Below are 144,179 nucleotides of genomic sequence, written 5' to 3'. Positions count from 1 at the left end.
CCCCTGCCATCTCCCTCCCCACCTCGGCCTGCCCAGCCTCAGGCCGCCCCGCGACCTGTTCGCACACGTTTACACCCTGGCCACCTAGAGGACTTTGTGTCAACCTTTCATGTTTGAAATCCTGCCGGGGGGGGGGGGAATGTTATGTATGCACACATCAACAGTGCTGCATTTGATTTGGTGCTGTTCTATTGTGCTGGGATCGATTGGTGATGCCTGCGGGCTCTGGGTTGTTTGATCGGGTCTGCCTTTGATGCTGTGTCAGTCTAAATAAAGAATGCCACGGAGAGGTTGTGTCGAGCGACAGCGCTGTGCCCTGACGTGATTTCTAAATACAATAAGCAGTACTCTCCGACTTAAACAGATACAAAAGGGCAAGAAAAACAAAAAAACAACAGCACTATGGACGTTGATTTTCTGTAGGGGTTTAGTCCCATAGCCTATTCCTCTCTCAAGGTACCCACTAGGCAGTGGCACCATTTAACCCATAGCTGGGGGTTGGTTCGTGGGCATCAGAGAATATCCACACACCAGTGGGCCTGTGTACCGCACGTCTAGGGGCCAGACCACCGAGTCCCTTGTAATTCAGCCAGGGTCCAAGGTGTACCCAGTTACCGTGTGTCGCCACGAGGAGGTACTACATAGAGTTTGCTGTTGGAGAGGCTATGTACTGGCAGGGAGAGACTTGGTGCTTGGCTCTCCTATTCGCATTTCTGCTAGCCAACAGTGAAGGTTGAGAGTGAGACGTGACAGGCACAGAACACTACACCAACACACTAGACACTTCGGAACAACCCGCCTTCTTACACAAGAATGTCAGACTATCTGGCCTAGTAGGGCTGAAATTTGCCCGAATTTACCTAATGCATTTAAAAGAAAATACACTGTTTGCATTGTTGACTGTACAGAAGTCTTCATTGAGCAACCAAGCAGTCTGACTGCTAGGGCACAGACTTGGTTGAATTATAAGCACAATAATACCTCCAAGTATTTGATAGGAATAAGCCCTGCTGGAGCTATCATGTTTCTATCATCTGGCTGGGGTGGCCGTGTTTCTGACGAGCAAGTAACTATGGAGTCTGGATTTTTAGAAAATATTTACCCAGGGGACTGTATTTTAGCACACAGAGGTTTTCTGGTGGAAGAAGTTGCCAAAAAGGGTACTTATCTGAAGATCCCTAACTTCACAAAAGGGAAAAACTCAACTGCCAGCCAAAGATATGGATGAATCACAATGTCTTTCAAATGTGAGCATATATGTAGAGAGAATTCGTTATAGGTCAACTGAAGTTTCGAATCATTCAAAATATTTTTCTGATAACGCAGCTGATATGATTGTCATATCAGCTGCAAGAATGGAAACGTGTAAATGTAAATGTGCAAGAATGGAAATGGAAATGCAAGAATAGAAATGTGTGTTCCAAATAGGGTTCACTATCAATCAATTCAAATATGTTGCAAGATTGTCAAAAAGAAAACAAAGTTTGGATTTAATGTTACCATTAAAGGCTACTGACCAAGCAAGGGGAAGTAGATCTTAACATACTCAAATAGAGCCTGGAATGAGATGAAAAAATTGATTGTTGATGATCTCGATTATCGATACTTGTGAGCACAATGCTTTGAGTGAATAAACATAACTCTTTACACTGTTCTTTTTTTTTATTCTTAGACTTTCTACAGTTATTACAATACCATTTTCCTTTTGGAGCCCTCGCAATATTAACACAAGGGTGGTGAAACCATTCTGTGGTACAAAATTCACTGTCACAAGAAATAATTGGGCCAAATTCAGGTCTCTTACCTAAGCAAAACAGCTGTCTATTGTTGATGTAGCTGACATCCATCTTTTTGCTGACAATCTCTGGCAAAATAAACTTGAAAAACTTTGCCAAAAGAACTGACTTTAATGTTTGAATAAAATCCTCATTTCCACCAACCGTGCTAAGTAGACATTGATTGTTTGTTAAGGAGTATACAAAGAAATATCCAAACTGGACATTGCAGATGTCCATTTGAAGTTGGATCTGGCTATAATACTGACGATCCTTCTTCATTAGCAAATTATCATGGATTATGAACTTTCTCACTCACAGACCACAAAATGTCAGGATAGGTAACACAGGTGTGCCGCAGGGCTGTGTGCTCAGTCCAGCCCTCTTTATCCTTTTCACCCACGATTGTACCCCCATTTACTCCTCCAACACTATAGTGAAGTTTGCTGATGACACCAGTAGAGGGACTCATAACCAACAATGAGGAGACACACTACAGAGAGGAGGTCCAACATCTGGTTGGGTGGTGTTCAGATAATAACCTGGTCCTGAACACCAGTAAAACAAAGGAGATCATTGTGGACTTTAGGAGATCCAGGAAGACCACCCCACCCCCACTGCACATAAACGGTGAAGAGGTGCATATTGTGGATAACATCAAATTCCTGGGACGCCACATAACCAAAGAACTCACATCGTCACTCAACACCTCACACCCAGTGAAGAAAGCACAACAGAGGCTTTTCTTCCTCAGGAAATTTAAACAAGCTGGTCTCCCCTCACAGGTGCTGGTCAACTTTTACAGAAGCACAATAGAAAGCATCATCTGTCACTGTGTCACAGTGTGACATGCCATCTGCACAGCAGAGAATAGGAAGGACTTAGCTCGGATGGTAAAGACAGCACAGAGGATTGTGGGAGCTGTGCTCCCGGACCTGGATGCTGTGTATGCTGGCCACCTACAAAGGAAAACCAGCAACATCAGCAAAGACACAACACCACACCCAGGTCAGTCTGTTCCTTTGCCATTGGGGAAAAGATACCGCAGCATCAAAACCCGGACTAACAGGCTGAGGAACAGCTTCTTCCCCAGAGCTGTAGCCTCCATCCTCGATCGCCCCCCCCCCACATACACACACACAAACACACACATACCTGCCTATAGCTGCTGAAGACTACTAAAGCCACTGCAATATGGATAACTATGTGCAATAATCCCATGCACTATTTTGAACTTTAAAAGCCACAGCTATATTTTATTGTCTTATCATTTTTGCTACCACACTTATTTTTACAACCTCACTTGTTTATACTAAATGTTGTTTGTCCTTGTTTTTATCTTTTTTTTAATCATTTACCTTGTCTAGTCCTGCCAGTCTGAGTCACCAAATTAAATTTTGTTGTGCATGCACAATGACAATAAAGTATCTTATCTATCTTATCTTATCACCTTGAATGGGGAAATTTGGATCATTATCTCAACCACTCAGGCCATCTTTATACGTGTAGGGGCACCTTATCTCCAATACCCGTCCCATGGCAGTTGCAGCTAACTAATCCATCAGGAGATGCCCCTAGGTATGGCATTTCAGCATTTATCTGAAATCCTTCTTCAGTAACTGAAATTTTCATGATTTTCCGATTCCACAACTCAAATTTCTTTTGAGCAATTTGCTCCATTTCCCGTCCATAGTCTGTGTACTTTGAATGGAATGGTGCATCATACTGCATAATGCTTTTAACAAGTGACTTGCTTTCCTGCATCCTTGATACTTGGTGACATTTTGAAGCAGTGATTCTGCCAGCTCTGTGGAGCATCCACACTGATGATGCAGCCTGCTGCTGTGTCAGCTGACATACATTGTCATATGATTTCTGGTAATTTGTTTCAACATAATCCTTGTAAGGCTGTTTGCTGTGTTCAGTACTTCCATCATCATTCATCCTTATGACAGTAGGGTTGAAAAGGCTTGTTAGGGGCTCTGGGATACAGTTGTTGTCATTTTCTGTGTCAGTCTGTTTCACTTCCTGTTTCATCATCAGACAGGATTCCACCAATGGATTTAACCGTGTTGCTTTCCTTCAAATCTTCTTTAAACAATGATACATCTAAACTTGTAAATACTGCTGCATCCAGAAAGATTTTATAAAGTTCTTTGAAGCGCTGATGTGAAGTTGGATGATCACCAGATTATGGATCAGTACATGTATAACTCATTCGGTTTGGGGTGGGTATGTGGCACTGAGTGTTTTCATAGACATTGGCATGAAAAAGATTAAAATATCTTGCCCCCCATTTAAAATTAAAACTACTTATAAAAAAGTGAAAGACTTTAAAATATGTTAAAATTACTGCTTCAATGTTGTTCATGTGATTTCTATTATTTTCTAGTATTTCTGGTTCTGTCTTAAATGGTTGGAACACATGGTCAACAGGGGGCGCTGTAGGTGTAAGGTATCGGTGACTGATGCTTGTCACTAGTAGAGTGAGACGTCAGACGCACGACTAATACACAGACGCCAGGACTGATGTTGTGTTTGTTTATGTTCCAACAGGTAAGATAATCAGATATCAGAAACAGAACAATATATGAAAGCGAGATAATAACTGCTAAGGTCTTAGACTGTGAGTGTGATGTGTAGTAACTAACTAGCTTTCAATGTAGACGCACTTGATAAAGGTGATTTGGTATTCCCGCTACCCGGGCGGATCCGTCTAATCTATGAAATTGGAAACGAGCTATGAAACTGTGTGTGAAAGAAATGTACAATAGCGAATGAAACAACTATCAACGAGGGTGCTTTCTAGTTAGCCCTTGCTAAGGTGTGTTGTGCACTGTTCTTAATTGATGTGTAAACGAGTGGAAGCTAATAACAGTTGCTAACAGTAAAAGCCCGCTTTCACTGCGGCTCTGACTAATTGTTGGCCAGGAAAACTGTATATCGTTTCCTGTTACAAAATAAGAGTTCCCCTTTACATCACACGGCTACAGTATTCAAGTTCATTGTTATGTTTTGTGACCATTGGGTTAAAGAGAATAATAAATAGACTTAAAAACAGTAATAAGTTAAAAGGTTAAACAGTTAATATGGTAATAAATAGAGATTACAATAAGTTCATTGGATATAAATACACAAAGTACAAAGTTCCTACAAAGGTGTTTGTGACATGATCACATGGCTGTATTTTGAGTGTTTTTGGTTCGTTTAATATGTAATATGTGTGTTGCTAGACGCCTGTCACTAGCCGTAGGTGTAAGGTATTGGTGACTGATGCCTGTCACTAGTAGAGTGAGACGTCAGACGCACGAATAATACACAGACGCCAGGACTGATGTTGTGTTTGTTTATGTTCCAACAGGAATAAAAAGTAAAATTAATATGCTACACAAGAACCGGCCATCGCGTCATTCTTAAAAGTGTAACAGGTATCTCTTTAGCAGACTTGGGGAGTGCATGTCTTTTTGGCTTTGAAAAGTCAATGCTGCTGATTGGTACTGGCTGAAAACACTCTTGAGGCTTTCCAAGAGCAAAGCTGACTGGTGCATGCAGTGGCTCATTAAGTTTAAAATGAACAGCTGCTTCTAACTTGAAAAGAAGGGCTGCTACATGGCTATATGACGAGCTTAGGCCAGCCATACAGGTACAGTCCCCTGTCTGGACCCATCCATATTCCTTGTTTAAACACACCCATGCATCATAAAGTGTAGTCTTCTGACCTTGACGTTGGCTTGGGAGTACCTAAAATGATAAATAATCTTATAAGTATATGACAGTTTATGAAGGTTTTGCAAAGTTTATGGAAAACCATACCTCTGTTGGGACATTACTGACATAATACCGACTAATAAAGTAAAAGAACAGGTGAGAACATGTTCCGGATTTCACAAACTAACTAAAAGTTTCTTAAATAATTTTTTCCTTGAACTCAGGTTTCTTCTCAGCATTCAGTTTCCCTGTACTTAATTTTTGGGGTCTGAGTTTGGTTCCTTACAAAGAGCTCCTTATTAAAGACCATGATTATTCCAATATAAATTATTTTGTTTGGCCTAAGATATTCTAAGGATGATTGGTGATATTTTTCTATCCTTTGTGTAAACTTGCATATGTGGCCTAAAAGGACCGGTTAAACTACAAGGGCTTACCTTTGATTTGATGAAACACAACTTGTTGTCCTTCAATAACAGATGGTAAAAGCAGTCCACCAACAAAGTAATCCTATGCTTCAAAAGACTTGTATGCCTTCATTGATTTCTTTCGTAAATATACTTGGTGTGCCTATGAGGTATTCAGTCACATCCCTCCAGCCGATGTTTGCCAACTTTGTGATAGCAAGCATAAATGGATCGGGAAGTTTTTCTCCGGTGCTTGGCGTAAGTTTCAACTCGTAGTGCTTTCCGTCTTCCTTGCTTAGACCTTCGATATTCTGAGATTTCCATTTTCTCAAATTTCTAACTTTTCTCTTTAATTTTAAGTTTTATGCGCTTTCATAGGTACACACATTGTTTCTCGGTCATGTTTTGTCACATGTTCTGTGTGTGCATCTTGTTTACATTGCAGCTCTTATGTAATAAGGGGTCTATAGATGGGGGTTTATAGATGGGGGTCTATAGAGACGTTTATCATCACAGTTGCATTGATGCAACTTATTGTATAGCTCCTGTTCTGCCACTTGCTGAGCTGACAGCATTGTAGCTAATCTAGTATCAAACTGGAATCTGTTTTTATTGTTTGTCACATTTGGCCACGTTTCTCATATACTGGATTTGGGTATTTACAGGATATTGTCATGGGTAGTTGAGAGACCATTAAGCATAATTAAATCCCTCCAGCTATTCTGACAGTTTCTCTTAAAGGACATTGGAAACCTCTTTACTATGCAATGGAATATATTCTGTTTGTGCACTCAATGCAATTGGTAAATCTTCTTATTGGAGGAATTACAGATAACATCTGTGTATAATAGAATGTTTAATATTGTTGGTGTATCTATGTCACATCAACAGTATTAATGTGTTGAGCGAGCTTTGTTGTCATTTTAGATTATTTTGAATTGTATTGCTGTTGAGTGTTGGCTGGGATGTGTTGTTTTTCTGTCAACATGCCTGTTGTCAAAAGTTGTATCACCGTCATTTTCCATTGACAGTTTAGAAAGACTTTGTGCCTTGACAATGCTGCCGAGACCTGTGATTTAAGGTCTGAGGGCATAATTCTTAATGAACATCTGTTGAATGATGGCATGTTTATGACAAATGTGTGTTTTGCGTATTAGTGTCATGCAAGGATTATGCCCATTTTATAGATTGCAGGAAAGGTCTTGCCACATTGTGGTAGTACAATATCAGAGGGTTGTCATGTTGTCCTCATAAAACAAATAATAGTTTTATATAGTTATATATGTAGTTAAAAAATGTTTTCCATAGTTCTCGGCTCCAGGCAAAGTAAGGAGGGCCCCCAAAAAAATCTTGCCCAGGGCCCCTGCTGTCTAGAGCCGGGCCAGTTGAGGAGCAGCTCAGCCTTTTATTGTGGCTTACATGTGCAGTTTTATAGTTGATGCGAAGGTTATCACAGTCATAACCTTGTCATTCTCTATGCAAAAGTCCACAACCAACCCTGGGATTTTTTCCAGACGAGATTGTGATCAAGATTACATTTCATTTACTTATTTCAGAGAGACTTTTATCCAAAGTGACTTACAAGATAGTCAGCAATTAGCAGACAAATTCCAGTTACCAACTGACATCACAGTAATAGTAATCACATCATAGTGAAGACTGCATGTCATGTCAAGTGCATTTAGTGTCAGTGTACGTCAGATCATCACATTGCAGTGATAACAGAATGAAGTTACAAAGCAGATGGACAATCCCATACAGGGGTTCTGCCAGGGATTTTGTGCCCCTATAAAGAATATGACTGAGCACCCGTTATTTATTTAAATAATCAAATAATTATTTTATTATTTTTCTGACTTCTCTAAACATTAAACCCCTTCCTCTACCTTCATCCCATGCTACCAGCTTGCCCAACAATCCCCTCATCAACAGCTTCTCCAATAAGGGACCCATCTTCTTAGTTTGACAAATTTACATATAAAATGCTCTTAACAAAAAGGAACGTGATGCCGCCATAGCCCAGATTGAACCTGTGGGCTCTTTCCTGTGGATCGCGAATCAGAGAGGTCTTCGACAAGATCTGGCCATATGCCATTGGGTAATCGGGTGGGATAAGGGGAAAAACTAGAAATAAATTAATAATACAAAATTTTAAAACAATTGAGCACCGTTGTGGCGCCCCCTCTAGTCTGGCACCCTTAGAATCTTCATAACATTCTACCATTTACGGCGCCACTGATCCCATATATCAGTATAACAGATATATCACCGCTGCAAGTCCATAATCATGTAAAGTGCAGGAAGTAGAAGGGCAAAATAGTAGACACCGGTGATGCTGGTGTCTGAGAAAGTAAATAAATAGTAATAACAGGAAACGCTATTGATAGTATTATAAGTCTGAGTGTCTAAGAGTCTTGTTATGGAGCTATGAGCTGTATGTAGGTACATAAGTAAGTGAGTGAATGTAACCTGAGTTAGTACTTTGTCAAAACTGTAAACCCCAAGCTAATACAAGGGTGTTGCATTCTCTCTGGTAGCCTCATAGTCTCAGCACCTAAAGGCTTGGCTAACTGCCCAGGGGCCTGGTGGCAATGTTGGCAGGGTTAGCAGTTCAAACTGATAAGGCTGTCTCTTTCTCTGGTTTAGTATCAGATGGGACATGCTCTGGAGGAGGAAGAGACCTCTGGCCTAAGATGCAGAGGCTATCTATTACACAGACACGCCCCTTTCCCTTTTGCTCCCTAATATGCTTACCCATAATTATTTTAGAGATAAGGTACAGCTGAAAACACGTACACCAGCAGGCAATGTAATTTAGTTATTGAGAGAATAGTATAGAATAAACTTTGTCATTGTACATACATAGATATATACAACGAAATTCTTTCTCTGCATTTAACCCATCCTGTGTAGCTAGGAGAAGTGAGCACCCGCCATGCAGTGCCCAGGGACCAACTCCAGTTATTTCTTCAGTCAGGGGCACAGGCAGGAGTATCACCCCAAACATACATGCCTTTGATGGTGGGAGGAAACCGGAGTGCCCGGAGGAAACCCACGTATACACGGGGAGAACACGTAAACTACATACAGAAAGGACCTGGGACAGCCTGGGGTTCGAAGCCAGGACCTTCTTGCTGTGAGGCAACAGTGCTAATCACAGGCGGGCCACCAAAATCTAATCTAGCCAAAGTCTGTAAATCTGAGGATTTACAGACAGCAAATCTACAGACAAAAAAAAAAGGGATAAATTCACTTGAGCCACAAAGTGTAGGTGGGTAACAACACCAAGGAAAAGGATGGAGTCCATGTTGGTGAACAGGGTAATATGTCATAGAACCCATTATAAATGGTCATGTTTTACATCTGTAAACAGTGCAATAGGTTTAAGGGTGGTTTAAGAGTTGCATTAGGCTGTAACTATCAACATCTAGTCTGGGAGTCAGATCATTCAATAGAGGTGCAATCCAATTGTTTTACCAGCCGCAACACAAAAGAGGCACACACATTACTCTCGTATCTGTAAATTAATTGTTGGGAACACTTGTGAGCAAAGTGGGGTTTTTTTTATCTCTGATGTTTGCTGTGGTAGGATCACTAATTATGCTAATTGAAAATAATGTAGTTGCATCGTCCCTCATATGGATGTAGGACTTGTTGCTATGGTAGGATATCCTCACTTCTGTCAAAACCAACTTGGGGAGGAAAGACGGAGAGTGGAGAATGTGCATCGTTGGAAAAAATTAAGCCCCCCCCCCTCCCCCCGCTGTCGGCTCTTTCCCTCTTCCTCTCGTTCTTCTTCCCCTCTCTCTTCGTGCCTCGCTCTTTTTTCACTTTCATGCTGTGCAGTAGTCAATACTCTAAGCTGTGGAGTCAGGAGGCTGACTTATCAACAACCTGTTACCAGCCAATCCACTTTGTCCACTTCTCCCATCACCACTGACATCAGATGCAACATGCTGTTACAGAGACAACCTGACCAATAATAGAATTTGCACATTATTATAATGGGCTTACACCCTTCGGTTACACCTGGCATTGACATTATTGATAATTTAGTGGCAGTGCCCCCCCCCCTCACCTTCCCCACCACCACCACCCCTGCCCCCCTCCAAGGCAGCTGTACAAGTGTCTGGCTGTTAAAGCCACTTGCATATTGCCCTTCTAGCCAATTTGAAACCTTTGAAATGATGCCCGTATAGAGCTTTCGCTTTGTGCCTTTGTGTTGTGTCGAATGTATATACTTTGATGTACTGTAAATATGCTTTGCCTTGACAGGGTGTTATTTGAAATCTTTCTTGGCATAGTACACTGTGCCTACATGTATACCAAGCAGCAAGTCATTGTTGTGAGCATGCATGTCAAATGACTGAATCTGTACTCAAACAGAGCCCGAGAAAATATTTGTGGTTGAACTGCAAGAACTGTGTGAAGAACTGTGTGACCTCTTCCTCTTGTCTTTTACTGGAAACAATGTGGAAACAAGACATGCTTAAGACTGGCATTCTCTCTTTTTCCTTTTTTTTCTTTTTTGGATTTTCCCTCCTTTTTCTCCCCATTGGTATCCGGCCAATTACACCACTCTTCCAAGCTGTCCCAATCTCTGCTCCACCCCCTCTGCTGATCCAGGAAGGGCTGCAGACTACCACATGCCTCCTCCGATACATGTGGAGTCGTCAGCCGCTTCTTTTTACCTGACAGTGAGGAGTTTCACCAGGGGGGTATAGCGTGTGGGAAGATCATGCTATTCCCCACAGTTCCCTCTCACCCATGAACAGGCGCCCCGACCGACCAGAGGAGGTGTTAGTACCGGGACCAGGACACATATCCACATCTGGCTTCCCACCCGCAGACACAGCCAATTGTGTCTGTGGGGACGCCCAACCAAGCCAGAGGTAACACGAGGATTCGAACCGGCAATCCCCGTCTTTTTCCTTTCTTAATGATGGTGGAGGAGATCCCATCAAACTCAGTTATGAGATCTGACAGAGATTTGTCAACTTCTAAATACTGATTTGTGTTGCTTACTACTGCCCTTCCCTCTTGCTATACAGGACTATAGAAATAAAGAATCCATTACATTAAGTTGAAATTTGATTTATAGCTACTACTACTACTACTACTACTACTTGGTCCTGGGTACGACATTAAACTGCAACCGTTGGGTCGTTGGCAACTAAACCAGCACCCCCACTGCAACCCTTCGGTTGTTGTGAGGAGGGTGTGTGGACACCCAGCAGGGCTAAAAACAAAACCTGTCAAAAGGATGGATGAGTTCCTCTGTGACCCAATGGCCATCCATACCTGGAGAGGAGATAGGGACCACCAGATACTCCCCCTACTGAAACACGATGATGACTCACCCAAACTCAATCAGACTAAATGGTGGAAGAGACTTGTTGAGGCATCAGCTGTGCTCCTACGACCTCCATAGGTTATGGAAGTGATGATGATGATGACGATTACTCTTTCGGCTGCTCCCATTAGGGTTCACCACAGCAGATCATCTGTTTCCATCTCTTCCTGTCCTCTGTATCTTCCTCTGTCAAACCAGCCACCTGCATGTCCTCCCTCACCACATCCATAAACCGCCTCTTTGACTTTTCTCTTCCTCTTCCCTGGCAACTCCATTTCAGTATCCTTCTCCCAATATACCCAGCATCTCTCCTCCACACGTCCAAGCCATCTCAATCTTGCCTCTTTTGCTTTGTCTGCAAACCGTCTAACCTGAGCTGTCCCTCTAATATACTCGTTCCTAATCCTGTCCTTCTTCATCACTCCCATGTTCAACTCTACCACCTCCAGCTCCACCTCCTGTGTTTTCATAAGTGCCACTGTCTCCAAACCATATAACATAGCTGGTCTCACAACCATCTTGTAAAACTTCCCTTTAACTCTTGCTGGTGCCATTCTGTCGCAAATCACTCCTGACACTCTTCTCCACCCACTCCACCCTGCCTGCACTCTCTTCTTCACTCTCTTCACCTCTCTTCTTCACCTCTCTTTATCTCTGAGTGTCCCCGTTACTTTGGACAGTTGACCCCAAGTATTTAAACTCATACGCCTTCGTCACCTCTACTCCTTGCATCCTCACCATTCCACTGTCCTCCCTCTCATTCATGCATATGTATTCCATCTTGCTCCTACTGACTTTCACTCCTCTTCTCTCCAATGCAAACCTCTACCTCTCCAGGCTCTCCTCAACCTGCACCCTACTCTCGCTACAGATCACAATCTCATCCACAAACCATAGTCCATGGAAATGAAATTTGATTTATATACAGTGCATCCGGAAAGTATTCACACCCCTTCACTTTCCCCACATTTTGTTATGTTACAGCCTTATTCCAAAATGGATTAAATTCCTTTTTTCTCTCATCAATCTACATACAATACCCCATAATGACAAAGTGAAAAAGGTTTTGTAGAAATTTTTGCAAATTTATTAAAAATAAAAAACTTAAATATTGCATGTACATAAGTATTCACACCCTTTACTCAGTACTTGGTTGAGGCACCCTTGGCAGCGATTACAGCCTCAAGTCTTTTTGGGTATGAAGCTACAAGCTTGGCACACCTATATTTGGGGTATTTCTCCCATTCTTCTCTGCAGATCCTCTCGAGCTCTGTAAGGTTAGATGGGGAGCTTCGCTGCACAGCTATTTTCAGGTCTTTCCAGAGATGTTCAATGGGGTTCAAGTCTGGGCTCCTGCTCGGCCACTCAAGGACATTCACAGACTTGTCCCGAAGCCACTCCTTCGTTGTCTTGGCTGTGTGCTTAGGGTCGTTGTCGTGTTGAAAGGTAAACCTTCGCCCCAGTCTGAGGTCCTGAGCGTTCTGGAGCAGGTTTTCATCAAGGATCTCTCTGTACTTTGCTCCATTCATCTTTCCCTTGATCCTGACTAGTCTCCCAGTTTCTGCCGCTGAAAAACATCCCCACAGCATGATGCTGCCACCACCATGCGTCACTGTAGGGATGGTATTAGCAAGGTGATGAGAGGTGCCTGGTTTCCTCCAGACGTGACGTTTGGCATTCAGGCCAAGGAGTTCAATTTTGGTTTCATCAAACCAGAGAATCTTGTTTCTCATAGTCTGAGAGTCCTTTAGGTGCTTTCTGGCAAACTCCAAGCGGGCTGTCATGTGCCTTTTACTGAGCAGAGGCTTCCGTCTGGCCACTCTACCATAAAGGCCTGATTGGTGGAGTGCTGCAGAAATGGTTGTCCTTCTGGAAGGTTCTCCCATCTCCACAGAGGAACGCTGGAGCTCTGTCAGAGTGACCATCGGGTTCTTGGTCACCTCCCTGACCAAGGCCCTTCTCCCCCAATTGCTCAGTTTGGCTGGGCGGCCAGCTCTAGGAAGAGTCCTGGTAGATCCAAACTTCTTCCATTTATGAATGATGGAGACCACTGTGCTCTTCGGGACCTTCAAAGCTGTAGAAATTTTTTGTACCCTTCCCTAGATCTGTGCCTCGATACAATCCTGTCTCGGAGGTCCACAGACAATCCCTTTGACTTCATGGCTTGGTTTCTGCTCTGACATGCACTGTCAACAGTGGGGCCTTATATAGACAGGTGTGTGCCTTTCCAAATCATGTCCAATCAACTGAATTTACTACAGTTGGACTCCAATCAAGATGTAGAAACATCTCAAGGATGATCAGTGGAAACAGGATGAATCTGAGCTCAATTTTGAGTGTCATAGCAAAGGGTGTGAATACTTATGTACATGCAATATTTCAGTTTTTTATTTTTAATAAATTTGCAAAAATTTCTACAAAACCTTTTTCACTTTGTCATTATGGGGTATTGTGTGTAGATTGATGAGGAAAAAAAGGAATTTAATCCATTTTGGAATAAGGCTGTAACATAACAAAATGTGGGGAAAGTGAAAGGGTGTAAATACTTTACGGATGCACTGTAAATGAGAATAACATTGATTACTGAACTCACTCAGCCAGCAACGTGGTTCAGGTGTTTGCTAAGTGGCAGCTAGGTGGTGCCTCCATCAGGAAGACCACAGTTCAACCATGAAGGCCTGAGTTATTTCCCTTGTGGTCACCACCATCTACCTGCCTTGAGGAAGTGTCATCAAGCAAGACAGTGAATCCACCATTGGCTTTGGGGACGCTTTCTGATGCTCAACTTGTGCTCAGTGATCTTCACTGTTTTTTACAACAAAGGCCCTCTAACAGCCTGGCAGACTGAAGTTTATGATCAGTTTTGTTTTCTTTCTCAATCTCATTCTTAAAGCTTTTATTTTTCTCCTTCGCCCTCTCTCTCTCCTTTTTCTCTTCTAACATGCAATCTCTTTCTGCTGTCCATTGACTTTTCATCATGCAATCATTTTCTCCATGACAGGCTTTCAAGGCTGTTTCAAATCACTTTAATTCATCACAGAGCACCTTGCTCCATGAAATCTTTTTTTTTTAAATTCAACATATGTTAAACATATTTCTGTTTGGTCTCTCAGATTCCAGCTATCGGTATGCAAGTGCTTCACAAGAAATCTTCAGCCCAGACGGTGGGAATGCGGTTCTCTAATCTGAAAGTAGTTAGACTTTATCTCCGAGTGTCTTGTTCAGATGAAATGCTGCTTCCACCTACATTGCCAAGGCTCACTCTGTCTTTGTTCAGCAGCTCTGCAGAACACAATGTGGCATAAAAGGAAAATTACAACTTAGACCAGTGTTTCTCAACAGGGGGTCCGCGGACCCCTAGTGGTCCGTGGTGTAATTGCAAGGGGTCCGTGAAAATAAAATATCTTTAAAAAAAAGATCCTATGACATCTATAGAAATAGGATTATTTTACTCAAATGTGACTGAGACCTTTGTCTACCTAAACTATAAAGGGTAACAGGACTTTTTTCTCTAATTACATGTTTCACAAGTGTAATTTATTGTATTTTAATAAGAGATCTTGCTCCCGTTTGCATTGTTAAAAGTTACTGCATAAAAATTCTGTTGTTACATATATCTGAAAGTTACTGAATACATATTCTGTTTTGTTACATATATCTGAAAGTTACTGCATAAGAATTCTGTTTTGTTAACTATATCTAAGTTACAATGAAAGCTCTTATTTTTGCCCCAAAGAGTGAATAAATGCTATAATGCAATTTAAAATGCAGTTTCTACTGTTTCTATCAAATTGCAACCCCCCTCCCCCAAGATCAGGTGGAGGGGTCCTCAGGGTAGATCAAAAATACGCAGGGGGTCCAGGACCCCAAAAAGGTTGAGAACCACTGACTTAGACTGACAGTTAAGTTCCAAATTGAGGTTCAGGGTTTGGACATAATTATTTCTGATTAAAAGATTATATAGTCATGTCAAAATTAAAGGACTTGGTTCTATTTAATTCAAAACAGATTAAGCACACAAGATCTGAAAAGTTCAAGTTACATTTGCAATCGCAAATTAGCTTCACAATTTTGCTGGTTTTAATTAATCTTTCTTTGGCCAAATCTTTAATTGTTTCATAAAATGTGTTAAATTCCCGTAAAATACATAGCTTTCCTATAAACAAGTTTTCTAATTTCTTGTTCTATGATCATTTTACTACATGGTTTATATCGATCTTATTCAAGCAAGATTTATTTAACTTTACAACGCTGAGGTCAGGTCCAGTAAGGGTATTTGATCAAAACTTTGTATAAGAGAAATTTGTAATGTACATAAGATTGAATACAAGATAAATTGACTTGCCAAATGTGTCACTTTCTGTAAAACTGGATAACCCCAACCACCAATTTATTATTCTTTTTTTCTTTTTTAATTGTACTTGGCCAATTACCCCTCTTCTGAGCCGCCCCAGTCACTGCTCCACCCCCTCTGCCGATCCGAGGAGGGCTGCAGACTACCACATGCCTCCTCCGATACATGTGGAGTTGCCAGCTGCTTCTATTTACCTGACAGGGAGGAGTTTTGCCAGGGGGACGTAGCGCGTGGGAGGATCACGCTGTTGCCCCAAGTCGTCCCCCCGACCGACCGACCAGAGGAGGCGCTAGTGCAGTGACCAGGACACATACCCACATCCAGCATGGCCAGTTGTGTCTGTAAGGACGCACGGCCAAACCGGAGGTAACACGGGGATTCGAAACAGTGATCCCCGTATTGATAGGCAATGGAATAGACCGATATGCTACCCAGACGCCCACAAATTTATTCTTACAGAACGAGTCCTGATTTTTTTTTTTTTACTTCACATTTGCTGAAGTACTGCTACACTAATTCCAGAGAGGAGTTATCTACTGCTACACTAATTCCAGAGAGGAGTTATCTGGATGGTCCAATAAAAAAATATCAAGCCATAAAACTGAGAATACACCTGCTTTTAGTATCTCTTTCTACCCGCACAGTTTTCAGAAATGGATTGCCAATGCAAGAAATTTACATTTCCGAATCCATGCAGTCAAATTAATTTCAGTCCACCCCCTGTGAAAAATGGGATATTGTGTGTTTTTGATTCATTTATGTTGAATTTAGGCCTGTATTTTGACAGTTAATCCCTGCCTGTCGTATTCAGTGTGAACACTAAAAAGGACGCCAGGGAGGTTTGCATTATTTTTACTATGCTTGTTGTTGTTGTGATGGTGGCAGTGTTTTTTTTTCTCGCATTTAGCTGACAGTTGTCCAGAGTGACTTACATGGGTTGCAATATTGGAATAGGCTCACCATCATTTTAGTACAACCAAGCAATGTAAAATCAGGTGGGAATGTGTATCCCTCAGATTTTCCGGGCAAATCCAACCTCTGACTTGTCCCAGAGATCTGAAACACATCACTGCCACATGTAAAAGCTCTTTATCTTTTTTCATCTCTCTCGCAGCAGGTGTTCTCCATCAGATTCTTATGTCTAGAGGAACAGATAACATTTAGAGACATGAAAAACTGAGATATTCTTCTTTTGATAAAGGGAGTAGGGAGAGGCGATAAAGAATGTCTCCAAAACTCAACAAATGATATACTTGTTGATTCAGAAAAGCCATTTTAGCAATAGATTCAGTCTTTCCAAAATATCCACTGAGTGGTACAAGCATTCATTTGTATCGGTCATTATTAGACTGTGTAATGAAATGAATGGTTGTCTGTATAATCTGGCCTCTAAGAGCAAGTAATCATGTGGTAAATCTGTTGTACGTACTATTTTGACCCGTATTTGTCTTGTCTGAAATTTTAACGTGTACATACGTAACGATATGATGGTGTCTGTGATGAAGTCATTCCCCATCTAGAACGAATAAAGTTCAGCTACTGCTTCTACTTGGTTGAGAAAATGTTAACAATAAAACACTAGAACGACCGGGATTTCACTCCTACCTAAAATGAACATGAACGACCGGGATTTCACTCCTACCTAAAATGAACATGGGTGGTCAAAATGACAGTCGGTTTTTAAACTCTATATTCTGTCAAGATAAATACCCAATTGAGATATTAATGCATTGTGTATGTTAGCATGTCTGTTAGGAAAAGACTGACACCAAAATTTACATTTTAACAACTACAATACTAGTTTAAACAATTTAAACTTCAGACAGACATGGTCGAACTTGAATAGCAAAATTGAAAAAGGGAAAATATTACCTGGAAAACGACATGGAAAACACATATTCCTAATCTAACAAATGCAACAAGGCCTATAAAATGAGAAATGTAAAAAAAGAACTGAAAATAAATATTGAAACGGTCCCAACAATGACCGGAACTTAAAAACTACTAGAACAACCACGAGCCGTTTTTAAACTCTATATTCTGTGAAGATAAATAACCACCTGAAATATTAATGCATTACATATACTATATGTACAAAAGTATTGGGTCACCTGGTCACTACACTTACAGGAGCTTTTATGACATCCTATTCTAAATCCATAGGCATTAATATGGAGTTGGTCCCCCCTTTGCAGCTATAACAGCTTCCACTCTTCTAGGAAGTCTTTCCACAATATTTTGGAGTGTATCTGGGAATTTTTGCCCATTCATCCAGAAGAGCATTTGTGAGGTCAGGCACTGATGTTGGACGAGAAGACCTGGCTCGCAATCTCCATTCTAGTTCATCCCAAAGGTGTTCGATGGGGTTGAGGTCATGGCTCTGTGTGGGCCAGTCAAGTTCTTCCACACCAAACTCACCCAACCATGTCTTAATGGACCTTGCTTTGTGCACTGGGGTACAATCATGCTGGAACAGCAAAGGGCCCTCCCCAAACTGTTTCCACAAAGTTGGAAGCATAGAATTGTCCAAAATGTCTTGGTATGCTGAAGCATTAAAATGTCCCTTCCCTTGAACTAAGGGGCCTAGCCCAACCCCTGAAAAACGACCCCATACCATTATCCCTCCTCCACCAAACTTTACAGTTGGCACAATGTAGTCAGGCAGGTAACATTCTCCTGGCATCCACCAAACCCAGACTAGTCCATCAGACTGCGAGACAGAGAAGCGTGATTCGTCACTCCACAGAACACATTTCCTCTGCTCCAGAGGCCAGTGGCAGCATGCTTTATACCACTCCATCTGATGCTTGGCATTGTGCTTGGTTATGTAAGGCTTGCATGCAGCTGCTCGGCCATGGAAACCCATTCCATGAAGCTCCTGGCACACAGTTTTTGTGCTGATGTTAATGCCAGAGGAAGTTTGGAACTCTGCAGTTATTGAGTCAACAGAGTGTTGGCGACTTTTACGCACTATGCGCCTCAGCACTCGTTGACCCCGCTGTGTGACTTTGCGTGGTCTGCCCAATCCGTGGTTGAGTTGCTGATTTTCCTAAACGCTTCCACTTTTCAATAATACCACTTACAGTTGACCGTGGAATATCTAACAGGGAAGAAATTTCATGAGCTGACTTATAGCAAAGGTAGCATCCGATGACAGTACCATGCTTGAATTCACTGAGCTCTTCAGAACGACCCATTCTTTCACAAATGTTTGTAAATGCAGGCTGCACGGCTAGCTGCTTGATTTTATACACCTGTGGCAATGGGTCTGAATGAAACACCTGAATTCAATGACAAAGAGGTGTGTCCCAATACTTTTGTACATATAGTGTATCCACTGAGTGGTACACTGTATGTACCACTCAGTGGATGTCTGTTAAGAAACGAAAGTTATGTCTGTCTGTTAAGTGTATATCTGTGTATGTCTGTTAAGAAACAGTGTATGTCTGTTAAGAAACGACTGACACCCAAATTAACATTTTAACAACTTTAATACTATTTTTCAAACAATTTAAAATCGCTGCTATCCAATGCCTGTAAATACTGCAACGCCTCGATGGTAGTCATGGTGTGTCTGAAACGGCGTCTGTAACCAGACATGTTGGAAATGATCAAAAATCAAGTTTATACTATTACTCTGCACTGGAGAATGCTAGTGTGTAACCAGGACAGAGCAATGAACTTCGCGAAGGAACTGATGCGACCAACACGTCATAAATAATGACATGACATGCACGATCACGCGCAAATTACGTGCGGTCATTTTGACCGGTCATGGTTATTTTAGTTAGGTCTTAACTTTTTTCATGCAATTGATCTAAAACTCATTTTAATGCAAATGTATGCAATTTTAGGAGCATTCAGGGAGCGGTAGATCTGTATCTTTTTTTTTCCCCACAAAGTTATTAAACTTTGAAAATCCAAAACGGTCATAATAACCGTCTGTCATTCTAAATTGGATTAATTATATTTTAGTGATTGAAGGTCCTGGGTTCAAACCCCGGGGTAGTCCAACCTTGGGGGTCATCCCAGATCGTCCTCTGTGTGGAGTTTGCATGTTCTCCCCGTGTCTGCGTGGGTTTCCTCTAGGTGCTCCGGTTTCCTCCCACAGTCCAAAGACATGTAGGTCAGGTGAATCAGCCACACTAAATTGTCCCCAAGTCTGAATGTGTGTGTGTGTGTGTTGGCCCTGTGATGGCCTGGCGGCCTGTCCATGGTGTCTCCCCACCTGCCACCTGCTGGGATAGGCTTCAGCATCTCGCGACCCCGATTGGGATAAGCGGCTTGGATAATGGATGGATGGATGGATGGATGGATGATTGAAACCTCTGAATGACGAGATGATCTTTGTCTAAAAATAGACTTATAGTACTCATATGTTATCTTAATGACTATTGTTGACTTTTGATTTTTGAGTTTTGACTTCAGATCCCAATTTTTGACAGTTTTCAATTCAGTAACGATAGTTTGTCTGGGTCTCAGGGCCATAAAATCTTTCCTTTTTCCATTTCCTAAAGTGGAAATGTGATAAATTGAAAATCTGAGGCTTCTCCGTGTCATGAAATCTAGATGTAAAGTAGCACTGTAAAATCCACACATGGCTATTTAATCCCCTTTATAATTCAGCACCATTATTATAAATCTATGAACAAGTGGGAAGATGTGTGTCAGAACACACAAACAGACAGACACACACACACACACACACACACACACACACAGATGGGGAAAAAAAAGGTTGGAAACAGGCAATGAGACAGGAAGTGATACAGCTGTAAAGTAGACACAGGCAGGCAAATAAAGAGACAAATTAATGATTAGATCAGGGGTAAAGTAAAGAGAAAGGCAAGAAAGAGAGATAAGCAGTTAGCAAGAGACAGCTGAAAAACAAGCAGACAGAAAAACGGAAAGATGAGAATGTGCACATGGCTATAAAGACCCATTCACACAGACATGCACTGAAGTGAAACACACCATGTATATAAGCCCTCGCCTTAGTGTCACAGTTCCCCAGTCATATACTGACATCTAGTGAGGCAATAAGACAACATTCAGACATGACACAATGTGGTGGCTCAAACTTCCCGCTGCAAATGATAATAAATATTGATCTCATTCGTTCAAAAATTCTGAGCACATTAGTGCCAAAAAAATAGCTCTTTAAATTGACGTGGCTTAGCCTGAAAGATTGCATTGCAGATATTACAATGGGTTTCTGATAGGAGCGAGTGTTTAGGTTAGAAAATACCAGTCTCCCCTATAATGTCTTATGGCTGTGGGAAGGAAACCCACGTACAAACAAGGAGAATATACAACCCCCACATATAGAGGCACTACAACAGAGTCAATCAGAAAGACATCACGCCACCCAGTCTTTAAATTCCTTAATCTCAGGTAGCATAGTCCAGAATGAGTTTAACAAATGACGATATACAAGTGGAACAGAAGGGAGGACCAAAACAAGAGATACAGTAGTATCATTACATGGCAGAAATGTATTCAAAGGTACAATCAGTACTTTTTTTTATAGTGACCACTATGGGCAACCGATAAGAATTGTAACACGTGTAAATTTAGTCTCCTTATACACAAGAGTCTGTCGCAGCCCACGAGTGACACGGCTACTGCTAATAACATAGCAACCCAATGCAGCGATACCGCAGGAACTTCAAGTTAAGAGATACTCATGTTATGAAACACTACAATATTTATAGCTTTACACTTATGGCTTTAAATAACATGACAATGCTGATTACTTTACCTGTCCAACAATAGCATGGCAAGCTTGGCATTGGTTTTTATATACATTTACAGTTGCAAACTTGTTACCTCCTCTCAAAACTGATACCTCTGTTTATTCTATTTTTGGAGGGGCATTTAATTTTTTTTTTTGCCAGGTGACAAGGCTTTTTGGATTCTTTTGGTTTAGGTTGCAAAGCTGGTTCCTTGATACTGCAGAACTTAACTCCACAGTGAGATGAATGTGTGGGGACCCGTAGTTTTTGTTTGTTTTTGTTTTTTTGGAAGGACATATTTGGAACGGCGCCCTCTACTGGTGTGTTTAACAAAATGATTCTGGGCCAGAAGGCAAGTTCTGAAAGCTAGAAATCTCATCAACAGGCAAAGCTACGTATCATTATGCAATTGGTATAGATCGACAATTCTTTCCAGCCCCTGACACATGATTATGATGGAATTATTTATTTATTTTTGGGTGGACTGGGCCTTTAAACAGTATTGAAACTATTTTCCTTGTTCAGTACTGTCCATAATCACAAACAAAACTGAAGAAGGTCAACACATCCAGGGAAGAAAGTTTTTACCACACACAGAAACCACTGTTTCCAGAGATTTTAGAACTCCAGTATTTGCAGCATTTGCTTTTTTCTGAGGAAACCAGGATTAAAAAAACCAAATATAAGACTGGCATATTAAAAGAAAAATTTTCAATGAGTAAAAACTAAAAAAAGAAAAATCTGTACACTTGTTTAATTGTAAAAAAAAAACCATTGCTAAACAAATCTTATACCTTTAGATTTCTTTTTTTTTTATTTGACCCTTTTCTCAAAGCCCCTGGTCGATGCTGTTATTACACAGTTGCTTGCTGCCATCTGATGGATCAACTGCAACACCACATGCTCTGTGTCAGCGGCACAGTGATTTTGTTGAGAAATATGAGAAATAAGATTCAGGGCATTTTGAAATGTAATTTTCTTCAAACTCCCACCACAGATGCACTTCTGGCTATCAAAATCATTATCTTCCAGTAACCATAGAATAGATGAGAATGAATGCTCTATAATTTGCAAATCAGTTATTTCTCATTTTTCTGCTCTGAATAGGACCAAAACTAAAATTTGAATCATTGCATGGGTGTAAATTTGGTTTGAAAGTTGGCAGTGAAACGTTTGTTTGATTTCCACATATCAATTGGTCAAATTGCATAAGTATACACTTGGTGGCTGCCGAACTAGGTACGCCCAACTTGGACTGGGTAAGATGTGGTTTTAGAACAGCCTGAATTCTACAAGAGATGGATTCAACAAGGTGCTGAAAACATAACACAGGCACCTTGAGCCATGCTGACTTTATGGTATCATGCAGTTCTTGCAGTCTTTTAGGCAACATACAACATCAGTTCAAGGGTGCTGTACTGGGTGAAATCTGGTGGCTGTGTTGGCAACTAGAGTAAACTACAGTTACTGTCATGTTCCTGGCACCATGGTGAGATGGTGCACGCATGGTGATAAGGTGCACTGATGTGATGAAAGTATCCATTTGAATAAGACTAGACTATATATGGCCATGAAAGAACGCATCTGGTCAGCAACAATACTTAAGGGAAATTGTGACATTCAAATGATGCGCCACTAGTATCAAAGGGCCTACTTTGTACCAAGAAAACATTCCCTGTGTAACTACACCACCACCACCATGATAAATTTGACACCAGGCAGGATGGATCCATGGATTCATGTTGTTAACACCAAATTGAATTGATCCTACCATCATTATGCTGCAACAGAAATCAAGATGTGTTGAACCAGGCAATACTTTCACACTTCCACCTTCCAGTTTTAGTCATCACCTGCCCTCTTTAGCCTCATATTCCTGTTCTTAGCTGGCAGGAAAGAAACCCAGCATGGTTGTCTGCTGCTGTAGCCCATCTGTCTCAAGGTTTGATGAATTATGAGTTATGAAAAAATGCCCTCCTGTAAACCAATGTACTACTGAGTACTATTTGCCAAGGTCTACTGATGATCTGTCTGTCACTTCAAAACTTTGCATTTTCCTTTGACCACTCTCATTAACAAAATGACTCTGACTGGATGTTTTTTGTTAATTGCACAGTCCTCTAAACTCTAGACACTTCAAAGTGGAAATCCTTGCTAAGGTGACTGTTTCGGAGATGCTGGAACCATTATATCTTACCAGTAATCATAAGACATACATAAATCCCTTTCACATTGAACTGAAATCCTTGGTTTTCACTGCAATCACTATTGGTGTGAAACAATAGGTGGCTAAAAATCCCTACCTTCACATGCTGGAACATGTCTCGGGCCATCAGCACCAGTGCCCCCCCAAGGCTGCATCCTGTCCCCACTGGTCTTCTCGCTTTACACCAATAGCTGCCCCTCCGGACATCAATCTGTCAAGCTCCTGAAATGTGTGGACAACACCACCATCACTGGACACATATCTGAGGGTGACGAGTCTGCCTACAGATAGGAGGTTGGCCACCTGGTTTCCTTGTGCAGCCAGAATAACCTGGATCTAAACCCCCTGAAGACAGTGGCGATGGCCCTGTGCACCCCCCCCCACACACACACACACACACCCAGTGTGACTCTCCAGTTACCATTGTGGAGTCATTCTGTTTCCTGGGCACCCCCATCACTCAGGACCTCAAGTGGAGTTTAACAACAGCTCCTTCATCAATAAAGCACAGCAGAGGATGTACTTCCTGTGGCAGCTGTGGAAATTCAACCTGCCACAGACAATGATGGTGAATTTCTACACCTCCATCGTAACCTCCACCATCACTATCTGGTATGCTGCTGCCACCACCAGGGAACAGGGCAGGCAGCAGCGCATCGTTCACTCAGCAGAGAAGTTGTTTGGCTGCTACCTCCCATCTTTCCAGGACCTGCACACCTCCATACAGGGGGCGCTATGCTAACTTTTTTCCGAATGCGTACATGTGCTCCTAAATGCAGGGGCGTGGCCACGTGGGGGCCAGGGGGGGCCACGGCACCCATTGGTCAGAGCACAGCCCCCCTGCTGCCCCCGCCCCCTTCCCCCGTCCAGAGTGGGTAAAAAAAAAAAACCTGCACAGAAACAGTCAACAGTAATCTTTCCATGCTAGCATAGCATTCTTATGATGCTCAGATCTGCTATGTGCAGCAAATCCTTCATCTGTATAAGTAGATTTCTTCCAGTTTTTGAAACCTGAACCTGAAGTAAATGTTGACTCTACCTGGCCAGGTAAACTGAAACGCCCGCAAGCATAACAGAAGGCAGAGTCTGCACTTAAGGAGTATTCTAACCAGGGGTGGACTGAATACCACTCACTCTTGAAGCTCCTGTTTCGGTCTCCCTGGAGTGTCTTAGGGAAATGCTCAAGTTGAGGTTGGGCTGGAGCTTCACCCCTGGACTTTGAAATGTCTGTAGAACACCAAAGAATTCCATTAGTATCAACTATTAACATACTAAATGCTACCATCTTTCAATTAGATTTTGTTTTATATTGCTTTTTTAAGATTAAACATGCAATCATTAACATTATACAGACTGAGTAAACATACACTTTTATTATAATTAAATGGCCTATGTTATACCACTGCTTGGTTTAATTTCCCATTGTGATGTGCTCTTGAAACACACATCGACTTTCAGATATTTGCACCACAGACGTCTTAAAAACCATCCAGATCAGGGGTGTCAAACTCAAACAAGCACTGGGCCAAAATTAAAAACTGGGTCCAAGTCTAGGGCCGGGTAAAAAAAAAAAAAAAACCCTGGATTGAATTGTGCATGTTTTCTTTCCCTCTCCAGATGTAGTATGTCATGTATCGGTATATAACATCATGGAAATTATGAAATTGCAATTGAAATACTAAATGAAATTTCTGTCTTCGGTCTTTACACTTTACAACACTTAAATCATACCCATTGCATTAACACCCGTGCATGGGACATGTAGATTAGATGAATAATACCATTCCATACCCTTTGGCTATACACAATCCATGGCATTGTTAAAAGGGCTATCATAATCTTCAAACGTAGTTTTAAAATAGTAGTTTTGACAATTGCCACCCTAATTAAATGGCTGGCCCCAGCTGGCCCACCCCCAGTAAAAAAAAGTCCTGGCTACGCCCCTGCCTAAATGAAAAAAATTTAGGAGCACACAGAGAAATTTAGGAGCACAATGAAAAATATTCAAGTAACACGGAGTTTATTAACAAACAATTGATTACATATATGTGCATGTGTGCGTGTGTGTGTTCCTTCTTGAGTGCAATTATGATGTGAAAACCTGTGGTGTGTGTGTGTGTGTGTGTGTCTGTGTGTGTGTGTGTGTGTGTGTGTGAGAGAGAGTGTGTGTTCCTTCTTGAGTGCAATTATGATGTGAAAACCAGTGCAGGACTATGAACATGGAAGACCCTAGTACACATGAGCCTTTAAGTATTGAAAACAATATTGACATAGCTTTTTAAAACACTGAAATTTTGATACACAGCTTTTCAAATAAAATATTGCAAGAGCTTATTAAAACATTTGAAAGTATTTTTTTTACATTGAAACATTGAAATAGTTTTCAAAATATTGACACTGCATTTTAGCAGATGTATTGGTTCGACTATACAGGCTTTTTCTCACTGTGTGTGTGTGTGTGTGTCCGTGCGTGCCTGCGTGCGTATGTGAGTGTATGGGCATACAGAGGATTCTCCATGCTCTGCTCCTGCTGGTCAACTGACACTAAATCCTACATTCTCGTCTGCTCATTTGAGGTGGAGGGTAAATATGAATCCAGAAATAATATGGAAAGGATGCAACTTGGGTATACTAAGGGACACAGATCTGTGTGTAATAGCACATACAACCCAAATCATGCATTGGCCCATGCTTACTAGAAGCAAAGGATATTGGTTCTCCAGCTACTTTTGTATTTTGGCCGTCTGGCACGCAGTCCACGGCAGGTACTTTGCTAACATTGGGCCTCATTCATCAGTCGTTCATACATACAAATTTTTTCTTACACATCCATGGACACATTTTAGGTCTCAAGATTGTCTGACAGGCAGAAGCAAAGCCTGATAGTTATTTGTAATTCCTTCCTCCTAACATCTATTGTCTACCTCTTGCAATGCGCAATCACCCAGACTTGCAAACACATCAGTGTTAGCCAATTGGAATCTAAATTCAGGGGTTACCCTGGTTCTACAATGGTCTCTGAGACAAACTTCAGGGGTAAAAAATTCCATGAGTGTGTCAGAACAAATTTGTACGTAGGAACAATTGATCAATGAGGCCTATTCTCAGCCACCCTGTGGTTACTGGCCACCATGCTAACGTTAATGTTAGCTGCTTCAATTAAACCTTGCAAAGCCTCCTTGATTAAACCTTGTGATTACCCCATTTTCTCCTCATCATTTTTGTTCAAAATAAAAATAAATGGGCTTCATTTTTAGTGATATCTTTGCGATGATTTTTAAATGCGTCTGTCCCTAACTGACTGAGTGACTGACTGAGTGATGAAGTTACGCCATTGGTTGGCTTTGTGTCGCCATTTCCTGTATCGGTCATTTCAAATTAAAAGCTCTCTATCATTTCATACATGGTTCAACCACATAGGCCATATCCTTTGAAGAACCCGGTCTGAAGGCCAAGCCAGGCATTGTTTTTTTGTTTTGTTTTTTTAATTGGAAAAACTGCATATAAAAACAGCTTTGCTTTGAGCTCTTCACAGTACACAAAAGAGGTGCATAAAAATATAATAAAACATCACAGATAAGAGACTGAAATGATATTACATTTTAAAAAAAGAGAGAAAACAACACCTTAAAGGGCTAGGGCTTGTTTTGTAAATCATATTCTTCTATTTTACTAGAAAGTGTCATTGCATCTTTCTTTTTCATGAATTTCAGGGCTTTTATGTAAGAAAGAAACTCATTATGAAACACACAAAACTTAGGTTTCACTTTCATATACTTTGACTTGTGTATATAACATTTTCCAAGGATGAGAATGGTGTTAACCAAAAGGTCATCTTCTTTGTTGTCTATGACAAGTCCATAAATAATGTCTTTGTGAGAAATTTCCAAGTTCGAAAACTTTTGGGAACAACCAGTCATGTATATCAATCCATAAAGCTTCCGAATACATACAGTGGAATAATAAATAAGTCGTTTCGATATCATCACAGAATACATTATTAGTTTTGATTACAAACTGTTGTCATAACAAGTCACTAGATGGATACACTCCACTCAGAATTTTAAATTGAATTTCCCTTGCTTTTGGAGTTATGGGGAATTTTAAATATTTAGTCCGTAACTTTTGAATAGTACATTTCAACCAATGTTGTGAGATTGAATTTCTGTAATATATAATAGGGTATGAGATGTAACCAAACATAGTCCTTATTGTTTTATTTGAGAGTTTGATTCCATTGAAATCACAGCCTCCAACTAAAAGATTTGGAAGACTAGGGGTGATAGGAGTGGAGTCGGTTAAGATTCCTTTAATCAAACAGACAGAATTGAACTAATTGCTTTAGTTAGGGATATAAATGTGTTACGAGTGCCAATCAAATCATGTTTAAGGCAGAAATCCTCTTATGACAAGATACTGCTACTATCAACTAAGTAAATCACTGACCAAATACCTTTCTCCATCCAGTTCTTGTTGTACAGTGACTTGTTTTTAACCGTGATGTATCTATTATTCCATATTGGAGTGTTGTGAGGGGTGAAATTATGTTTGTATAAAAGTTCCCAATACAAAAGGTCCTGCTCGTGAAAAAGTGATAATTTAACTGGAAGTCTTTGAATAGTGAAATCACACTTGAGTAAGAATTCTATACCTCCCAATTTCTTGAAAATTTCTCTTGGAATATGGTACCAAAAGTTGTTGTTATTCAGAAACAATTTTAACCAATTGATTTTCAGGGTTCCGTTCATAAAATCAAAATCGATGGCTTGCAGGCCTCCATCTTTAAATTCTTTGGTCATCTCTGCTCTCTTAATATAATGAATTTTCCTCTTCAAAATGTAATCAAAATTAACCTGATTGATTTGTTTAATGGGATAGCAATTGAGTATGCTGGGTAGATGCACCTTGAGATACTTTACATTTTAGTTAAAAAGATTCAACCCAATAAACTAATGTCTCTCAGTAACCATGAGTTAAGTCTAATTTGGCATTCATCTATTACTTTCCACACATTCATATTTTCACTTTCAAATGGATCTTTGGATATGTGTATGCCCAAGTATTGAACAGTGGATTTTATATGAATGCTGTATGCCTCCGTTAAATGACTCTGGTGAAGTGGCATTAACTCTCACTTATTCAGTTTTAGACCAGAGGCTTTAGAGAAAGTGTCAATCAGTTGTAGTATCTTTGGGATTTCAGTTAACTGCTTCATAAAGATGGTTGTATCATCCGCTAACAGGCTAATAATGAATGGTGTGCCAAGAGCATCTAACGGGGGCAATGTCTGAATTTTTTTTATTAAGATGGAAAGCATTTCTGTGGCTAGAGAAATGGAGAAATGGGACAGCCCTATTTAACCCCCACGTTTGATTGTAAATCAGGGTGATGTGCCACCTGGTAGAGAGACTGAACTATTTGTAGTTTCATAAAGAGATTCTATAATGTTCCGAAATGTATCCCCAAAACCGAATAAATTTAAACAATGGAAAATAAAAGGGTGCTAAATTGAATCAAATGCTTGGTTAAAGTCAAGAAATAAAATAAAACCATCGTCTTCTATTAAATGTCTGTAATCTAAAAGGTCGAGGACTAAGCGAATATTGTTGTGAATGGATCTGCCCTTCATGAAGCCAGATTGGGAATCACTTATGATTTTATTTAGGTTTTTTTTAATCTATTGGCATAAATAAGGGTTATAGTTTTGTAATTGTTATTTAGTAATGTGATTGGTCTAAGATTGTCTCATACTTTGGAGTCCTTGCCAGGCTTGGGAATTAAAGTTATAACACCTTGTTTCATGGTTGAAGGAAATGTCATATTTTCAGTTGCTTCATGTAACATATAAAGGAATGGATCCTTCAACAAATCCCAAAAATGTCTAGAAAAATTTGCAGTAAGACCACCATTGTCTGGAGATTTGTCTACAGACAAACTCTTAATTGCTATATCCAATTCAGTAGAAATAATATCAGCATCACAAAACTCTGCAAACTCGTCATCTATGCGGGGAATAAAATCTTTGATATGGTTGAAGAAAGAGTCAGCGTCATCAATAGAAAAAGCTGAGGAATAAAATGTACTATACTGTTTCTTCAGCAATCGAGGCTGGATCTGTATTAACTTGGGCATTAATCATTAAAGTTTTGATAGAGTTTATTTCCTGCCTTCTCTTTTCCAACCGGCAGAAATACAATGTTTTTCTTTCTCCTTCTTGAGGAAAACTTGTAATTTGTGATATTGGGTTATACACATAAAATTGACTTGAAATTTTACTTAACTTCTTCTATCAATTTTGCAGGTGCCTTCTGCTTTTCTGAGATATATGTATTTCATCGAGTTTAGTTTGCAGAGTTTGTCATTTCTGTTTATCGCCTTCAGTGGATGATGTCTTATTGCAGCAGGTGTTCATTTCTTTAATGATGTTCAATTCTGTTAATTTGTTGATCTTACTGAGTGATTTTCCAAACTGTATAGAGTATTCCCGAAATTTAAATTTCAAGAGTTCCCATTTAGAAATATATGAAGTCATAGATTCAGTCAACATTATAATAGAGATAATAGTTTCAATGCCACCACAAAGTGACTGGCATTTTAGCAAACGAGAGTTAAACTTCCAGTACCCTTCGTTCCTGCAGCAACCACCAGGGGGTTTAAAACTTAACCAAATAATGGAATGATTTGTGAGAGGAGCTGCTGACATACAGCAGTCAGAGACAAAGTTCGACACAGAGAAAGAAATCAGCCAAAAGTATATTCTTGATTTTGCTGCATTATTTGGTTTGAACCAGGAATATTGTTTGGTGTCCGGATATTTAAGGTGCCAAGGATCTAATAAGTTGTGAGTACTACAAAAATCAGATAGAAAAGGATTGTAAGAGCTGTGTTGACTTTTGATTGGATATCTGCTGAGCCATTCATCACTATGTTGAAATCACCCCCCATAACTACATTTGCAGTTGGATAGGTGAGCTTAAGGTTTTGAATAGCGACAGAGACATCTGAAATTAACTGTCTGTTTTGAGTTAAGATTAATATATCCATAAACATTGACCAGAATACAGTATTGTTCATGAGGACACAGATTAACCAATGATCATTATTACTATTTTAAATGTCACTAATTTACCAGGTGAGTTACAGAAAAGAATAGCCAAGCCTTCTGATTTAGTGGAACCGTGGTCAAAAATAATTTTGTCTCCCCATTGGTTCACCCAGAATTCTTCCTCCCTCGGTTTTGAGTGTGTTTCTTGCAAAAATAAAATAAAATTTACTTTCTTTCCCTTATAAAACAAAAATATTGATGTTCATCTTAGTGTTATCTCTTAAGCCCCTAGCATTAAGTGAAATACAGGAAAAACATTCATCATGAACACAAACTAGCAACTGCTAGTGAGTATTAATAAGACCAACTGCAATAGAAGAGAAGTGAAAAAACAAGCTTCAAAGCTAGGCAATGTCCCTTCAATATCAAATAGTACAACTAACGAAACCATCCAACCTGTTTTTTTAACAATAAAAGTCTTTTTACTGCTTATTCGTGTAGATCATACTCGATATACCTCGCGTGCCCAAGTGATTCTCTGTCCATTGACGTATCCAGTACCAGTAAGCGCGGTTTCCTGCGGCTCTTGATTGCTGAATCTGTGGCCACAGCGCAGCTCGCGTCTCCCTGTCGGCCTTGCAGAGATCCTCTATGAAGCCGAGCCCAAGCTCCCTGCAGAGCTTGGGCGGCGCTTGTATCGCTCAAGTTCTACGGACTCCTTCCAGCAGCTCTGCGTTATTTCTTTAATGCCGACGCTTCTCGCTCCGTGGTTTGTAGCCGAGTTTTGCATACTTTGATCTCTGCCGCACTGAACTCGACCGCTTTGGCTATGCTAGCTAGCATGACTGAGTTTTGCTGTAGCTGAGAACCGAGTGTATTCACCTTGTCGGTTAGCTTTTTTGTCGCGCCGAGACGGCATCCATTCCTTCGTCTTTCTTATTAAGCTGCTGGAGGTGGGTTCTTCTGTCCATCCATTGTCCATGCCGCTTATCCAATTTAGAGTCGCAGAGATGCTGGAGCCTATTCCAGCAGTCACTGGGCGGCAGGCGGTGAGACACCCTGGACAGGTCGCCAAGCCATCACAGGGCGGAGATGGGTTATTGACCGGCGAAAATTGGTCTTTTCTTTTGGAGCTCTTGGTGGAGATTTCCATTTTAGCGGCTTAATCATGGCCGTGGTAGGCGGCAGCCTCGTTACAGCGAGTTAAGAAAGGGGGTTTCTTCATCATTGGTGCAGTTCTTTTTCAGTATTTTATCGTTTTAAACTGGAGGGCGTTAAAACAGTTCAAAAAGCCCAAATGGTTAAGGGTTGGATGGTTAAGTTCGTATAAAATTGAGACAAACAGACGGCGCTCAAAACTTTAGCTGCACCCGGTCCGCCATCTTGCCCTAAACCAGGCGTTGTTAAATGAGATGGCCTGGTCGGTCTACGGGAGAACGGAGGATTTCCTATTTGCGTCACCAGCTGTTTCCGCCCTTACCCTTGCATCACGAAGCACCGCTCCTGTCGCTAAATTTTAATTTAATTTTATATTTTCTGTTTTACTATTTAACGACGACCATTTTCCCAGACATTAACACCACTAACGTCTTGTAACTTTGCCTATTATTTCAACGAAAATTTGAGGTTTTAAGGCCCCTCTTTATATATATATTTGTATCGTTAGCTATTCGACTGAGTTGAAACCCAATACTTACCTTTACAAGTGTTATCATCGGCTGCTGCTGGAGTAGGAGATACCATTTTCTCGTGGAGAAAAACATCCAGTTATCACCTGCGCACAATGAATCTTGGGATAGGTTGGGCTGCGAAGGCTCCGTCCGTTGTGTCCTTAAAATTCTGACAAACGAAGTCCATATTTCTCGGCCGAATTTGAAGGAGCCTTCGGAATGGGACAGCCTTGGCGCGCCGCTGTGAAATAATATGTCTTTAAATGCAGCCTTCGAAGGATGCAGCCGCTGGATTGACGTTTTCAGTGTTGTTCACCTTTCTCCCGCTTGACACCGGCCGCGTCATCACAGAAAACGCTACTGTGATTGGCACATTGTGCTTGTGGAGTGTGGGACTTGTAGTTTTTGAACGATTACCAGGAAAGGGGAAAAATAATTATTGAAGTACGTTGTCATATTTACTCGCGCGCTGTGCTCGTAAATTGCTTTTCCGGTTCACGCATACAAGGCGGGCAGGGAAGACTGCTGCTGACCCCTCCCACCCTGGCCACCACCTTTTTGAGACTCACGCCCCAAGAATTTTCTTCCCTGTTGCAGTTGGACTAATCAACAGGCCCCCAGCCCCCCACTGACAGATTTACTTTATACCGTTTTATTTTCTTCTTTACCCCCCCCTATGTCTGCTTCATGTGCACCCCAAGTAGATGGAATGCCCTGCCTGAGGACCTGAGAGAGCCCCCCCCCCACTGGACACATTTAAAAGCAGGTTAAAAACCTAACAGCCTACAGCTAAAATCATAGTGTGTGTGTGAGTGTTTTATATATTTTGCTATTTTTATATATTCTGCTCTGTTGCTTTTAATTAATCAGTGTTTATGGTACTTGTATTTATTTTACTAACTCAGTTTTAAACTTGTCTGTACTTTTATAAAATTTGCCTGTATTTGTATTTGTATTTTATTTTTGTGAGGGGGGGGTTTTATTGTTTTATTGTGTGAAGCAGGTTGTGTTACATTTGTTTGTATGAAAAGTGCTATACAAATAAAATCTGATTGATTGATTGATTGATTGATTGATTGATTGATTGATTGATGTATACGTATATGTATATACTTGTCTATATATTTTTTCACATACTTATTTTATTTTATTCTATTCTGTACCCAGTATCTGTACCAACAGCACCAAGTTAAGTTCTTAGTGCATGTAATGCACATGTCAATAAAATAATTTCTGATTCTCTGATAATTGGTCCTGGGTATGGCACAGCAATCTCCCTGGCATCAGCACAGCATTCTCCTGGTATTGTATCGGTGTAAAGGGGTCTCATAGAATCCCAGCATCTGTGCTTTTGAAATGGTATGTTTTGACACGTTGCATTAAACACACAACCAACGGAAATTATTTAAAAGTCAAATCATTTGTGAGTTGCTCAGTTTCCCCCATTGACTCACAAATGCGCAGGCGCGTGCATGCACACGAGTTGCTTCCCTGTTAAGCCATGCATGCTCGTTTGAGGTCGCATGTGTGCATTGTGTGTTGTGGTGTGGGTCCATCTGAGTGTCTGCAGACACAAAGTTTATGTGAATGTGTGTGTGTGTAGGGGGGAGGGGGGTAGCATGCTTCACATTCCACCAGTGACAGCTCTCAGCTGTCCCCTCATCTGTTTCTCTGTCGCTGTCCATCTCTTCCTCTCCTGTCACCTGTCCTGCCTGTCTCTATCTCTGTCTGTCTCTCTGTCTGCCTGTATCTTCTTTCTAATGTAGTGCAACTCTTGATTAATTATCACAGGGCGACATAGTATGCAAAGACGACAGTGACTCTGATAATCTGTGTGCTTGTATGGCTGCCCCCATCTCAAATTGCTCTGGCTCATACATCCCTCTCTCCCGACCTCACGCCCTCCCCCACTGCCAGCTAGTCTCGTCCATGCCATGCAGTATGCTGAGAGATCTTAAAGTGGGGAGGGGGCACAGGTCGTCAAGAGAGGACAGCCTGAACCCTATCACTTACCGGCTGGTCCACCTACCCACCCCTTACTGAACCAGAGGGTCACAGTACAGGAATTGGTGCATGTGTTTGTGTCTCTGTGATTTCAGCTGATAAGTTAGTAAACTACAAACTAGTCGTAGAATATTCAAACACATGCTGTGGTTGTTTGGGGGATTCTTTTTGTGTTTTGGTTTTTTCATTTTCAATTACTTGCTGGAGATATGAACCTTTCCAAGGTCCAAATCCTGCTGGCATGGATTTTCTGTACAATTACTGGTAAGTTTTACTGTGTGTGTGTATTTTGTGTCTGATCGTACTGGTGTGTGTGTGTCTGTGTGTTTTGTGACTGATTGTACTGGTGTGTGTGTGTGTATTTTGTGTCTAATTGTACTGGTGTGTGTGTGTGTGTATGTGTGTGTGTGTAGGGGTTGGTGATACGTATTTTCAAGTTTCCTCGTTCAGCCTTCTGATTCCCTGATTTCTTAGTTGTGTGTTAGAGCTGCATGTGTTCCCTACTGCCTCACAGATTATTGTATGTATTTCAATAAAGGCCTTAAATGATGTCTCTCACTGGGGAACCAAAAAAAAATCGTTCTCTGATTAATGGATGAGCGGCTATTGTTTGATATCTCAGCTATTGTGAAAGAGACATATCTATGTCAGCTACGTTTTAAATTGAGGGGATATTTGTGTTATCTAGTTGATTTGCATGCCTGCCAAATCCGTGGGCTCTAGAGATGAACTAGTGTCCTCTCCAGAGGGTCAGTTGGTACGTCAAGCTAACCAGCACCACAGACACAGGAGAAAGGGCGATATGGACATGATGATAAATGTATATAAAGTCCTTATTAGTTTACTAATTTATTTAGTTACCTACTGGTATAAAGTAATACCTCGAAGGTTTACATCTTGATCTGGTATTTTAGTCTGCCTTCATTGGCGAAAGGTGTCTCGTAGGTCTTTCAGTGGGACCCCCCCCCCCCAACTACAATATATTTCCATCACCCAATGGCCTTTACTCATCTCTCTACTTAAACCTGGTGAGCAATCTCTACCCTGCAGTCATTTCAGTCTTTTTTCCCCCACCCCCCACTGACATCTGGCTCATGGCCCTTTCTATGTCCCAAAGGTAGACGTCAAAGGCCTTGATATATAAATGTTCACCTTTGCTTTGGGACGCCGCCAACGCCAAAGTGAGGATTAGCCACCATTTTGATTCTTAAGTAATCAAATTTTGCCACTCCTAGTTGCATGTTTCATTCAACATAGGGAATGATGAAAAAAATGTGTAAGATAAAGTGGATTGCCTTCGCCATCTTATTGTGCCATTTGCAGTTTAAAAAGCATAGTAGGGACATAATTAGAAATGAGGGAAATTTTGCACGTGGGATGGAATGTCCTAAAATGTCTGTTATTATTGTGAGGTCAAGTTGAAAAGACTTGAACTGTTGCTTCAGAGAATGTAAGGCTCCTGAAAAGGACATTTGATTATTGGGCCCAATGATTGAATGAGTGCTTACAAAAAATGTATTTATTGGAAATATTCTCAGATATACTTTTTTTGGAGGGATTTAAGTCTAAATCCATTTGCAATGCATTAGCAGAGGTGTGTTAATACACTTAGGTTAACTAATCAAAAAATAAACTTATCTGCCCAGAGTGACAAGTGCAGTGAGACCTAGCCTCAGTCTTCTTGATACTACCTGAACATTGCACTCAAAGCCAATGCTACTAAGATGCACAACGTGAATTAGTGTAGGACTGCCCACCTCCACATAGCCATATGAACATTCATAATGCACAATTAACATTCACTGATCAGTATAATAGTTGTAATAACACTACTACTACTGCTAATGTTACTACTACTACTACTACTACAACTTCTACTACTATTGTTGATAATAATAATAATAATAATCCATTAAATAGACTTCTACCTCATTCTAACCCTAGGCCCAAGGAATGGGTCCGGTTATTATTTTGTATTGTGGCATGAAGTTAAAGGAAATTTGTATAATAATAATAATAATAATGATAATAATAATAATATTTCATTTTGCAAAGTAAGAGTTTTCATATTCATAAATTGTCAGCCAGTGATGTCACTTTTCCACACAATTTAAGCAGTGTTTCAAAGAAATACAGAAGACTGCTCAGCTCTATGGCTGGTAATAGAGTGTTATCTCTCAAACATATAGAGACAGATACTGTTGAAAATCATGATTGTTTCCTTTTAAAAATCAGTTTTGACCCTATGATGGCTCCGATGCTTTCTGACCAAAGCATCCCAGGCAGGATGCTTCAAAGCCTAAGGGCCAAGACAACATAGCACTGTTGTCCTTGCAGAGCTTTTAGCGGGTAAGAAGTAACTGGGTATCATTGGTTTATAATTGCCCATTGTGCCATACACAACCAAAAACACAGCTTGAAATTCTCTAAGAGTCTCTGTCAAAAACCCTTAACTTCTCATTCTGATGTTTGAGCATGGAGGGATTCATCTCCTTTTTTTTTTCTTTCTTTTTTTTTCCCCTGTGATTGTACAGCAGCAATTGGCACTATGCAGAAAGAGAGGTGCAGGAGTTTAGAGCAGGAGGTGATTGACAGTTCCAAGTGGCTTCTCTGTCCCGCCTTCTTTCTATTTTTGCCTAAGGCTACATCAAAGTGTGCTAAGGCAAACAACAGACAGACAGAAACAGACAGAGAGACAGAATGGGTGGGGGGCAGAGAGAGTGAGAAAGAGAGAGAGAAGCTTAGGGAAGTAAACATCAATGCTGAGAAATCTGCACACACACTTAAGCAAACACAGAATTTCTCAAACGTTTTTTGTCTGTCCCTTTTCTGTATGAAAAAGGAAATCATACACCAACTAACTAAATAACTAAATAAACTAACTTCATGTGGCACTATTTGAGCCAGAAGGCCCATGGCTACAGGCATATAGGTGTGTGTGTGTGTGTGTGTGTGTGTGTGAGAGAGAGAGAGTGTACAGGCATGCAGAGGATTCTCCATGCTCTGCTCCTGCTGGTCAACTGACACTAAATCCTATATTCTCGCCTGCTCACTTGTGGTGGAGGGTGAATAGGAATCTAGAAATAATATGGAAAGGATGTGACTTGGGTCAGCTTGGCTAGCAGCATGGTACTACTCTGAAGGGTTAGATCAAAGCAGCAATGTTTGATAGGGCTTTTGCAATGTGTGGGTATGACAATGGTGATGCAAGTGCCAGGCTGACTGTTGGCAGCACCAGAGTGCTCACAACTGTCGAGACATTCTTTATGGGTGGGTAGGGATTAATTGAAACACTCATAACTCAGTACCTACTCATTTCCTTTACCCAAAAGAAAGGTTGAAATTTGGAATCTTAATTTATTTAATCCTTTATTTAAACAGGTGGTCTCACTCAGATCGGGATCTTTTTTTCAAGGACCACCTGTGCACAACAAAAAAATAAACATATACAGTTTAAGCATAGACAGACGCACAGATAATCCACAGACATACATTATACGTATTACATAGTTAAAAAAAGCATTTACAAGAGTGATTGCAAATACCTAATCTGGTAATGTATTCAGGACTCTTAAAAATGAGACTTCTTGTCTCAACGGGACCTTCCTGATAAAATAAAGGTTAAATTAAGATCAAATAAATAGTCGGTCTCCTGCGTGAGGCATCTTAATGGTAAAAAAGGTTCAAAATTTTACTTCAGATAATCTTAAAAAGGGCAATTTGGTGATTTCCTAAATGACTGAAGTTACTTTGCTTTCACCATTATCCAGAATGACTAGTGATGAGGGAGAAATTTAGGCTCTGGCAAGGCAGCTGTGGAAATCAAATCTGGGTCCTGCTCATATATGTACACGCAAGTGTGAGGTAGATCTAAGAACTGTTGGCACCAGTGACAGAGCAACAGTCACAGTAAAGAACATCCATGAAAGAGATAGAGATTTCATATCACAGTTACCCATATGTCACATAAATATAAAGTAATACCAGGAGAAACTTTAAGGGTAGTTGAGAAGACTCTTAAGTCACAAAAAGCAAATCAAAGTCCAATCAAGTCCCAGAAATGGCTGCTGCTATTAGCAGCTGCTTCTGTTAGACTGGAAGCTGATCCCGGGTCCCTTTCTTTTCATGGATAACTTGTGCAAGAAGTAAAAGCTGGTCTTGCATCCAATTTGGTTTACATTTACATTTGCACGGTGATACATCAGGTTTGTTCCTGTCAGCCATGCTTTTCATTATAAATGAAAAGGCTGCATTTCAAGGCCTATCCGGTAATTATTAAGAGGCTGCATCAATTACCCAAAAATATAGCTAACTTAATTACGCCAATATTGTATTTTTGTTTCCATGTATGTAATCAGCAGCACTTACATTTTCTTTCAGAATACATTCTTTGTGTGGAAATATGATTTGTTCATCCCACCATTGCATTGTTGGTCTACTGTATCGGCCATGTTGGGATCCCTTCTTAAGTGTTTCGGAAACCCATCTGATCAGAATCACAGAAAGTTGAATCAGTTCATCTGGACACAACATTTACTGAGAGAAATGTTTCATCACTCATCCTAGTGACCTCTTCAGTCTCAACTGACCGCAGGTATCCCCACCCTTATAAACAATACAGTGGTGTAACAACCGAAAACAACAATTGTGTGATGTTATGCACTGTACTGATTGATGAAACGTTGCTCTCAATAAACATTGTGTCCAGATGAACTGATTCACCTTTCTGTTATTTCCTTACCTGGATTATTGAGCATGCATAAATACATCCAATCCAAACTTCAGATAGGTTTGGTATGAAGAATTAGCTGATGCAGACCAGTCCCCTGTCAACCAATCACTGTGGGCACAGTAACTCAGCACATTCGTGAAATATGACGTCTACCATGGCAACAGGGTCAACCCTACCCTTTACTCTTAGCTTAAAACTTCACTCAAATGAATTATGTTGTACTTTATTCTACTAAAAGTTGGTCCCAGCAGCTTCTTGATTTGGTTTTAAGAAGAAACTTTTAGCAAGGAACTTCTAGTGTGATTTAGGAATATTCTTAGCACCAAGTTGACATACCTCATGATACAGCCCCTGAGGTACCCAAGGAGAGGGCAGGTTTTGATGAGTACATTTACCTCACCTTTACCTTACCTTAACTTAACTTAACTTAACTTAACTTAACTTAACTTACCCTACCCGGCTCTGTCCCGCAAGATGGCTGACCCCCCCAACCAGACATTTACAGAGGTGATGAGTTTTGAGCTCAGTGGGTTCCGTTTAGAACTAGATAATCATTCCTTGTGGCAGGTTGAACTTCTTCATTTGCCACAAGATTCACATCTTTTCCTGTGCTTTTTGGAAGATCAAATCTATGTTGACCTGCCACTTGAAATGCAGGGAGATTGTGGATCCAAGGAACATGAAGGGCTACATAGAAGTGACTGTTAAGTCGCTGACATTGAGGTGACCGGGAGAGGGGGAGATGCCAGTCCTGGTGGCGGGGGGGGGGGTGTTTCACATGCTGTACCCTGTCTCTCAGGACATTGTTGATCCACCGACAGACAGGATCAGGCATGGACAGCTGGGGGAAGCAACACTATGGCAGCTGTCCAGGGCACATCTTGATCTTGGCAGAGCCTAGTAGAGTCAAAGTATTGATAAGTGATGGAGAGAATGTTTGTGGGAATGATGATTTTCTTGTAACAGAAATTCATAAACTTCTAGAAATAATGATGATGATACATGCATAAGGATAAAATCAGGATAAAACAAGAAAGATCACGAGCCAGCTCCAATGGCCGCCACAGGTATTGGCATAGCCAGTAACAAAGCAAGTCTAGACGTTGATGTTGGACCAGTCAGATTACCTGACTGAAACTAACTTGCATAAATGTTCCTAAGACAAGGCTCAAGGGCTTACTGTTCAATGTGAACTCATAAAGTAAGGTTAGAGCAGGAAAAAAAATTACATAAAGAGGTGTTAAAAGCAGGTCAAGTCTGCTGAACTCTGACTGATCCACTCTTAATGCCGAGTGGATTGACCAGGGCCTCGTTTCCCAAACAGTCTTTTAGCACCCCGACTTGATTTGTTTCAAGGACCTAAACTGAAACAGACAATGAATACATTGCTGAGATAGCTTATGGGATACTCGGTGAAGAGGCTTTTCACCAGTAAGGAATGTCAGTCACATGGTCTCTGTGTCTGTTGCCTGCCCCCCCCACCCCAATCATATCTTTCTGTCAATGTTTAATTCTCCCTTTTTCTTTGTATCTCTAAATCACCCCTTGTCCTTCTCTCTCTGACCATCTCTATATTGTTCGATTTTCATTTCCCCTCTTTCCCCAACTCGTTTTCCCTCTCTCTCACTGTCTTCAATGTCCCGACATCTGTGATAGTCTCACCGAGGGTTTCAGGTTGCTAAGCCAGGGAAATGTTTGGCGTGTGCATTACAGTTCACTGCAGCCTGCTGGCTCCTCTCATGCTTCAGCTGTGGACTCAGTTCCGGTATGAAAACTTGCAAGGCAGTGTAAAATGACATGACGGTATCCATAGGCAGCTCTTACTGCCATGACTTTTGTGCAGCTGATCCATGAAATTGAACACATGCTCTTTTACCACAAACATAATGGAACACACTTTTAGAACAGAACAACTGAGGATCCAAACAACAGCTTGTTCTCTGTTACTCAAATTGCCACTAAGACCCTGGTTGTACGAAAAGAAAGTATCAGACTACAGAGGCCCTAGACAATAACGCAAGGACAAAGTAAATTTTGGCCAAAACTTGCTGCCGGTTTTTACTTTGGTGTCCATTGTTCACTGATGATTGATTGGTTTTGTTTTCTGACCTCTGACCTTTCAAAATGGAATGGTATTGTTAATCATTCATTAAAGCTACGAGGTACAACAGCTGTTGTGGTATTTGTTGGTATGGATCCTCTAAAAGCTTGGTCTGCAACAACCACACTTCCTCTTCAAACTTCCTGTCACCCTCTTTATTCTCCAGCTTTTGGCTGCTATGGAGAAGATGAGAAACGATAAGCGTTTATGATTTAGATATACTTATTTTTTCTTTTTGGATTTTTCCCCCTTTTTCTCCCCAATTTTATCCGGCCAATGACCCCACTCTTCCGAGCCATCCCAGTTGCTGCTCCACCCCCTCTGCTGATCTGGGGAGGAATGCAGACTACCATGTCCCTCCTCCGATACATGTGGAGTCGCCAGCCACTTCTTTTCACCTGACAGTGAGGAGTCTCGCCAGGAGGACATAGCACTTGGGAGGATCACGCTATTCCCCCCAGTTCCTCCTTCCCCCCGAACAGGGGCCCCAGCCAACCAGAGGAGGTGCTAGTGCATTGACCAGGACACATACCCACATCTGGCTTCCCACCCACATACATGGCCAATTATGTCTGTAGAGATGCCCGACCAAGCCGGAGGTAACACTGGGATTCAAACTGACGATCCCTGTGTTGGTAGTCAACAGAATAGACCGCTACACTACCCGGATGCTCCATTTAGACATACTTGATATTGTCTTGTAATATCAAGTTAGGTTTTTAAAATTCACAATGCCTGAATAGAAGCTTTATAGCAAATATGGCATATTCAGGGAAACTGGTTTATTTTTAAATCAAGTGTTTTATTTTGTTTTTGTTTTTTTGTTTTGTTTTGTTGTTGGCGTGTTCAATATGACTCTTGCATGATTTTTGATGAAGCAAGACAAAACTTTTAAGGTAAAAGTCCACCTGAGCATTGCCATCTTATTGAAAAATACCTCAGCGTTATTTTTGACACTCTGCATAATGTTTGTTTGTTTTTTCGCACTGCAAACCATTTTATGCCTGTCTTAGTCTTCCCTTGAACATGCTTACTTTCCAAGCTTAACTGATAAACTGCTGCTAATTTGATCAGTACTGTAGCTAATCATATTACAGTTGGCAATATTAACTGTCTAAATTTTTACTGTCCCTGTGTCAACGTGCAGGTCAAGGGTAGTTTTCACTGTGCAAAATGTGTCTTTGCAAAGAGCCAAACAGAAACTTAACAAACAAGGTAACTTATTGATTGATTACCTTGTGTGTGTGTGTGTGTGTGTGTGTGTGTGTGTGTGTGTGTGTGTGTGTGTGTGTGTGTGTGTGTGTGTGTGTGTGTGTCCTAGGTGTGGTATTTGGTTCAGAAGATGAAAGTCGTCTAGTGAAGAACCTGTTTACCGGCTATAACAAGATCGTCCGTCCTGTCAACCACTTTAAAGAGGCTGTTGTCGTCACCGTTGGACTGCAGCTAATACAGCTCATCAGTGTGGTAAAGTTTAGGCGAGAGAGAGAGAATTCTGGTGTGTTTGCATATGTGTGTGAGTGGGTCTGTGCATGGTGACAGTGAGTGTTATGTTTGTGTCACTGTCACGATGGGGGCCCATGACTGTGTGTGAGCTGTTAAGGGTGTGAAGCATGTCTTAGCAAAGAAATCATAACTCGGTGATTGGTTACCCTTTGTTAGTGTGTGGGTGTGTGTTTGTGTGTATTTGTACTGTGTGTTGCAAGGTGAATGTGGTTTCTGTGTTTCTGCTGTTACTTTCTTTTTTTACACTTGCTGCTCTTACATGGCGGTGCAGTGGTTAGCGCGGTTGCCTCACAGTAAAGAAAGTCCTGGGTTCGAGCCCCAGGTTAGTCCAACCTTGGAGGTTGTCCCAGGTCGTCCTCTGTGTGGAGTTTGCATGTTCTCCCTGTGTCTGTGCGCGTTTCCTCCAGGTGCTCTGGTTTCCTCCCACAGTCCAAAGATATGTAAGTCAGGTGAATCAGCTGTGCTAAATTGTCCCTAGTGAATGTGTGTGTGTGTGTGTGTGTGTGTGTGTGTGTGTGTGTGGTGTGTGTGGGCCCTGTGAGGGCCTGGAGGCCTGTCCAGGGTGTCACCCTGCCTGCCACCCAATGACTGTTGGGATAGGCTCCAGCATCCCCGCGACCCTGAGCAGGATAAGTGGTTGGATAATGGATGGATGGATGGCTGTTCTTTCATCAAGCTTCATTAGTGGTAATAATAATAATAACAATAACAATAATAATAACTTTCAAGAAAGGAAGAATTACCAAGACTGCAGACTTAGACCTTGACACTGACACCATAATCAAAGAGCTAGACCAAGATAGCACATACAAGTACCTAGGAGTGAACGAAGGAGACGGCATACAATGCTCAACCATGAAGGAGAAGATCCAGAAACAGTACCACAGGAGAGTATGTATGGTACTGAAGAGCGAACTTAATGCGGCTAACAGAATTGAAGCTATCAACACACTAGCGATATCTGCAGTGACGTACAGCTTGAACATCATCAGTTGGAAACTGAATGACATCAAGAGACTAGACACCAAGACAAGAAAGATGCTGACCATGGAGAAGACGCACCACCCGAAAGCAAATGTCGACAGGCTGTACCTACCAAGAGCTTCAGGAGGACGAGGTCTAATCCAACTCGAACTGACCTTCAAGACTACCACTATCGGGCTGGATGCATACCTGACAAAAACAGATGACCCACTCCTCTGAATAGTAAAATATCAGATCTACTCCATCAATAAAGAAGCTGCACAATTCAAGAAAGAGCTTGATGTCCCAGAAACCCCACCAACAGAAAATGAGGCAACTACCATCTATACCAAACGAGTGAAGCAGAAGGTAAAACACCATGGCCAGCAGCAACTGCAAAAAAACCTGGGAGGACAAAGCAATGCACGGAAAGTACCCAAAAAAAATGAAAGGTGCAGACGTGGACCAACAAAAGACACACCAGTGGCTGAGGAGCACCGGGCTGAAAGTAAAGACAGAGGGCCTGATAATCGCTGCACAAGACCAGAGCCTGGCAACCGGATCCTATCACCATCGCATCATCAAGGATGGAACAGACCCAAAATACAGAATCCATGGAATGTACGAAGAAACCATCGAACACATTGTCTCAGGCTGCCTGGAACAGGCAAAGCCCGAATACATTTACAGACACAACAAGGCAGCAGCACACCTGCACTGGAAGATCTGCAGGAGTTACAAGATCAAGACGACTGAGAAGTGGTATGAACATCAGCCAAAAACGGCCACTGAGAACAATGATGTCACCATCCTCTGGGACATGCCCATCCACACTGACAGAGAGATAAAAGCCAATAAGCCCGACATCGGGCTTATTGGAAGGAAAAGAGGTGCATGCTCATCAACATGGCAATACCATCCGAAAAAAACATCTCAGTGAAAGTCACAGAGAAGCTGACCAAGTACAAAGACCTGGAGATTGAAATTAACAGGATGTGGGGAATGAAGACTGAAACAACACCAGTGGTCATCGCAGCTCTAGGACTCATGAAGAAGGGAATGGAAAAGTTGACCAATTTTATCCCAGGAAAAATCAACATCAGTGCAGTACAGAAGATCGCCCTACTTGGAACAGCCCACATATTACGACGAGTACTGTCAATCAAGTGACATCTGCCCTATGGTGCCTCATGTCCATAGTTTGGACCCGGCTCTACAGGATGTTAAACAGGAAACACAAAAGAAATAATAATCATCATCATCATCATCATCATTACATTTATATAGTGCTTTTCTAGACACCCAAAGTGCTTCACATTGAAGGGGGTAACTCACTTCAACCACCACCAATGTGTAGCACCCACCCGGGTGACGCACGGCAGCCATTTTGCACCAGAATGCTCACCACACATCAGCTTGAAGTGGAGAAGGAGGAATCATTGAGCCAATTACATGGGGGGATGATTAGGTGGCCAGATGGAGACAGCCAGGTTGGGAATTTTGCCCAGACACCGGGAACCCCCCTACTCTTTGCAATAAGTGACACGGGATCTTTAATGACCACAATGAGTCAGGACCCCGGTTGAATGTCTCATCCGAAGGACGGCATCTCCTACAGCAGTGTTTCTCAACCGGGGGGGTCCGCGGACCCCTAGTGGTCCGTGGTGTAATTGCAAGGGGTCCGTGAAAATAAAATATCTTTAAAAAAAGATCCTATGACATTTATAGAAATAGGATTATTTTACTCAAATGTGACTGAGACCTTTATCTACCTAAACTATAAAGGGTAACAGGACTTTATTCTGTAATTACATCTTTTTCACAAGTGCAATTTATTGTATTTTAATAAGAGATCTTGCTCCCGTTTGCATTGTTAAAAGTTACTGCATAAAAATTCTGTTGTTACATATATCTGAAAGTTACTGAATACATATTCTGTTTTGCTACATATATCTGAAAGTTACTGCATAAAAATTCTGTTGTTACATATATCTGAAAGTTACTGAATACATATTCTGTTTTGTTACATATATCTGAAAGTTACTGCATAAGAATTCTGTTTTGTTAACTATATCTAAGTTGCAACTGAAAGCTCTTATTTTTGCCCCAAAGAGTGAATAAATGCTATAATGCAATTTAAAATGCAGTTTCTACTGTTTCTATCAAATTGCAACCCCCCTCCCCCAAGATCAGGTGGAGGGGTCCTCAGGGTAGATCAAAAATACGCAGGGGGTCCAGGACCCCAAAAAGGTTGATAACCACTGTCCTACAGCACAGTGTCCCCTTCACGGCACTGGGATTTGATATTTTGTTGTTTTTATTAGGACCACCTGACCTACATGTCTTTGGACTGTGGGAGGAAACCTAAATTGTCCCTATGTGTGTGTGTGTCGGCCCTGTGTGACTGCGTGGCGGCCTGGCCAGGGTGTCCCCCCGCCTGCCGCCCAATGACTGCTAGAATAGGCTCCAGCATCCCCGCTACCCTGAGAGCAGGATAAGCAGTTAAGACAATGGATGGATGGATGGATGGCTATAAGGACCAGAGGGAAGACTGCCCCCTACTGGCCCACCAACACCACTTGCGACAGCAACTCAGTTTTTCCCGGGAGCTCTCCCATCCAAGTACTAGCCAAGCCCGTACCTGCTTATCTTCCATCATTTGGCAGAGCCAGGGTACATGTTGGTATGGCTGCCGGTATAGCGCTCCATCCATTTATTATCCAAGCTGCTTATCCCAATTGGGGTCGCGGGATGGCACTCACTAGTGTGAAATAGGTCGTGACACAAACCTTCAAATGGGTAACGTGCTATACTGAATGCAAAAAATACAAACAAAACTAGACCTGCAGACATCTGTTAATGGGGTCCAAGCCCCCTGCGCAAGTCGCACCCGGCGGCCTGGAGTACACGCAAGTCGGACCTGCAGGTCCACAGGCCTGATGAAAGCTGCGATCTGGAAGCAGCACAGAGAGGCTTAAGAGGGGCTTTAAAGGTGTTGAGGAGTGAGGTTAAACAGCTGCAGTACGAGCGTCATATATCGTTTGTATTGGTACAAGGATAGGGTGAAAGTGCAGCTAAGTGTCACACAGGATATTTATAGTACAAGTTTCAATAATAAGGCCACTAGGTTTTATGAATTGCCAGGTGTCCGAAGGTGAAGCTGTCATTCTATTTGTTTGTTTTTTTGTTTTGTTTTTTTGTGCAATAGTTCCAATCTAGCAAAAATATATAAATGGCAAATAAAGTATTGGAAAGGTACACCTAAAATTAAAATCAAATCTTTTTTCCCCCCTCTTATTCTCCCCAATTGTATCTGGTCAATTACCCCACTCTTCCGAGCCATCCCGGTCGATGCTCCACCCCAGTCTATGGAGGGCTTCAGATTACCACATGCCTCCTCCGATACATGTGGAGTAGCCAGCCACTTCTTTTCACCTGACAGTGAGGAGTTTCACCAGGGGGACGTAGCACGTGGGAGGATCACACTATTCCCCCCAGTCCCCCCCCACCCCCGAACAGGCACCCCGACCGACCAGAGGAAGTGCTAGTGCAGCGACCAGGACACATATCCACATCCCACCCGGAGACACGGCTAATTGACCTTTCACAAAGTACCACCCCAGAACGGTGCTTGTCCAATCCTACCTTAGCAACGGTCCGTCAAGCTTTCAAACGCACAACAAAATGCTGAAACGGTGTGCCTATGGGATCTGCAAATTGGATACTAGATATCTGAAAAGTTTGGAGGGGGTGTAATTTTTTTTCCCCTTCCCGAAACCCAGAAAGCAAGAAGCGCGATGTCGGCAATAGATTTCGCAGTATAGCAGACCCCATGGCCAGCTTAATCCATCCAAAATCAACAAAAATACCTGTCTGCTCCAAGCTAAGCTTGCTACTAGCTATTATTGATAGCCAATACAGGTAACGCATTATTACTGTTACTTTTACCCAAACAATGCGCTGATTTCTTCCTTCATGTTTTGGTGTTTTCCGGCTATTTCTTGGATAGTTCTGAAATGCTTGACGGGCATAGCAACAGTAACTAAGGGGGGCGGGACTTTGCGAAAGGTCAATTGTGTCTGTGGGAACGCGCGACCAAACCAGAGGTAACACTGGGATTCGCACCATCGAGCCCCGTGTTGGTAGGCAACGGACTAGTCCGCTACGCTATCCGGACGGCCCCAAAGACAAATATTTAATGTAGATAGGCAAGTTAAAATTATTTACACTGAACAAAAGTGATTTGACCTAAAAATTAATTGTTAATTTATGGAAATAATGTTTAGTGTTTGTACTGCACCCAGCCACTGAGGATGCACAAGCCAGTGCATCCTTGGTGCCGGTCCCAAGCCCGGACAAATGGGGAGGGTTGCGTCAGGAAGGGCATCCGGCGTAAAATCTTTGCCAAATCAAATATGCGGATCATAAATCGGATGATCCGCTGTGGCGACCCCTAACGGGAGCAGCCGAAAGTAGTAGTGGTAGTTTGTACTGCATTCATGTGGTTTAAATTTGTTATAAAAGGTAAATTGGGTAAGTGGAATCTAAAAAAAAAAAACGTCAGACAAAACAGTGGTGTCATTTAAACCAATTTTCTCGGCTGGCCGAGCACATGTAGCCTGAAGTCGAGCGACATCTTTAGAAAACATTATTCAAGATTTTAAAGCCACTGCCAAAGATTCAAAAAATGACATTGACCTTAATGTACAGAAAATTGAAAAATATATTGAGGCCCCATTAACAAGACTGACATTTTCTCTGAAGGCCAGTTACATAACATTCATTGTCTAGAGATGTACACATGACAGACCTAAAACATGATCACAGGATATTGGACGCTGACATCATTTATATTATAGAAACATGGTTGCAACACAATGTACCACATAATAATATTGTAATGCCAGGATGAACATTTCATTTTAAAGTCAGGTCTAAATCATACAGCAACATGGCAATTTTCTCTGGTTTACAGAAAGAACAACGTGGTGGTGTTGGCTTCTATCATACAAAAAACAAAACAAAAAAAACTCACCATTTGTATCATTCTACATGTTGCCAGTAGTGACTTGAAAGCCATAATGTTTCAGCCTATGAACCACAATTTCATAGTGCTGTATAGACCACCATCATAAAAATGGCCTATATATTAAAAAAAAAATCTGACTACTTTAGTTTGTAATTTTAAACAGCTTTCAGGAGGCATATTTAATCGTGGGTTATTTAATACACTTGTTTCGAAATCAGTAAAACATCATGCAATATCAAGCTTACAGTCAAATTGTAACCACACGAACAACAGAAAATTGGACATTAATTGATCACATTTACACAAAAAGACATTGATCCTGAAATTGTTAATGTTAAAATTATGTCCACAAACTACAGCTACAATGAATATATCTCTATGTATTTCTTACGTTATAACTAGTCCTTGCAACATTCATCACAAAAACAGATTTCGCTTATCTCACAATTTTGTGAAAAAGCGCCATTTAGTGGCTGATTGGCGCCATATTTTGCACAGAGCCTGGGTGGGACATGGGATACAACTGAGCTGAGTTTTGTGTTAACGGGACTGATTGTTGTCGAGATATGCAAAACTTCCTGTTTTGACTGCAACCAGAGGAACTTGTTCATTTATAACTTTTACATTTATTTTTTTTGGGGGGGGGGTAGTTTTACGCTGATTGGACTTAAAAACCTACAGCATATTGTAACGAATTCGGGGGACAACGCAACCACAGGAACTGCCGCGGCCGGGAAGCGAATCCGTATCGCCCGCACCGCAGGAGACATCGCTAACCGCTCGACTAAAGGGTCAGACCCGCGAGCCAGTGGCCAGCGTGTCTACTTATCCATGCACGTTACAATATGTAGTGAAGTGGAAGATATCGCGACAACAGAGACAGTATGTGAGGGGGGAGAGAACGTACTGGAGTGAGAGGATGGACAGTAAAGAGAGCTAAAAAATAAGTATTGTTTCTTTATTGGGTGGCACATCATTGGCGACGATGATAAAAAGGGGAGAATTGCAACGACCTCAAACTGATACGTATGAAACGAACTCGAATAGGAGACCACGAGTCGTTGGCGTCGGGAATCGGGACCATGGCAGCCTCATGTGTTCGGCGATATCCGCCTCCCCCGTCGAACCTTGAAGCGTCGGATCTGTACACGGAATATAAAATATGGAAGGAATCGTACACATTTTTTTTTAAATAGCCAGTGGATCTGTGGATGCAGAGGATGCATTACGGAGAGCTACTCTATGGCACTGTATCGGTGCGCCCACTGAGGGGATCTTTGCGGGAGTAAAAGGTACGTTTGCTCAGACAGTAGCTGCCCTTGACACGTATTTCACGCCACGGAGAAATGTGGTTTTGGAAAGACACAAGTTTAGACTGAGCGCTCGGTGCTCTAAGGAATCTATTGATGCCTTTGTTAATGCTTTGAGAGAACTAGCCAAATCATGTGAATTTGGCACACTAGAAGACGACATGCTTGAGGGATCAAATAGTGGAAAAGTGTGCAATGAAATGACAGCGGGACAAATTATTGCAGGAGGAAGGACTAACTTTAGAAAGCACTCTCAATGTCGCTAGACTTTTTGAAGCAGCACACGCCAAGTCTAAAGTGTTTTCACAAAACAATGGTAGCAGCAAGACTAGAGACATCCATGTTACCCTCACTAGAAATGCAAGGGCGGCTCAGGCAGACAGAACCGGAAGAAAAAGCACTGACGAAAAACAATGCAACAGTGACACCGTGTGTTTCAGGTGTGGCCTAGCAACTCATAAAGCCGATGAACGTAGAGCCAAAACAGCGAAATGCCGTTATTACAAGAAAACTGAACATTATGCACGAGTGTGCAGAAAGAAAAATAGCTTGCAAAAAGAAAAGAAACGTGAAAGAACGTGTAAACCAGTAAGAGCAGTGGAGGACCCTTCAGACTCAGACTCTGATGAGTTTATACATCTAATAGATCCACAAGGTAAAGAAATCATAAGAATAAATTATCAAAAGAATAAGATGGTAATAGACATGCAAAGTGGAAGAACCCTCATAGGAGAACATCTTTAATAAGGAAGTGTTTTCACACAAAGCTGAACCGAAACAGACTAAGAAGAGATTCTATCCTTATGGCCAGAAGACTCCACTAAAGTGTCTAGGTCACTTTAAAGCACAACTGGCATGGCAAGACAATGTCATAACAGAAAAGGTTTATGTTATTAAAGGAAACGTGGAAACACTGATCGGCAGAACATCATGCTTTGCATTAAAGATATTGACTCCTGGAGGAAATGTAAATATAAATGCAGTGGACCAGACCGCTAGATTTGGTCAGTTAGCACAAGAATAGGAGTCACTCTTTAAAGGACTAGGACAGATTACTGGCTACAGTCACAGAGTAACCGTCGAGAAAGTCTCACCTGTAGGTCAGGGTTTGAGGAGAGTCCCTTATCCAATGATAGAAGCTGTAAACCAGAACTAGACAAAATGCTTGAGGATGATATCATCGAAGAGGTGAATGAAGGATCTGCATGGATTTCTAATATTCTACTTACACCAAACAAAGATACAAGAGAAGTGAGACTATGTCTAGATCTCCAGAAAGTAAAAAAGCTGTAATCCGAGGGAGACATCCAGTACCAACTGTGGACAGTATACTGCAAGCTGTGGAAGGAGCAAAAATATTTGCTAAACTGGATGCAAGAAAAGGATTCTGGCAAGTAGAGTTAGCCCCAGAGTCAAGACACCTGACTACTTTCATCACACACAGAGGGATCTACCATTTCAGGAAGTTTTTCTTTGGACTGTCAAGTGCACCTGAGGCCTGTCAGAAGGCTATGGACTCGATGCTAGCAGGGATGCCAGGTACCATTTGCGACATAGAAGATGTGGTAGTACATGCTAAAAATGAGAAAGAACTGGAAAAAAGACTGCAACAAGTATTGCAGAAATGCAAAGACAGAGGTCTAACCCTGAAATGTGTTTTTGGGTTACAACAGATTGAGATGTTAGGACATGTGAGAAAAATAGAGGCTGTTTGTAATGCCCCGAGACCTGATCATGTGCAACAACCGCGTTCCTTCTTAGGCACATGTGGATTTCTGATGAAATTCATACCTGACTATGCAAACATATCAGAACCACTTAGGACACAAACACAGAAAGGACAAGTGTGGGAGTGGATGTCACAGACAGAAAGGTCATTCAATAAAATGAAAAGAGCACTGGTAAGTGAACCATACCTAGTGTACTACAAGATCAATGCACCAACTGTAGTCATAAGTGATACAAGCCCAGTGGGACTTGGGGCAGTCTTGCTACAGGAACAAACAGATGGACAGAATTAGCCAATCGCTTATGCAAGCCGCTCACTGACTCCTACTGAAAGACACTATTCCCAGATAGAGTGAGAAACTCTAGGATGTGTATGGGCAGTCGAACACTTTAGAACATACTTATGGGGAGGCAAGTTCACACTCCAAATGGATCACAAACCTCTCATATACATGTTCAACCCCGAGAAGTCACACTTTTAACCACCCAGAATTCAAAGACTGGGGTTAAGACTACAACCATATGACTACAAAATAGAACACGCTGTGGAAAAATCTAATGTAGCAGATTCACTGTCAAGAATACCCTTACCAGAAACAGAAGAAAATGGGTATGTTGAACCATATGTGGACAAAGTGTTTTCCATAACTATGCATGATTTGCAAGCTATGACACTTGAGGACATTAAACACGCGATGACAGTGGATCAAACACTAAAACAACTGACAATAATAGTGGAAACAGGAAAATGGCCGAACCCAATGCCAGAAGAACTACAGCCATACGATAGATGCTCGGGCGAGTTATCGACATATGATGGACTGATACTAAGAGGATTGTGTTACCGAAACAGAAAGTGAAAAAAGCACTGAAAATCGCACACGAGACCCACCAGGGAGTGGTCCACACAAAACAATATCTGAGGAGCAAATTCTATTGGCCCAATATGGACTTAGATGTTGAAAGACTGATCAGAAACTGCTCTGCTTGTGTGCTCAACCAGCCGCTGCATGACAATCAACCTCTTCAACCACTTTAACTGCCACCTAGACCCTGGACTAAGTTAGGCGTTGACCTAGTAGGTCCTATACAGAACAACTACATATTGACTCTAACTGACTATTATACTTCATACCCAGAGGCAATTGTCATAAATGACATATCTTCAGCCACAGTCATTAAGGAGTTGACAAAAATATTTGGTCCGTTTGTATATCCTCTAGAGGTTGTCACAGACAATGGCAAGCAGTTTGTTGGACAGCTATTTCAATCTTTTGTAACAACGTGTGGAATCAAGCACATACGCGCATCACCGTGTTATCCAAAATTAAATGGTAAAATAGAACAGTTTCACAGATACCTGAAGAAGGCCTTCAGAGCAGCTGACAGAGAAGAAAAGAAATGGAGAGAGGAACTCCCAAAGATTATCCTGGCGTATCGCTCAACACCACACCGAGCATCAGGAGAAACACCAGCCAAGCTCATGTTGGGACAAGACATTCGTACCAAGTTACCAAACCTGGTGGAAGAAGAGGAAAAAACAAAGGAAATTCAAAAACACCACCAAGAATACAGACAAAATGAAATACTATGCTGACAAGACAAACAGAGCAAAGGAACACAACTTCAAAGTTGGTGTACATTGCCAGTACAGATGGTAAAGTGCATTCTAAATTCAGAGACACTTGTTATGTACTCCTGAGAAACACCTCAGACTATTCCTTTGAGCTCATAAACACATAAGATGGATCCAGGCTCACAAGAAATGTTAAACATCCTCGTCACACTCCTGTGGTAATGGACCTTGATGCTGCTGTGCCAGCAGAAGCACGTGAGGACATCGGAGTTCCAGTAGATGCACATGAGGATGCTGGAGTTTGGACACAGGATGCAGGATGATCTGAGCGCTCCAGCAGAGTTCCCCCATGAAACTGTATCGGTGCCAGATAATCAACGCGTTACCAGAAGTGGCAGAATTATCAAGAAGCCAGCCCGAAACAGAGACACTTAATTAAGATACATAGGAGCAGGAAACCGAATCTGTTTAATTTAGCTTTAAAAAAAAGTGGATTTATTGAACATTGAGATTTTAGATTGATTGGAACATGTTTGAAATATGTTGGTTTAAGAATATAGATAATGGTTTAACAGAAATGTTCAAATATGTCTGTTTATGTTTGAGAATGGAAAAAAAACCCAAGACATTTCATTCATCATTTGTCATTAGATGTATTATGTTGATGTTAAAGTAAGGACAACTGTAACTAACAGAGAGAAAGATGTAGTATAGTGGAGGATATCGCGAGAACAGAGAGACAGGAAGTAAGGGGAAGGAGAATTTACCGGAGTGAGAGGGTGGACAATAAAGAGTTAAAAAAAAGACAAAAGTATTGCTTCTTGATTTGGACAATGACATAACAGTATATTTTGCAATTTTGTGAAAAAACGCCAACTGGTGACCGATTGGCGCCAAATTCTGCACAGCGCCCCAGTGAGACGTGAGAAACTACTGAGCCAAATTTCGTGTTGATAGGACTGATTGTTACCGAGATGTAGCACTTCCTGTTTTGCCTGCAACCTGGAGGAAGTTGGACCTTTATAACATTTGCATTTTTTGGATTATAAAAATTCTTTTAATAAGTATTGATCATGAGGTGCCATAAATTCTATGTGCAAAGTTTTGTGCATCTCAGACTATTACAGTCTAGGAGGAGTTGGAAAAAAAAAGATTCGCAATTTTGCGAAAATGGGCATGGCCTATATCTCGAGATTCAGCTGTATTCAGGAAACATCTGCATGTAAGGTTTTTTGAATGTGCGATATGTAATGTGGGAGTTACTGGCCAAAATGCGCTTAACTTTATTATAGCGTCACCTGCTGGTCAATATGTGTCATTTTTGGTGTCGCATGTGTACCATTCTATACCTCCCCTGAAAATGTCAAGTACATAACTTTTAGGGTGTATGCTGCACTACCACATTTACCAATGGATGAAATAATAAATAATAATGATAATAGTAATAATAATAGTAATACTCTCAGCAATTACAATCGCGTTCCCAGCATTGCTTGTACTGGGAGCCACACTGCTTTGCAACACGTGGCCCCAGCCCCCTCAGCTTGGACCACAAAAAAAACTATCTGTCAGCTGCGTGAGAATTGAGTACATGACACAATCAAGACGAATTGCAATTAGGAAGTAAAATCTTCTGCTTAGAATATAGAAGTAAAACCAGTTCAGAGTGACCCCAGAGATAATTGTCCAAATTATTATTCAAACATATCACCAGCATGATTATTTGTGCCAAACTCTGCTGTACATGGGTTAAGCAGGATTAAACTGTCATCCTTGAATGGAGAGGCTTTTTTGCAAATTTAAAATGTAAAACTTACATATATTTATACCTTCCACCTCGAAAACTGGCTTTCGTACCACAGTTTCCAGAGTAGACATATAGAATTACTATGTCTCTAGTGATTGATGAATACTGAGAGGCTTTCCACAGTACAGACATCACATTTAACAGAGAGGTTAGTATATCATCAACTTGGCAAATTGACATGGCAGCCACTTCATTGGCCAAAGTTTGTTCAGTGTGCTATCTGTGATATTTTGGCTTTCCTGAAGCATAATATAACTAGGAAATATCCCCAAGGGTAGCCCAATATTTGTGATAAAAACAATCCCATTCTCGACCGATTTCTAAGATGTTCGGAAACGGCAGATATTGGCAAACGTGCAGTACATCTGCTGCCTGTTGTTATTCACACACTGCTGAAGGCGAAGGGGTCAGGATTTAAATAGAAATACACATAGCAGTTTAAACTTCTGACTCTGTTATTTACTATTCTGTCTCATATTTTTTCTGTCTGTCACAGGATGAAGTGAACCAGATTGTAACAAGCAATGTACGACTCAAACAGGTCAGTCTGAGCCTTGGGATTTACTGCAGGATTTTTTATTTTATCTGTTAATTTATTTATGTTCTAATTCCTTTATTTTTGTGAGTTGAACATAATAGCTGAATGATCTATGTTATCGTTCCTACATGCCTGGTATTTTATTAAAAAAAAGAGGAAACTTCCAACATATTAGGTGACACCAGATGAAATAGGTTTGGTGGAAAAGACAAGTGAAGCAGTCTATTTCTCCACTGCAGCTCACTTGGCTGGTAGCTGCTGATTTTCTCTCTTATTTGGTGTAAGCTTAAGTGTCCTCAGTTGCAGGTCTTGTAGTGAAAACTTTGCCATAATTTCACAGCCACTGTTGAATATGATTGATTCGTCTTTGAGCCTTTCACGGAAGTTTTTTGCGAAACAATCTTGTCACTGGTGTGATATTGTTCTTACCTTAATGGTGACAGTGGCGCAGTGGTTAGTGCTGTCGCCTCACAGCAAGAAGGTCCTGGTTTCGAACCCCGGGGTCATCCAACCTTGGGGATCATCCCCAGGTCTTCCTCTGTGTGGAGTTTGCATGTTCTCCCTGCGGTGGGTTTTGTCCGGGTGCTCCAGTTTCCCCCACCATCAAAAGAAACATGCATGTTAGGGTTTATACTCCTTTCTGTGCCCCTGACCGAGGCAATGGGAAAAGAACTGGAGCTGGTCCCATGGGTGCAGCATGAAGGCGCCAGCCCACTGCTCCTAGCTACACTGCTAGGATGGGTTAAATGCAGAGCAGAATTTCCCCAAGGGGATCAATCAAGTACCTCTCAAAATCTCTTTAACTTCTAAGTTCGTGTTCTTTCAGACTATGTTAAATTATGCTAAATTCTGCATGTACTTCAGTGATGTAAATTAACTGTCCAAAAATAGAGCACTTTAATTATTATATACCTGATGTGATGTCATTTCTACCTGTGCCTCACATGCCCAGTACTTTGCCTTCACAGAGAAGAAATTGTTAGTTAACATATTCTCTTCACAAAGGTTTATATTTTATCAAATCATCTTGAATGTAAACATGTCAAACTTTCTAATTTCTGTCTGTCTGTCTGTCACAGCAATGGTTAGATGTCAACCTGAAGTGGGATCCTGATGAGTACGGTGGAATCAAGAAGATAAGAGTTCCTTCAACTGACATATGGAGACCTGATCTAGTCCTATATAACAAGTACACACAACCCCACACAAACACACACACACACACACACACACACATACAGTACATGATAATAAAGACAATGCATTGAGACAAGTTAGAGAATAGATTACTAAATGGGGCAAAAATAGAAGATCATGAATAATATTTCCAATTTAATATCTGCTGTTGACCCACTTAAAGTGAATGATTGTTTTGAATAGCTGTCATCTGGCTAACATATCAAGTTTTATGTGAATCCAGAAATTGCATATCATGACACTGTTGCCAAGATATCTCTTTTCTTACCGTGACCACTCTACTCTGGAAACATCTGTTTTTTGTTTTTTTGTTTGTTTTTTTTTTTTACTTCTTTTTCTGAAAATAAGGATACCTAGGCAAATTCATCTTACAGATAGATGTACCATTTACATTTTGCCTTCCATAGGGGTGGTTGGCAGGTCTTTTGCTTAAGTAAAAGACCTGCCAGTGCCTTGATGTCACTGTATTTAAAACTAACCCTCTGTGAAGCTGATTGGCAAAGGGCACCAGTTCAGTTTAAACCAAAATGCTGCCTCCAGAATGTAGATAATTTCTTTTTTCTCGTCAGTAGATACATTAATGCCTTCTTTAACATAATTGGTTTGTGTCTCAATAGTGCTGCATAGGCACCTCATAGCTTGTCTCCCTTTCTCTACTTCTTCCCATCTCCTCCTCCACAGTGCTGATGGTGCTTTTGCCATCATCCATGAGACCAAAGTCTTGTTGGAGCACACTGGAATGATCATATGGAACCCCCCCGCCATCTTCAAGAGTTACTGTGAGATTATCGTCCTCCATTTCCCCTTTGACCTACAGAACTGCAGCATGAAATTGGGAACATGGACCTATGATGGATTGCTGGTGGTCATCAACCCTGTCAGTATTACAAGATAAGATAAGATTATGGGGAGGGGCTTACAAGTGGTTATGTATGACATGGTTATGACTATGACAGCTGTTGTAATATTGCAATTGAGATGCTATTATTACACATATTTTTGGGTAATGTCACACATGAGGTATTTAATGCAATAAATTCTGTAAATTAATTTTAATTATATGTAATATTTTTTAAACATTTTGAAAGCACTTAAATAATCGAGTAGAGGTAAAAATATTGTCAAACATAAACCCAATTCAATTATAGTGTGATTTTTTTTTTTATCACAGTTCGAATTGATCCAGAACTCAGTTACTTCCAGCTTTCAAAAACTAACTTTATGGAAAGACATGGATGAATGTCTTTCCATATGAATGTCTTTCCATTCAAGTACCCGGAGATACTTGAATGTCTTCAAGTATCTCGGACATTCAAGTATCTCGGGGTGTTGTTCAGGAGTGAGGGTAGGATGGAGCGGGATATTGACAGGTGGATTGGTGCAGCATCAGCAGTAATGCAGACATTGTACCGGACCATTGTGGTGAAGAAGGAGCTGAGCCGGAGGGCAAAGCTCTCAATTTACCAGTCAATCTTTGTTCCAATCCTCATCTATGGTCGTGAGCTTTGGGTAGTGACCAAAAGGGTGAGATCACGGATACAAGCGGCTGAAATTAGTTTCCTCCATAGGGTGTCTGGGCTCAGCCTTAGAGATAGGGTGAGGAGCCCGGACATCCGGAGGGAGCTCGGAGTAGAGCCGGTGCTCCTTCGCATCGAAAGGAGCCAGTTGAGATTGGTTCGGGCATCTGATTTGGATGCCTCCTGGGCGCCTTCCTTTGGAGGTTTACCGGGCATGGCCAACTGGGGGGAGACCCCGGGGTAGACCCAGAACTCGCTAGAGGGACTACATGTCCAATCTGGCCTGGGAATGCTTTGGTATCCCCCAGCAGGAGCTGGAGGGCATTGCTGGGGAGAGGGACATCTGGAGTGCCATACTTAGCTTGCTGCCACCACGACCCGACCCCAGAGAAGCGGTTGAAGATGAGATGAGATGAGATGGATGAATGTCGCAGGAAGACCTAATTACCATGAAACCTACTCTTTTTTATCAATCTAGAAAGTCCCTTTAATCACAAAAGTACACACTGACAAAACAAACACTTACCCTTATGGTGAGGCCTCTTTCAGCTCCTATTGGCCAGGACATTTCCAAACTCCAACCCCCCATCCCCCCCCCACCCTATCCCAGGTCTTTCCTGTGCCAGCACTGCCCATCAGCCCACTTACACACAGCAATTTGCATTTACCATCTACTTCACCCTCCACATACCCCCCCACTCACACACATACCCCCCCCCCACACACACACACAGTGTTATCCTTTGTATGGGTGCATACTTCTATAAATTGCACAGTGTTCCATGCTGCATACAATATGTCATATAGTTTGATTTGATTTGATCAATTTGATTGTTTGATTGCTTCATTGATTGATTCATTCATTCATTCATTCATTCATTGACTGATTGGTTTTTCAAATCCATTGTACGGGTTTTTTACTTTCTTCCTCAGGACAGTGATCGTCCAGACCTCAGTAACTTCATGGAGTCAGGTGAATGGGTGTTGAAGGACTACAGGAGTTGGAAGCACTGGGTGTACTACACGTGTTGTCCTGACACGCCCTATCTGGACATCACATATCACTTCCTGATGCTGCGGCTGCCCCTCTACTTCATTGTCAATGTCATCATCCCCTGCATGCTGTTCTCCTTTCTGACCGGGCTTGTCTTTTACCTGCCCACTGACTCTGGTAAGTGTATGTGTTGGAGGGTGCCATATGTGTGTGTGGAGTATATCTGGGTTGCTTTTGTGTGTTTGCATCTGCTTCTGTGTACGTGTGTGTGTGTGTGTGTGTGGCATCAGTACTTGTGTTTGTGGATGAAATTGTGGAGAAAATAACACCCATCCGTCATTACGAACATTCCTTACTCCTTTCTAAGAAGTCCTCAAGATTTAAACAGGCATAGAGAATCAAATACACAATGAATAACTGATAACTCTTAATGTTTCATGCCAATTTCCTTCACATTCTCCCCTTCTCGTCATTTTTCATGCTGGGGAACATCTTACCTCACACGGAATAACTATGAGCCCTGTCTGTCAGTTGTAAGCCAACTGAAACCAGATGAAGTTGGCATTGCCAGGCACAGAGGAAAAAATTGTGGCTGAGATGGGTACAACCGGTACTTGAGCAAACACAGCCTCATTTACAGCATGCAGATCATGAACAGGTTGCCAAGATTAGCCTTCAGCTTTTCTTACTGGAAGGAGTGGAGTGTTACGTGGAGATGATGGTGCAGGAAAAATAATTCCATCCTTGAGGAGTTGCTCAATAATGGGAGTCATGTCTTCTTCTGCATCAGATCTCAGAGGATACTGTCATTTGTTGGGCCTGTAATTTGATTTAGGAACCACAAATAATGGATTAGCATCCTTAATCAGACCCATGTCATATTTAGAGTTGCTCAAAACAGTTTAGGAACCCCTTCCAATGCTGAATGGGAATTTTTAAACTCAGACGTGTCCATCACAAAATTATGGTCCATGGTAGGAAACTGGACTGTTCTGCAGGCTTTCAGTGCACAGAAGAAAGGATGGATGATGACTCCCTCTCTATAGTTCACCCTTTGACCCAGAGCTGAATCAGTGTCACTTCATGACACACCCATGTCTTGTAATTCTATTCCTACATCATCATCTGACAGTGATGGTGACCTAGTGACCTAAAACAACATGAGGGATGTCAGTCCTCCAAAACCCTTTGCTCTGCATCTCATTTAGATCAATAGGCAAAACAACAAAATCCTCTTTGACTACAATTAACATCAAGTTTTAAGATTAAGTTTCCTTTATTAATCCCCTTGGGTAGATTCAGTTACTGCAAATTAACCCATCCTAGCTGTGATCTGTGTAGCTAGGAGCAGTGGGCTGGCGCCTTCATGCTCCGCCCTGGGACCAACTCCAGTTCTTTTCCCATTGCCTCAGTCAGGGGCACAGACAGGAGTATAAACCCCTAACATGCATGTCTTTTTGATTTTTAACAAAATCATACAATTCTCGTGTAATTGAGAAAGGTTCAATATTCCATAGCTAGAAGCGGTTGGGGAGTGGCACACCATTGTGACAGAAAGTTCATCATCAGGGTCAGATTTTTTTCAATACCAAATCACTTTCAGTGGAGACAACAGTCAAGGCCAAAGCACATAATAAGTCTCTTCCTGCCAAATTCACTGGACTTTCTGGGGCAATGATGAATGTTGTACATTTGAAACACCAAAATCCTCAAGCCCTCAACTTTGTGAATACTGACCATAGTAGTAGAAAATGGGGCTACTTTAGAGCAGTTAAGAATCGTTTGATTAATATGACAAATCCTCCGCCCTATGGCGTCCCAGACCCCAAGGCATTCCAGCATGTACTCATGGTCCCAATCAACAGACCCTAAAGAAGCAGGAGGATCTATTAGCTCATGCAGTAGCGTGAGATGAACATTTTTCAAAGGAGCCATTTTGTGGCTATCTGGAGTCAAACTCTCCCACATGTTCACAAAATGGCATTGTAAAATAGATTGTGCCTATTACCTCCTCTACAAAAGCCTTGGGCATTGTCTGCATTATTTTTTCCATATGTTTCATCCACATTCAAGGAAACAAATCCTTAGACAGTCTTGCACATTTTTTCAGTGCTTTATCTGCTGTCAGCTTCTTTTCTCACAACTTCAGACTCAGTTTCCTTCGTCCATTTATCATTAACTTTTTTCTCTTTTTTTTTTAGGCCCATGCTTTAGCTGTTCTCATTTTAGCTTCAAATTGTGTTGCCATTCTTTTTCTCAATGTTCTAAGAGAGGCATGATTAAAACTCCCGTATTGAGGAAATCCTGAATTTTTATGCCACTTTTGCAAATACAGTGTGGTAACAGAGCCCTATTTCTCATGCATAGCTTTAGCTGGACCCTGAAGGTTTCTCTGATGAACATTATCAGCACCCATAATTCTTATCACAATATGGGAGCCCTCTGACCTGACGTTTGAGGGAAACATAAAAGAGAATATCACACACACACACACACACACACACACACACACACACACACACACACACACACACACACACACACACACACACACAAAGGGGTGCCCCCCCACACACAAACACACAGGAGAGTGTCTCCTTGTGTTCTTCTCCTCACCCTCCTGTCTGTCCCCCACACACACAAGAGGGAGGGGGCAGCTGCCCACACAAACACAGGAGACACGGGAATTTTTCTTTTTTCACCTCTCACTTCCTGTCTACTTTTCACTTTTTTTTTCTTTTCTCTTTCCTTTTTAAAATCCCTTCAATGAGCAAGGGATTTCCTCCTATGTGTTTTTCTTACAAAGAGAGGGGAGGGGAGGAATTTACACACACTCAAGTGAGGAGAAAAGAGGAGGGGTGGAAAAACCCCACACACAGACACACAAAATAGAGAAGCGGGGAAAGAAAAAAAAATCCTCCAAAACTCAAATATAGAAAAAAAAATCACTTAAAAAGATCAGCCACTAAATAGGATGACTATATTGCTCTCATTTAGATCTCTCCTATTATATTCACAGAATAGGATCACTTTAATGCTCTTATGTAGATTCTCTCCCATTCTCTATTGAACTTTTTCAAATTCCTTTTAGCAAGGGGAATACTGCTCTTATTTCTATTCAGGGGAATGCTGCCCCTTCCTTCTATCGCGGAATACAGCCCCGTCTTTATTTTTTTATCTTGACTTTACTCGAAAGGACCCTAAGGCAAAGGGAATACTGCCTTTTCCTTCTTTGTGCACTCCAAAAGGAAAGAGAGAATAAGTCTCTTATTAGAGGCAAATTTCACAGGTAGGAAATTCCCCCTCTAAGCTTCGAGTCGCTGTGATGTCCTCACACACAGCAAAACCTCAACAACTATCAATGTGTGTTTTAAAACGAAACCCTCTTTTAAAATTTGAAAAGAGTAACGCAATTTCCACACAATAAACAGGCACCAATTAATTTCCTATAACCCATTAATAGTTTTCAAAAGTTGAGATCACTTACTGCCATCCTCTTTCCTGAAAAGATGACCGCAGGCATCTCAAAACAATGAAGTTCCCCAGTCTAAGACTGTCCTGGTCATGGACTTGTCAACTTCTCAAAAAAAAAGTCAGTATGTTAGTGCCTCAGTGGGAACTCCAAATCTCATCTCATCTCATCTCATCTCATCTCATCTCATCTCATCTCATCATCAGCCGCTTGTCCGGGGTCGGGTCACATAGGCAGCAAGCTCAGTAGGGCACTCCAGACGTCCCTCTCCCCAGAAACACTCTCCAGCTCCTCCTGGGGGGTCCCAAGGCATTCCCAGGCCAGATTGGACATGTAGTCCCTCCAGCGAGTTCTGGATCTACCCCAGGGTCTCCCCCCAGTTGGACGTGCCCAGAAAATCTCCAAAGGAAGGTGCCCAGGAGGCATCCTAATGCCCGAACCACCTCAACTGGCTCCTTTCGATTTAAAGGAGCACCAGCTCTACTCCGAGCTCCCTCCGGATATCCGGGCTCCTCACCCTATCTCTAAGGCTGAGCCCAGACACCCTATGAAGGAAACTCTAAATATGTCGTGGAAATTGCCTGCAAACACTTTACTTATAGATGTGGTAGTCTAGACACTCATAAAGGGAGTTTTTTTTTCTGTCTACATTTTCTTGAGACAATAATTACACAATTCTGCTTGCTACCTGGCAGGATTGCTTCTATGTGACCTGATTAAATAACACATTGATGCATGCCATATGAACTGTGAGACAACATGTACCTATTATAGGCTCTCATTTCAAACACACATTGATGAACCATTGTTTTACAGTACATCATCAACCTAACATTTGGCACAATACTGACTCTCACTACTAACATATCACCAGGTCGTTATTCGACCTCACCTGTGACCCTGCTTCTCCACCAACCTCTCCTCCTCTGTCGAGCTAGGTCAGGATGCTTCTGTCACCTGTCACAATAAACATTGATGCATGCCATGTGAACAGTGCGTAAGAGCATTTATAGCTTAGTTGAGTATTATTATTACCATTATTGTTGACTCTACACATTAGCAACTGAGAAAATGTTTTCTTTAAGTGACTTACACTTTCACTTGTTGTAAAGTAGTTCCTAATGTCCACCTTTCTTTTTTTGGCTGCCGTCCTGACTGAGCTGAATATATCACCAAATTAGCCTAATTGCCAAACACACACACACACACACACACATGCACGCGCACACATGCATGCACATACACACGTGCGCGCACACACACGTTAATGCAACAAGACAAAGTGAACGTTTGATATCAAAATATGTCTCGCTACCCAGGCATTACCAGCGCCAAATCTGTGACCACTTGCTGTTGCAGATGCACATGGTAGCCTACTAAATAAACTGTAATGGCGAAACACATGACCTGTCAGTATATAGGATGGTGTCTTCTTCACTTAGCCTACTTGCGGATCTAGTTGACTGAGCTTGGTGCTTTCTACAACCAGATGTAGCTACAGCCTCTCAAATGCTATCAAGAAATGGCCAAGCCAATCTTATTAGCGATATCGGGTTAGGGAGACAGGACTCAAAGTGGAGAACGGGATCTGTTAACCGTTTGTGTACCAAATACATTGAGTAGACATTGACGGACAACAGTGGTTATATTTTAATTTTTGATCAAAATCATTGCTAGGGACAATTCTGTAGTCATTGAATATTGTTAGGGACTTGTCCCTAATATCTCTACCAAATTCTACACCCTTGGCGTAGTCCCACTCACTGAACCGAATCACGGCCAAACTTTCAGTTCAGTTCAGCTCGCTAACTAGTGAACTGAGAATGGTCGTTCGTGAAGGATAAGCCAGTGAGTAAACATGTCGTTTGCAAACTGAAAGCTGCTATAAAGAAGTCCTACCCTATTATGTACAGCACGTATATTTTCGTGACACCTAATTATTAAACAAAATATTTGGTAGTACTTCGAGACTTCAAAGAAGGTTGAATCAGTTCATCTGGATACAGCGTTTATTGACAGATAAGTTTCATCACTCATCTAAGTGACATCTCCAGTCTGAACTGTGCAGGTATCCCCACCCCTTATAAACAATACAGTACAAAACAGTTGCCTAATGACCGAAACCAACGACCAGTTTCATATGCAAATATGGGTGTGACCATTGATCATGTGTACTATAAGTTGTCTGCAGTCATGTGATTCTAATGATTCATGAAATTCAGATGGAGGGCAGAAAGTGAAAAGCAGAATCGATGAGATGGAGGAAAACCCATACTGTGCTATCCAAAGGAATTGAATCGAGTGCAACTGGACTTGATTCAGTTCCTTTGGATAACCATGACCTGGATGAATGAGAACATTCACAGCCATACTGTGCTAGTTTAGACGATATTACAAGACGAATGTTTTAACAGAAAATAAGATATGTTGGATGTGATCCTTATTTTATGAAGAGGAGCGATTTTTCAACTGAATTAAAAGATTTGCCTGAGGCAGTAGATATAAGTAACTGCCTTGTTCTCCAGACATCCTTCTACTCAAGAAAACAAATTAAGCATGCAAAAGTATGGAGGCATGCAACTTTTTTTGTTAGCAGTTGGGTCCATGACCTTGGTACCAAGGTGCTCCACAATAGCTGTCGTTTGGTTTTTGCCAGGGTGAGTGGCTTGTCTTTTATTGTCCTGGGGATTAACCTAGCAACAAACAGTAAATGCCATGGCACCGCTCGATGTTAACGTTACGGCTGTTTAACGTTACTAGATTAACCACTCTCAAAATTCAGGTGACACACCACTAAATTAATTGTTTTTGTTTTTGTATAAGATGTATGTACATGTAATTGTAGCCTACCCTACCCAACTAAGGGAAATGACAATAACTGTCAGTTTCTAAAACACACTTCTGCAGATCCCAACATGGGGAAAATAAGATCAAATACGGCAACTATAATTTCTAAGGTCTGTCTTAGACTAAGACAAACAACACAAATTGTAGTTGCAATGTCATATCTTAAAATTTTCCATGTTATGGACCAACAGTTAGCTACATAAACATAGCCACATAAGTTATGTTACCTTTGACAAAGTGGTCACTGCATACATAAGCCTTATCTGACTCTGCTAGACCAAGGTTTGCAAGCCATTTTCTCCAGCATTTTTTGGTCAATTTCTTGTATTTTTTTCCCCCTCATGAACAACAACTTTTGGTACTCAATAAAAACTCCTTGTTGTTTCTCAGTTTGATCAATTTGAGCAACCATAAATGACGCCAAACAGGCATTTCGAAAGTTTGTGATAGTGCTTCCAATGTAGAAAATCACTTCCTGCCCTCCATCTATAGTTCGTGCCACAGCAACACAGTGACGTGACGTCATATGCAAACAATCTCTTCACAGAGGATTAGGACTTGTTGCAATCACAGCGTTGTGACAGATGTAGTCTTAGCCCCCACTCCCTGTTCAGGGATGGTCATTCCCTCTTAACATAGATGGCCTCTTTGACTCCCCATTCAAACCATCGTTCCTCTCTATCAAGGATGTGTACATCCTCATCCCTGGCCTGTAGATAGGTGTAGACTGTGGAGTCCTGGCCCGACGTGTTAGCTCTCCTGTGTTGTGCCATTCTTTTGGCCAGCGTCTGTTTAGTTTCACCAATGTACAAGTCACTGCAATCTTTCTGGCACTTAACAGCTTACACTATATTGCTCTGTTTGTGCCAGGGGACCCGGTCCTTGGGGTGAACCAACTTCTGGCGCAGCGTGTTTTGGGGTTTGAAAGCAACTAAGATGTGGTGTTTTGAAAATACGCGTCTTCGAAACTTCAAGACATACTATAAGGGAGAGGGGCGGGCTTGAATGACTCAGCAACTGTGTATCACCCAGGGCTCACATTCACTGTGTATGTTCATTGATGTTGCACCATTGAGGTTGACACAATTGCAATTTCGTTGTGCTTGCACAATGACAATTAAGTTTTTGAATCTTGAATCTTCAGTGAACGAATCACTGAACATGGACCGTTCCCTCGCAGTGAAAGGATCTGAGTCAGGCTTAGCCTGTATATCTATATTGCAGGTTTCACCACATATTGTAAACTACAAAAGGTGGTGAGATTTAAAAAAAAAATCAGGGATTGTCAAACATAACCTAGCTCATTTTAAATCTATTTGAACTCTAATGAGTACAGATGCAGCAATTTTGTTTATGCACTCTATGATACTATCCCATCTCATATTGTGTCACAACTTGGTCTCAGGCAAGCAACACAACAATCCAACCACTCCATAAACTATATAAACAAACACTGAAGGTACATGATAAAGAAATCGAATTCCTACCACCATTGCAGTATTTTTAAGAAGTATAATCTCTTGATTTTTTAATTTTTTGTCCATGGCTAATGTCTGTTTATTATACAAGATTGTTAAGGATTGTTTGTTAAGTTCCAAGCAAAATAAAAATAGCAAAAGTTATACCCCTATATAAAACCAGAGTAAGACACCAATTTCCAAACTACAGACTAATTTTGGATGAGAGGCGAAACATCTTCACGGATATATACCAAGTACAGTTGCACTCGATTCAATTCCTTTGGATAACCATGACCAGGATGAATGAGAACATTCACAGACAGACAGACCAATTTCTTTATTGTCACAATTCTCCAAAGTACTAGAAAAACTATTTGCTGTTAGACTAGACAAATTCATTGAGAAGCACAATCTGTTGACCGATAGGCAGTACGGGTTTTGACCAAACAGATTGACATCTCTGGCGCTCATTGAATTAATTGAAGAAATAACTAATTGCACATTAGCTAACACTGTCGGCATCTAGAAGCCACTGAGGCTAACAAGTACGCCCAACCTATCACGTGCCCTGGTAAGTCAAACAAAACACTCCAGCATCACAGACACAAATCTCATGGAGGATACCAACATCTACATACATTCAGTAGTAGAGAACTTGGATGCAAGCCCTACATACCTAACAGAACTAAGACAACAGCTAAAAGCAGACAGTGTATGTTCTGCAGTCACAACTCTGTGCCAGGAGGGTTCCCAGATAACATCCAGATGTGGGCCACTTCAGGCAATGATGCGGCACTGATGGCCTTCTTCTGGCCCTGACAAAATGAATGTGAGCCTGAAGTGGCCCACATTTATAATAGCAAATATGGCCCAAATATGCCAAATCAAATGTGGGCCTTTTTGCCAAAGATGCGGTGCTCTCGGCAACGTGTAATCTGGATGTGACCCTGAAGTGGCCAGTGTGGTAAATGGTGAATAGAGCCCAAATATCACAAAACAAATATGGGCCACCTTTGGCAAATGTGTGGCACACTGTAGCTACTGTAGCTATTGAGATGATTCCCAGCTGTGACTGTGATTAAGCCTACTATTTATTATATTTTATTTTTGTAGCAGAGTTTTAACATACAAGTCTATGGCACTTCCACGTCTAATCCCATCATGATTTCAATTAAACATGGCAGCGAGATGAATAAAGTGAATTATTTTTGGTTCAGATTCAGACAACTTTATTTATCCCAGAAAGGCAATTCAGTTTTACAATCTACCCAGACCATACACAAACTCGCAGACAAGCAGCAATCATCAGTATATCACAGACAATAGACAGATCAGTACATGGGCAAGAGATGCATACTGTCACCCTTGTCTGGCCTTGCATGCAGACTCACACAAGGACCAGGCGAAGGATAAAAATTCACAGAAGTTAAAAGAATTGAATAAAAAATAAATAAAGCATCCTAAGATGCATTGCACGTTACATTCCAATACAACATTCGGTGAACGTACAGGCCCCCAGGCCATGTGAAAAACAAACAAGGTATAAATCAACTATTGTGGTTTAAAACGATATAAATCATTCATTTAAAATGACTACTCTTGACATTTAACAGCCTGATAGCAGAAGGAATGAAGGACTTAGAATAGCAATCTCTTTTCCTAGGGGGCACTCTATAGCGCCAGCATGAGGGCATTACAGTGAATTCACTGGACAGGAGTGGTCATCCAATGTTGCCCCAGTTCTCCTGTGCTGCGATCAACAGTGAATGCTTGATCAGCAGTGAATTATTTGCTGACATGTGAAATACGATCGACGTCTCGTTTACGTTCAACAATCATACCCAAATGATATAATGTTAATAATGTTTTGACGCTAGCTGCCTGATCTAAGTCAGGCAGCGACAGAGAGCAGCATTGGTCGAGCAAGTTAGAGAGTGAATGAAGAGAGGGAGCAGCGATAGCAACAACAAACGTTTTCCAAGGGTTTTTAATCACCGCAACCATGAGAGGTTCTTAATCATACAGTCATAACCGTGCACAAAAGAACATTTGGGCTGATAGGTCCAGTAGTTTGTAAGATTAGCCGTAGACACACATGTGCGCGACCAAACACATGATCCCCTCCAGGCTACCACCTGGCAGAGATAATGACACAAGTTTATCCCCTCTCTCTCTCTCTCTCTCTCTCTCTCTCTCTCTCTCTGTCTCTCTGTCTTTTTCCAGGGGAAAAGATGACCCTTTCCATCTCAGTCCTGCTCTCTCTGACTGTCTTTCTGTTGGTCATTGTGGAGCTCATCCCCTCGACCTCCAGCGCTGTACCCCTGATTGGGAAGTACATGCTCTTCACCATGGTGTTTGTGATTGCCTCCATCATCATCACTGTTATCGTCATCAATACGCATCATCGCTCACCTAGCACGCACACCATGCCTGCATGGGTCCGCAGGGTAATTGAACACAGGAAAGTGAAACACACACATAAACATAAGCTCATACACAAACAAACTGGAGTGAAAATTAACACATACATACCGTCCTAAAAACCCTGCCAATACTATCAAAAAAGAAACCCCCATCACTGATAAAAGGATCTTTGAAATTAGACCCAACAAGGAGGTCGAAATAAAAATGAAAGAAACACAAATTTATTTCACAAATTTACGCTAGCTGTACCTCCCACCAACATGACCATCGTCATCATCAATACACCCTACATATCAAACACCAAATCCATGCTGGCACAGGTTAGCCACTGTGCCAATATGAAACAGATACACCAACATGAAACAACTGCATATGGAAAGTTTTCAGTGCTTCTCTATATTTGCCTAATGCAATTTTGGGATGTTGGCTGCCAAAGCTGTCCATTAGAACAGTGGCTCTCAATCCAGTCCTCAAGAACCACCTGTAGTGCTGGTTTTCTATTTTGCTGGGTAATTAATGACATTCACTTGTTGTGTCAGGTCAAAAAACACAATAGCTTTATCCAAATTGATAGTTCCTTTCACATACCTAAAATATGTGGTGTATAACGCATACTGCTGGTACCCAAGGAAGAGAAAGTTGTGATTAGAGCAGATTTCAATGAGCATGTTGGTGAAGGGCACAGAGGTGATGAGGAGTTGATGGGTAGGTATGGTGTCAAGGAGAGTAATGTGGAAGGACAGATGCTGGTGGATTTTACAAAAGGGATGGAAATAGCTGTGGTGAATATGTATTTGAAAAAGAGGGAGGAACACTAGGTGACATATAAGAGTGTAGGAAGGTGCACACGGGTGGACTATATCTTATGCAGGAGGCATGATCTGAAAGATTGGAGACTGCAAGGTGGTGACGGGAGACATAGCTAGGCAGCATCAGATGGTGGTCTGTAGGATGACTTTGGAGACCAAGAAGAGGAAGCGAGTGAAGGCAGAGCTGAAGATCAAATGGCGGAAGTTGAAGAAGGAAGACTGTTGTGTGGAGTTCAGGCAGGAGTTAAGACAGGAACTGGCTGATAGTGAAGAATTGCCAGATGGCTGGGCAACTACTGCAGAAATAGTGTAGGAGACAGCTAGGAAGGTACTTGATGTGTCATCTGGACAGAGGACAGAAGACAAGGAGACTTGGTTGTGGAATGAGGAAGTACAATATAGTATACAGAGGAAGAGGTTGTTAAAGAAGAAGTGGGATAGTCAGGGAGATGAAGAAAGCAGACAGGAGTACAAGGAGATGCAGCATAAAATTAAGATTGAGGTGGCGAAGGCAAAGGAACAGGTGTATGGTGAGTTGTATGAGAGGTTGGAAACTACGGAAGGAGAAGAGGACTTTTACTGATTGTCTAAACAGAGGGACTGAGCCAGGAAGGCTGTGAAGAAGGTTAGGGCGATAAAGGATAGAGATGGAAATGTGCTGACAAGTGAGGAGAGTGTTTTGAGAAGGTGGAAGGAGTACTTTAAGGGCCTGATTAATGAAGAAAATGGGAGCGAGAGAGAAAGTTAGATGATGTGGGGATAGTGAATCAGGAAGTGTGAGGGATTAGCAAGGAGGAAGTGAGGGCAGCTATGAAGAGGATGAATAGTGCAAAGGCGGTTGGTCCAGATGACATACCTGTGGAGGCATGGAGGTGTTTAGAAGAGATGGCAGTAGAGTTTTTAACAAGATTGTTTAACACAATCTTAGAAAGTGAGAGGATGTCTGAGGAATGGAGAAGAAGCATACTGGTACCGAGTTCCAAGAATAAGGGTGATGGGAGCGCCCCGGTGGCTCACCTGGTAGAACACGTACCACATAAGGCTGAGTCCTTGCCTGGATTCGAATCTGGCCCGGACCCTTTGCTGCATGTCATCCCCTCTCTCTCTCTCTCTCTCTCATGTCTTTCCTCTCTCTCTCGACTATCACTATCAAATAAAGGCAGAAAATGCCAAAAAATAATCTTAAAAAAAGAATAAGGGTGATTTGCAGAGCTTTAGTAACTACAAAGGTATAAAGTTGAACAGCCACAGCATAACGATGTGGGGAAAAGTAGTGGAAGCTAGGTTTAAAGGAGAGGTGTTGATTAGCCAGGAGCAGTATGGTTTCATGCCAGGAAAGAGCACTATAGATGTGTTGTTTGCTTTGAGAATGTTGATGGAGAAGTATAGAGAAGGTCAGAAGAAGTTAGATTGTGTCTTTGTGGATTTATAGAAAGCATATGACAAGGTGCCGAGAGAGGAGGTGGTTTATTGTATGAGGAAGTCGGGAGTGGCAGAGTAGTATGTAAGAGTGGTGCAGAATATGTATGAAGGCAGTGTGAGGTGTGCGGTAGAAATGATGGATGGGTTCAAGGTGGAGGTGGAATTACATCAAGGATTGGCTCTGAGCCCTCCCTTTCTTGTTTGCAATGGTGATAGACAGGTTGACTGACGAGATCACGGAGGAGTCTCTGTGGTCTATGATGTTCACGGATGACATTGTGATCTGTAGTGAGAGTAGGAAGCAGGTTGAGGAGAGCCTGGAGAGGTGGAGGTATGCACTGGAGAGAAGAATGAAAGTCAGAAGGAGCAAGATGGAATACATAAGCACAGACATGTGCTTCCTAAAGGAGGGGGGTAGTGTAGCGATCACAAATGACAGACTCACCAGCCTTTGGCTAACGAATCAGTCCCTTTAGTTGACTGGTTAGCGCAGTTGCCCTGCTGCCGCGATTTCCGGCTGCCCCCTGAATTTGCTACAATATCTTTATCATGAAACTGTTTGAATTTGCTGTCATCGGCTGCCTCTCCTCCTGCTTTGTTGCCCCTGCCTGGTCGTTTCCATGGAAACAACAAAGGTAAAAAGAGGTGCCGCATTTTGAATTAACTGTAGTTGCCGCACAACTGATTTTGGGAGGCCGGTGAATAGTCCATTACAGTAGTCTAGTCTACTTGTTATAAATGCATGGATTAGTTTCTCAGAGTCTGACACTCCCTTTTTGCCTGTCTGTCATTCTCTCTTTCTGTCTATGCCTCTCTTTTTCTCAGGTTTTCATCGAGACCATTCCAAACCTGATGTTCTTCTCAACAATGAAGCGCCCTGGTCAGGAAATCACACAGAAAAAGATGTTCCCTGCTGACATGGACATATCTGACATCTCAGGCAATGACACATGGACTTTACCCTTAAGCCCTGTTGGTGCAGACAGTCGTGCTGTTTTTATTTTTGGATTTAAATATTCTGCCAAGTCTGTTTGTATAGTAAGAATTTCTGCTGGAAAACTACTTGATAATAAAGAAAAAAATCATAAGAATGAAAATCATTCTGAAGCAATCTATGTGACAGCTTTGACCCTGTAACTGAATTCATCTATTCAATCAACTTATATCCAATTAAGGAAGATGTAGACGAGGGGAAGGAGATGAATTTGAGAAGCATTTTTACATGCACTACTGAAACACGTAACCAGATGTGATATAAACAAGGAGCTCCTGACAATTGGAGAACTTATGAGTTTAAAACATAAATAGAAACTCTGAATGTAAGCCTCTGCCATCTCATTTACAGGCAAGCCTACCCAAGCCAGGGTCATCTACCAATCCTCCATCACTAGAAACCCTGATGTCCGCAGTGCCATCGAGGGTGTGAAATACATTGCTGAGACCATGAAGTCAGATGAAGAGTCTAATAATGTAAGACAAAATATAGGTGTATGCCACCTAAACTGCCGTCCAAATGCAAACTTTGTGCTGTCTATACCTCTCCGGTGAGAGATGTGAACATTGATGTGTCAAGTTGAGACTGTGATTCGTGCATTTGTTAGTTTGTTTAGAATATGATAAACCCTACTAAACACTGATGTAGAGATGATTCATGGCAATTCATCTACCTTCACTAAATTTCAGTAAGAATTTATTAAGATAAACTTGTTAACATACCCAGTTTTCACGGAAGTGCCAAAAACCCTGTTTAACAGTGACACGCCATAAAGTCTTCTACTACTACTTCTTTCGGATGCTCCCATTAGGGGTCACCACAGTAGATCATTCATTTCCATCTCTTCCTGTCCTCTGCACCTTCCTCTGTCATGCGAGCCACCTGCATGTCCTCCATCACCACATCCATAAACCTCCTCTTAAGCCTTATCGCTAGACCTGACCTATAATATTATATAGTTAAATATCATTGGTTTTGAGTTGACTTGATACAGGAAGAACATAATAAGCTTTCAATTGAAGCTACAAAAAAAAAATCCAGATAAACACCATTCTATGATATTTTTCGAGGTCTTCATGGAACAGACAGAACAGGATAGACTGAGTCTTCAGATTTGAAGGTGAATTGATGCCCTGTCACTTTCACCATCCACAGCTCAGCAGAAGTGATTAATATCATTTGCAATTTGGCCATTTCTGTTGTATCTATTGTAACAAAATGTGAACCAATGTAGCAAAATTGGTTTTCAAGTCAAACTCTGCGATAATTTTTGTTGGCGTCCATGACCCAAAAGAAATTCTGAAGGTGAACAACAGTGAAAGTAACATGGAGCAAGCCCATTTTCCTTTTTTTAAAAGATTTGTCAGTTCTGCCCACTGATTGCTTTTGAAAGTGCCCAGCAATTAAGTATAATTTAACCTATATAGCAAAAATGTATAGGCCCAGAAAATACCAATGAAAGAGGACCCCCAAACATTATACTGGGTGATATGGAAATATTTTATTAATCATAGACAATGTTATACCATATCCATATATACCATATTTGCTCACAACTGCAAAAACACCATTTTCAAGAATCCAACCGAAGTTCGTCGTAATTAACTGTTTGGTACTGTAAAGTGTAATATCAGTCAAAAACTAGTTTCCAAATAATATTTCCTAAAATATTCCAGACCTCATTTTGTGAGAAATTTTAGGCAACATTTTCATTATCATTAATTTAGACAACTAAATTGTATATCACAATATGACACAATCTGAACTTCATCCTGGTACGAAAGACAATAAATTATAATATTGAATTACTGTCCTCTACCCCAATATACAGCACATCATTCTAACACCCCCACTCCCATTTTCTTTTCAGGCAGCAGAGGAGTGGAAGTTTGTTGCAATGGTTTTGGACCACATCCTGCTGTGTGTGTTCATGGCGGTGTGTATCATCGGAACACTTGGTGTGTTTGCTGGGAGGCTCATTGAACTCAATACGTTATAGAGGCCTTTCACACATTGCCCTACGTTTATTTAGTCACTTAACAGTATGTATTATCAGTACAGACTTTCCAACACACACTACACACAGGTGCGCACCAACACACACACACACACACATGCACAAACACTACTGTTACTTGTGGATGAAGATGTGATCAAGTGTATGTATGTTTTTTATTCGGATTTAAGACCTTAGAGCGCAATAGCAGGCTTGACCAAGCACCGATGAGTCTCACATCAAGATCGATCATACTTGAAGTAATTCACGCAAAGACAATTTTTCTAACATTTTTGTTGTTTTTACATTCTTCTGAAAATTCTTAAGTGTGTTTTTTTTCCTGACATTCTTCTTTAATTATGTTCACAATATTTTAAAGTTGGACCCGAATTAGGAAGGAAAACTGCTTCAAGTGGAATACAATGGATGCTCACAAAATGATTAACAATTTTTAACGATTCCCAATGTATTCATCAGTGAGATTTCAGCAGTAGGGAAACAGGCTTAGTTCTTCCAATTTTACTATTACTTTACTATTTACTATTACTTTACTAACTTTACTATTGTGGAAAGTATTATATTTTGAAACAAAAAAGACATAGATATTCCTTTAAAAAATTTAGAAAATGTTATGAGTACCGATGCTAATTGGAGGGTTTGATGTAAATATCCCTACTACAATATTCAACAAGTATCTACATATGAATGTGGATTAGACAATAAACCAAAGGGCAAAGGGCATGTTTAAATGTACTCATAGTACATAACCATGTTTGAAATCAAGCATAGACATTGTTTGAATCTAATTTTAGTCCTACTTTAATACAATTTTAGGATTAAAACCCAATCAACTGCATATACTGAATGTCGTTTGTAACTTGAAAGAGTGACTTGAGCAGAATTGTTATCCTGTTGTTCTCTTTGTTGTATGGGCACCTATTTTTTTTTTTTTTTTTTTTAGTACAGAGCAAGTTGTATTCCTTCGAGGAACTTTATTTTATTTTCTCCTATGGCCCACAACTAATGTGCTATTTATTGGCTGGGTTTGTTTGTGTGTTGTGTAATATTCACACTCTTTTCTACTCTTTGAAGGTTTGCAAAAAATTGCAACTGATGGTATGTAAATTCTTATAAACCTGTTTTACTATATTGTACCTGTAGACTTATAGGACGATGTAGATCCACTTATGGTGTTGCCTTCAGACTGAACTTGGACTGACTAAAGGCAACCTAATTCCACAGGATGAAGGAGAATATGAACATTATCAAGTATTTTAGCTAAATCTCAGCATTGATATACAGTCATTTTATGAGAACATTTTTGCAGGTTTTCTGCAAAAAATTGCTTTATTTACTCAGAAATGAAAAAAATGTGAAAGCTGCCTGAGATTTGTGATTTCTTTTGGGGAAAAAAAAGTTTGATAAATTTTAAAACAGAGTGATATATGTGGATTTCAACATCAGAATGAAGATAATGTATTTTTTGGATAACACTGACGATAAACAGTTCACAAGGGCAACAACATACAATAGAGTAGCCACTTATATCTATTACCTAGTGTTGTTATCCAGTATGTTTGGGTTTTATCATCATTAATCAGTTATTAATAAAAAGTAATATTGTCAACAGGCAAAGGATTTGGCTCCATCTTTTTCTACTAAATTAACCAATTAACAGTGAATCACTAGCGCGGGAAGAGGGGGCCGCAGTGCTCCCTAGTGGTGGCAGGTGGCTGTGTAACATTTTGTCACATCAATAAACCCAACAATTTGCCTAACTTTTCCTAACGTACAAATGCAAAAAAATCAAAAAACAAAAAAGCAACATACCTTTATTTTAAACAGTGGGCTAGGGGTTCGTGGAATGTACATTTTTAATAATAAAGTGAGTAAACACTCCATTCCAAATCCACACAGGTACCTCACAAGCAAAATAATGACGTCATACTGTAGCGACTGGTGGAGGCGGTCGCTCTGACTGTCGGTTTCCGTAACAGATCGGGTAATGACAATGCCCCAGGTGAGCAATAGCCTGGGTGCGTAAGATGGCGTCGTTCGACTTCCGACGTCCGAGTACTTGCACAAGAACTTCCGGTCTGGTTTGTTGAGAGAAGAGATGGCTTTGTTTTACACTCACTGTTTGCAGGACATACCTAAAATCACGGTCAACGATGTACATCGCATCGTGAGTGCGATGTACATCGGCAGGATTAGGAACCACGCAATAGCCATGCTCTTGCAGACAGCTGCTGACATCCACCTCATTATTAGAGGAGTCCAGAGCTGGCAGAGGGGCGACAGCAGGACGCTCCCAGCACTCCCACACACCTAGCCTGGATGCAGCTTTGGAGTACTCATTCCATGCAAAGAGTGTGAGGACAGTTCCTTCCTTGAGCCTCCCTAACACACCTGTAGCTGGCACAGCGAAATCACCAGGTTAAAAAAGCCGACTACACACTTTTGTACTCTTGGTGACGGTAAATGCATCCCTCCGAATCTTCGCTAGCCACTTAGCTCTTTCCTCGCAGTTACTAGGGAATGAATGGAAATTCGTCCACAATGTTTACAGATTTTCCTTTATTCCCCTCTTTTCTTTTTGAGAAACACTGTTTACCAAAATTATTCTTTTCCTGGCAATTAGAGCATTGCTTACCAAAGGCTGGACACTGTCTTGGCTTGTGCTAGGAACCGCAACGTTTGCAGCTGAATATCCCGTCGTCTGTCCGCTGTGCATGTATGTATGTGTGTCCTGGTCGCTGCACTAGTGCCTCCTCTGGTCGGTCGGGGCACCTGTTCGAGGGGGGGGACTGGGGGGAATAACGTGATCCTCCCACGTGCTACATCCCCTTGGCGAAACTCCTTACTGTCAGGTGAAAAGAAGCGGCTGGCGACTCCACATGTATCGGAGGAGACATATAAGGCGTGGTGCGCATTTTCTTAATCCCTGAGAGTCAACACAGTCTCTGAGCAATCTTGGTCTCAAACTGCCGGCCCTGATCACTGTGAATCAATTCTGGAATGCCGTGAATTAGCACATAATCTTTGAACAAACACTGTGCTACTGATTTGGGCTATTTGGTTAGGGAGAGCATCCAGGTTTACAAAGTTGGTGAGGTAGTCTTCTATTACTAACATGTAGTATCTGTTTTCCTTAGAAGTCTCTGGCAGTTCAAGAATTTCACTTGCCACTCTCTGGAATGGTTGAGCTGCTTGAGACCGCCCCCCCCCCCCCCCCGTTGGTGCTCGATGCTTAGGCACAGGGGCCCTGCGGGTTTGACAGGGGATGCACTGCTCACACCACTGGTGAATATCATTGAACATAAAGGGCCAGTAACAGGTCTGCCTCGCTCGTTCCCATACTTGTTCCGCTGCGAAATGTTATGAATCAGGACCTCCATGCAGGTGCTGCAGCACATCAGGGACAAGTGAGGAGGGCAAAACCATTTGACACTGGGTGTCCCCTGTGGGGAAGGTATTCCCTGTGCAGCAGAATAGTCCATTTACAATAGAGAGACGAGAATACTCAGTCCATAACTTCCGGAGCCACCGGGAGCTACCTCTCGTCTACTACCGAGGAGGTCGCCCCCCCCCCCAATCCAATCCATCACCGTCCTAATCGGCCTGTTGCATTTCTCTCATCCTGCTCCCATCCTGTCAAAGTGCATGTATGAAAAACAAGTCATTGGACTCACTGTTCATTTGCACATGCTGCCCCCCTGTGGTGAGATCAGAGGCTTGCAGGTTGGCAGCAGGTGGCTGAGATAATAGTGTCTGTCTGTGGAACACCTGACTCCCTGTCCAAGCCAATGACATTCACCTGGGTGGTTGCTCCCCATAAGGAGTTCATGACTGCACTGGGCAGGGGGTCCTGAGGTCACAATGAGAGTGCATCAGCATTAGTATATTGTTGTCCATCTTTGTGCTGTATGATCCAGTTGAAAGGGTCCAGTTCCAGTATCCATCGAGCTATTTTTCCTGTAGGATCCTTGTCGATGGACATGCTGCGGAGGTTCAATAGGGGTTTATGATCCGTTATAATGGTGAAAGCAGCTGCTCCAATGTAGTGTCTGAATTGACGTACGGCCCACACTATGGCCCACAGTTCTCGGTCAAATGTGACCGGTGTCTTTCAGCAGGAGTGAGCGACTGACTGACATACACCACTACTCTGTCTAGTCTAGCTCTGTCCTGAGCCAACACAGCCCCCACAGCTTCTAAGGTGTCTGTGTACACTTTAAAGGGGATGTTGAAGTCAGGCATAGTGACAACTGGAGCAGATGAGAGCGTCCCCTTCAGATACTCAAAGGCTACATTCCATTCAGTTGTCCATTTGAAAGGTGTGTCTCTGCAAGTTAGGTGACGCAGAGGAGCTGCATACTGGGCAAAGCCTTTAACAAAGCGTCTATAGTAAGCGCATAAGCCCACAAATGTTCTCACCTCAGTGGGGTTGCGGGGTGTAGGCCAGTTTCTGACTTTGTCAGTGTTTCTAGCCCGTGGCAAGAAATAACATGCCCCAGAAACACTACATGGTTGTGGGCCAAATGGCACTTTTTGGGGTTCAGTCTGAGGCCTGCTGCCTGGTTGCAGGAGAAAACCACGTAGACTAGAGAGATGGTCCTCAAATGTGGGGCTGTATATCAGAACTTCATCCAGGTATACCATGCACACCTGCCATGGAGGCCCTCTGAGCACTAGCTCCATCATGCGTTGAAATGTTGCAGGTGAGTTAGTGAGGACCAGAAAAGCCAGGTCAGAGAACCATTTCTCATCTGAGGGTACTTTAGTATGTTTGGTTCTGTAGTTTATTAGGTACTTTTTGTTGTTGTTGCACATTTCACCCCCACCAGTGCTGGGAATGATTATTGGATTATTGTGATTCACACATTTAGGGGAGGAGAGCGAAGGAGCAATACAACAGGGTAGGGGGAGGCAGTCTCAATGTTATAGACTACGCTGTCAGTAATCTATATTATGAGAAATTCCCTGTCCAAACATATTAACTAAACTAGTTGACTCCACATCTGCACTAGGTTTAAACCTAGCAGGCTCTGTAATCACCTGCAACCTGCTGAATGATAAGTCCCTAGTGTCAAACAAACCATAAACATCTATCTATATTGCTAGACAAAAGAGCGGTGCTGTCCCCAGTAGGGTGAATGCCATCTGCTTTCAGCAGGTAAGGGCAGCCCCAGAAAGAAGTCCAGTTATCAACAAAGCCTAAACCCTGTCCAATACAGTAACGAGCCAGCCAGTGGTTCATTGAGGTGAGCCTAATAATATAATAATAATATAATAATAAATCAATCTTATATGGTGCTTTTCTAACACTCAAAGTCACTTTACAATAAATGGGGTGGAACAAGAAAAAAGATGAACATAGCACAAACATACAGGGGGGGATGGGAAGGGGGGGGCTACGAGAGGGAGAAGTGGCAGCCACACAAGACACCAGCAGTATTCTCCCACTTAAACAGATACAAAAGGGCAAGAAAAATAAAAAAACAACAGCACTGTAGACGTAGATTTTCTGTAGGGGTTTACTCCCGTAGCCTATTCCTCCCCCAAGGTATCCACTAGGCAGTGGCACTATTTAACCCATAGCTGGGTTAGCCTACTGTACATCTCATCATTACCCCTCACGGGTAAGGGACCAGAAACAATTAATCGATGCCAACACATCTTTCTTGCCAACTCAAGTGTCCTGACAAGGCTGGCTTTTATGAACTTTGATTGCTTCATTATTGGTGCTGACATGAATAACAATGTTGCTAAAAAGGTGGTCTCGAGTATGGTTCATGTGTACTCGGGTACAGTTTGCATCAGGTGTGGTTGAGTACCTCTTTGACTATGAAGCTGCAGACTAGCAAAGGTATTTTGGAATTCTCCATCAGTCTCTCTCTGCTCAGCCAGATGTAACGCATGACCTTTTTTTTTAACAATTCAGTAGCCAGGACACCTCTTGACTGAGCTGAGGAGAGAGACTGGATGGGTTTATACTGATTATTTCCAACCGAATTACCTACAAGTAAAATGTTAAGAAACTTCAATACTGCGATATGCAGATTGGTCCTATCATTTCCAAAATTATACAAAATTGTTCGTGCTTTTTTTCACTCTTGATTTCTGCAATGTCCTTTTCACATGCACCAAGTAAAATGTGTTGGTTTGCCTGCAGTTAGTAAAGGCTGCTCCAACTATTGACTAAGATCAGCCATATGCCCCACATTACTTCCACCCTGGCTTCCATTCACTGACTAGCTGCTTGGTTTTGTTTTGGGATTAAAGTTTTATCAATATACCAAGACTTTGCACATTCAGACAGACACCAACGTTGATTGCTACTAATATGTCCTTATGGTAATGTAATATCCCTTGGTAATGTAACAGCCATCCTTTGTAAAAGGTGATGGTATGGCTGTTCCAAGTTGTTTTCCTTTTGCCATTTTGGCTCTTGGAATATTTTCTAAAAAAAAAAGCCTTACCCTGAAGAAAAAAATGACAATATCAGTTTCATAATTATGGCAAAAAATTACTTAAATCTCATTTAAACTCACCTGTTGTGTCTCACATTTAGTTTGCTTTATACTGTGTGCTGTCACTTTTATGTTTCATGTGTTAGATATAGTCAATTTCCCCTTTCTTTTAGTCTTGCTTTATTATAAAGCACAGAATAACCACGGGAAAGCAGGAGCGCTTCATAAATAAATTGTCACCTACTTTATTGACATACTTATCCAACTCATCAAGTTGTAACCATATTATTTTGCAAATCATTTGCTTGCTACTGTGTGTTAAAGTGTAAGATGTAGGAATTGCAGGAGGGTAGAGACGGACAATTTCTCTCATTGACTACATGAACGCATGCGTCTTTTATTCTCCATATACAAAACCAACAGCCCGAGCAACATGGCGCTGCCCCAACCAATCATTGTCGTAGCTGACCCTGTCAACCCGGAAACACTTTCTTAAAGTGACCAGAACCAATTATGGTGAATTATTTCCATAGAGTCCGCTACATACGTCCCCCCAGAATTCACCATTATAGAAAAAGTCAGCGTGGAAGGGGGCGGATGGCCCAGCTGCAACGGCTTCGCTGTACAGGTGCGGCGGTCAAGGTGCCCACGGGAGGGGCCTTAGGGACCCTGCGGCAGCATGGGGGTAGGGTGGGGGGTGGAGGAACCTCAGGGGCCTTGTTGGGGGGTGGGGGCAGGGTAGGATGGCACCCCCACCGTGGGGGCTGGGTAAGTGCAACAGGTTGGTCCAAGTCTAGGTGAGCCGGTTTGAGGAGATCCAATGAAATGTGCTCTGGCTTGTTGCTGACTTCCACAACAAAGTGCTTGTTCCCGGTCTCTAGGAAGCAGAATGGCCCATCGTAGGGAGGCTGCAGGGATCCACGGTGGGCGTTGTGGCGGATGAAAACATATTCCACTGACTGCAGACTTGCAGGGATGTGAGACTGTGGGAGGCCATGTTGCGAAGTGGGGACCGGTGTGAAAGCTCTGGCGTTATCCAGGAGTGTGGTCTGTTGATGAGCTGCAGATCAGGGAGCAGTAGCGTTGGGGACGAAATCCCCTGGGACCCGCAGCGGCTGTCCGTAAATCAGTTCAGCGGACAAGGACTGGAGGTCCTCCTTAGGGCCGGTCCTTCAGCGGACGAGGACTGGAGGTCCTCCTTAGTGCCGGTCCTGATGCCCAGCATGACCCACGGGAGCCTGTCGACCCAGCTGCTATCCTTAAGGCTGGCCCGAAGAGCGGCCCTCATAGAGTGATGAAACCACTCGCACAACCCATTGGCCTGCGGGTGGTACACGGTGGTGCGATGGAGCTTCAGCCCTATACTCTCTGCGAATGCATTCCAGAGCTCAGACGCAAACTGTGATCCCTGGTCCGAGGAGAGGTCAGATGGGGTGCCAAACTGGGCGATCCAGGTCCCGATGAATGCCCGGGCTATGTCGATGGATGTCATCGATGACAGCAGGACGGCTTCTGGCCATCAAGTGGTCCTGTCCACCATGGTGAGGAGGTAAGTAAAACCATGGGAGGGGAGCAGGGGGCCCAGTAGGTCCACATTTACATGGTCGAACCTCCTTTCAGGCACCAGGAACTGTGCCAGTAGTCCATGGGCCAGACGATATTTCGGTACACTCAAGGTGGCAAAACTTACTTATAATTTTTGAAAGGATCCATGTCTGTAGATGATATTTTGGTATGATAACCATTCCTGAGTGGCAGCTGTATCACAGTTATCAGCTCATGAAGTTAACCACCCGCTAAACTAAATTGCATTTTAGACGCTGGTGCATATCCTGGTTTAGCCTCATGGTCAGGACATTTTTCAGTGTTCTATAATATTTTCTTTGATATCATTTTAAAGGGGACCTTCTTAGCTTTCATTCAAGCCCTGTTGTGGATATTTCTCACAAATATAGAGGTCACTTGAGCTCTTCAACCCATCAATAACACACATCTTTCTGCAATTTTCGCCTAAACTATATACTTTCTTTTAGCCCTGTGGCATCTAGGAATATCAGGGACACAAAACACAAACACTGGAATACTCACAGGACTGTAAAGATTCAGGAAATGTATAATATACCCATACTATTTCATTGTGTGAGGTGATTGTGAGCCTTAAATGAGAACTAGACCAAAGCCAGTTAGGTCACAAACTGGTCTCTATACATTTGTTTAAATACACAATCAAAATACATGATAAAAAGGAATACCATAGTGAGGTAATGAACTATTTTAATATTTTAAACAACATTGACATTTACATATACTTAGTCAATGATACATGTAATCCCATATCATTAGTGGGTATATGTAATGGTAATGGGTAGGGTAATGGGTATATGTGAATATGGTTACATTATTGTTATCAAGCTCTGGGTAACCAAGTCCAGAATCAACATCCTGTGCATCAATAGACTACTACCACAGTAATACCATCAGAATCATCACACTGTCATTCATCAAACTGCTCGTTTCTCTCATCATCTGACTCCCCAAGTTCAAAGTCCAGTTCTGGACCATCCTGCTGTTTTTGGTTACTGCAGGTCTGTAACCTGCACATGTCTGTGCATGGAAGTCCATTTGACAGGCACATGCAGCTTGGCATTTTGCATGAATGCACACACTTGCATGTTAGCATTTCCAAGACCACATCTGGTGCAGGTGGGGAGCGCATCCAGTAAATGGCCAGCTTGCCTTCATCGTCTGTCCATCCATACTCAGTAGGGCTTGGCACCACAGGGTTAGCCTGCAGACAGCACTTCCATATTGCTGCCTGATAGTTGGCTCGTTGAACATGTATAAAGAGACAGTCTCTACATGGTGGCAGCTGGCTGGACTCAACCTCTCCCCTTTTGGTGCAGAAGAGCTGGTAAAGCAGTTTGTTCACCTCAGCAGAGCTGCTATTAGCAACATACATCCGACAGGTGAAATGCTTAATTTTCTGGAACAGCTCATCACTCACATTCCATGTCTGTCCCAGTTGACTAAAAGTCTCTTGGCAGGAAGTGTGCTTTCTCACTATCTTCAGGGCATTCAGCTTCCCTCGACCAGCGAATGCACTGACAGTGTCGCAGCCTGTGAAGGCATGTAAGCCAATTAGGCTGTCACAGATGCTGTCTCCAAGTGAACTTGCCAGTTTGGTGATGTCGACAAACCGTGTGCGGTTCTGAGTCCCACACTTCTGGTAGATGGGACAGGTGATGTCCTTCTGGAAGCCAAGACAAAGCACCATGACATCAGTGTCCTCAGCTGTGATGATAACTGACTTTGAGCCCGCATTTGCTGCATGCAATGCATGCAGGAGCAGACGGGTGTCAGCTTCTTCATGTGTGGAGTGCAGTTCTGCTGCTTCCTCACACCCATCTTCTGTCAACTTGTAGCAGGTTTCCTCACAGGTCATGTACAACACCTTGCCATGCAGCATAGCTCTGTATCGTGGGAGTTTCCACTCTTCCACCAGAAACTTGATGAGACTGGTCTTGTTGGAGGAACTGCACAGAAATTTTCTCCACTGCTGGACGTGGTGTCCCCCTGCAAGATTCTTGTACTGGAGAGTGATGTCTCCACCCCGGTTCAGTCGTTCAGCATCTTTGATCGAAGTCTGGTGATAGACATCAAAAACAACATCAATCCTCCCACTCTGTGCTCCCTCATGGAGGACCTGGGTCAAGGCTGACTCTGCCACCTGTGCAAAGGTTTTGTTGTTGCCATTCATTTTTTGGACCAGGCTCATCCCATCAATGATGGAAGTAGATGGGATTGGGATGTCTTCTGCAGGAGATACATTCTTTTCAAGCTCTCTGGCAAGTGCAGCCTTGTTTGTTTTTCGTAAGGACCCATCAGCATTTGCCAGTGCCCATGGTAGTGGGCCCAATGGGTAGGCAAGGACATCCTTCAGATTCACCTTCCTGCTTTCAGCCACCAGGATCATGTGACTGAAAAGGTTTCTATCTGCCTTCAGAACCACATCCTGTGCTTTCTTTCCATGAGCTTGTTTTGTGCTGACATTGGAGAATGTTTTTAGACTTTGCTTGGTCATCTTGTCGTGGAATTTCACAGGTGGTGGGTCTGCATCTAACCTTGTTTGCTGGAATGCTTGGTAGGCCTCTTCTCCTTTCTCAAGAGCTCTCAAGAGATCTATGGTCACATCAGGTGGAGCCATGTTGCCAGTGGAGAGGCTAACCAAATCAATCTCATCAGGGGACATAGGATTGAGCCAGTTATTCTCCATAAGGTCCATGACAGACTGGACATCTGCTTCATCTCTCTTGATCCTTGGACTCTGTAGATCTGGATGAGACCATTTGCACCTGCCTTGACCTGTCAGGTCTCTCAGCTGTCTGAGGTACATGCTTCTATACTCAGCTGTGAGATAATATTTGGTCACAGCTCCTGGCTTCAAGCTGAATCCCTTTGTCCCTCAGCTGTTTGGGTGTCTTTGTTCACCATTTCTTCTATAGCTTGGTCAACAGGGATTCGGCCAAAGGGATTGGTGGAGCCCAGTTGGACTGAGAAGCCTCCTTCCATGAATTCTGTGTACACATCTGGGTGTGTGATGGGCAGCTCAGACATCTGGGCGTAGTAGTAGGGGAGGTAGCGTGCATAATTCATCCTGTCATAAGCAAAGCACCATGGGATCATTGCTCGAATGCTAGCCAAGTGTAGCATCCAGTCTCCCTCTCTGGATGCTCGGATGAGCCCCAACAAGATTTCAACCATGTCCAAATAGGACATCCAGAAGTTCGAGAGGCTGCCGTTTCCACCTCTAAGGAACTCACGGTAGACTTCAAATAGATCCATGATGCTTGTACAAGAGCTGTTCTCGAGGACCTCCTTCAAAGCATGTTGTGAGACTTCTTTCCCAAGGCTGTCAATGGTCTTCAGTGTCTCATTCAGGTGAACCATGTCATTCCTGTGAGTTTCTTCCAACCAGGACAGGAAACCATTCAAGGTCAGTCGCATGAGAGCCTCATACAGGAGCTTGTGTAGTCGCACTGCCCTGTTGTACTTGCGGCCATCCATAACACCAGCAATTGAGCCTTCTGCAATCATGCCAGACTCAATGCAGAGGTCTTTGAGTCCAGCATCTTGGAAACGCTTTCCTATTATTGCCAGCAGTGTGCAGATGGTGTGGAATACCCCAAGCCTAACGATGATATCATGGAACTTGTCATGGTGTTTCCATGTGATCTCGACAGCTTTTCGCATACAGGGCTTGGTCAAAGACACAGACAATCTTCCTCAGGCCTAAGCACTGCATGATGCTCAGTGACTGGTTAAGCACCTCGTTGACAGTAGACATTTGTGTCGCTGGAGCATTGATGGTAGGCAGATAGCCTATATTGTCGGGGATGACCGTCATCTCTCCTCGAGTCAGGATGTTGAAGCCTGTCCAGCTGCTGACTGACTGTTCTTCTTGTTGTGACATGCGTGCTAGGACCCAAAGAAGGTTTTTCTCTCTGGCAAGCTTAGTATTGGCTGCAGTATCGGCATCTGACTTTTTGCTTTGTGGTGGCCCTACCCGTTGTCCAGCATTGTAAGTTGGTAACATTGGTGGGGGTCCATCAATGCTTCTCTTCTTTGTTTTGGGAACAGTGGGCATGGGTTGGACAGGAAGTGGGTTGACTGGCTTTGCTTGCACAGCAATCCCATTGACTCTGTGAGATGTTCCCTCACCACTGACAGTTTCTTCAAGACGGTCGATATTGTCCCAGGCTAAAGTTGTGAATATGCCAGGATGGATGTTAGCTGGAAGGGCAATGCCACTCGCTGATGATGAGAGTTTCTGGAGACACAGGGCAGTGTTGATCTCTTCCATCTGTGAATAGGACACACTGCGACCAAGTCGGTTGAGGATGTTTATCAACTCTACATTTCCTGTCAACGATTTGACACTGAATGGCAGAACAATGTGCTTGGAAGGCTTGGTATTTCCACATGTCACTGCATATACTATGTCATGGCCAAATGACTGCAGAAGGCACTGCACTCTCTGGGATGCATGATCAGGATCATTTGAGCCTGTGAGTAGAGAGTACAGGAAGATAATGAGCGACTCTGGAATGGTAGGACATTCTGCTTCTGGTTTGACTTCAGGCGGCCAGGTTTGAGGAACATCTTGACTTTTAATGTCTGCTCTCAATTTGATGGCTGCTTTGGCTATAACATCTTGTGCACTGACACTTTTCAGGGTCTGCAGCTCCCTTTTGAGAGACTGATTTTCTTTGGCAAGTTCCCTCATGGACAAGTTATCGGGATAGAGGAGGAATTTTCCTTTCTCATCAGGGAATATCTGCAAGGCTCCAGCAAACTCACTCTCCAGGTTTCGCCTTATGTGCTTCTTGGTTGATTCCTTGACTTGGGCAATGCCTTGGGAGTTCATTGAAGCTACCAGTCTAGAAGAGAGATCAGTCATTGTCATCACTTGAGGATTGCCAAAAAGCTCCATCCTGATGAAGAGGAACAGCTCATTGTATGCCTTATTCACAGCAGCTTCATACTGGGCTGCAGCATCATCATCTTCATTGCTGGCAACCTCTCCTTTGGAAACCTCTTCTTTGGTGTAAAGTCTATAGCATGACCTGTGGTAGTGCCCTTCAGCTGCTACAAGGTCTCTACTCACAATGGCAAGGATTCTGCTGTCCCTTTTCTTTGTGGCTGCACTCCTGATCTTTGCATCAGCTCGCAGTTCTCGACACTGCACCAGTACTTCTCTCGTATTCTGTCTCTTGGAATATTTGCTGTTTTTCTGACAAAATATGCACTCTGCATCATAAGTCCTAGATGTACTTGGAGCATGTCGAGCTACTCTCTTAGATTGTTTCTCTTCAGCAGAGACACAACTTTTCTTTTCTTTTGCAAGGAGGCCATCAAGAATTTGCTTCATAGTGAAGATACTGCGACACTTTCTGTGGTAGTAGATTGCTGGAATCTGTCCCTCAGGAATGTCTTTTGCCAGTTTCAAAACTGGTGCATGATTTCGTATCTGAGCTGCCCTGAGCAGAGTTCTCCATGAGTCGACACTTTGTAGTGAAACCAGCTTATCTGTATCATCAGAACAGTGGATAATGCACTCCACCCGTGGGCGCTTTGGTATTGGGTAAAAACTTGCTTGTTCACCAGTGGCCATATTCAGTCAGTTTTCACCTGCCACATACAAACAAATACATGTAACTTAGGTGTATGAACACTACTAAAACAAAGTTTACTTTGCTTCACCAGCGTCATATTACCATTATTTATCTTATATAGCCACAAATAGATACATTACCTAGTTGCTATGCAACAGCTGTATTTTGTCCACATGAGGCCGCTAAAATCAACACAAGATGAAAGTTCCTCGTAGCCACTTTAACTAATCATATTAACATATACATTAAAAGAACATGCTAACATTATGGGAAATTAGCTTACAATCTTCTCCAGAGTGAGACAAGAAGATAGATACCAGTTTCCTCTATATGTGTTTAGTAGAAAGCTATCTGGCTGCACGTTAGCCTAGCTTAGCACAATGAATGGAAGTACACAGTACTGGTTATCCTTGGTTGTTGGCCAACTAAGAACGGTCCCAGAGTTTAAGCTAGGCTAATCAGTACAAGGGGTGTTGAAATGCTATATTTGTAAAAATCTGGGCAAATACACAATCGTGAGAGGCACAGAAACAGGTTTCCTGAAAGAAAAATGAAATAGCTGCTCATTTGGAAAGGTTATCATGTATTATTTTACTTCTGTTAGTGTACCAAATAAAATGGCACCAGTGAAGTTGTGTCACCTTGGGTGATATCGATATCTGGTCTGACCCATGGACTAACTGGCTTTGGTCTAGTTAGTTTCTTAGTAATAATGCCCTTCTAATTTAAGGTTCACAATCACCTCACACAATGAAATAGTATGGGTATATTATACATTTCCTGAATCTTTACAGCCCTGTGAGTATTCCAGTTTTTGTGTTTTGTGTCCCTGATATTCCTAGATGCCACAGAGCTAAAAGAAAGTATATAGTTTAGGCGAACATTGCAGAAAGATGTGTGTTATTGACGGGTTGAAGAGCTCAAGTGACCTCTATATTTGTGAGAAATATCAACAACAGGGCTTGAATGAAAGCTAAGAAGGTCCCCTTTAAAATGATACCAAAGACAATATTATAGAACACTGAAAAATGTCCTGACCATGAGGCTAAACCAGGATATGCACCAGCGTCTAAAATGCAATTTACTTTAGGGGGTGGTTAACTTCATGAGCTGATAACTGTGATACAGCTGCCACTCAGGAATGGTTATCATACCAAAATATCATCTACAGACATGGATCCTTTCAAAAATTATAAGTAAGTTTTGCCACCTTGAGTGTACCGAAATAGGAAATTTTGGGCTCTGGCCCATGGACTACAGGGGGGCTCTGGTGTAGCAGTGTACTATAGAGCACTGACACTCTACGCAGGTGTCAGCCCAGTCTCTCGTCTTTTCTGAGCCCGTGCCAGATGAACTTGGCCGCCACAAGTCTTTGAGATGGCTTTTTGCCAGGGTGGGAGAGGCCATGGACAGCGTCGAAAACACGGCGCCTCCAGCCAGTGGGAATGACAGGCCGGGGCTGACCCATGGAGACCTCACACAGGAGCGTGGTGCAAGCGTCGTCGAAAGCCACGTCCTCTAACTGCAGCCCTGTGACAGCCGTCCTGAAAGCCTGCACGTCTGCGTCGGCGGCTGGTCAGCTGCCATTTGGGCATAGTCAAGACCCAAATGGACAGCCCCCGCAATGGCCTGGGACAGGCAGGCGGCGACGAGGTTGGTTTTGCCAGCAACATGCTGTACGTTCGTGGTGAACTCCGAGATGTAGGAGAACTGTCGTTGCTGGCGGGCGGACCATGGCGAACGTCAGTGGTTTGTGGTCCACAAACGCCGTGAACTGGCGGGCCTCCAGCAGGGAACGGAAGTGTCGAACGGCGAGGTATAGAGCAAGGACCTCCCCATCGAAGGTGCTATACTTCCGTTCGCTGGGGCGTACCTGTCTGCTGAAGAAAGCGAGCGGCTGCCAAGTGCAGCTCACCCGCTGCTCGTGCACCGCCCCGACTGCGTAGTCCGAAGCGTCTGTGGTAATGCCGATCGGAGCCTTGGGTGACGGGTCACCAATGTAGGAAATGCAGGGAAGTAGAGACGGACAATTTCCCTCATTGACTACACGAACGCGTGTGCGCTGCACCAATCAATCATCGTCGTAGCTCACCTGTCAACCCGGAAACACGTTCTTAAAGCGACCAGACCCGATTATGAATTGTTTCCATAGAGTCCGCTACAAAGAATGCTTTAGGTGGCAATATACCATTTCAGCTGTCAGATAGAACAAGTGAAAAGTGGACTTCTAATCTAATAAATTCTAAACGTTTCCCAACATTTGTTGAAATGTATCATGTGACTACACAAAAACTTCAAACATAACCTGATGAATTAGTTATTCTAATACGCTTCCCCGGACGAAACTAACAGGCTTTTAGAGGGTCCGTATTCCACAACAATAGGATTCACCGAATCACACTTTCTGCCCGCTCACTCATCGGCCTCCGTAGCCCCTCAGAGGAGACCCCGCGGCAGTTGCCGCTTGATTGACGTTGAAGAAGAAAAAGATCAGATTACAAGATGGCGGTCCGCGTTGGAAATTAGCAAAGAGGCCGTCGCACGTCGTTGTGATGTCTAGATTTTACCGATAGATATCAGGCCTGCTGTGGAATTGTTAATACTTCCTGAGCCTGTTGTGTTTATGAATTAGCTCTTTCAGTTCGCTTAGTACTTGTATCAACTACATTCAGGCGTGTGTGTGGAACATGCGGGCTGACACAAAGTTAATAGCTCGGGGATAGGGGAACACCAGACGGGGTGAAGGGATAGCTTTTTAGCAGCTAGCTAGCCTGCTAGCTCCGACTCGGTTAACTATGTCGGACACTCGGCGGCGAGTGAAAGTGTACACGCTGAATGAAGACCGGCAGTGGGACGACCGAGGCACAGGGCATGTCTCCTCTACTTTTGTCGAACGCCTGAAGGGGATATCGTTGTTAGTCCGGGCTGAGTCGGACGGTAAGTTCGCAATTAGCCTAGCCGCGCTGACGTCACGACGGCTAACATTAGCCTGCTGCTAACCCTTGAATTGATGTCAACTTGTGTTGTAAGTAGTTGGTAGAATGTTTATACAGGTGATCTTACAGGGCTGGTCTAATTATGAATTGCTTCAGGAGTAACAACAAATGGCTGTACTGGTACCTGCTATGCATTAACCTGTGCTAAAGCGCGCTACTCGCTCTGCTAATCGTAGACAGCGAGATGCTCGGCTAAACTGAGTTTAGCAGGAAGCTAACGTTGCGTGATCTAGCTAGCATGGGGCCGCAAACTCTTCTAACAAACTTACTGGCTACAACATTAGATACGTATATTTCAGCATCTATGAGTTATGGCACGGGCATCGGAAAGTGGGGAAAGCAATCGTAGGCCAATTTATATAGTGAAGTTATGAGATCTCCCAACTTTTTATCCGTCTCAAAACTGTCAGAGTTTTCATGACGGTTATGCAAAAGCTTTGTTAGGGTTGGAGAATCAGGCACTTTTCCCTCACGACGGGCTGGTTTTAATACAGATTTTCTAAAGTCGGCACTTTATTATAGAATGATTGATTAAAGGTTACAAAACGTTTTCTTTGCTTTCTAGGCTCACTGCTTTTGGAGTCGAAGATCAGTCCAAATACAGCATATCAGAAACAACAAGTAAGTGTAGATTTGCCACATCAACCAAAGGACAACAGAAGTGTCTGAGCAGATTTCTTTTTCTTTTTCTTGGAGTAATTCGAATTTAGAATACGTTGGCGTATGATTGCAATAATAGCTGGTTATTCTGTACTGTAAAACTACATCTACTTCGTGAAACTTGGACAGTTTAGAATGATAAACCGTAACTGGGCAATAACATAATTCTCCTAATCATGACACCAACTAATGCAGGTCCAAGAACTCATATTGCCAGTCCCATTTTGCAGCATTTCAAGACCTAACTTTGAATCTGCTGCCTTCTTAAACCTGACCATGTTTAATTAGTCAAAGGGGAGACAGTGTGTCTGTAACTTAAGATTCAGCCAAACTCATTCTTATAGGGGTCGTGCTGAGAAAGCAAAATTATCAAGCGTTATTGTTTATTTGTGTTGATTGTGTATGAGGTGTTCCTTATTCTCTGACTGTTTGAGGGAGTGTAGTACAAGTGATTGTGTCATATGCATGTGTTCAGGAGCATCTCTGAGCTGAGTTTTTTTGTTGCATTCTCCTCTCCCCAGGACACACTGATTGTCTGGTCAGAAGCAGAGAATTATGATTTGGCTCTGAGTTTCCAGGAAAAAGCTGGCTGTGATGAGATCTGGGAGAAGATATGCCAGGTAAACTTAACCAAATTCTGTGTGTTGACTATTTGCTTTAATGAAGATGTGAAATTGACACATCGGCGTAAAAACTTTCAGTCAGATAATAATTTGTCCTGTATTTTTTTTCTTCACTCATTCAACACATTTCTGTTGATTATTTTATGTTAACCAAACTGTTATGAGTTTTAAAATATATTTTTAAGATACTGTCTCAAGTGACATAGGTTTGTGAAGCTCATATTTTCATATTAACCAATTATTGCAATGAAATAGAAAAACATTTGCTTTTGGTGTCCAAAGAAACATAAGTACTGGTGAAGGTGGATATTAAAGTTTAGTCAACAATCTCCCATTAGACATAGGCAAGACACAATTCAATTTTACTGAAAATCAAATCTGTTACTTGTCTTTTAATTATCCCCAGGTTCAGGGAAAGGACCCCGCACTGGAGATCACCCAGGACCCCATCGATGAGTCAGAGGAGGAGCGCTATGAAGAGATCCCTGAGACTAGCCACTTAGTGGAACTTCCACCCTGTGAGTTGAGCCGGCTTGAGGAGATCGCCGATCTGGTCACTTCTGTTCTCTCTTCACCAATCCGCAGGGAAAAACTGGCACTGGCTCTGATGAGTGAAGGCTACATTAAGAAGCTCTTGGGGCTCTTCCAGGTCTGTGAAGACCTAGACAACAGGGAAGGCCTACACCACCTGTATGAGATCGTCCGGGGTGTCCTGTTCCTCAACAAAGCGGCCTTGTTTGAGGTGATGTTCTCTGATGACTGCATCATGGACGTGGTGGGTTGCCTTGAATATGACCCGGCACTGGTACAACCCAAACGGCACCGGGAGTTCCTCACCAAGACAGCCAAGTTTAAAGAGGTAATCCCCATAACGGACTCTGAGCTACGGCAGAAGATCCACCAGACGTATAGGGTGCAGTACATCCAGGACATCATCCTGCCCACACCGTCCGTCTTCGAGGAGAACTTCCTCTCCACGCTCACCTCTTTCATCTTCTTCAACAAGGTTGAAATTGTCAGTATGCTGCAGGTAAGGACAGGAACTAGGGAACTTCCAGCCAGACATATCGCTTTGTTTACAAGCCCTACCAGTCTGTTGCAGATAATTTGAAAATTGTATATTGCTAAACCCAACCAATTATGTTTCTCCATACACTTTAAATCATGCATCGCTCTAGACCTATGCCATTCATATGCATCAAGATGTCTTTTTTCCCCTTCAATGATTTTCACTGACGCAGAGGTGGAAAAACCCAGTCCAGAAAATAAAAACCCTAACTGTGTCTTTACTCCACCCTTGTACTAAACCATCAGATTGCACTGACTAGTTTCCCAAATCAGTTGGTTTAATACATGGATGGAGTAAAGACACGGTTAGGGTTTTTAACTCTCTGGACCAGGTTTTTACACTTCTGTGGACATGATCAGTATGATGTCTGTGTGTTGCCGTACAGGCTAAATTTGATTTTTGTTTTTTTTTTGGGGTTTTTTTTTATAAATTGAACAATGTACTTTCTGCACGAGTCAACCTGAGTCATTGGAAACTTGCTCAGTGTGAATGGGTAAGACTCAGATTGTTACTTTTTTCCACAGTAATGCCTTTCTCTGAGAACCTGCGTTGAAACCTATATTTTGGCACTATATGAATGACTTGATGAAGCCTCACAATTTATTTCCTTTTTTATGGGGTTATGTTTCATATGTTAGACCCTATGCCAACTATTATGTCAGGCATTGTTTACATTAGGAACTGTTTAAATCCATGTTGGTTGAGATAACTCACTCATACAACACTTGTGTATGAATTACTCATCAGTGCTTGTTGCTTTTCTGTGGACTTTGTTCTCTGATACCAGTGAAAGGTGTCTATATGAGGAAAGCTTTGTAAACTTATTGACCTAATCTGTCAACAGATTGTCTATGATGTATGGAATTGTAAAAGATTTTTCCCTCAGTAAGGCTACAACTATGAAAAGGTTATTCCAGCTCATTTGTTTTTGTTTTTTTTTAAATTAGTTTTCAACATGTAACCTTTTTGAAAAAGAAACAAACAAAAACAGAATAGTGACACAAAAAAACTGCTGCTGCTTTTTACTTATTTGTATTTGTTTTTTGAAAAACAATTCTTTTAGTGTTAATGTGATGCAGTAATCAAATAACTGTATTTGAGGTGTGGTTAAACTTCTATATTGTTACGAGATATGTACATTACCCATCATCTTCCTTTCATGGATCCAAGTCACAGACGAATAAGGATTTAACTGATATTGATTTATCACTCATTTCCATATATGCTGTTGTCCTTGACAAGTTCTTATTTTTGCTTGGTTAACGTGTTTTTCCGTGTACCATAGGAGGATGAGAAGTTCCTAACAGAGGTCTTTGCACAGCTCACAGATGAAGCTACAGAGGACAGTAAAAGGAGAGAACTTGTAAGTTAAACAAATAGGGATATCGCCTGGCTAGATTTTTCAAAAGACAACTTTTTTGGGGGGGGGGGGTAAAATAATGTAAGTTTAGGGTGTTCTATAGAATTTGGATTGATTGGTATTCTTGATGTTCATGTGGAGAGAGCCTGTTTGGATTGGATTTTACTCGTTAATATAATGTCACTTCCTTCCCTGATTTGTTTCTGCTGGGTTGAGTAGTCTGTGATGTCTTTACCAATGGTTGTTCTGTCTATAGATACCCCATTTACACCAGGTATTAAGATGCAATCAATGTCTGGCTTTCTAAGGAGATGTAAATTGGTGCAAGGCAGATTGGCATGCATTTCAATCAGAATGTGATTGGCTCTGGCAGCCCACCTCTAGGTTATATTTTACATTGCGATTGAATCTCAGCTAGAATTAGCGAAATGTAAATACAATCCATACAGTATGCTTGCATTGGTAAGAAAGTACCATGCAGGGGTTATTAATGTAATTTTTGCAGCATTTGGTATAGTGTTGTGGCTCATTATGAAAGTTTTCATACAGTCAGACTACTGATATTTGGTAAAAAACAATTTTTACAACAGCAAGACTTGTAGTAATATTCACAGCAGTTACAAACATGATTGCTGCAAGACAATTTGATGTTACTGTTGTCGCAGAGATGTCAATTATCACTTCAACAGATTAGCATTTCCCTGTTGTTTTAGTCCTGCAACAACTGATTGACTAAATTTATTATTGAAATTTGTTGGCAAAAATGTTTCATTATCAGTTACATATGTAGTGTCCTCTAGAACATACCACAGGCTGTTGTGCTGCTTGCAACAAGTCTGTCTGGAACACATTCACAAGTAAAGACCAATGAAAGATGGTGCAAAATGGCAAATAAATAAATATATAATCGGTGTACAATCTAAGTCAGCTAACATGGGATCACCCCATACTGAAATCTTTATAGAGGACAGTTTCCTGTCAATTTGGCCCAACTGAACTCAAACAGCAGGGGGGTACTTGCTAAGTCACTAACAGTAACAAAAGAGGAAGAGGGAATGGCAGCTTAACGAGTAAATGCCAGGCTGTTTAGTGGTGTTGCTGACCTCTGCAAATTAAATGTAAAGGTTAAAACATACTAAGCTGGTCTTGGTGCCCTGTGATGTAAGCATAGCAGGAGAAACACATCTGCAGTTAGTAACATTAATAATGTGTCTGCCAGGTGCAGGTGTACCAAAGAACCAGCATTGACACCATTATTGACAATGGTTGCACTGACTCTCTCTGTCTGTCAGTGCTGATAGATGTGCTGGCACACCTAAATTAAATGGACCCATTGTTCTCTGCAGCTGTGTTTAACCTGTTATGCTTAAATCAGAGTACCAACACATATTTTTAACCTTTACATGGTATTTAACCTGCAGATGTCAGCAAGCTCACTTAAATGGTCTAGGGTTGAGTTACTCTTTTAGGGATGCACCGATACCAGCATCGGTTATTGGTCCGATACTGTCCTCTTGTACTCATAATCGCAAAACTGCTCCGATACAACTACACCCGATACCACTTTACTGCACGTGACATTAACCTGTCGTCAGTCAAGCAGGTAGGCAGAGGAGGAGCAGTGTCAGCAGTTTGGAGTTATTTTAGCATAAGCGATGACAAAAGTAGAGTAGACTGCAAACTATGCTCTGCTAAATTGTCAAGGAGGGGTGAAAAATAGGTTCTTTAACACAAGCAATTTGATAAAACATCTAAAGAACCAACAAAACAGCGAGTTCAAGGAGTTTGCTAATGCTAACAACAGGAACAACCAACTTTGCAGTAAATGCTGGAGAAGCAAGAGAAAATGTCCAGACAATGGGCAGTAAAAATAACAAATAACAGAAGCTCTTACCCAGTACATTGCTCTTGATGATCAGCCCTTGTCAGTTGTAGATAATACGGGATTTTGTCATCGTCTGTGTACTGGAGCCAAAGTATGAGATTCCCAGCCGTCACCACATCATAGAAACTGTATTACCAAAGCTGTATGACTTCGTGAAAAAGCACATCAACAACCTGTTACAGGACATTTCAGTCTTCAGCTTCACCACTGATATTTGGACTAGCAGGGTCAGCCCAGTGTGTCTCATCAGTTTAACTGCACAGTGGATTGATGAGGATTTTACTCCCCAGAGAGTCGTTCTACAAGCAAAATAATTTTGGGGTTCGCCCGTTAGCCAAGCTGTAGCAGGTTTGATGATATGCTTCAGACGTGGGGCATTCTGAAAAGTTCTGTTCATGTTATGCTCAGGGACAATGCCAAAAACATGATCAAGGCCATGGGTGATGCTGGACTCCCTAGCCTGTTGAGTGTCGTTCACACCCTCCAGCTTGCTGTTAATGAGGGTCTTTTGGATCAGAGAAGTGTAGCCAATGCGGTGGCACATTGTAAACATTTTGCCTTAGCCTACTCATGCCTGGAAGACATTCAGGTGCAGCTCAACATGCCTGTAAGAAGCCTCCAGCAAGATGTGCAGACCCACTGGAACAGCATGTACTACATTCTACAGTCTCTCATTGAGCAGTAGTGGACTCTGGGAATATTTGGGTCCAGATATGACCTCCCCGACAATCTCACCATTCACCAGTGAACACTTCTGGAAAAGACCATCTGTTCTGGCTCCATTTGAGGAGTTAACCCGAAAAGTGAGCTCCTCTGATGCTTTGCCATCAGATGTGATTCCTGCTGTGACCATGCTTCAGAGATTTTTGACCAAAGGAACAGACGAGGACCATGGCATCAGAACAATGAAGGGAATCTTAGTTGCAGCGTCAAGAAACGCTTCACTGACACAGAAAAAAACCCACTTTACTGTATTGCAACTGTACTCAATTTGAGGTAGTGTCTGTCTGTCTGTCTGTCTGTCTGTCTGTCTGTCTGTCTGTGCATGGGAGAGTGATGAAAACAAAACTGTCATTATGACCAACCTCAAACTGCCATCCATCCATCCATTATCCAGACCGCTTATCCTGCTCTCAGGGTCGCGGGGATGCTGGAGCCTATCCCAGCAGTGTCTCCCCGCCTGCCGCCCAACCTAAAACTTTTTACTGTTTAACTTTTACATAATTTACTTTAAGTGATTTGAAGGCAATATACTAACATTCCTTCTGACAATTTCAGACCATCTTGTCTGTTACTAGTTAAAGTATTGTCTCTGTTTTAGTTAAAAAGATTTTTTCCTTAAACATCAACACTACTACAGAGACCAAAGAGATGGTGATGCTGGAGCTCAGAGGTAATAATGTAATGTAATGTAGTGTAAAAACCAGTTCCAGGAAGTAAAAGCCAAACCATGTATTTGCTCCACCCATGTTCTACACCAGCAGATTCTTGTTGACACCACTGCTCAACTAAGTAGGGGAAACTAGTTAATGAAATCAGCTGGTTTAGTAGCATGGGTGGAGCAAATACACAGTTTGGACATTTGCTTTTTAGATTTGGTTTTTATACCTCTGCTGGAGCTGCAGAAGGTGTCTGGAGGAGAGGCTGACAAGCAGGGGTATCTGGGGAAACCAACTGTCAGAAAGCGATGTAAGGCCCAGGCCAGCAGCCGTCTGGACAGTGTGTTTGAGATAGCAGATGAGCAAGCATCAACATCACTGAACAGTGCACCCGTAGGTGCTGCTATTCAGTTAGAGACATACCTTGACGATACCACAACTTCTTGGGGAGAAAAACCATTGCAGTACTGGGGGGTTAATGAAATGCAGTTTCCCACTCTAGCCCAAAAGTCAGATAACTTTCAGTACCGTGCAGTAGTGTGGAAAGTGAAAGGCTGTTTAGCTCAGTGCCACACATTGTAGATGAAAACAGAAACAGGCTCACAGCTGATAATGCAGAGAAGCTTCTTGTCATCAAAAAGAGCCTGCCTCTCACTTTTCTGAAAAAATGCTTAGTCCTCACAGAAAGCACTAACATGATAACATATTTCAGTTTTTCTGCTACAGTTGTATGTTAAATCCAATGAATATGTTACAGGTTACTTTTAAATGAAATGTGTGGTTATATTCTCTGAACCATTGCACTTTGTCATCTCTTATTTTGCCTGTATAGAGTCAGTCCTTGTGTGTATATATCTAAAGATTGTTGGGTTGTAGTGTTGTTATTATATGTTAAGTACACAGAGAGCCATGAAACTGAAGTCAGATTCCATGTATGTGCAAACCTACATGGCCAATAAACATGATTCTGATTCTGAAATGTGTGGCAGTGCCATGTTTGCTTAGGAAAACAAAGTTGAATATTAAAAGGTCAGCAACAGCATCATGTTGTAAATTTAATTTGTTACAATCAGAAAGTGAGTTACATCTAATGAAAATAAAACATGTTCAGTCATTGTTAGAACTGTAATGGTATTATCAAGTATTTATGTTGGTACTCGATATCAGCCAGTGCTCAAATGTAAGTACTTCTTCTTGGTCTGAAAAAAAGTGGTATCGGTGAATCCCTACTAGTCAGAATGAGTAAGTGGGTCATTAACCAGTTTTCACCCTTCATCTTTTAATATCAACTAAGTTAAAGTAAGAGATTGTGTATTCTTAACCGCTTGGCTGAATTGCTGGCGCCAATAAACCAGTGGCTACTTGTGTTCATGGGATTTTTTTTTCCCCCCACCGTGTGCTTAGGATGTATAACTTGGTTGGCAATTACTGTTCCCTACAGTGCATCATCTGACATAATCAGTAAATCTATTTGGCTCAGAAAACTGAAAATTAGACATCCCCCTCCTAATTTTTTGTGTATGTTACATTTCCCCTTTTTTTATCTGTGTATAGTTGCCTCAATGTATTCAATTTACTTAAATATACATTTTAAAACACTTGAATTTAATGGTGAAAATTGTTAGTTTTTTTTGTAGCTGAGTTATTTAATTGACAAAATAACTTAATTATCAAAGTAATTAGTTGCAGCACTGCTGCGTGGTTTGTTTGGTTTCATTGTTGACTAAATGACAATAGAAATACTTGCCAGGGAGCATGCCTTGCATATCTAGTGTCAGACAGAAACCAACAGGGATTGGTTTTTGTGAGGAGGCCAAAATAATCCCAACCTATGAAAGGAAGAACCAATTGAAATGCCCACAATTAGTTGACAACTCACAGTAATTCATTTCGTGACCACAATCAAACACTTTCAAACAACTGAGCACAGCGCTAGGAAAAAATACTGAGCCAAACAATTTGTTATTCGCTTGGCTTTGCAATGGTGTGCTTTTAGTCGCCTGGGATTGAAGGTGGTTGTCCTAGCTGCACAGACAACCATTATATCTAGGCCAAGAATGTACATTTCAGGTGAAAATGTTAAAAGCTGTCATCAGGTTTTTGTTTTTTTTAAATCTACATAACATTTAAGATAAAGTTGCATGATGATTGTCGGGTGTAAATGTGGTCCAGCATCCTCATTTTACATTGACCTCTACTACCAACAAAAGATGATATCTAAGCGCTTCAACATATTTGTAGTGATAACCATATGTTCATACCAAAGCTAAGTATTTTTAAGGGCACCGTCCAACTTTTCTTATATTATTAGTAAAGCATGCAAATAAGATGTATATTTGAGCAGTGTTGTGGCTTGCAAGACAGATGACTGTTGATAATGAACCAGAATTACTCCATTGCTGCAAAACGAATGAGACACAGCACTTTGTAACCCAAACTGCTTGCTAAAATGTCTTGCATAGCGACCATTTGTTAAGCACCTGTTTTCTTTTCTTTTTTTACTTTTTTCAGGTGAACTTTTTCAAGGAATTTTGTGCTTTTTCACAAACATTGCAACCACAAAACCGAGACGCTTTCTTCAAAACTCTAGCAAATCTCGGCATTCTACCTGCTCTTGAAATAGTCATGGTATGTCATTATCAACATCTTTTAGAAAATCTTTCTTAATCATAACTTAAAATAAAAGAACAACTTTGTATTTGTACTGTATAATTTTTGCCAACTGACACTGAAATGCTGTGATGATTATACATGGGTAGAGTTTTCTGAGGTGCACTTGCCTTTCTCCTATTTTTTCCAATATTGAACTGTTTCTCGCTCACGCATACTTTTCTTCCCCCACCATCGTGTCCTATGTATTTAGGGAATGGATGATCTTCAGGTGAGGGCAGCAGCCACAGACATTTTCTCCTATCTGGTGGAGTTCAGCCCCTCCATGGTTCGGGAGTTTGTTATGCAAGAGCCACAGCAGACAGATGATGTAAGCATCTCAACACTATTTGTGTTGCAGTGTTTCCCCTAGGTTTCTATTCAGGCAGGGTGTTGCACTCCTCAAAGCTACAGGGGCTGTCATGCAGGTGCTGTGGCAGATGACTTGTTTATTGACCCCCCCCCTCTCATTTCCCATGGTGGGGTAGTAGGTTACCTTAGTGGGGAGGCCAATCCCGCCAAGACAATGGTAGGGAAATACTGTGTTGTTTCTTCCCCCACAGTGCTGAGGCAAATTCAGGGCACAATATTTTACTCATCTATAACTGTGCTGCCTGTCAAACTTCATCTGTCCACAGTAGTGGAGAGAGTGACTTTCTGCAATGTATATTTGTTTTTCCTTGATCAGTGTCTACCTAATAAATTAAGAGTTATATTATAGAGGGGGAAAATGTAACTTTTTATGAGTCATCCAACCCTAGCTGCATATTGTCTCAACATTTCAAACGGTCCTTATTCAGAGAGTAGTTTTCCTACCTAATTTTTTTTACAATTGTTGATTATTTGTGCCAACATTTGTGCAAACATTGCTTGTCAAGGGATGTTGGGCATTGGAAATAGATAATTTATCTTCTAAAGATATGGACAGTCACAATTCATTCTCAGCTTGTCTGGTAATTGAAATTCTACATTTCTTTATATCCACTGTTTTTGCTTGTTAGTTTCAGCTTTCGCTGAACTTTACAAACCTGTAGTTGTGACTTAATGAAATGAAACCTAAATATCATGTTGGGCTTGGGTTTACAGCGGTTGTGCTCTCCCACTGTATGAGCCTGACCATGTTTGCTTAATTTGTGTGTGTGGACATGTGTGTGCATTCTGTCTCCATACTCCAGGATGTTCTGTTGATAAATGTGGTGATCAAGCAGATGATTTGTGACTCAGACCCAGAGCTAGGAGGAGCTGTCCAGCTGATGGGCCTGCTAAGGACACTCATTGACCCTGAGAACATGCTAGCTCCCATCAATGTCAGTAGGATCTACACACAGTCATGCACAGACTAATATTTGTCACTTTTTTTGCAAACTGATTTCACACATTCTACCATGAGTTACATAATGTATAGGGGTATTTGCTGTACCTTTGTCTTGACTGAGTTTAGGTGAGCTGCCAGTCAAGCAAATCAGAATTTAATTTATTTGCTATTTACAGTATAACCGCATTGAAATTAAAAAGTATACCTTTTATTTTTTTGTGTGATCTTTGATATTGTGATTTTTCTCAATTAGAAAACTGAGAAGACAGAGTTTCTGAGTTTCTTCTACAAGTACTGCATGCATGTGCTGACTGCCCCACTGCTGGCCAACACAGCCCATGACAAGAACTCTAAAGGTGAGGATTTTACACTGGCAAAGGAAAGAACGATTTTCAGGGTCCTGCGTAACTGTCTGTCTAATGGTGTGTTTGAACGGGATTAGATTTACAGGGGGACATTGGGGAGATGTAGTTCTAAGTCTCAGTAATTTTAGTCCAATCTGAATTCAACATTTCTGTAACTTTTACGGATTGCGTGCTCCCATGTAATTTAAAGGGAAAATTCAGCTGTATCTCTGTCTATTTGCAACAAAGATAGCACATGAAAAACAGCTGTAGTTGTTCCTGATCATTTCTGCCTCTCTGGGGCAGCAGTGAAACTGAGTTTTTTTACTGGTCGCCAAGTGACGTTCTTTGACGTCAGTTGTCGGCTGTAAAAACTGCAGCCTTGCAGGGTTTCTGATGACCTAATCTACTGTAAACAAGCTGTTCAAAAAACATCCTCATTCTCTCGGCGAAGCTACGTTTCCAATGGTGGAAATGACATCCCACAACACTAGCACAGAGGATTTTATGGACTATGATACAAAGGCCTACACACCAGTGCATTCTGGTATGTGTAGGCAATGTGGGAAGGACTGTGAGCAGGAGAATGCAGATTTCTCTATCAATATGGTACACAGTGAGGACTTTATTGCTTCAATCGACTACTTTACTCATCAGTATGGATTGCAAATACACAAAACCATCAAGATGCCGGTATCTTTTACCACCTGGTAAATGCTAGTGATGCATTGATCCACTTTTTTTCAGTTCTGATTCCGATACCTGAATTTGGATATCTACCGATACCAGAGCTCTTTTTTCATGAATATAATTATTATTATTGTAGTTGTTGATACTATGTGTAAGGTTCCATGAGGTGGTAGTAAACCACACAGCACTTATTAAAAGTGCAAAAAAATAAATAAAATGCATTAAATTGAAATTTAATCCAAAGCAAATTTATTTGAACTGTAGTTTAAGTAGGCGTTACCTACAAACAGGTGTAGGAGTGCAAATTGCTATGCCAATTCCTTTAATGTTTTAATTGACTTAGCGTCAAACTGCTTTTTTTTCCTCTCCAAATTACCCAAAATAGTAGTCATTTCACGTTAAAATGCCAGAAAGATTTAGATTTTTTTGATGGTGAAATACCTAAAACAACAAATGATGGTCTGTAAAACCAAGTGGAAATATGCTGCTCCTGACTAACCTGGCATTAAGGTGTCTGGTGATGTACACCCTGTCTAGCCTGGCAGAACTGACCCTGTTCCCTGAAACCTTTACCCATGTGTACTGTCTGGTGTTTGAATTTTTTATTCTCCAAGCATCAATTAAATCAAATTGTGACAATGACCTGGATAAAGTGATAGAAGATTGTAAATGTGGTTCTTCACTTGTTCTGTCCTGTGTGAAATCTGTAGTGCAGTTCCAATCCCCACCCATGCCCATGTGTTTCCTAAAGAAAAATTATATCTAAATGTTTGAGTGCAAAAATCAAAAAGTACCGCTCTCATCTGCCTCTCCCTCCATTAATGTTTAAAGACCCAAAACTTAGTCTGCAGGGAAAAGAAAGATGAAAATCAGAAAAAAACAAACAAATGGGATGGCTAGAGAGAAAATAACACCCTGTGATTCATTGCAGTTATTTTTAGTTTTTTGTCTTTTAGTGTCCTTCCCTTTCTTGTGAACAGGTGCTTTTTTCCCCCTTAAATGTGGTGACATGATTTCTTGAATGATGGTGCTTTTTTCATCTAATAAATCAAAACCTACAATTTTTTGCAGTGCCATGACAGTTTTGCGAAATTTAGTTGTGTCCAGGAAATAATCAATTACTTTAGCAGACTTGCCAGAAGTATTATCCAAAAAAACACTGATTTCCTCCAAAGTATACAGTTGTCTTGTTGGTCGCTGGGAATCTGTTACCCTGCCGTCTGAGTCAGAATTGTACTCCATTTCATCGTCATCCTTCTTCTTCTGGCTCTTGGTGACAGGTTGGTCCACTGCCGCCTGCTCCCCGTCACTCTGCGCCTACTGCCCGGGCTCAGCTGCAGCAGCTGCCAGGGAGGTTAGGTGCGCAGCAGTGCCGCTAACTGCAAACACACTGGGTCCCACTGATACAGTTACTACATTATCTACAGCCATTTTATCTTCCTCTAAATTACTATGGAGTTTTAGAAGCCCCGGGTTTACATTTTGTGGGGTTTCACTTGTTTCCTCCGCACTTATCAGCCTCGTTACCCCTCCCCCCCCCCCCCCCGCCTCTATGCTATTCCTCCCCCGTAGCGGCTTCTACATCCTTGGCTTCCTGCTCTGTATGCAGGCAAGTGAATCGCTTGTGTTCCATGTCCCCACACTCAAAATACTTCATGCTCTCTGAAATTACATATACCGTTTTGGTTATGGGCTAAAAATTGCATTCCTACATATTTATAATTAATAAAAACATCAGACTATGGTATCTGGATCAGTCGTTGAACGATAATGTCAGTCTGATATCCAGTGAGTGAATTACATCACTATCAGCACCCGATACCGATATTGGATCGCATCGGTCCAAACTCTATTAAATGCCCTGTAAAAATAACCCCTGGTTATAGCAATCCTGTGGAATTTGACATGTCGGTAAACATTCTATAATTTCCTGTGGGGAAAGAAGTTTCCCAGATTTTTGCCCTGGTTTTTTTTTTTTTTTGATGGAGACATTCGTAGAAGCCTGTGCATCTCTCTTCACTAGTCCACTTTGTAAATATTGGTCCAGCACATTAAGTGGAAGTATAATGGGATAAAATAAAACTTAGTTTAAGAAAGCACTCTTTTGTGTAAGCTTTAAGGAATTGCAGTAGCATGCATACATACATGTTCACGACGTAGCCAGCTAATGCTAATCAAGGGGTGTTTCTTTGCCATTGTTGATGCCATGCTTGTTATTCTGAGCAAGAATATATCAGCCCTGGAAGCTACGTAAGACACGTGGATCCTTTTTTTTTAATGTTACGACAATGAGCAAATGGAGCAGACATTCCCATCTCGTTAATTTTAGAGACTTATGGAGATCCTCTTGTCCCATGCAAATTGGTTATTAACATCACAGATGTCTTTTATAATAATTACCTCATAGACCTTGTGCAGGAAAATAGTCCTGTTGAATTGTGCTTAAGACAATTTTTTTTCATCATGTAATTAACCTTCCTTTATTTGATTTGATTTTCAGATCTACAGGAGGGCTCAACTAAGATAAATCCAGTGTGTCCAGGTAGGTGTCAACTAGTTTCATGTCCATAAAAACTAAGTGGCACATACTTCACTTTTCCACACTAAAAGAGCATTACAAGTTACATAGCTCATAAAAATCCAGGACAAATTTATTTTAATTCTACAACAACTCTTGAGAATTACAATTCATCATGTATATTTCCACACCGTCTAAAAATGGTGGACAACAGAAATGGCATCCACCTTATGCAAAAATTATTATTATTATGAGCTTGGTAATAAAATACATCGGCTTTATTTGTATAAATATTTTCAAAATGGTCAAAACGGACTTAACAAAAAAAAAGTTATTGCAAAGGGAGGTTAAAGTGGAGCCTAGTGAGAATTGGTGAATGGCCAAAAAAACCTATAAAATCACAACAGACGTCCAAGGACATGAAACACATGGCATTGTACAGCCTCCCTGTAAATTGTGTTTTGAGGAGTAACTCATTTAAAAGATGTTTGGAAAGTGTCTTTAGTTCTCTTACCTGTTTGGTTGTGTAGACAACTTCCAGACGGCTCAGTTGTTGGCATTGATCCTGGAGCTGCTGACCTTCTGCGTGGAGCACCACACCTACCACATTAAGACCTACATCATGAATAAAGACCTGCTAAGGAGAGTGTTGGTGCTCATGAACTCCAAACACACTTTCCTTGCTCTCTGTAAGTCCACGTGGAGAACTGAGCGTCTACACAAGTGTGGTTGACTTGTACTTTACCTGTTTCATTCATACCTCTAAGTCATTCCTTCTTTTTTGCCATTTGTCTTTCCCACTCTTAGTCCTTTCTGCTATATACTATAAGACCAACTGTTTGGATGTTTTTTGCACTAGTTAATGAAGGCATATGCTGTAATGCTTAATTTTCTCTTGGTCCATTGTCAAGACAGCAGCCTCAAAACCTTTGTGTGTGTGTGTGTGTGTGTGTGTGTGTGTGTAAATATAAATATATATCTATAAATATATAAATAAATTAAAATATATATATATATATGTAGCGTTTTTTTTTTCCAAAACCGTCAATGGTGTTATAAGTGCTCAACTAATGAGGAGCAGAATATCAATACAGGTACAGGGAAAAAAAGTTTTAATACATTGCGGTACAGGCCTGTTTTGTGCGTCGTGCACTCATTGGATGCTAATGTGGTCCAACAAAGAATCAACAAAGAATTATATATATTTATATTTATATATATATATTTATATATATAATTTATTTATTTGAAATATACAAAATATGCAAATGAACTAGAAGTGTCAGCACAGTCCCTTTTTTCTTCATAACAGTTAACAGAAACATAACCCTGAGAGAACTCTGAGTCTTCTTATTTGTAACAAAAACGTACTTCAGCACTGTTCTTCTATAAATCTTAAAATTTGACCCAATGTTGTTTACCTGTGTTTTACCAACATGTCCTTTTTTTGTTCCTCCTAAGGTGCCCTGCGTTTTATGCGCAGGATCATAGGTCTCAAGGATGAGTACTACAATCGCTACATCATCAAAGGGAACCTGTTTGAGCCTGTTATTAATGCCCTGCTGGACAACGGCACCCGGTACAATCTTCTCAATTCAGCCATTATAGAGCTCTTTGAGTTCATTAAAGTGGTGAGTAGTTGCACACTTTGACTAATTTAAAAAGTTTTATTTAGATCGCGTGAGGCTGGCATAGATCATAGGGACTGGTCCAATAGGAGGGACTGGAATGAAGAGGTGATTGAGGGCTAAGTCATTTCCTATTATGCCTCTTATCTCTTTCCAGGAGGACATTAAGTCCCTCATAGCTCACATTGTGGACAATTTCTACAAAGCACTTGAATCCATCGAGTACGTCCAGACCTTCAAAGGCCTGAAGGGCCGGTACGAGCAGGAGAAGGACAGGCAGAATCAGAGACTCAACAGGTCAGTGGGGTCATTGGTCAGACCAAGGATAAATAATTGGGTTGAAGTCACACCAGACTCAAGTATGGCATTCCTCTGTCAGCAGTAAACATTGAGCATGATCTGCTCTATGTTGCTGCCTGAAAGGGAACTCCCATCTGTTTTATAGCCCCCCCAACCCCAAACCTCCTATTTAGCAAATAAAATAATAATGTCCCAGGTTAGCAGATAAGTGGATAACAAACATTCATAAAAAAGTATTCATAAACCAACGCAGCAAATTTTCACCTTGGTCTTTGTCATGCCTCATGGTGGCAGGCAGATGCAAGACTTGACTGGGTGAACACAGGTATTAATTAGTTGGCTAGGACTTACTTTGTAGGGACAAAATGCTCACTGTTGTTTTAAGATATTAAAATGACTGGCAATTGAGGCTGTTTTCACACGTGGTCCATTTGTGATTATCCCTGTGGTCCGTTGAGTGTGATTATCCCCCCCGCCCCCACTGGTCTCTTTTCCCATTCCATTATTTGGTTGCGAACCCTGGTCCATTTACGTCATGAACACATAAGGAACATGTAGCTTTTATTTACCAATGTCTCTAGGCAACGGCCCAAAAAGGGGGGCAAAATTGTTTGGTTATTTTATTCCATCTTTTTGGAATCAGCACGCATTTTCACTATACCATAAATGTGTCCCGCTTTCTGAGAGTGATGCGAGCTGCTCAGATAAGGAGGTTTTTGCAGAGACAGACAGCAATGAGCGAACAGTTTGGCTACCTGCAATTATTTCTGAAATAGTTTTTAGGTGCAACAAGCGTAAATTGCTACGTAGCTGTCCTCTAGTCACTATATTTAAGATTGTTAGCGTTGCATGTTAATTAACACTAGAACAACCAAGACAGTCATTATGACCGTTTCGGATTTTCAAAGTTTAATAACGTTGTGAAAAAAAAAAGATTCAGACCTGCCGCTCTGTGAATGCTTCTAAAATTGCATATATTTGTATTAAAATGAGTTTTAGATCAATTGCGCAAAAAAAAAGTCATGATAAGCTCTACCTAAAACGACTATGACCGGTCAAAATGACTGCACGTAATTTGCGCGTGATCATGTGCGTCATGTCGCTATTTATGACGTGTGTTGGTCACATCATTTCCTTCGCGAAGTTCATTGCTCTGTCATAGAAACAAACTAGCACTCTCCAGTGCAGAGTAATAGTATAAACTTTATTTTTGATTATTACCACCGTGTCTGGTTACAGACGCTGTTTCAGACGCACCATGACTACCACTGAGGCGTTGCAGTATTTACAGGCGTTGGACAGTGGTGATTTTAAATTGTTAGAAAAATAGTATTAAAGTTGTTAAAATGTTAATTGTGGTGCCAGTCATTTCTTAACAGATACTAATGTATGCAATGCATTAATATCTCAATTGGTTATTTATCGTGACAGAATATAGAGTTTAAAAACCGTGGGCGGGTCGTCCTAGTAGTTTTAGTAGTTCCGGTCATTGTTTGGGACTGTTTAAATGTTTATTTTTAGTTCTTTTTTTACATTTTACGTTTTATAGGCCTTGTTACATTAGCTAAATTAGCAATATTTGTTTTCTGTTTTGTTTTTCAGGTAATTTCCCTTTTTCAATTTTGCTATTCAAGTTCGACCTCTCTCTGAAGTTAAAATTGTTTAAAATAGTATTATAGTTGTTAAAATGTTAATTTTGGTGACTCAGTCGTTTCCTAACAGACATACTAACATATGCAATGCATTAATATGTCAATTGGGTATTTATCTTGACAGAATATATAGTTTAAAAACCGACTGTCATTTTGATCGGGCCCATGGTCATTTTAGGTAGGAGTGACATCCCGGTTGTTCTATTGTTAATAATTTCACATTTAACAGTGATTTATTTATTGTAGGAGAATTTGGATGCATCAGCGGTCTACTGTGTGGTGGGAACATATGTTGACCAACTGGACAGCTAATTTTAAAATGAGGCGGGCTATATTCATGGTGCTATGTGACATCCTCAGACCCCACCTACCAAGGCATGACATGTCATCAATAGGGTTTACTTCCTGATCTTAGATTGGATAGCTTTCACACCAAATGCGAACCGCACTGGATTTCATGTGAGCCGTGCCCCAGATCCCCGTTCTTTGGAGGACTTGGGTACGATCCCTTGGTGTGCGCCCAAGTTCGGGAAACAGCTTTCACATCAACAAAACAAACTAAACTAACAGCTCAAACGGACTAGGGTCTGTACCAAAAGCTCTATTGTGAAATCACCCTAATTCAATAATTTAATGGTCTCTCACATGCTTCTGTCATGGCAATTATTTAATTCCACTCTGACAGTAAATAAGGAGCAAGACAAAATCTCTTTACAGTATTGTCACACTTTAATATGCTCATGAACAGATGCACAAAGCATAGATAAAGTGCATGCCAATCAGTACAGTACAGTCTCTCATAGGGTAGTCTGTTCATCTCCTCCTTGATCTCATGTTTTCCTGTTCACATCCCACCAAGGCTGTTTCTGTGTACAGACTTTGCTACACTCTTGAGTTTCTCATACATTCATCTGCTGTCAGCAAACAGTTAACAGTAAGCCTTTATTTGTTCACATAGAGAAGACACATTATAACAGTACCTTTGTTCTGTTACATGTGAACTTTAAGCATCTATCCAAGCAATACAGACTCAAGTTAAACATGGTATAGATTATACATGGTCAAAGATTAAAAGTAAGCAAATATCACATACGATTATATGGCAGGAAAATTGCCTTCACAAGCCCCCTTTTTGATTACTTTCAATCCACAACAAATAACCCAAATAAAATATTAAATAAAACATAACAATGGATATACGTTCTGGGAAACATTCACCTCACACAGAATAACTGTGAGGCCTGTCTGTCAGTTGTAAGCCAAATTAAATGCATTAGATTTACATTAACACACTCCATATAAACTCACCAGTCAGACAGATTTCATAGTTATCCCATGTACTCTCAAGCCAAATATCTCACCCCACATTTGACTGGAAATTAGTAAAAGACTCAGAAGTTATCGACCCTATCTGAACAGACATTCCGGAAAACCCTGAGTTGACATTTGGGAAAAACCTATGTGAATGCTCAAAATTAATCTATAAACACAACATAATCCCCGGTAATATCAATCAATGATTAATAAATTGGAGATATGTTTATAACACATATATAGATTGGGTACAGATTAAGTAAGCATTAACATGAGGAAAAGAAAAAGAAACCAGTAACTCCAAATGAGAAGAAAGGATCTGGGGAAACCACTCATCAATTGTGGTCACTACAGATGTTTGCTAAAAAATCTTTATTATCATCATCAACACAGTAGTATGGTGGAACCCAGGGATCTGGAGAATATCTGACTTGTACAGCATTAAGTACAGTCCTTACAATATGTATGGATCAGCCCAATCATGCAAGTAATGATGAAAACAATAAGAAATAAGATAATGCCCACAATCAGGGTACGAATGAATGACGCACTCACAGATGCCAAGGGGCCAAACACTTAGGAAAAGGGATCCCACCCATAAAAGGTACGCAATTTTTTTTACCCCTTGTTCAATGTCATGTTTCAATTTGGTTATTTTAGCATCATTGCTAGTAAAATGTGCACAACATTCAATAGAGATCACTTTACATACATATACCACCCTGTTAGGCTAGCAGAAGATCCAACGCCATCGTATTTTCAGTTGCTACGCATCCAACATCATCTAAGCATCCAGCTGTGACTGTAATGGCGGCTGTAGAGATGTTCATGTGATGTTGTAACACTGTAGAGAGTGACTCGATCTCTTCCTGGGCTGCATATATACTGTACAAGGGTATCAATATGCCAAATGTGTGCTGAGCAGTTGGTAAGGCATGTTTGGCTTTGTGATGGAGTGATAACCCTGATACAGACGCCTGTCTGATTAAGTGCACTAAAAATGCAAAGCAACAAAGACTGTGGGTTTCTCTTAAGAAACAGCTATAAGCCTGATCACCGCAAATTAAATAGGCTTTCTCAGGTAATGCGGGTTGCTTACTGAATGTTATCTTAACTGTCCTATAACAGCGAGTAGTGTCTGCTGTGATTTCATAACTAGGGTCCTGTACACACAGAGAAACATCAGGCAGGGCATGCACACGTAGAGTAGGCAAAGCAAATGAACAGTTCTGAGTCAAAGCCAGAGAATATAGGCCTAGAGCAATTATATACAGTAAAACCTAAAACTTCCAGCCCCATCTGCAATTTCCATGGGGCTGAATTCACCCCAGCCACAATACGATAATTATATTTTGGTTTACTTAGAGGCTTGCGTTGTATATCGTTACTGCAGTTAGCAGGCACGGCCAGGAACTCTGCACGATATTGAAGCATTGCTTTCATTTATCATTGTTTTAAATTTAGATACCTTCCACAATACTGCGTGGCTTAACTCATGCGGCCTGTATACTTTATTGAATTCAGACAAGGCTAATAAGATTATATCTACAAGGCAAATGAGGTTATATCTACCTTATTACCGGGTCGATCATAATGAGCAAGTCCTGAGACACAAGACTGACGAGGTTGAATAGGTTAACGCTGATACCTTAAAGTCTGCTGTAGACAATAGTACTGGAACTACCATAGGTGATCGAGACAATGCAGGTAACTGTTGACAACAATTAGTAAAGTTACGAGAGATGACCCATTTTTTCATCATAGTTATAGCCAGATTTCCCCTATAGGTATCATAGTGTCTTACATGAATAAAAGAGGTTTCAAAAGTTTGAATGGCTACCATGGGTTTAGTAATGTCTTTACCACATATAGTATCTCACCTGCACAAGAAGGATGATCTCTTGTAGTAATCTGCACGTTAAGCAATTTGTTTGTGGGGGGGGGGTGAAAGGTGGTGGATGAGAATGTAACTGGGGTCGTTACAGCATTGTTATCTTGTTGAAAATCCAAAATCTATAAAATGGGACCGAAAATCACAATATTCATTATTCCAAGACAACGCATCGTTCCCTTGAGACCAAACTCCCATTTTCTTAAAAAGACGCCAGGGCCTGCATTCAGGCACTGGCCTCATTGCCATAAAGTACCTCATTGGTGCCTTATTGTTATCAGGCTCCATTAGATAAAATAATGCTTTTCCCTATTACATAGCAACCGTTGGCTCTCAGTAGGGTTTTAAACCTCAGTCAGTGAGAGCTGGCCACGTCTACTTCTCTTCTTCGTTTGTGAGTGGAGCGGGTCTCTCACCCTGGACTTCCATCTTGAGTGGTGGCACCTTTTTCCAGTGGCTGGCATGTGTCCAGCTGACTCTCCCCTCCACCTTCACCGCTGTAGGTGGGGTCCTGCCCACGGAGGCTTCCTCCAGTGCTTCCTCTTTAGGTCCTTTATCAGCACCCAATCTCCTGGCTTCAGGTCTTGCAGCTGACCCTCTGTTGGCTGTGGAAGTGCTCTCGCCTGTGTGAATAGAACTCAGAATTTTGTTTAACTGCACACAATAATTAAACATATCTTCCATGATGTCTGAGCTGAGGACCTGCTTTTGCGGGGAAGGGCTATTCCAGTGTTCATGGGTCTGCCTGTGAGGATTTCAAAAGGCGACAGACCTGTTGTAGCCCTCCCTCTTGCTCTTTTGGCCATTCGCACTAACGGTAGTGCTTTTATCCATGTGTGTCCTGTCTCATCACAACATTTAAGCAGTTTATTTTTGATTGTCCCATTGGCTCTCTCAACTGCTCTACCACTCTGTGGATGATACGCATAATGTTGCCCCAGATTGATACCCAACATTTTTGAAAGTTGTTTAATAGCACTATTTGTCCATCTATCCATTATCCAAACTGCTTGCCCTGCTCGCAGGGTTGCGGGGATGCTGGAGCCTATTCCAGCAGTCATTGGGCGGCAGGCGGGGAGACATCCTGGACAGGCCGCCAGTCCATCACAGAGCACGTGCACACACACACACACACAAACACAAACACAAACACAAAAACAAACCAACCAACCAACCCACCTAGGGACAATTTAGCACTATTTGTGAAATGAGTTCAGTTCCGTTATCACTGCTGATCTGCCGTAGTATTCCCCATCTGGTAAATAAGCTCTCTAACACCTTTGCTACTGTGGAGGCATCTGCCTTTCCTGTAGGGAAAACTTCTACCCATTTAGAAAACATATCAACAATCAGAAGACGGTATTTCTTTCCCTCACATGATGTTAGTTCTGTGAAATCCATCTGCAGGTGATCATATGGTTGGTCAGTGGGAGGGTGGCTCGAGGCTTGTGTGGTTTGCCCTCTTGCGGCATTACTTTTCAAACAAATTAAACATTTGAACAAAATTTTTGGGAATAATTTGGGAAGCCTCTCATAAACCAGTGTTTGTTTACTGCATCCACCATCCCACCATCCCTGCATTGACGCATGGTCTTTCCATGTGCCAATTTTGCATAAAAAGGAAACAAACACTTAAGCAGGCAAGACTCTGTCCTCAAACTGCCATGCATTATTTACATATGTGCACCCAGCCTTTGTCCCCCCTGTCTGACTCCTCTCTTATCAACACAGACGTCATAAAACCTATCTGGCCCGCTCTGCTAGATATTTTAGTAATGCAGTGGTCTCAATCTCACAAGCTTATTTTGTTGAGGAACAGATCATTAAATCATCAACATGCTGTATCAGCACGCTCTCTGCTGGAAGACCTAAATTCTCCAGACTTGCATTACATGCAAAACCTGAGAGTAGACTGATGAGGACTCAACCTTGTGGCATCCTGGTCCACATAAATTTTACCCCGAAACATGAAAGCAAACCAGTACTGAGAGCCTGGGTACAGTGGGACACTAAAAAAAATGCATTAGACAGATCAACTACAGAAACCACATTCTGTCAGGTGGGACCTCTTGAAAGTATTGTATGTGGATTAGGGACAACACGTGCCCATAAGTGCACTGCTGCATTTACTGCTTGTAAATCTTGCACAAATCGCCACTTTGCTGGCTGATTCTCCGGCCTTATCTTTTTAACTGGGAAGATAGGCATCCTCACTAGTGAATGTGCACATGGGATAATGACTCTTCGTTTACTCTACATTTCACGTTTTATAGGCCTTGTTACGTTTGTTAGATTAGCAATATGTGTTTTCCGTTTTGTTTTTCAGGTAATATTTTCACTTTTTCAATTCTGCTATTCAAGTTTGACCATGTCCCTCTGAAGTTTAAATTGATTAAAAATAGTATTATAGTTGTTAAAATGTTAATTTAGGTGTCAGTCGATTCCTAACAGACATACTAACATATGCAATGCATTAGTATCCCAATTGGGCATTTATCTTGACAGAATATAGAGTTTAGAAATGGACCATCATTTTGATGGCCCATGGTCATTTTAGGTAGAAGTGAAATCCCGGTCGTTCCAGTGTTAAGCATCCATCTAAGCAATATAGACTAAAGTTAAACATGGTAGGTCATACATGGTCAAAGATTAAACATAAGCAAACATCATATGGCAGACAAATTGTCGTCATACTTCCTATACCGAAAGAAACCCAAGATTTACTTTCATTAGACTTTAAATGTACAAATTCACCCTACAACCAAACATCTGCGATATTTTTTTCTGTGGCAACATGAATTTTGTTTCTTTTTATATATTACTTTTTGTAGATATCGTCGGGATGCTAGGTCATTGGATGAGGATGAAGAGATGTGGTTTAACGATGATGAAGATGATGATGATGGGGAGGCTGTAGAGAAGAGCCGGACAGAGGATGACTTTTCTGACAGCTACGGCAAGTACATGGAGGCCAAAAAAGGTATGCCACGCTTAATGTTGAGGCATGTGGACTAGACTAGAGGACTGCATAGGGATTGGGATGCTGTGCGAACTAACGCAAATCTCATGAGAGCAGGCAGTTTTAACTTTGCTGTGGGTGGGAGCTGGCAGTCAAAAAATAAACTGCAGGTCCCAGGATTTAGCCAGAAGGATGAATTCAATAAATGCAGTTGAAAAAAAGATCAAAGCAGATCATTACAAATACAAAAGCAAAGCAAGGCACGTCAGTCATGAAACAATTTCTGTTGTTACTGACAAAGATGGAAATGAACTGGACTTTGTCAGTTGCAACAGATGTGCAAAAGAATTGATCTACAATGGGCACAAATCTGGCATCTATGGGTTGAGGTGACATACCTGCTCCGTTCTCCCCAGTCAAAGTAAGCTCTCCCTCCTGCACATATTAAACAAGATATTATCGACAAATGTGTTGCACTGTGGAGACATTCGTCCGTATGACTTCATCGCCGGGAAAGGCTTTGTTGACATAGTCAACACATTGTTAATGTAGCTGCTAAATATGGCAAATCTGATGTAAAAGATGTTCTGTAACCCACACAATCAGTGTAACTATTGCGAGGACGTGAATGGTCAGAATGGCTGCGGGTGGGAGTAGACACACATTGCGGGAGCGGGCGGGAGTGTAACACACGTTGCGGGAGTGGGCAGTAATTGTCAGAAATCCAGCGGGAGTGGGATTAAGAAAACGGTCCTGTTCAGGGCTCTAATGGGGACCGTTAATGGACTTAAGAGGGGAAATTTCAAGAAATAACAAGTAACAACTTTTAGAAATGATGCCTTCAGGGTTTTAAAGAGAGACTAGGTTTATTATGTTACTGAGTCCCAGTGTTACCTGATCTAGAATCAGTTACTGTACACCTTGCAGTCTTGGAATGGCCAATATTTGGATATTTATATATTTATTTATATTAGGGCATGATTTTGGATTAAATGGGAATCCCATTTTTGTTTCTGTCATAGAATTGAGTTCACGATTCTCACGCACCCATTTTGAAAAAAATAATTAATATTCTTAAAATTTTTCCACATAACATACAATATGTGCATAATGGCAGCTTAAGGTATAAAATGTAAACAAAATTATTACCTTAATGCTGTCACAACTGTGAGGCTTTGTTCGTGATGAGCAAGTTAGGGAATTGAAACAATGCTTATGACCTACATGGGAAAATGAACTGCACTGTTGGAGAGTAGCATGAATTTAGAGCAGCGTTCACCATTCACTTTTAAATTGGCCACAAAAAAAAAACATCTCTTGGACTCAGTGTTTTGCATTCCAGGAGATGTTGTCAAATCTGGGATTCTCCCAACCAGTCCAAAAGGGTTGGGAACTCCTATGTGAATGTCGACTTTTGCATATACGTGTTATGACAATTTCAAGTCATGTTATTTGTATGCTGTTTGAATTGGTAGTTTTCGCCGGTCACATAGTTTCCAAGAAAATGTTGTGAAAGGCGCTATCATAATCTACTTGTTGTATCTACATGTTGCACGCTAGTTTTGGCACAATGTCACTGGTCACAGCAAATAAGGGGGTGCTTGGTTTTATGCATGGGTTGTCCAAATGTCATTTATGATTCAGATCACTTTGGGAAATTAATGGAGATCGCAAATTTGTTATAATTAATTGCACAGTCTTAATTTACACCAGGAATTCACACCAAGAATGTGATTTTGGCTCATTCTTTTGATCGTTAATTGAACTCCCACCTCAGAAGACATTCTCGTGTATCCCAAGGGAGGCTGGGGACATGGAGTCTTGAGTGGGCCATGTTCAAAGCCTCTAGTGCAGATGTAGCAGGCAGGAGCTGTGGTCATAAAGTCATCAGTGCCTTTTTTTTGTGTGCAATTGATCTAAAACTCATTTTAATGCAAATATATGCATTTTTAGGAGCATTCAGGTAGCGGTAGGTCTGTATGGTTTTTTTTTTCCCACAAACTTTTTAAACTTTGAAAATCCAAAACAGTCATAATGACCGTCTTGGTCGTTCTAGTGTTAATGTCACAGAGGCAAGTTGTGAGATTTGCTAGGGCACTAGGATCTGTGGGTTTTAGTGGCATGAATAACTTGAGTATCGTCAGCATAAAAATCGTAAAGCACATTATGATTTTGAATGACCTGGCCAAGGGGCAGCATGTATATAGAAACAAGAAGGGGGCCAAGAACTGAGCCTTGAGGGGACACCACAATTCAACTGAGTCATTGAGCAAGTAGAGTTACCCAGAACAGAAAAGTTCTGTTGGTGAGGTAAGAGCATAATAAGCTAAGAGTCGAGCCCTTGATGCCAACCCAAGTTTCTAAGCGATGTAAGAAGATGTTGTGATTGACTGTGTCAAAGGCAACACTTAAGTCTAAAAGAACTAAAATCGAGCAGTCAGCTGTCTGCAGTCAGCAGTAGGTATTAGTGACCTCAACTAGAGCTGTTTCGATACTATGAAGTGCTCCAAAACCAGATTTGAAACTGTTAAAAACACTATTAGTGTTCATAAAAGAAATCAATTGAGAAGAAATTACTGTCTCCAGAACCTTATAGAAAAGACAGAGTAACACTAATGCAAGCAAAAAAACAGTTTCGTTGTGTTTTATAGGTACTGCGTGTAATTTACCTGAATCCTGACCTCTATCCTTCAGCAACGTAGTTAACGAATCGAAGAAAACAAGGTTAATGTGTTTAAATAGAAAGGTAATGGATGCACCCATGATAGCTGCCTCTTGCCATTTTAAATGCATCAGTATCATTCACAGAGTATGAGCCGATTTCTTGTGGGCAAAAGATGTCAAACTTCAACAAAAACTTCTCAACCGGCCTGGTTCTTGTTTCATTGAATGCAGAAATCTGGGGTGTATGTGGGCCATGAGTCTTTAACTTTGTACCATTCAGCCCTCACGTGATATACGCTTGTCATATTTGCTTCAGGAAAATAAAAATATCACACATAGCACTTTTTTAAGGTTAAGGTACAAAGGGAGTCTGTGGAAGACTCACACGCCAAGTAGCACAAAAGTGGGTAAGCGTGCAAAACAGATTTGCATGAGGTGATATTGAAACTATGCACCAACCAGCGTCTCATTTGTTGAAGGGGGAGAGGAGAAAGAGCCCTTCCCAGAGTAGAAGGTGGGCTTTGACTTTTGCCTTCTCTGTCCCTGCAGGAGCTGCCAATGGAGCCAACGGTGCCAACAACAATGGGAAATCTGCTGCAATCCCACCCACCTCTCCACCCACCCCTCCAAACAACAACAACAGTACAACTTCCTCAGTCAAGACAGCTACACTGCCTGCCACACCAGTAGTAAAGGTACATGTGCAGATTTTTCACAAAAGTCAACAAAACAAACATACCAGCACCATCTTCATTTTACAGTCTCTGGGTTTGTCTGTCAGAAGCTATTGGTATAGTTAGGTATAGAAAAGCAAGGGCAATCGATACTGCCTATCAATTTAATGATCCAATACTTAAATATGTTGAACTCTTAGAATAGAAAGTCTAAGGGTTTGGTCATTTTTATTAAAATCATTCCTGGAGAGCTTTTTCTCTGTTAAGCAAAGCAAGTAGCATGTGAAATTAGATCGTGAATTTTGCTTTCATTTGGTTAGTGCGGCACTGAATGCAAAAAAAGGAAATTTTTGATCAGAATTGAAAAGATCAGAAATGGTATTAGTCAGCATTATTTAAATTAGATTAAAGATGCTCCTCTACCGCTGTTTTCATTCTTTTTCAACTGAATGGTTTGAATTTTACCTATTTGCATCTTTATATCAACATTTATTCTCTCTGTCTGTCTCCTGTTTTCTGCTTCCTCAGACTGGTCTGGTGGGTCTGGTAGATTACCCTGATGATGAAGATGAGGAAGAAGATGATGAGGAGGAAGAACAGTCTCCAAGGAAACGGCCCCGCCTCGGCTCTTAAGGCTTCCTCTCTTTGTTGTGGGCAGACGTGGAGTCTCCTTCCTCCCTCCTCTGGTCGTCTCATTGGTCCTTGGCCTGCTTGTGCCGCCTGTCAGTAACTGTCCTTATCCCACTGAGGAGACAGACAGAGCCCAGCTCCCACACCAACCCTTCGTCTTGCTCTCTGCTTCTCTTTCCTTCCCCCAGTGGAAAGACATGGAGACTTCCTTTTACCTACTGTTGGAAAGAAAGATGGATCTTTCTGCTCCTTCAACCCATCGACCGAACCTCCTCCTTCCACCACTGAGCTCAAAGCCTTGTCCGAGAAACCCCGAGAGCTCTTGTTATCATCCTCTCCCTCCCACAAGAGACTTGCATAACAATTGCTAACTAACATCTCCCTTTTCCTCATAACGCCTCCCCGTTCTCAACTCCTTTACAAACGACCTTCTGCCCTTCTCAACCACCTAACTACAAGTGGACCAGACGTAGGTTGAAACAGTAACAACACAACGCCATGGTGGCTCCCTTCTCAGCTTTTTGCCATAGTAATGAGAATGTGGAAGCTGTTGTACTCTTGACACCCCACACCTCAACTGTCCTCTTTTTGTGAACCCTCCCTTCCATCCTCCTCAAATGTCAACCAATGAGCTCCACAGACAGAGGAGGAAGTCGGACCCGAGCCAGCCAGTTCATGAACTATCCAGCAAGCCAGTCAGGCTAGCAGGACTAGCCATCATAATTTTTAGGAAGCTTGACTAGCTGAACCAGTGTCGTTCCCACCACAGAACTAATGCTCGTTTTGGTCAGGGAAAGGATGACCTTGTTAGCATAGGTGAATAAAGGAGAAAGTGAGAGTTTCAAGAGAAGTAACAGAATGACAGAGTACCACGGAGAAGACAGAGCAGTTAACATGAGGCTCAGTTTCAGAGGAGCAGGACTCAATCAAATTATGAGCCAGGGCAGCAGTTCGGCTGAGGCGCACACAGGACATAATACATATTCTCTCACACAGGACTGCATTAGCCAGGAATTCTGTATTTCATTACTTTGTTAAAGTACTGTACAGATGTTTTTTTTTGTTTTTTTGTTTTTTTTTTAAATCATTTGCCCCGATCTGATTTTAAAGTGGGAGCGATGTACCAGCCTGTGTAATTTTTTGTTGTTGTCATTGCACAAAAAGGTGGGGTCACTGTTCTCCCTTTTATTCCAATTGATTTGATTCATTGTAAAAATGCAAAACAAGTTGCAAATGCTGGTTTTGAAAATAACATGTATTAAAACTGCAGTAAAATCGGTTTTGCAGTCGACCTTTTGAGGGCGTCTGGAGTTTTGTGTGTATTTCAATCTTTAAAAAAAAGTTATCTTTTAACACAGTAACCCACCTGAGACGTCAGTATGCCCAGAGCTCTTTTTAGTGCATATACTACTCAGGTCTCAAGTCAAGCCTTTAAACCTTTTCTCCAACAGTTTTCCAAATTGAGGTTTATTTTGTGTTGGAAATGTGGAAGCCTTGTTAGCCAGGTTTTTCTCCACAAGCATGCTTGTAACTCTGCTGGCGATAGAGTACAAACATTTCATTTAGATACAACTGTGAATGGGGTAGGTTCTTGTCATTGGTGCCCAGTACAACTTTCCTGAAAAAAATGTTTCTTGACAATTTCTACTTTGGGCCCAGATCAGCACCATCTAGATGTAATCAACCCTTGCTTTTCAGTTTTTGTTGGTCCTCTTTGAGGTCAGGATGGTGTTAAAACGTAGAAGTGGGGTTTTAGCATTGTCATTCACGCGATAAATTACTTTTTTCTCTTGTTTGGCTGTTTTTGGGGGTTTTTTTGGGGGGGGGTTTAAGCCCTGGTGTTTAAATAAAAACTGCAGTTTGTCAAACATTCCAACTAAAAGAGCAGAGGTTTGACAATGTCAGGAAGAAAAGAGCAGTTGTAGTGATGGGTTAAAACTAAGTTTTTCTTTTTTGTTTTTACTAATTTTTGTATCTTCTCGTGGTCTCGTCACAAGAACGCATTGAAATGGTCAGATGAAGGGAATTGTAACTTTTAAGCTGATTGCTCAGTTATGCAGCAACCTCTCACTTGCCAGAGTCAACTTTAAAGGCTTGGAAAAGGGCACAAGTAACACTGCCATCATTGCCAATGTGCGTGTTGAGAGTCTAGAGGGGAGAAAATGTGTTTAGCAGTTCTCCGCCACAGCTGCCATCTCAGTGCCACCCCATGTTGACACTGTTGGAGATCGTAGCAGTTTTTTTTTCCTCTTTTTCCCCATGTTGAATTTGTACCAAGCGGATTGACTACCACTATCTTCCAATCGTAATATTTGTATGCATTTGTTATTTGATAAGTTTTCAGATTAAATGTGACCCTGGCATAAAACTTGTGAATCTAGCCTCCTTTTAATAGTCAAATCTGATCAATAATTGGACCTTAAGTTTAAATGTTCCCTGGATGTACTGATCACCACCATTGTAATGATACCGTTTCGTCATTTGTTAGAAAACATTTATTGGACAAAGCCACCTATTGATAAAGAAGTCAGTTAATAGCACAGTTAATCCAAGGACCTTCCTTTTCCCTCAGGAAACTTATTTGGTCCTTGGTATAAACCTTATTATCATAGCTGGCCCCTTCAGAAATGTTTCATATCTTTGAAAAAAACGAGACAGTTGATTTGTTGCAGCATAACCTCATTGGCTTGCTAATGAACTGTTGTTCGAAGTAAGTAGAGCCTGTCATGAGCACTTCACACTGCATTTGAGCTCATGTGTTAACAGGTATGAACAGCTTGTCAGTAACTCACTTTTTCAGCTTTATCACTAAGCCATCACCTTCATCTTCATCAGTGCTCATTCCCCAGAAGTCATTTAGTCGGTCAAGGTATTTACATATCTATTCATCTCATCTCATCAACCGCTTCTCCGGGGTCGGGTTGCTGTGGGAGCAAGCTAAGTATGGCACTCCAGACGTCCCTCTCCCCAGCAATGTCCTCCAGCTTGTCCTGGGGGATCCCAAGACGTTCCCATGCCAGATTGGACATGTAGTCCCTCCAGTGAGCTCTGGGTCCACCCCGGGGACTCCTCCCAGTTGGCCATGCCCGGTAAACCTCCAAAGGAAGGCGCCCAGGAGGCATCCTAATCAGATGCCCGAACCACCTCAACTGGCTCCTCTCGACATGAAGGAGCAGCGGCTCTACTCCGCGTTCCGTCCGGATGTCCGAGCTCCTCACCCTATCTCTAAGGCTGAGCCCAGACACCCTACGGGGGAAACTAATTTCAGCCCCTTGTATCTGCAATCTCACCCTTATGGTTACTACCCAAAGTTCATGACCATAGGAGAGGGCTGGAACGAAGATTGACTGGTAAATTGAGAGCTTTGCCTTCCTGCTCACCTCCCTCTTCACCACAACGGCCCGATACAACGTCCGCATTACTGCTGATGCTGCACCAATCCGCCTGTCAATCTCCCACTCCATTTTACCCTCACTCGTGAACAACACCCCGAGATACTTGAACTCCTTCACTAGAGGCAACAACTCATCCCCAACCCGGAGGGAGCAATCCAACATTTTCCGGTAGAGAAAGAACCATGGCCTCAGACTTGAGGTGCTGACTCATCCCGGCCATTTCACACTCAGCGCAAACTGCCCCAGTGCACACTGGAAGTCACGTTCTGACGAAGTCAACAAAACCACATCATCTGCAAACAGCATAGATGCAGTTCTGAGGTTCCCAAAACGGACACACTCCTGACCTTGGCTGCGCCTTGAGATCATGCCCATGAATATCACAAACAGAATCGGAGACAAGGGACAACTTTGGCGGAGTTCGACACCCACCGAAAACGTATTTGACTTTGTGCTGAGAATGTGGACACAGCTCTCACTTTGGTTATACAAGGACTGGATGGCTTGTGCAACTGCCCCGGTACCCCATACTCTCGCAGTACCCCCACAGGGTGCCCCGGGGTACACGGTCGTAAGCCTTCTCCAAGTCCACAAAACGCATGTAGACTGGCTGATCAAACTCACACGCCCCCCTCAAAACTTCCGCAAGGGTAAAGAGTTGGTCTGTTGTTCCGCTGCCAGGACAGAGTCCGCATTGTTCCTCCTGGATCCGAGGTTCGACAATCGATCGGAGTCTCCTTTCCAGCACCCTAGAGTAGACTTTCCCAGGGAGGCTGAGCAGTGTGATGCCCCGATAACTGGAGCACACCCTCAGGTCCCCCTTTTTTAAATATATCTATTAAGCTTGACTATTTTTTTTAAATGTGCAATTGTATGACTTATTGTACTAAAGAGCTTGGTCCTAAATGCATCATCTATCTTCACATATTCATAGCCCACTCTCCCCTCTCCTTTCACACCCACCCACCACATCCCCACTAAACTGTACTTTGGTATATTCACCCTTTCCACTTGGCTTCTGTCATAGTCTGATCTTCAATTGGCACTCAAGTGTATTAATACTGTATTAAGCACGTAATGAGTTAACATGAAAGAAGATTAAAAAAAACAAGTGTTGGAAAGAAAAAAAAATAAGAGGGAAAAACGTGCTTTGAGGAAGAAAGAGCTAAAAGCGAAATGCCCCGAATGAATTGCTTTTGTGGAACTGACATTGGTGTAGCAAGAGTTAGGTTAGCTAATGTTAGTGTGTGTAATAGTAGTGTAATATATCAGTGGTGACGATGGGGCCACCACGCCCATGACTGCAACCATCAAACCAGTACTGTCTAACTAGATAATGTGGATCCAGTATAGCGATGGAGTCAGCTGGGAAAAAAAAAAATCTTTATCCTTCATGAGGAAATTTGTTGCCAAAACCTATACATTAAAATATAATTTTGGCACCCTACATTTTATATATATGTGTGTGTGTGTGTACTTAAACATCGGTACACAAATACAACTAGATACTATAACATACATGATGTTCATTGGAACATACATGGGCAAAGACGTTCAAGCAGGGCATTATGTAAATCATTGTCAATTACAAAAGCTTGGTTAATCGTACTATTAGCCAATTAGTCATACTAACTGACTGCGAGCTTCACTGACCCTGCAGTACAACTCTCCATTTCAAATGGATCTCTGGCCTTTGGAGTGACCCAACACCAGTGCAATTATAAAAAATGTCAACGGGTATCAATAAGTCAAACAAAAACAGCCATCTTCGGGGTGGTAACTGTAACGTTTATTCACGAGATTCAGGATCTTTTTCTTAAAGTCTAACCAAAACTGAAACACTTACACTACCGTTCAAAAGTTTGGGATCACTCAAACAATTTCGTGTTTTCCATGAAAAGTCACACTTATTCACCACCATATGTTGTGAAATGAATAGAAAATAGAGTCAAGACATTGACAAGGTTAGAAATAATGATTTGTATTTGAAATAAGATTTTTTTACATCAAACTTTGCTTTAGTCAAAGAATCCTCCATTTGCAGCAATTACAGCATTGCAGACCTTTGGCATTCTAGCTGTTAATTTGTTGAGGTAATCTGGAGAAATTGCACCCCACGCTTCCAGAAGCAGCTCCCACAAGTTGGATTGGTTGGATGGGCACTTCTTTGAGCAGATTGAGTTTCTGGAGCATCACATTTGTGGGGTCAATTAAACGCTCAAAATGGCCAGAAAAAGAGAACTTTCATCTGAAACTCGACAGTCTATTCTTGTTCTTAGAAATGAAGGCTATTCCATGCGAGAAATTGCTAAGAAATTGAAGATTTCCTACACCGGTGTGTACTACTCCCTTCAGAGGACAGCACAAACAGGCTCTAACAGGTACTATTTAATGAAGATGCCAGTTGGGGACCTGTGAGGCGTCTGTTTCTCAAACTAGAGACTCTAATGTACTTATCTTCTTGCTCAGTTGTGCAACGCGGCCTCCCACTTCTTTTTCTACTCTGGTTAGAGCCTGTTTGTGCTGTCCTCTGAAGGGAGTAGTACACACCGGTGTAGGAAATCTTCAATTTCTTAGCAATTTCTCGCATGGAATAGCCTTCATTTCTAAGAACAAGAATAGACTGTCGAGTTTCAGATGAAAGTTCTCTTTTTCTGGCCATTTTGAGCGTTTAATTGACCCCACAAATGTGATGCTCCAGAAACTCAATCTGCTCAAAGAAGTGCCCATCCAACCAATCCAACTTGTGGGAGCTGCTTCTGGAAGCGTGGGGTGCAATTTCTCCAGATTACCTCAACAAATTAACAGCTAGAATGCCAAAGGTCTGCAATGCTGTAATTGCTGCAAATGGAGGATTCTTTGACGAAAGCAAAGTTTGATGTAAAAAATATCTTATTTCAAATACAAATCATTATTTCTAACCTTGTCAATGTCTTGACTCTATTTTCTATTCATTTCACAACATATGGTGGTGAATAAGTGTGACTTTTCATGGAAAACACAAAATTGTTTGGGTGATCCCAAACTTTTGAACGGTAGTGTATATTTTCTAACATTACTTATTAATTTAATTATCAATTTTGCATTGCCTCTCTACTGAAAATTGAAGTATAACGGGTTAAAAAAACTACTCTATTGGTCGTGTACAAATTTAAAAAAAAACATGTTGGTAGCTATGCAGTCTTTAAGGTTTTAAGACACATAGGGTTAAATCTGATTACTGATTTCAGTCTGACCTCGCCAAGGTGTGGCACCATCAATAACAAAAAGTTTCTGACAAACGACATAAAAAGCAGACTGAGAGATAAAAACACCGCTGGAGGGAACCGCCACAGCCGGGACGCGAACCCGGATCTCCTGCACCACGAGGACAACCTAAGTCGACTAGTTAACGTTGCCGCCCGCGGTGTGGGAAATACGTGTTCGCGTCCCAGCTGCGGCGGTTCCTGCGGTTGCCCCCCGAATTCGCTACATTGGTGTCAGAAGTGGGATAGCGAGACCGCGAGGTCATCGAAAGCGCGTGGGCCCAGAGGCGTGAGGGGGCTGATATACTGAAGCGCGCGCTTCCCAAAAGAGGGGGGTAGTGTAACGTGCACGGATAAGTAGACATGTTGGCCCTTGGCTAACGGATCAGACTCTTTAGTCAACTGGTTAACGTTGTTGCCCAAGGTGCAGGAGATACGGGTTCGCGTCCCGTCTGTGGCGGTTCCCGCGGCTGCCCCCCCCCCCCGAATTCGCTACAATACTGTAACGTGCATGAATAAGTAGACACGCTGGCCCTTGGCTAACGGGTCGGACCATTCAATCGACTGGTTAACGTTGTCGCCTGCGGTGTAGGAGCCACGGGTTCGCGTCTCGGCTGTGGTGACGGTTTCCCAGACTGCCCCCCGAATTTGCTATAGTACGTTGTGTTGCTAAGGAACCGCTCGAAGACACACGTCTGTTAGCATACGCTTCTTTACTTGAACGACCAACGTCACACTCCTTCTCCCCTCTTACAGTCACTTACATCCTATCTTGTCCTCTAGCTTCCCCTACTGTCCTCCAACTGCATCAGCTCAAGACGTCACACGGTGGTGAGGGAAATCGAAGGGGAGAAACGAGAAGCGCGGGTAAGGAGGATGGGACGAGCGGAGGACTAAAAAAAATAGGCTGCTGCGTAAATATGGCTCGGCTGCTAAGTAAGTAAGCAAAACTTTATTTATATTGCTAAGCGACGCGTGGGCAGTAAGTGGGGGGATTTCGGACGGGAGGCTAGTGGTGTAGCGGCTAGCACCGCAACAGTGGGGCTGTGTGACACTTATAAGTGCAGTGCAGCAGGCCGGGTGAGGACCGAAGCGGAAGGCGGCAGTGTAGGCCTTCGATACAGGTGTAACCGGTTATTTTCTTGCCCGGTGCGGGATTCGATACGGGTGTACTGCGCCACAAGGCGACATCATTAACCGCTCGACTAAAGGGTCAGACCCGTTAGCTAGGGGCTAACGTGTCTTATTAGTAGTTTACACAGGGTTAAATCTAGTGAGGTCTAATGAAGTCCCTTGTCGAACGGAAGTCGACGTAGCTATAATACTGTTAATCTGGTAATAAATCATTGCCTGCGGAGCATAACACAGCCGACAACCTCGTGACTGATTACAGAAACGGGAGAATAAACGCGTTGTTAACGTCAGCTGCTAGTTATGCTTGTGGAAAAAAAACATAGCTAGTCGAGCGGGAGACGGATATACGCCATCTCACGAGCACGCGTTCGCAGCGTAGAGGAGCCGGGGGTACCAGGACCCACTAGAAGACTCCCTCCCATCCAGTCTGGATGACCCACCCTGCCTCGTCCTGCTGTATATGGTGTGCGTTACCTCCCATATGCGGCCTGGCGTTTGGATTTCTTTTTTCTTTGATACTCGTCAGAAACTGAGGTATGTTTTTTTTCGAATCGAACTGTGAACTGTGAATTCGAGGGAAGACCACGATCACAGCTAAGACTGGGTTACTGATATACTAGTGAGCGGAGACATGCTGAGAAGATCCGGAGGAACTGTGTGTGTGTGTGTGTGTGTGTGTGTGTGTGTGTGTGTGTGTGTGTGTGTGTGTGTGTGTGTGTAAAAAAAACGAATTTAGTTTTGGACACTTTAGGGGCTGTTTGCATATTCTTTTCTATTGACCCCTTATTGCGTGACGTAAAAGCTGCGTTGTAAACAAGATGCGCGAGCAGAACGTGTACAAAACATGGCCGAGAACCTTTGAAACTCACAGATGAAAGCGTATAAAACTTGAAATTAAACGGAGAAAAGTAAGAAATTTGAGAAAATGGAAATCTCAGAATATGTTGAAGGTCAAAGCAAGGAAGACAGAAGGCATTACGAATCGAAACTTACGCTAAGCAGTGGAGAAAAACTTCCCGATCCCGATTTGTGCTGAAGCTCAGTGGACAAGCGACATCACGAAGTTGCCAAACATCTGCTGGAGGGATGTGACTGAATCCCTCATAGAAGCACCAAGTATATTTACGAAACAATCAGTGAAGGCATACAAGGCTTTAGAAGCAGAGGATTACTTTGTTGGTGGACATGTCCAAGACTGCTTTGCCATTCGTTATCGAAGGAAAACAAGTTTTGCTTCATCAAATCAAAGGTAAGCCCTCGTAGTTTACTTGTTTGTATGCTTGAATTGTTTGTATTCAACAAAAGTTGAATTGTTTGTGTAATGAATGAAAGGTCACGTGTTTAACTTGACCTACTCACGGATGTACGTGCAGTGCGTGTGACGTATACAGGAAGTTAGAAGCGCATGTTATGAAGGTTGTATGTCGGATGAACGCTAGTAAAAGCTACACAGTTAAGAACCTACGAAGTCGGCTCGTTCTTGAATTATTCTTATGTCAGTAAGACAAGGCGTCTACGGACATTACATGGTGTCAGAATAGTCTGTGTATCGGAACACGAGCGGTCATGCCGAAGTTTAATCCGCCGAGTGAATTCAAGTTTGACTGCCCCGTTGAATGGCCGGAGTGGAAACAACGGTTCTCGCGATTCAGGCTCGCGACAAAGCTGGATAAAGACGACGGGGAGATTCAAGTGAGTTCGCTGATTTATGCAATGGGCGGCGAGGCTGAAAAGATATTCAGCTCGTTTGACTTCGCGGCGGAGGGTGATAAAGTGGACTATGATTTCGTACTGAAAAGGTTCGACGACTACTTTATTCCCCGCCGTAACATCATACATGAGAGGGCGTGCTTCTATCAACGTAGCCAGCAGCCAGGAGAGACAGCGGAGATGTACATCCGGACATTGTATGAGCTGTCTGAACACTGTGAGTTTGGGGACAAGAGGGATGAACATATCAGAGATCGTCTGGTAGTGGGCATAAAAGATAAGGTGCTCTCCCGTCAGTTCCAGCTCACAGCGGACCTTACTCTGGTGAAAGTCATTGAACAAGTGCGCCAGGCGGAGGCAATAACAAAGCAGCTCAGCCTCCAAGCTAACCAACCAGAGGCCCAGCTGGCTAACGTCAATGTTGTCCGATGGCGGGACGAACGCCAAAACAAAAAAGGGCGGACAGCGTCATGGTGGCGGCAGTCCGGCAACCAACAAAGTAGATGAATGCGGGAGGTGCGGCAAGACGCAGCACACCGATGAGCGGAAGTGTCCTGCAACGAACAGTAAGTGCAACAAGTGTCATAAAAAGGGACATTGGGAGCGTGTATGTCACTCTAAAGCGGTGAGAGAAGTCACTGAAGAGGTTAAACAGCTGTACTTTCTGGGAGAAGTTGGCAAAGAGAGCAGTCAGGAAGATTGGACTGTTAGTTTAACAATAAGTGATGTACCAATAACCTTTAAAATTGACACGGGGGCTGACGCTACTGTTATCAACCAAGGGACATTTAAAAAGCTGAAGCCAAACATAAAACTGGGACCTCCTGACACATGCTTCATAAGCCCAGGTGGAAACATCAGCTGCATAGGACAGTTTCAAGCCACAACCAACTACAAGGAGAAACAATACTCCTTTCCAGTGTATGTGATCAAGGGGAGAGGCAACTGTCTGCTGAGTCGTCCAGAGGCAGTGGAGATGGGTCTAGTGAAGCGGATGAATGAGGTCAGTGGAGTTTTCGGTTCAAGTGGACTGCTGAAAACAGACCCAGTGAAAATAGCTTTGGTGGAGGGTGCCCAGCCATACGCGGTGCATACAGCCAGACGGATACCGCTGCCACTTGTACCACTGGTTAAGAAAGAACTGCAGCGCATGGAAAATGAGGGCATTATTGAAAAAGTGACTCAGCCCACAGAATGGTGCGCCGCTATGGTGCCGGTGCTGAAACCGAACAAGAAAGAGGTTCGCTGCTGCGCTGACCTCAGGAGGCTGAATCGAGCGGTGAAACGTGAGAAATACGTGCTGCCCACTATGGAGGAAATAATGCCAAGGCTCGCAGGGTCAAAGTTCTTCACAACGTTGGATGCAGCAAGTGGGTTTTACCAGATCCCCTTGCATGAAGACAGCAGGGGGCTCACCACTTTCATCACCCCATTTGGGAGGTATGCTTTCTGCCGCCTTCCATTTGGTATAACGAGTGCTCCAGAGATTTTCCAGAGAAAGATGGCGGAAACTCTGACCGGGCTAGAGGGCACAGAGGTGTACATGGATGACATCCTTATACATGGAGAGACTGAGGAAATCCATGACCGGCGCCTAGCAGAAGCGCTGGGGGTCATTGAAACAGCAGGTCTCAAACTGAACCAAGCGAAATGCAAGTTCAAACAGAAACAAGTCCGCTTCCTTGGTCATATCATCAACGAGGCAGGCATCAGACCTGACCCGGACAAAGTGGCCGGAATAGAGAACTTTCCTCAGCCCCAGAACGTGACGGAACTCAAGAGGTTCCTCGGGATGGTGAACTATTTGGCAAAATATGTCCCAGAGCTGTCCACTGTAGGTCAGCCGCTTTATGGACTGCTTAAAGCAACGACAGAGTGGCTGTGGGGACCTGCACAGAACACAGCATTCCAAGACCTTAAAGCAGCACTCGCCACCGCCCCGGTACTCACCTTTTATGACGTCACTAAGGCTACGGTGGTGTCAGCAGATGCCAGCAGCTACGGGCTGGGAGGCGTTCTGCTCCAGCAGCACGGGAAACGCTGGAAGCCCGTGGCCTACTGCTCCCGACGGCTGAGTGACGCAGAGACAAGGTACGCACAGATCGAGAAAGAGTGCTTAGCCAGCGTCTGGGCATGTGAAAGGTTCGAGAAGTACTTGTTTGGGCTTGACAATTTCAGACTTGTCACCGATCATAAACCACTAGTGCCTCTCATGAACAGCAAAGACTTGGATAATGTGCCCATTAGGTGCCAGAGACTGTTAATGAGGCTGATGCGTTTCAATGCAGTGGCTGAATACGCACCAGGCAAAACTTTAGCTGTGGCTGATGCACTCTCCAGAGGCCCAGAGCAGTGCTACGGAGATGGTGCTTCTCATGATGATGTTGCAGCGCACATTGATGCCATCGTGTGCCAGGTACCTGCCACACCTCAAAGGATGCAGGAGATAAAACAGAGCACGGATGGGGATCTGCAGCTCCAGACAGTGTTGGGCTTCATCAGACACGGCTGGCCTGAGTATGTCGATAAAGTGCCGGAGACAGTCAGAGACTTTTATCAGGTGAGAGGGGAGTTATCTGAGGTAGATGGTTTAGTCATCAGAGGCAGTCGTATCGTCATTCCCACAGAGATGAGGGAGGTGATCTTAGACAGAATACACGACGGGCACCAGGGGATAGTTAAGTGCAGAGAGAGAGCTAGCCAGTCAGTGTGGTGGCCCAAAATGACAGAGCACATTACAACAAAGATACAGCAATGTCAATTCTGCAGAGAACACAAGAACACACAGAGAAAAGAGCCTTTAATGTCAAGTGAGCTCCCATCCAGACCATGGCAGAAAGTTGGCATAGACCTGTGTGAGTACAAAAAGCAAAACTACTTGATAGTGTCTGACTATTATTCCAGGTTTTTGGAGATCCTAAATCTACCAACAACTACTAGCAGTCAGGTTGTAGCTAGGCTGAAGGCTACATTTGCACGTTTTGGTATCCCTGAAATTGTAGTTAGTGATAATGGGCCACAGCTAGTTTCAGAAGAGATGAGGAGGTTCAGTGAGGATTATGATTTCATCCATGTGACTTCAAGCCCACACTACCCCCAGAGTAATGGACAGGCAGAGAGGGCTGTTCAGATAGCCAAAAGCATATTAAGGCAGGAAGACCCTCTCCTCGCCCTGTTGACATACAGAGCTACACCCTCTTCTTCCACTGGAGCCAGTCCAGCGGAATTGCTCATGGGTAGGAGACTCAGAACCACCTTACCCACATTGCAGCATAACCTGAAACCGGCCTGGCCTAAAGAGGAACTGATCAAAACCACCGACGCCGCAGCCAAATCGAGGCAGGCTTTCTACTACAACCGCAGGAACGGCGTGCGGACACTGCGCCCACTGAACTCGGGTGACGCAGTACTCACCAAACCTGATGGACAGAAAACATGGACAATGCCAGCAGTTGTTCACAGTCAGAGCTCCACTCCCAGATCCTACATAGTGGAGACAGCTCAAGGTGAACATTACAGAAGGAACAGGCGCCACCTGTTGGCCACACCCAAAACACTCACCTCTGTCAGCAGGGATCCTGACCATGTCACTCCAGGGGAGAGTGGAAACACGGATGAGTCCCGAGCAGCAGAAATGCCAACTTCCACACCATATGTTACTCGCTCTGGCAGGGTGAGCAAGCCAGCAATCCGGCTGGATTTGTGAGGCGTATGGACTTGTGTACTGTGGGAGATTTTTAATTTTTTGTGAAAAGGGGGGTGATATACAGGTTAAAATTGTTGGCAGTAAATGTTCAGAGAAATGTTTAGAAAATAATCTTAGAGGGGGAGATGTAATGAATGAAAGGTCACGTGTTTAACTTGACCTACTCACGGATGTACGTGCAGTGCGTGTGACGTATACAGGAAGTTAGAAGCGCATGTTATGAAGGTTGTATGTCGGATGAACGCTAGTAAAAGCTACACAGTTAAGAACCTACGAAGTCGGCTCGTTCTTGAATTATTCTTATGTCAGTAAGACAAGGCGTCTACGGACATTACAGTTTGTACGGTTATGACATCGAGGCTGGAGTCAAATTATGACCCAAATTATGAATCCACTCCTGTCTTCTTCGTTTTTCGGTTGGAGTTTTCCCTTTCGGCATGCGATAAAAATGCAGATGCTTGTTTTTACCACCTTTACGATTTGTACAACCGACAGCGCAACAACTGTGAGACATTTCGTTTCTTTTTAAATCAATTTCTCCGTGATGATCTCTTCCTAATGAATGCAGTAACGTTTGCAAACACAAGACTCGGAGCCCCTTTCTGCCTCACAATCTGCGCACGCACATTTGTCGCGTGTAAACAAGGGAACGCGTCTATTGTGTTCAATTTAGTGAAAGTGAGTTATTTTGTAATCTAACTTGTTTTACTGAAAACGTGCTTCACCTGTGTTCGGCGTATGGTTTATTTCTTCTGTGTGTTGCCTGAGTGGAAAATAGTGTAGAGGCTAGGGAAAGTGAGATGTTCCCTAAGGGTATCTTGTTCTGTTGTAACAGATTTTTTTTCTCTCATTTCATATTTTTAAGCTAATCCTTCTATTAAAGGACACATTTTGGTTTAAACACTTTAAAGGACAATTTAATAAATTTGGATAATTAAGTTTGACCTATTTTTTTCTCACTCTGTGTATACATTTTGTGGAGTTGCGACTGCCCTGGAGTAGGGGCGCCCCACCTATCTAGCTAGGTATAGGGAGAGGAGGGATGGTGCTAACCTAAGGTTTAGGTCAGTAGCTCACCACACTTCAAGTAGTCACCGTGCCGATAGACAAACATCCTGAAGCCCACCTTGCCATACCTGTGTTGGTTCATATAGGATCAGAGAGCCAAGCTAGAAAACACACTGTGGTAGGTACTGGGGCTACTTGTACTAGGAGGCACAGACCTAGCGGGGCAGGCCTATACTAATTACACCCCTACATAGTGGGGCTCCTTCCCTGCTACAAGATGAATGAAGTGAGTGCAATATGGACCTATGAATTAACCAGTAATTAAGTCAAGTCAAGTCAAGTCAATTTTATTTATATAGCCTAATATCACAGATAACAAATTTGCCTCAAGGGTATTTACAGCAACACAACATCCTGCTCTTAGACCCTTAAGTAACCTATTAATATACCAATGCCTTTGCCCATTTGTTATATTTCCATCCAAATATTGATTTATTTATCACCAGTAAAATATCACAAGTTGACCTTGAAGGTTCTTTTAAAAAAGTCTTATTTCTTATTACCTTTATTTTGCTTTTATCATGTATATATTACCAATATTGTGATGGGCAGGGCAACAGTACAGTAATGACATCACTTGGTCATGTATAACATCACCCAGATGTTTTTTGCAGTGAACTCTTGCTACCTTTCCCATTAAATCCTGTCTCCAAGTTAGCATGGTCTGATATTCCTCATGAGGTTGTTTCAAGTGCAGCTCTCCTCTTTTCAAAACATTAATAGTTGCTCAGAGAGCGACGCCGTGTACTCTGACATCAGGGTCCATCTGGGGCTATAGTTTTTTTGTTTCGGCTCTTTGAGACATTGATTGATTTGCCCTCATCTTTCACTTGAAGAAGAAAGGCTGCTCACCAAAAAACAGATTGAAATTTTAGTTTGGCTTCCATTGGTGACCCAGTGGGGCGGTGCAGTGGTTAGCGTGGTCGCCTCAGAGACAGAAGGCCCTGGGTTCAAACCCCGGGGTTGTCCAACCTTGGGAGTCATCCCAGGCTGTCCTCTGTGTGGAGTTTGCATGTTGTCTGCGTGGGCTTCCTCCGGTTTCCTCCCACAGTCCAAAGACATGTAGGGCAGGTAAATCGGCCATAGATGATAATAATACATTTTATTTGTGGGTCCCTTTCAGATCACTCAAGGACACCTTACAGAACACAGTAAAAAAAAACAAGCAGCACTGTATCAGACAGCATAAAATCAAAACAAAGCAGGGTAGACAATAAAAAGTTAATACAACAGATAGGTATAAAATCATCTGCACAAAACTCAATGAAGTGTGTATCAGACTGAATATGCCAGTTTGAAAAGGTACATTTTGAGATGGGATTTGAAGGTTGAAAGAGAGTCAGTATTGCGATTTTCTTGTGGGAGAGAGTTCCATAGGCGGGGGGCAGAATGACTGAAGGTGCTAGTCCCCATGGTAGTCAAGTTGGCCAATCGTGTAGTTAGTTGGAGAGCAGAAGAGGATCTGAGAGTGCGGGAGGGTTTGTGGATATGAAGGAGTTCAGAAGGATACAAAGGAGCTAAGTTATTAAGGGCCTTAAAGGTGAGAAGCAGGATGTTGAAGTCAATACGGTATTTAACAGGGAGCCAGTGGAGTTGCTGAAGAACAGGAGTGATATGATCTATGGAAGGAGTTCTGGTAATGATACAGGCAGCTGAATTCTGGACCAATTGAAGTCCAATTTGTTGTGTATGTGGCCTATTTACACAACTGTTATAAATAAAAACACTGGAGAAGAGAACTTAAGTTTTCTGGTTCTTTACTCGATGCCATGCAACATAACATAACAGAACAATCTGCGCCTAACAGCGCACGCAACGTGTTACTACAACAGAAAGTAGTCCCTTATTATACTGTAGGCTATACGCTACAATCCTCCCGTTTTATTTAACTAGTGCATCTTTTTTTTTAATGGGGCCCTATACTAACAAAAAAAACCCAAAAAAAACCAAACAAAATATTTTACCCTTAACATACAATTACCAACTTAATAATGACACCCATTTAGAACTCAAGTCTCTGTGGAGGTCTTCTCTACCTCTCCGGGTAACGTCTGTCCTGAGACATTTGCTTCGGGGAATGAGTTTCTACTGGTACATCAGCTGGGTTAACAGTACTGATGACAGTCTTATCTGTAGATGAGGCTGATGTGGTCACATCAGGAGTGTGTGTTTCTATGTCAGGTGAGTCCGGGCAAGGTGTTGTTGTGTTTTTCACATGAGCATCCAGGATTTGGTCCACATGACGTCTCCATGCGTTCTCTCCCACCTCCACTTTATACATTATTGGCCTGTCTATGGTGGAAATTGTACCTGGCTGCCACTTTTCAGTCCAGTAATCACATGCAAGGACTGACTGTCCCACATTGAAGCTCTGTGTTGACTTAGCATTCAAGTGTTTGAACTGTCTGTTCTCCACATTACACCGTATATTTGGTTTGAGAAGATCAATGCAGGACCTCAGGTTCCTGTTCAGAAACATCGTCGCTGGAGTCTGATTAGTGGTTGCCTGTACTGCATTACGATAGGCAAGGAGGAAGCTGTCTATCTTGTGTTGCAGTGGTCGTACTAAATTGTCCTTAGGGGTGAATGTGTCGGCCTTGTGATGGACTTGGCAGCCTGTTCAGGGTGTCTCCCTGCCTGCCGTCCAATGATTGCTGGCTCCAGCATCAATTGGGATAAGCGGCTTGGGTAATGGATGGGTGGTGACCCAGTTTATCCTTTCCAACCTTAAGCTTAGCCAGTGCTGTCTGAGTAATTGTGCCTCCTAAACTCAAATTATTGAGCTGAGGCTCTTTCAGTTGAGACTTTAGTCTTCCTCTAGCGCTCTCCATTTAGTCTCACACTCATCCAGCACCTCTGAACCACCTTGTTATGCTCCTCAATGGATGAATGAACCACAACCAGACTGAATTTGGGAGGTCATATTTGTAGTATATGGGTTTGAACATATACACGGAGTAATACGGTGGTGAGCTTATACTATAGGTAATACGACCGAGAGGCCAGTAGGCGTGCTCTCAGGCGGATGTACGTAAGCAGAACTGAAGTCGGTTAGGATACGCATGCGCGGTTGTTGTTCTTTTTTCCTGAATAAAGTTCATTAAAAGGACAACCCGCCAGTCTCCTCGTCAGTATAAACCACAACATGGTGTCAGAAATGGCGGCGTTTGATGTTTAATCGCCGAAGAAGACGAGAGACCGAGAGAAGAGAGGGGTGAGCTTGTTGAAAAGTCCCAGTGACTAAACGTAAACGTGTTAGGTCCGACTGCGCTAAAGTCAATAGTGTTTGGGGTTACGCTAACGCGGAAGAGAAAGCAAAATGGAACAATTTGAATCACCTTCGCCGTTAGTATTAATAGGCAACATATGTGAAAACTGGCGCAGATGAGAGCAAAGATATATGTTGTACATGACGGCAACTGAAATATCGAAAAAGGTGGTGCAAGTGGAAATATTACTGCACACGCTAGGTGAAGAAGCGCTCGAGTTGTACAACACACATGATATAGCCAGGGCCGAGCCCGAAGACGTGCAGGTGGACCACATATTGCAGGCTTCCAGAGACTACTGTACGCCAAAGAAATTATAGTGTTTTAGAGGCACCAATTTTGGACGTATGCAATGCCAGAACCGATGCACATCGACAAATTTGTCACAGAGCTAAAACACAGGAGCTAAGACTGTGAGTTCAGTATAACCGAAAATGACATGCGGAGAGACAAAATCGTTTTCAGTGTTACAGATAAGCATCTGAAAGAGAAACTGCTGAGAGAACCTAACCTGACTTTAACTAAAGCCATTGATATTTGCAGGGCATCAGAGATAGCCAAGGAGCAAATCAGCATAATGGTGTGTGCAAAGAAGGAAAATGAGGTGCATGCAATAACAGAGGCAACAAGACCAATAAGGCAAAATAAAGCTAATGTCACCAAAACAGCATTCAATGCTCATCATAAAAAGGAGGAATATGTCAACCAAACAAAAGTATGCAACAGATGCGGAAAGACACATGGCCCAAAAGCATGTCCAGTGTATGGAATGAAGTGCAGAGCTTGTGGGAAGGGCAATCACTTTGCCAAGATGTGCAGAATGAAAGGAGTGCAAACAGTGCAGACAGTGGATTCACTATTTGTGGGCAGTCTGGAGTGCACCCAGGTAAATGCGCTGAGTAAAGCTAGTGATATGCCGTGGCGAGCTACTTTGTCAATTAGAGGGGTGCCTATCATCTTTAAACTAAACACGGGTGCTGACGCTAGTGTTCTCCCACTAGAACAGGTCAGAAAACTCCCGGGCAAAGTACGCCTTAGTCCCACAAACACAGTATTGAGAGCTTATGGAGGTAACCAGATAAAGCCAGCCGGTAGCACCTACCTGAAATGCAGTACTGAGTGAGCAGAGTCCAAGCTCCAGTTCTATGTCATTAAGCAGTCAGCATCTCCAGTTCTTGGAAGAGCAGCATGTGAGGAGTTGAACTTGGTCAGACGTGTTGATGAAATCAAGGAGAGCTCACCTGCAACCAAAGAAGAGCTGGTGAGGTAGTATCCAGAGGTGTTCCAGGGGCTTGGGGAGTTCCCTGGTGAGCATCACATTCACATTGACCCAGAAGTGACCCCCGTGTTCCATGGCTGCAGAAAAATCCCGTTTGCCATCATGGACAAACTGAAAAAGACACTGAGTCAGCTGGAAAAAGCTGATGTCATCACTCCAGTAACAGAACCGACACAGTGGGTGAACAGCTTGGTAATAACTGAAAAGAAAAATGGCTCACTCAGACTTTGCCTTGATCCTCGAGAGCTGAACAAAGCCATCAGACGACAGCACTACTCCATACCGACACCTACAGATGTCCAAAGCAGATTGTCTGGCAAGAGAATATTTACAATACTCGATGAAAAAGACGGATACTGGCAAATTAAGCTGGACAGAGCATCGTCACTGTTATGCACCTTCAACATGCCATGGGGGCGTTACAGGTTCAAGCGTCTCCCATTCGGTATAAAATCAGCCAGCGAAGTCTTCCAACAGAAGAACAGTGAAACATTTGGTGACATTGACGGTGTACAGGTGACAGCCGATGATATGATCATTGCTGCAGCTGATGAGAAGGAACATGCCGAGATACTGCACAAGGTAATACAGAGAGCCAAAGAGATGAATGTTAAGTTCAATGCAGACAAAGTGCAGTACGGGAGTACGGCCAGACAGTGACAAAGTGAATGCTATTGTACACATGCCAGCACCAGAAGATAGAAAGGGTCTACAAAGGCTACTAGGTATGACGCAGTACCTGTCCCAATACATACATACCTAATGAAGCAGCAGTGACAGCACCTTTATGGCAGCTACTGAGGAAAGATATGCAGTGGCTGTGGTCACATGAACACGATGCTTCCCTGAACAAACTCAAGACAGCACTAACTGAGGCTCCAGTGCTGAAATTCTTCGACCCAAATCAGCAGATAGTCCTCCAAGCTGATGCTTCAAAAGATGGGCTAGGTGCATGCTTGCTGCAGCAAGGACAGCCAGTGGCATATGCATCCAGAGCCCTAACACAGGCTGAGCGCAACTGTGCGTAGATTGAAAAAGAACTGCTTGCGGTCGTGTTTGCGACACGAAAATTCCACCAATACGTGTTATATATTATATTATGGCTATATTCACAAAGCCATTATGACAGGAACCTGCCAGACTACAACGAATGCTGCTACAGCTTCAGCGTTACGATCTTCACATCAAGTACACGCCTGGAAAGGAAATGCTAATAGCAGACACTTTATCCAGAGCGTTTGGTACTGTGGAAACACAAGAGGAGACCATGACTACAGATGAAAAGGTAGTCTATGCATGCAAGCGACTGAGGCTCTGGGAAGAGAGATGCACAAGAGGCTTAAGATGGCAACTGAGAAGGACCGGACCTCGCAAAAGCTACTAGACAATCACCGGAGAGGGTGACCAAAGCACAAAAAACAGACAGATGCTGAGCTTAAAGTCTATTGGCCAATCAGAGACATAATCACAGTAAATGGGGGGGGGGGACCTGAAGACAGGAGACAGATTCATTATCCCTAAAAAGTTGAGATCAGACATGCTACAGCGACTGCACATAGTCCACCAAGGAGTACAACAGACCAAAGAACAGGCATGCAAGTATATATATTGGCCAGGCATATCGGCTGATATAGAGCAAATGGTTAGGAGCTGCCCCACCTGTCAACAACACCTACCGAAGAATCAGAAGGAGCCGCTAAAATGCCATGAGCTGCCAGAGCTACCATGGTACAAAGTAGCTGTGGACATTTTTGAGCTACAAGGCAAATCTTTCCTCCTCACAGTAGATTATTTCTCAAAATATCCTGAGGTCCAACAAATGTGTGACAAAACAGCAAGCACAGTAATAGCAAAGTTGAAGGCTATGTTTTGCAGACATGGTGTTCCGAAGGAAGTGGTGAGTGACCACATACCATTTGCTAGTGCTGAGATGAGTCAGTTTGCAAGTGACTGGGGCATAACATGGACATTCTCAAGCCCAGGCTATCCACAGTCTAACGGGATGGCAGAACGCACAATAAAGACCATTAAAATCATGCTAAAGAAGGCGAAGCAGACTAAGACAGACCCCCACCTGGCTCTTGACTTTAAGGAACACTCCTGTGACTGGACTTGGTCTCTCTCCTGCAGAAATGCTGATGGGTCGGGTCCTAAGAAGCACATTGCTAGTAGCCAGTGCTGTGCTCAAACCGAGGCATCCGACAAGAGTCAAGCAGAGGCTACTTAACCTGCAACAAAGACAAGAAGAGTACTACAACCAACATGCAAGACCTCTCTCTGTGCTCGAACCAGGAATGGCTGTCAGTATAGAGACTCCACAAGGCTGGAAACCTGCCCTGCCCTGGTAGAACAGAAGAGACAGGAGCCGAGGTCATAATAATGTTGTGACGGCTGCAGGACAAAGGTACAGGAGGAATAGGAGGTACTTGAGAACAATTCGGAATGACACACATACTGAAATAGAGGACGGTAATGTCAGTGTCACTGAGCAGCCACCTCCAAGTGAGCCTGCAGAACCACATGTACATGACGTGACAAGAAATGTGGAACAACCAGTCAACTGTTCAGACACACAGGTCCAACACACCAGAAGTGGCGGGCTGGTGAAGCAGCCAAACAAATTCAGTGATTTTCAAATGGGCTAACAGTAAAAGTTATGCTCCTACGGAGGGTCATGTGCTAGAAACCTCTGACGCTGGTGACAGTGTACAAAGACTGGGTACAAAGAGTGAACAATGAATGTATGAAGAATGTAACACTGTACTGATGTCAAGAATAGATATAGTAAACATTCAAAGCCAGACCTTTAAACAATTTATAGTGGTCTTGCGGACAGTGTTATATCTCCATTTTGATATATCTCCAAACTGATAGATAGTGAAACAAACAAGTCTATAATGTGATTGTTTTGTTTTTTGTTCTCTGGAAAAAGGGGGATGTAGTATATGGGTTTGAACATATACACGGAGTAATACGGTGGTGAGCTTATACTATAGGTAATATGACCGAGAGGCCAGTAGGCGTGCTCTCAGGCGGATGTACGTAAGCAGAACTGAAGTCGGTTAGGATACGCATGTACGGTTGTTGTTCTTTGTTCCTGAATAAAGTTCATAAAAAGGACTACCCTCCAGTCTCCTCATCAGTATGAACCACAACAATATTATCTCCATATCAATTATTTCAAGCAGAGCAGTCTCGGTCTCATTTCTATCCAGCGGAGACTATGGTTGGGCATTGAGGGCTCTGCTCGTGGAGCTGCCCTCTCTGCAGACTCAGGTTCATGCTGTTTGTTGGCCCCCTGTTAGCTGGCAGGTCTTGGCCTCAGGTCTTGGCTCAGCAGATAGTCGATGCTTTTGTGGAGTGGTCCTCTGCTGAGATGTCAGCTTACCACAACTTCTATTGTCCTTTTCCTGTGATGCCTTCAGGTCAGGCATGACATTTGTTGGACTTCACTGCAAACTTTGCACTGAGCAGCAGCAAAACACAGTGTGGTCACAAATGGTCAGGTGCCATTTGAGTTAAGAAGGCTATGAAGGGATAAGAAATCCCATCACTGATTTTACGTCCCCTATTGTGTGATTTCTTGATGCTTTCTTAAGGAAGGATTGTCACTCTGAAGGGAAATCCAGAATCCAGGCGTCTTTCTGGCCTTAGACTGTACAATGGACTGTTGCTCCTGGAAAAAAGAGGCAGTGCTGAATGATGCACACTTTATCCATTTATACTTTTCCAGTTGTCAACATGTTTGGTAAATAACGAAATGTAAAAACCAGACTTTTTTTTTTTTTACTATGATTTTGACTGTCTGTAACGTTATGATGTTTTTGCGTAGCCTTACTTTGTTCCTTTGGGTTTATATGAAGGATTCAGTACAGGAATTGACAGCAGAGATGGTTTAGCTGACTGAATATGAATGTATCTTTGGGTGTCAATATAACACAGCAGTAATAAACAAGATACACGAAGTGGAGACAATGCAAATTAATTTTAGATTTGACGTAATCAGATGAAATATCAGGTGTCATCAGTCCCGATCTAAATCCTGTTAAAATGCAAACTGTGTTTTACGAAGCATGAGAAAATGATGAAAATATTGTAGTAAACAATCATCCGCCTTCTTTTCTCTTCTGCTTTGTCCTTGTCTTCCTCTTTTTCTGTTGTTCTAGCTGGTTTTTTTCTGTTGAAACTTTGAAAATAGACTGAGTTACCGAGTTTTGTTGTTTTTTGTTGTTTTTTTTGTTGTTGCAATAATCACATTCATACTACTGCAATAATTACATTCATACCAGTGCAATAATTACATTTGTTATAGTGCAATAAGTACATTTATTCAAGTTCAAAATCACATTGTATTTGTCTTATTTATTAATTTGTTATTGTTATTATTAGTTATTTATTATTTCTAAATTATATCAGAACCTGTGTTGTTGGCTGTGGTTGTTTGGTTACTGAGGTTGTTTCTTGTTTCGTTTTGTTTCCCTGTGTCTTTAATGCACCGATCAGGAGTAGAGCTTCTAATTTTCTTCTCTCTGCCTGCCGCCCAATGACTGCTGGGATAGGCTCCAGCATCCCTGCGACCCCGAGAGCAGGATAAGCGGTTTGGATAATGGGTGGATGGATGCTTTGCTTTGAGGAGTCTGTTATCCAGCAAGTCTCAATAGTGGCCACTGAAGGGCGCAAGCAAACCAGTAAACGTCAGCCTTCCTCTATTGCTCACCTTGCATATTAGACTGGCACAGTCACACACTGAATTCTTTAGTCTCTAGGAACGGATGAGTCATGTGAAGTTAATGAAAATATACGGCTCCCAGACTGTTGGCTGGACTAACTGGAACAACAGGTGAATGTGATTAACTACGTGTGTGTGTGTGTGTGTGTGTGTGTGTGTGTGCGTGTGTGTGTGTGCGTGTGTGTGCGTGTGTGTGTATTTGCGTTGAGTGTGTGTGTGTGGATGTTTGTGTACCTGAGTGTGTTGTAAAAAAAAAGTGCTTTGAGTGGTCGGTAGACAAGAAAAGCGCTATATAAGATTCAGTCCATTTACCGTTTACCTGGCAGAATAGAAAACCTGCAGTACTGGTGGTACACGAGGACCTGATTGAGAACCACTGACCCAGTAGAATATTTGATGTCATGCATGTATCACCAAACAACTGGGGATGTGAGGACTTTAACTGAGTCAGTAAGTGAGAATAACTTGGTAACTTGCAAAGATGGCAGTGAGTTCCTGACTTCAGTTCCACGCAATGAGAACATGTTTTATTTAGGCACAGTCCTAATAAAAACAGGCTTGCAATTCATGACAATCAGGTCACAAGCACTCAACTTGGAGTATGCATGCACTATCCCATCCCATTTATTGAACCCATTCTGCATACAGTAATATCTCAGTGTCCACGTTTTGGTTTTTGAATTGTTTTGCTATCACTGTTTCATTTCCAAATCTGTGACTGCAATGCCTACCTTGCTCACTCCTGGCAACTATTGCTCACCCACCTGTACTGGAAGAGAGACACTTCCTCTGATGCTTTTTCTGAGGTTTCTCCCATTTTTTTTATCTGAAAAAGGTTTTTCTGTGGAATTTTTCCACATCCAAATCAAGGGTCTAGGGAATGTTGTCCATTTTTATATCTACCTGTTTTAGAGATAGAGAGCAAGAGAGAGAGAGAGATCCTGTGTGTGTGTGTGTGTGTGTGTGTGCAGAGAGAGCGAGAGAGAGAGATTGTCAGCGGGTAAAGCAGCTCATTCTATGTCAGCATGTATGGGACTGTAATGTTTTTACTGTTGGCCAGAGGCAGAAGGGATAAACTCATTAGAATCAAAACTTCCTTTTAACAATGAAGAACTACATGGTA

General features: G+C 42.2%; 2 protein-coding genes across 2 annotated transcripts; both read left to right on the top strand.

Annotated features, from left to right (window-relative positions):
• Positions 1 to 34,466: 34,466 nt before the first annotated feature.
• On the top strand, positions 34,467 to 74,679 carry LOC130122748 (acetylcholine receptor subunit alpha-like). The gene is made up of 10 exons (XM_056291754.1): positions 34,467 to 34,506; positions 42,400 to 42,554; positions 55,503 to 55,547; positions 56,624 to 56,733; positions 57,423 to 57,618; positions 59,192 to 59,429; positions 69,255 to 69,478; positions 72,512 to 72,626; positions 73,032 to 73,156; positions 74,551 to 74,679. Exons 1-10 carry the CDS (start codon positions 34,467 to 34,469, stop codon positions 74,677 to 74,679), a joined length of 1,377 nt encoding a protein of 458 aa, XP_056147729.1.
• Positions 74,680 to 90,817: 16,138 nt separating this feature from the next.
• On the top strand, positions 90,818 to 121,878 carry LOC130122913 (serine/threonine-protein phosphatase 4 regulatory subunit 3-like). Its single transcript, XM_056291986.1, has 16 exons — positions 90,818 to 91,258; positions 91,883 to 91,938; positions 92,499 to 92,597; positions 93,007 to 93,630; positions 94,955 to 95,032; positions 100,805 to 100,921; positions 101,157 to 101,273; positions 102,118 to 102,249; positions 102,511 to 102,613; positions 105,792 to 105,833; positions 106,340 to 106,498; positions 107,271 to 107,440; positions 107,595 to 107,734; positions 115,426 to 115,574; positions 118,767 to 118,912; positions 119,420 to 121,878. The coding sequence occupies exons 1-16, from the start codon at positions 91,117 to 91,119 to the stop codon at positions 119,522 to 119,524; spliced, it is 2,379 nt and encodes a 792-aa protein (XP_056147961.1). The 5' UTR covers positions 90,818 to 91,116; the 3' UTR covers positions 119,525 to 121,878.
• Positions 121,879 to 144,179: the final 22,301 nt, after the last annotated feature.

Source organism: Lampris incognitus, chromosome 13, assembly GCF_029633865.1.
Source record: "Lampris incognitus isolate fLamInc1 chromosome 13, fLamInc1.hap2, whole genome shotgun sequence".
In the NCBI taxonomy this organism is placed as follows: Eukaryota; Metazoa; Chordata; class Actinopteri; order Lampriformes; family Lampridae; genus Lampris; species Lampris incognitus.
Note: the sequence above shows the minus strand (reverse complement) of the source record. Positions and strands in the feature narration are given on the sequence as shown.

What these genes read in the sequence shown, in the direction of transcription:
- LOC130122748 (XM_056291754.1), top strand. Translation starts at nt 34,467, where the DNA reads ATGAACCTTTCCAAGGTCCAAATCCTGCTGGCATGGATTT. An exon ending in TGCTGGTGGTCATCAACCCT is followed by an intron (nt 57,619 to 59,191) that starts GTCAGTATTACA and finishes TTTCTTCCTCAG; the next exon opens with GACAGTGATCGTCCAGACCT. An exon ending in TTACCTGCCCACTGACTCTG is followed by an intron (nt 59,430 to 69,254) that starts GTAAGTGTATGT and finishes GTCTTTTTCCAG; the next exon opens with GGGAAAAGATGACCCTTTCC.
- LOC130122913 (XM_056291986.1), top strand. Translation starts at nt 91,117, where the DNA reads ATGTCGGACACTCGGCGGCGAGTGAAAGTGTACACGCTGAATGAAGAC. An exon ending in AAATTGTCAGTATGCTGCAG is followed by an intron (nt 93,631 to 94,954) that starts GTAAGGACAGGA and finishes CGTGTACCATAG; the next exon opens with GAGGATGAGAAGTTCCTAAC. An exon ending in CCATGACAAGAACTCTAAAG is followed by an intron (nt 102,614 to 105,791) that starts GTGAGGATTTTA and finishes TTTGATTTTCAG; the next exon opens with ATCTACAGGAGGGCTCAACT.